General features: G+C 46.7%; 8 protein-coding genes across 17 annotated transcripts; 2 read left to right on the top strand and 6 right to left on the bottom strand.

Annotated features, from left to right (window-relative positions):
- Positions 1 to 269: 269 nt before the first annotated feature.
- Positions 270 to 2,581, bottom strand: RPS26 (ribosomal protein S26). Its single transcript, XM_081249309.1, has 4 exons — positions 2,338 to 2,581; positions 1,897 to 2,074; positions 717 to 847; positions 270 to 380 (listed from the first exon to the last, which is right to left on the bottom strand). Exons 1-4 carry the CDS (start codon positions 2,338 to 2,340, stop codon positions 345 to 347), a joined length of 348 nt encoding a protein of 115 aa, XP_081105435.1. The 5' UTR covers positions 2,341 to 2,581; the 3' UTR covers positions 270 to 344.
- A 2,390-nt stretch (positions 2,582 to 4,971) lies between these two features.
- Positions 4,972 to 32,443, bottom strand: IKZF4 (IKAROS family zinc finger 4). 2 transcript variants are annotated; one of them, XM_081248226.1, is made up of 8 exons: positions 32,276 to 32,443; positions 23,171 to 23,225; positions 15,742 to 15,846; positions 13,818 to 14,078; positions 12,860 to 13,027; positions 10,038 to 10,187; positions 9,438 to 9,569; positions 4,972 to 8,806 (listed from the first exon to the last, which is right to left on the bottom strand). In XM_081248226.1, the coding sequence occupies exons 2-8, from the start codon at positions 23,208 to 23,210 to the stop codon at positions 8,046 to 8,048; spliced, it is 1,617 nt and encodes a 538-aa protein (XP_081104352.1). In that variant the 5' UTR covers positions 23,211 to 23,225; positions 32,276 to 32,443; the 3' UTR covers positions 4,972 to 8,045. The 2 variants fall into 2 exon arrangements, with proteins under 2 accessions (XP_081104352.1, XP_081104351.1); XM_081248225.1 differs by lacking the exons at positions 23,171 to 23,225; positions 32,276 to 32,443 and having other exon boundaries at positions 10,026 to 10,187; positions 15,742 to 15,863.
- A 716-nt stretch (positions 32,444 to 33,159) lies between these two features.
- SUOX (sulfite oxidase) lies at positions 33,160 to 38,419 on the bottom strand. Of its 2 annotated transcripts, none has more exons than XM_081249572.1 (4): positions 37,584 to 38,419; positions 35,767 to 35,826; positions 35,338 to 35,515; positions 33,160 to 35,103 (listed from the first exon to the last, which is right to left on the bottom strand). In XM_081249572.1, exons 2-4 carry the CDS (start codon positions 35,814 to 35,816, stop codon positions 33,694 to 33,696), a joined length of 1,638 nt encoding a protein of 545 aa, XP_081105698.1. In that variant the 5' UTR covers positions 35,817 to 35,826; positions 37,584 to 38,419; the 3' UTR covers positions 33,160 to 33,693. The 2 variants fall into 2 exon arrangements, with proteins under 2 accessions (XP_081105698.1, XP_081105697.1); XM_081249571.1 differs by having other exon boundaries at positions 35,767 to 35,866.
- Positions 38,420 to 39,587: 1,168 nt separating this feature from the next.
- Positions 39,588 to 57,143, bottom strand: RAB5B (RAB5B, member RAS oncogene family). Of its 3 annotated transcripts, XM_081250296.1 has the most exons (7): positions 57,020 to 57,124; positions 55,708 to 55,768; positions 45,435 to 45,696; positions 43,559 to 43,710; positions 43,154 to 43,276; positions 42,496 to 42,589; positions 39,588 to 42,176 (listed from the first exon to the last, which is right to left on the bottom strand). In XM_081250296.1, the coding sequence occupies exons 3-7, from the start codon at positions 45,595 to 45,597 to the stop codon at positions 42,061 to 42,063; spliced, it is 648 nt and encodes a 215-aa protein (XP_081106422.1). In that variant the 5' UTR covers positions 45,598 to 45,696; positions 55,708 to 55,768; positions 57,020 to 57,124; the 3' UTR covers positions 39,588 to 42,060. The 3 variants fall into 3 exon arrangements, with proteins under 3 accessions (XP_081106422.1, XP_081106421.1, XP_081106423.1); XM_081250295.1 differs by lacking the exon at positions 55,708 to 55,768 and having other exon boundaries at positions 57,020 to 57,143; XM_081250297.1 differs by lacking the exons at positions 55,708 to 55,768; positions 57,020 to 57,124 and adding an exon at positions 56,825 to 56,844.
- A 1,197-nt stretch (positions 57,144 to 58,340) lies between these two features.
- Positions 58,341 to 63,887, bottom strand: CDK2 (cyclin dependent kinase 2). Of its 2 annotated transcripts, XM_081248004.1 has the most exons (8): positions 63,550 to 63,887; positions 62,736 to 62,813; positions 62,507 to 62,627; positions 61,750 to 61,920; positions 61,176 to 61,277; positions 60,357 to 60,500; positions 59,850 to 60,053; positions 58,341 to 59,574 (listed from the first exon to the last, which is right to left on the bottom strand). In XM_081248004.1, exons 1-8 carry the CDS (start codon positions 63,663 to 63,665, stop codon positions 59,470 to 59,472), a joined length of 1,041 nt encoding a protein of 346 aa, XP_081104130.1. In that variant the 5' UTR covers positions 63,666 to 63,887; the 3' UTR covers positions 58,341 to 59,469. The 2 variants fall into 2 exon arrangements, with proteins under 2 accessions (XP_081104130.1, XP_081104131.1); XM_081248005.1 differs by lacking the exon at positions 60,357 to 60,500.
- A 763-nt stretch (positions 63,888 to 64,650) lies between these two features.
- Positions 64,651 to 73,352, top strand: PMEL (premelanosome protein). The gene is made up of 11 exons (XM_081248783.1): positions 64,651 to 64,762; positions 67,601 to 67,711; positions 67,872 to 68,018; positions 68,822 to 68,956; positions 69,339 to 69,500; positions 69,753 to 70,784; positions 71,534 to 71,650; positions 71,888 to 71,972; positions 72,083 to 72,288; positions 72,391 to 72,478; positions 73,102 to 73,352. Exons 1-11 carry the CDS (start codon positions 64,687 to 64,689, stop codon positions 73,241 to 73,243), a joined length of 2,301 nt encoding a protein of 766 aa, XP_081104909.1. The 5' UTR covers positions 64,651 to 64,686; the 3' UTR covers positions 73,244 to 73,352.
- A 103-nt stretch (positions 73,353 to 73,455) lies between these two features.
- DGKA (diacylglycerol kinase alpha) lies at positions 73,456 to 92,393 on the bottom strand. 5 transcript variants are annotated; one of them, XM_081248588.1, is made up of 24 exons: positions 92,311 to 92,393; positions 87,562 to 87,709; positions 87,068 to 87,141; positions 86,613 to 86,745; positions 86,288 to 86,362; positions 85,783 to 85,832; positions 85,350 to 85,424; positions 85,031 to 85,150; positions 84,803 to 84,917; positions 84,100 to 84,188; positions 83,845 to 83,964; positions 83,551 to 83,649; positions 83,293 to 83,376; positions 83,016 to 83,089; positions 82,631 to 82,705; positions 82,134 to 82,219; positions 81,953 to 82,042; positions 75,678 to 75,838; positions 75,347 to 75,411; positions 75,023 to 75,113; positions 74,546 to 74,744; positions 74,310 to 74,430; positions 74,058 to 74,118; positions 73,456 to 73,783 (listed from the first exon to the last, which is right to left on the bottom strand). In XM_081248588.1, the coding sequence occupies exons 2-24, from the start codon at positions 87,623 to 87,625 to the stop codon at positions 73,700 to 73,702; spliced, it is 2,205 nt and encodes a 734-aa protein (XP_081104714.1). In that variant the 5' UTR covers positions 87,626 to 87,709; positions 92,311 to 92,393; the 3' UTR covers positions 73,456 to 73,699. The 5 variants fall into 5 exon arrangements, with proteins under 5 accessions (XP_081104714.1, XP_081104716.1, XP_081104712.1 ...); XM_081248590.1 differs by lacking the exon at positions 92,311 to 92,393 and adding an exon at positions 92,217 to 92,235; XM_081248586.1 differs by lacking the exon at positions 92,311 to 92,393 and adding an exon at positions 88,189 to 88,246.
- Positions 92,394 to 97,014: 4,621 nt separating this feature from the next.
- PYM1 (PYM homolog 1, exon junction complex associated factor) lies at positions 97,015 to 113,443 on the top strand. Its single transcript, XM_081249242.1, has 3 exons — positions 97,015 to 97,190; positions 112,018 to 112,111; positions 112,501 to 113,443. Exons 1-3 carry the CDS (start codon positions 97,157 to 97,159, stop codon positions 112,982 to 112,984), a joined length of 612 nt encoding a protein of 203 aa, XP_081105368.1. The 5' UTR covers positions 97,015 to 97,156; the 3' UTR covers positions 112,985 to 113,443.
- Positions 113,444 to 138,215: the final 24,772 nt, after the last annotated feature.

The raw sequence follows: 138,215 nt of genomic DNA on the forward strand, positions 1-138,215 counted from the left end.
TCCCTGTTTTAAAGACCCCAGCTTAAGCCACTTGCCAGGCTGAATTAATCTAACATTCACAGATGCCTTAACTCCTCTCCCCCACCCCACAGCTATGCAAATTGGGGAGGCCAAAGGCAGAAATACAAAAGGTTTAACTCACCTGGATAGGCTTTCTCACCCCATGAAAATACCATGTGGCACTCCACAACTGAATACTTGGTAAAAGTTATTACAGTTCTATGATATACACCTTCCCCCATTCCACCTGACAATACATACTCAACATGCCATATAAAGTATAATTTCCACTTTATTGTCTTTCCAGGGAACAGTATTTCTTTAGTCTTTAAGGACTTAGTTCCTTACATGGGCTTTGGTGGAGGTCGTGGGGCAGCACCCTGGAAGATAAAGAAATGAAAGAATTTTTAAAAACCACGCACGGAAGAGTCCCCCCCCCCCGCAAAGAACTTGACCACTACCCTCCCATCACTAACAATGTATCTGGGCCATAAAAGTATGAATAACTGTGGAACAAGATTACATTACTCAACCTGTAACAAATTCTTACAACTATTCTTTAAAAGTGTCTCTAAACAAATGTTTAGGTGTGGGTCTTTACAGACTTAGTTGATCCCACCCATAGGCAGAAATCTTAATTTGATATTCCTTGGGTCCTTCCTTATCTTTTGTCCATTACCCCTCTGGCTTCCACATCTCCTCTTCAAGATACTCACAGCAGGTCTAAATCGGGGTGGAGGTGTTCGGTCCTTCCGGGCTTCCCGAGAACGATTCCTGACTACCTTGCTGTGAATGGCACAACTCACGCAGTAATGCAGTTTCACATACAGCTTGGGAAGCACATAGGCTAAGAAACAGAAAATCAGAGGTGTGATATTAGGTATGGTACCACATTGCACTGTTCTTTCTTGTTCATTCTATCAGTCAAAAGTAAACTGGGCTTCCCTGGTGGCGCAGTGGTTGAGAGTCCGCCTGCCGATGCAGGGGACACGGGTTCGAGCCCTGGTCCAGAAGATCCTGCATGCCGCGGAGCAACTAGGCCCGTGCGCCACAACTGCTGAGCCTGCGCTCCGCAACAAGAGGAGCCACCGCTATGAGAGGCCGGCTCGCCGCAACTAGAGAAGGCGGCGCACAGCAACAAAGACCCAACGCAGCCAAAAAAATTTTTTTTTAAAGTAAACTCCTTAAATGTCTGTCAGGCATATCTACAAGATTTCACCCCCAAAGCCAAGTGTTCAGTTTCTGGTATCTAAATACATATATAACACAGTTCCACAAATGAATATTCCCTTACTGAGCGTCCCTGTCACCATAGGGACTAAATCCACACCACAGATGTCACCAAAAATCCAGTTCCTTCACCAACTGCATCAACCCTAATGCCTCCTCCTGTTGCCTAAAAAAGTTAATTCGTCTTAAGAAAAAGAAACGATCAAAACGACATCATATTGCTCCAAAGATCACCCTTATCGACCAAACTGGACTGCTTCGACTCTTAAAAGTCTTCAAAAGACTCCTTACTACAACTACTCAAATGTTTGCCAACAATTCAAGAGTTGTTACATTTACGTTTTCAGCTAGTGCTCCCGAAGTTTTGATACAGTATAAGCACTATAAGTACTTTTGGAATCTCATCCCCTACACAGGCAGTCACAAAATAAGGCTCAAAGACTGTGCAGTACCACAAAAAGTGCCCCTCTGTCCAGAGAAGGCTCAAAACGGCAAACAACATAGCAAAAATATCATTCTCTTCTACCGACAACAATCCTAAAGGTGCAAGAAAACTGTTGGAGACGCTCCAATGAACAAAGCCTGCGGATGGGGGGGGGGAGGCGGCAGGAAGTGATTTTAGGTATTAGGATACTTGCACAGTTTGCGCGCCAGGAGCTCACTCACCATCGAAAACACTCGCTTCGGAAATGTCCCTGACGGCTGCGGCCTCTACAATGTTCCGAATGACGAACTTCTTAATGGCCTTATCCTTGGGCACGCAACGGGCACAGTTGGTACAGCGAATAGGCTGCACGTGGCCGCGGCCCTTTTTGGCACGACCATTGTTCCTTCTTTTCTTGGTCTGCGTGAAAATGAAAACCCCATTAGGAAGAAGGAGCAACTTACCCAGCCTATCCCCCTTCCAGCCACATTCCGCGCCGGCAACCCCCAGAAAAGTGCCACTCAGATATCCAGTCCCTCCACAAATCCCTCCAAGCCTGGAACAAACATACGCTCTTTCCACTCCTCCACCGTGGCCCAGGTTTTCAAACCCCCACAATCCCAAAATCTACTCCCCTCAAGCCTCCACCCGGCCCCGCACATTCACCACGAAATAGAACTCACCATCTTGGAAGCGAGGAAGCGAAAAAGGATCCGGCTCTCGGGCCGACTCTCCTATATAGCGCGAGATCCCTACGCTCACGCCGGGAGATTCCTCCTAGACGTCTGCTGGAAGCACGCCAAGAACGGAAATCCACTTTACTCAAATTTTCTTTATTATTCAGTGTTTCCGCTGAAATTTAGGGCAGGAAGGTGTTTCTCGAGTTTCTTTTTCCGTGGCACATGGTGACGGTGGGACTATTTAACCAGCTGGCGGAAGAAAATTAGAGTTATCTGTTTCCCAGCGACCCTTGCGCCGCCCTACCCCGGAAGTAATTCTGGGCGGCTATAGTTAGCCTTTTTTGCGATGCTGGGCGAGGAAGTTCCCCAGCGCAGGGCCGCAAGTCGCCTTCCCAGTTAGAGGCCGGAGGGCAAGAGATGCATGGTGGGAGTTGTAGTGCGAGGTTGGCAGGCCCCGGGCCCCAAGCACTGAGGCCGGAGGCGACACTATGCCACCGGAGGACGCTCTCGGCTCGTTTCTCTGACAGTCCTGTTACTTGGTGCTAGATTGAGAAATGGAAGAAGGCGGGGGTGGGATGGGGGTAGAATAAAGCATTCTGTTAATTCCTCCTTTCAGTATGGAGAAAACCTCACAATGAGGAGACATGGACAAGTGCGTTGGTGCTAGGGTTGTTCCTCGTTCGCTTTTTTATTCCTGGATCCCGCTAGCTGAATGCTAGGCGCTGTAGTAAGCATTGTATAAATATTAACTCATTTAACCCTCAACAAGCCTATAAGGTAGGTTCTATTATTGTCCTTACTTTACAGATTGAAAAACTGAGGTGTAGAGAGGTTAAAATTGAGGTTGTCTGAAGTCACGTCGTGCTAGTATGAGGTGTTCTGGCTCCACTATACTATGCTGTCTCTTACCTAACAAATGGATGGAGGTATATATAGCCTGGAATAGTGACTTAAGAGATTTGACTCAGACTCCTAGTAGAAATATATTTTACGGGCTTCCCTGGTGGCGCAGTGGTTGAGAGTCTGCCTGCCAATGCAGGGGACACGGGTTCGTGCCCCGGTCTGGGAACATCCCACATGCTGCGGAGTGGCTAGGCCCGTGAGCCATGGCCTCTGAGCCTGCGCGTCCGGAGCCTGTGCTCCACAACGGGAGAGGCCACAACACTAAGAGGCCCGCGTACCGCAAAAAAAAAAAAAAAAAAAAAAAAGTATATTTTACGTTGGTACTCAGTACATACACAAATGTACTCAGTACATACACACAAAACTGAAACATAAACTTCATGAAACAATGCCCTTATGACATAAGGTGCACTGTTACGTTCTATTTTCTTTTAATAAGTATTGATCAATCCCCACCAAGGTGATTTCACCACTCATTGATGAATCTGGCCCCCTACTGAAACATACTTTGTTCTGTCCGAGTTCCATTTACATCTGGAGAGCCTTCAGAGAGCCTTTAGCCTTGAGCAGGAGTGGCTATTCATGGGTAGCCAACCACCCACTTGTCTCCAAAATTGAAGAAATTTGGGTGTCAAGGTGACCTCCCAGCATTCAGACCCAAGATGGCACAGATGGAGACCGACCCTTCATTCATGAGTCATTCTAGAGTCTGAATACACCAGATTCACTCTCCCTCCCACAACCCATTATGGTTTCCGTTAATTTGTAACCCACTTTATTGGGGTTAAAATTTATTTTCTAACTTTAGTTTTGGCTTCAAAACAACTATGTTCATGGTCTTTTTTGAGTTTCAATTTGCTAGTTTCAATGGGTCATGGAAAATGATAGACTCAAGATGGAAGCATCTCCAGTTTTCACTTCAATATAGTCTCATGGAAAACACAAAGCAGACAATATTGTATAGAATGGCAATGAGGTAGATAGAACAGAAAAAGTTCAGTGAGGGGGACAGAAAATAGTTAATATTTAAGACAGAACCAAGTCAATGTTCCTATGTTGGCTTTTCTTTGGATTTTCATAGCCTGGGGGTTTCACTGGCTGGATTTCTGGGCTTTAAGGGATAAACACAGACTTTGGGTGAACACACCATATCCTTGGGTTCAAATCCAGGTTCTGTCACTTACTGGCTTATAAGTCTTAGACAAGTTATTTATTCTCTCTTGGGCTTTTATTCTTCACTAGTAATGGTGACCATTCTTTCATAGGTTGTCTCTAAAATTAAATGAATACTTGGCACAGTGTTTGGCATTTATGAAATGCTCAAGAAGTGGTAGACCCTATTATCATCATTATTCATGCTATTGTATCTTGTATCTCCCTGGGAATACAGTGTGTTTTACACATAGTAGGTACTCAACAAATGTTTGATGAATCTCTGCTTTGGACAGATAGACAGGTTGGGTTTTCTCTCCTTTCCTGAAGGCACTCCTGGTGGGCAACTCTCCTCCACTTCCCATACTAGGTTGAAAATTCTTCTGTTCTTCTGTAGCAACAACTTGAGCACTCTTGTTTGGTTTCCTTTCAGTCTTATACTTGTTCACCTTCAAAATGTTTAGTAGTTGGTACAGTATGCTGCAAGGAGGTCCCCCTCCCTCCCAGCAGAAAAGCAAGGCAAAGGAAGTCTGCAAAAACAACCAGGGGTGTTAAATTACTCATGTTTATTTATAACAGACCTTCAGCCAGTACAGTACAAAACTTACAGTAGTATATCTCCGTTACACAAATATTTACTTACAATATATTACATATACAAAATGCTTTGCAATAAGTCTCAAAAGCTAGTTTAACTCCCCTTGAGAAAGGAGAAAAACTCTTAAAAAAAAAAAGGGTGGGGGAAGGGGGAACCAGAGGAAGAGGAGGAGGTGAAGGGGTAAGGTCCAAGGAGACACCAAGCATAGGCTACAAATGAAACCCTGGGAGAGAGAGAAGAGAGGTGGTATTGCACTTGCTTCTGTGTTTTATTTTTTTTTCTTTTTGTTCTTCATAACTTCTGATTAAAAATATATATTATATATATATTATGTACACAAGGAAAGAAGCTGCCGGAAGTATTACAAAATCCCATCTGCAGCTTGGACACTGACACGAAAAAACAAAGGTCTGGAAAAGTGTCTATTTAGAAATTTTTTTGTGTGGTGTTGATTTTAAATATCAATATAAAAGGAAAACACCTCTTTTCTCCATGTGGGTTTCAATGTATTTTTTTTCTTTTTCTTTAATTTTTTTTTTTTTTTTTATGCAAAAGGCTGCTGGGAGAGAACATGAGGATGTTTGAGGTTCCAGAGCTGGAAGGCTCTGGAAAGTAGGATTTTGTACCTAAGACCCTGGTTAAAGTGCAGTGATGGTCTGGAGAGAGACAGAGTGCCCTTCTCTCCCCTCCTTAGCACCTGGTCTTGCCCTTCCAGTCTCTGCTCTCATGGGCTCAGAGTATGGCCTCAGAGCATAGTCTTTCATGTTCCAGGAGGTTACAGGTGCCAAAACTGACTGGGGGAGGGGATAGGGCACCCTAAGGCTCTGATACCCCAGAAGGGACTAGTCCTTATGAGGTGTCACCAAATACACAGCAGCAGAAGAGGTGGTGAGGGCAGGTCTAACAGGAAGGAAGGGGCTCAATAACCAGAACAGTTGAGGGGAACCCCAGATATTAATCTCAGCTCTGCTGCCATTCTGAAACACGGAGCCAGTTCCCTGGGGTGTTCTCAAGAAGACTCTCCCCTTCTCCAGAGACCACTCTCCTCCCATATGACTCCCCAATCCTCTGCCCTTGGCAGCATCTGTTTATTGCTACATTGTCAAGGAGGAACAGTCAACCCACAGTGCCCCTCCTTGACAATCTGGTTCTCTTGGGGAGACCACATAGTGGGGGAGAAAAGGAGGAAGAAGAGAAATTTTTTAGGGTCTCGCTTCCCATAATAGGGTAAGGTAGACTCTCTTAGAGCCCTTAAGAGCCCCAATCCCAGGGTCTGTTCCTTAGCCAACCTTTTACCATCCCCCTAAATTATCCCTGATAGGGAGTGAGAAAAGTAGGAGGCAAAAGAGCCAATAAGGAAAGGACATGTGGAAAGAAAGATGGAAGGGAAGAGAAAAGGGGAGAAGGGGAGAGAGGGAGAGAGAGAGAGAGAGAGAGAGAGAGGGAGAGAGAGAGAGGGAGAGAGAGAAGGACCAAGTGTTACAACTTGTGAGGTGTTGTGTTTGGTTTTTACTCTTTTTATCTTTAAATATAGAAAAACAGGCTTTGGTTTGAATCTCAAGGAAGCAGAGAATGGGATGGCTGTGGCCTTGGGCAGGGAACTCTTGTAGAAAGAGACCTCCAGTTGCAGTGGAGCTGTATCTCCTCCTGCCCCCTTCTCACTAACTAGGTTACCCAAATAGCCAGGGGTCTCTGCAGTAGCCAGGAGAGTGCCCCCTCCTGCCCTACATCTGGGAACTGAGTGTAGAGGGGGCAGTAAAGGATGACCCCCCAGTTCCATTGTGCCCATCCCATTCTTGCTGGGACAAGAGTGGAATGGGGAGAGGGGCACATGCCCTTGCTCATCCTGGGATAATTTTTGGTTATAGAGAAAATTAGGAGAGAGAAAAGAGACAGTCTTTTCTCCCTGCCACTGATCCTAAGAACAGGGCCCAGGAGCCCGGGAATGAGAGGGTGAATCCTGCTAGGGGGAGAAGAAGAAGGCAGCGTGACGCGGGGGGCTGAGGGTACCCCCTTGTTATCAGGCAGCAACTCACCAGTTTCTCATAGGACAGGGACCACAGGAGCCCCTGAGAGCCCAGGAAGGTCACTAGAGTGAAGAAGTTCGAGAGGTGGGAGAGAAAGAGAAGAATTTTGACCCATTCCCTTCCCTGGTTCCCATTTAGGCACCTGTGGCTCCAAACGTGTCAGAGACAGAGGACTGCTGACCTAGCCTTGGCCCCTGAGAATATAAAATTGGGGCACTCCAAGGAGAGAAAAACCACCACGGAGTAGACGGGCAGTTCGAGGAGAGAAGAGAGAGATATCACATCCTAGAGGCAGATCCTGAATGTGGGCTTTGGGGAACTCGTATTACTAGGGGGATGTCAAGAGGACCCTCAGTCCCATGGTGCCTGGGGAGAATTTCTTCGGCCTCTCCTACTTCCAAATGAGGGATTTCTTCATTTGATCAGGAGTAGTGCAAGCTGCCTAAAGTGAGAGGGCACAAGAGGTATGGAGTACCAGGTTGAAGGGTCCCAGAAAGGAGATATAATGTCACAGAGCTAAGGTAGGGCCAGAGGGAGCTATCAGCATCAAAACTGAAGAATCAGATAATGTAAAAGATGAGGACTTAAATCAAGAAACTCAAGGTCTCTTAGCAGTAAGAGGAGCTTCCTACCCCTGGGGCTGTTGGAGAAAGCCGGATCAAAGAGAAAAATTAGTCCTAAAGCAGAAGGGGACTGTGGGCAGGAAGGTGGGGTGTGGTAGGTGCCTGATATAAGTTAAAAAAAAAAAAGCAAAAGAAAACAAATTATATTAATAAATAACTCAGTGAGTATGGTGGGATGAGAGGAGAAGAGAAAAAGGAGAAACATAAGCAAAAGACCTGTTTCATCACAATGCTTAGATCAGTCAGGGAAGAGGAGGCGCACAGGTGAGGAGGGGTCAGGGTCAGGTGTGAAGTCAGGTAGCCAGTAGCGGGGCTACACAACCCAACTCCTTGGGACGTGATGGGGACAGGGCTAGACTCCTGTAGGTAGGGCAGTGGAGTGGTGGACCAAGGGCAGATGCTTGGTTGCTAGCCCACCTTGTGCTCCCCCCGGACAATGTGGGAAGAGAATTCGTACCGGTCCTGGCTGTGGTAACCACAGATGTTGCACTCGAAAGGGTCTCTGAAGCCATGGCAGCCCATGTGGATAGTGAACATGACATGGTCCAGGAAGAGGATGCGGCAGTGCTCACACTTGAAGGCCTTCACCGGCTCACCGCTCTCGCCCACCACCCGAAGCACTTCCTTGGAGGGGCCTGGGGTGCCCCGCAGTAACCCCTCCTGTGGCTTGGGGTCCTCTTTGGCGTAGGCAGGACTGGGCCGGCCCACCACAATGGTGGGAGGAGGCTGGGGTGGGGGACCCTGAGGGAGGGATACCACTGCCCCAACCCGATCTTCGTGGTTGCTCTCTGTATCTGTGGAGTCCTGGCAGCCATTGCTGGGGGACGCCCCGGGGTCAGTCAGGGGGCCTCGGGCCCGGTAGAGGAGGGGACCTCCATCAGCCAGATCCTCGGGTCCCTCACCTGCTTCTCGGGACCCTGGAAGCTCCAGTCGACCAGGGAGGGGCTGCATCTGAGTGTAGACAGAGCTGATGACGGGTGTAAGTTCTGAGATGCAGTTGGTAGGTGGAAGGCGGAGGGGACGCAGATGTTCTGCCCCCACAAAGGCCAGAGAACCTCCAAAGCCAGGCTCCAGGCCGTGGTGTGCCACCAACTCCACATCCTTCTCATAGCCACCCGAGTTCACATCATAGGGGAGGTCTGAGAGGCTGAAGCGCATCTGCTTTTCGCCTGTGGAGAGAAGGGTCTCAGCAGGGCTGGCTTTGGATAATTCCTAAGCTCCCCCAGGATTACTTCTTCATTTTCTTTCCCCTGGAGATGGCTGTAACATTATTCACCATCCCTCATTTACTTCCCTCAAGGTCAGGTCCTTTGTGGGCTACTCCCTGACTCTGGGCTATAATCTTAGGGAAGGACTCAGCCCCAGCCCACTGGTCTTCAATACTTCCTTCGTTGCTCTCTATAAAGCTCCAGGTCCTTAGAGAGCTAATGACCAGGGCCAGGTCGGGGGACTCCATACACACCTCCTCTCTCTGACTCTAAGGGTCCTTCACTCAGCCCCGTAGACTGAAGTCCTTACTATTTTCAAAAATTGGAAGAGCCTGAGCCCCTGACCCCCTCTTCTTACAACCAACCACCTGGAGAGCCCTCAACTCTGACCTCTCTTCCACACTCGCGAGGGATGCGCTCCCTCTTCACTCCCCTCCTGTTCTGGGGATAGATTCTGAGCACCAAAGACCACCAGACCGCTTTCTTTCCCCCAAGCAAATCTCCAGACCCAGTTGATCTAATGGCTACCAGTGCTCAGATTTAGATGAGCTGTGGCTTAAAGCTGATGTCTCCTCTCCAACTGGACTCTTACCTACAAACTTCTGGGGAGTGGAACGCTTGCGTTTGGTGAGGCTGTTGGCCAGACGATCAATGAAAGTTGGCCTCTCAGAGGATGAGTGCAGCATGGAGTCTGGCACCATCTCCAGGTCCCGTATCTCATCACCTAGTGGGAGGGAGGTGGGAACAGGTAGGAGCAGCTGAGTAGGGGTAGCAGGGGCCCAGCTGCCTTTGCCTGGAGAAAACCAGCAGGTCAGTAGCTAAGTAAGGTCATATCCCATGCCTGGGAAGTGGGGCTCTGCTTACTTCACCCCATCTAGACCTCACCACAGCACATTTCTGATAATTTGGGGACAATTAAATACATGTGGCCCTTGATTGTATACTTCCTTGTACTCTCTCTCTCTCCCATTAGACTGAGGACATAGATCAAATCCTCCCCTACCTCTGGATCTCCCTGCAGTACCCACCACAGGGCTCTGCACCAGCTGGGGTGCTCGGCACATTTACTGGGGTAACTGCCCCTGTTCCATAGACCCCATCCCTTTGTGGGGGTAGGTGCTGGGATTGCCCTTGCTCTGCATTCCCTCCGGCCTTGTCCTCAACTCCCTGATGGTCCTACCTGCAGGCTCACCTGACTGGCCAGCCAGAGCTTGGGCTTCAGTGCTGAGACTCTGTAGGTAGTTGTGGCACCGCTCCTTGTGCTCCTCCAGGGTGCTCTGCTGTTTGTAGCTCCGGCCACAGTAGTTACACTTGTAGGGCTTGCCCACCGTGGGAGAGGAGACTGTGTAGGAGAGAGAAGAGGAAGCACTGGAGTTACTTCTCCCTGTGCCCTGGCTCTGCAAAATCGCCCAGGAGCAAATGTGCACGGGCGTGAGGAGGAAGGGACGTTGCTCAGTCAAGTTCTTCTGCTTGTCTTCCTTTCCCCAACTTCAGCTGCAAACACGGACAGACGACCAAACCTTGGAGAAGAGGGACAACAGGCAGCTATGGAGGAGAGAGGGGACCCAGGGCACATAGCTTTGGACTGTTGGTGGGCCTCAAGATGGCCAGATTGTTGTTCAAGGGAAGGGAGGACCCAGGGACTTTGTAGGGGGTCATCCCTGGCAGGCAGGCTGGCCCCACCCCAAGATCTCAGAGTCTGGGGCCCAGACTGTGGTTTAACCTTTCCATGTGGCAGGCGGGTATAAGTGCTGTTTATCAGACAAGGGGATTTTTTGCTTACGAACTATCTGTTTCAGTTTGGGGGAAATTGGTGGGCTGGAGTGACAGAAACAAGAGCCCTTAGATCTGCCAATGTGGGGAGGGGCAGTTTTCACTGACCTTTACTTGTACTATTACCTCCATCCCTGGCCTGGTTTTACTACTCATTTTTCTTTCTCTCTACACTGAGACACCAAGAGAGCCCTAGAAAAACCATAACTGATAGAGGAATTCTGAGAAGAGAAAAAAAAAAAGAACAGAACAAGAGGAAAGTAAAAGCAAAGAATAAAAGGAAGAGAACACCAACTTTGGGGGTCTTTTTTTAAAAAATAAAGAACAGGTTATAAAGATTTTGTTTCCACTGAAGAAAAAAAGGTTGGAAAAACTGAGATCAACAGTTCCTTTAAAAACAACTTGAGAGATGATATTTGTGAAAGTATCTTGCTACTATTGAGCAGGGACTCAGGAGAAGGTTGTGCAGGGACTCAGGAGAAAGTATCTCCAGAAGGCTGGTAATTGCTACCCACCCCCCAACGCCTAAACTGGGCCTAGTCTCAATCAATCTACTGCCATTTTGCTTTGGCACTGTAAATCCGAGTGGTTGGGGGATGAGATGAATGCCGTGGTCCTCATCCACCCAAGACTCTTGGGGAAATGATCTAACATCTAGGGGAGAAACTCCTTTTTTCCTATGGTGTGGGCTGTGATAGAAAACATCTCACAGAGATGGGATCCAACAGTATATGTGTCTGCTTCTGTCCCTAATAATCTCCTACAGAGCAGCATCCAGTATCCACCCAGCTGGCCCTGCTGTTTTGGTAGGAATTCTAGGGGGCCAAGCCATCCTTGTCCCAAACCAGCAGGGGGAGCCACCCCTTTTCCTCAGAAAAGGAGCACAAGTCCCTGGCACCTGCTGTTAACGGGATTCCAACGAGGCTGCAGAAGAGCTCTGTGATAATAACATCTACCTTGGAATTGTTTTGAGGATCACATGAGTGAGGAGACACACGTGAAATGCTTTGTAGATTATAAAGCATGAATCAATAATGATCCTTCTCCCTGGTTCTCCACATACATAGAGATAAAGAGGTCCCAGCTCCAAAGTGAGAGAATCTAGAACAAGGTAGGTGGCTGGGAGAAGTAGAGGGTGGTAAGGTGATTGCTCTGTCCCTTTAAATCCTGGCCTAGGAGAGTTTAAGAAAAGAGAAAAACAGCAAGGAAGGTTTCCAAGGACAGACCCTACTAATTCTTTCCCCTCTGCCCTTCTTCCTTCCTTTCCCCAATCTTGAGCTCCCTCCTTCCTGCCAGCTCAGCTCCTGGCCTCTTCCCAAGTCCAAGCCAAAGCTTAAAAGTTAGCAAAATGCTTCAAAAGTGCTATCTGTCCAGCTGATTCAGAAAGACGTCGACTCAACCCGCCTTGGCTGGGGCTAGGAAACCTGGTTAGTCCAGTTCCCTGGCACTGTTCCAAACACTGACCTCCAGGCACCCTCTGGATTTGCTGTTGCCTCTGGGAAGGTGACAACCTCTTGGGATGGGAAACAGATATGGGATCCTCTTTTCCTAGGCTTCCTTTCTTCCAGTTTGGGAGGCCCATGGAAATTTTCAGGAACCAGCAGGAAGTCAAGGGGAGAACAGATAGAGGGGGGAGATGCAGATGGTGACAGGTGTGGGGCCTCGGGCACACGGGAGTAGAAGGAGGGGTTTCCCTGGTGCTCAGCAGTGGGGGGTGACGGGGCCCAGAGGGTTCTGGCATCAGCGTGAACTTTAAAAACCAAGTCGGGGGACTTCCCTGGTGGTCCAGTGGTTAAGACTCCGCGCTCCCAACGCAGGGGACCTGGGTTCAATCCCTGGTCAGGGAACTCGATCCCGCATGCCGCAACTAAGAGTCTGCATGCCGCAACTAAAGATCCTGCATGTGGCAATGAAGATCCCGAGTGCTGCAACTAAGACCTGGTGCAGCCAAATAAATAAATAAATATTTTAAAATAAATAAACAAATAAGTAAGTAAATAAAAACCAAGTCAGGGAGGGTGACTGTTGAGAGCCAACAACGTCACCCAGACTCCTTCTTGCTCCCTATTACAGAGGATGGCGGATGTACAATACCCCGTCAAAGAGCCCCAAATCCCCCATGGGGCCTGCTGCCCTGCTCTGTGAGCGCTCTGCCCTCCTCAGTGGCAGACAGTGTAACTCCCCCAATACAAGAGAAGTGGCTGAGCTCTACCTGCTGTGTGTCCCGGTCAGGCCACCTACCCGAGTGTGTGCGGAGGTGGCCAGTGAGCGCATCACGCCGGCGGCAGGCGTAGTTGCAGAAGGGACACTTGAAGGGCTTCTCCCCAGAGTGCAGCTTGATGTGGCGCAGCAGGTTGCCCTTCTGGGTGAAGGAGGCACCGCACTGGTTGCAGTGGAAGGGTCTTTCCCCTGCGAGTGGAAGACAGAGCCCAGACGACCGGGCGTGAGGAACTGTGAAGGTTAAACCTAGTCCCTCACCCTCTGCTTCACCCCACCTGGGGGAAGGAAGGTGCTCAGAACACATTTCTGAGAGGCAGGGCTGTGCCACACACACAAATCCTGCTTTATAAGGACCCCTTGGGAACAGTCTCACTCTGAGATGTGGACTACAGGTGTGTGGCAGGGGGAAGGGCACCAGCCCTGGAACTCTGGGCCAAAGACTGTTGGTAAGAACTGAGCCCCGCAGGTCCCACTCTGCCCCAGAAGTCCGAAGCCCAAAGCCCAGGAAAGCTGGGAAGAGGCTTCTGTGTTCCTTTTTAAAAAAAAAAAAAAAAAAAATCATGAGACAGGGACTTCCCCGGCAGTCCAGTTGTTAAGACTCAGCGCTTCCACTGCAGGGAGCAAAGGTTTGATCCCTGGTCGGGGAACTAAGATCCCACATGCCTTGCAGCATGGCCAAACAAAAAAAATCATGAGACAGAAGGGCCCAAACAATACCCTGTTGGACTACAGGACCCTTCTTGAGGCGACCACACCTTCCCCTCCGTCACCTCCTGAGACAAATACCAGCTTTTCTTTGTAACAACAGCTGAGGAAAGTACCAGGAAGTACAGGTGTTGAGGGAGTCCAAATTTCATCCCCAGACCTTGTTTCATCAGCTAGAAATGGTGCTGGGAGAGACCCTTCCCTTCCTGAGGCTACCCCACTGCGGCATGGCCTCGCAGCGCGGCCTCTGCCTCGGGGCACCTGCTGTACTCACCCGTGTGGCTACGCTTGTGCACCATGAGCACGTTGGGTCCGATGCAGACCATGCCACAGACGTCACACTTGAGCTTGCCATTGGGAAGCCGGATGCCACCAGGGGAGTGAGGCTCTGGCCCGCTTCCATCACAGTAGCCCAGGGGCTCCGACAACGAGTCTTCCACGATCACACTGTCATCCTTTTCCAGGAGCCGCTCATCCGGCCCGAGCAGTCTGCTCGACTCCTCATCGCTGTACATCTCCACCTTGATGGAGTTGGCTGGAGGGTGGAAGGGTGTTTAGGATAGAGACAGGCAAAGGGGGGAACCTGCTCGTGGGCCAGAAAGGCCCTCCTAAAGTCGGAAAGGCTGTCTCAAGCCCTGAGACATTGAGGCTTTAAAAGAAGCCAATCCAGGACTTCCCTGGTGATGCAGTGGTTAAGAATCTGCCTGCCAGTGCAGGGGACATGGATTCAAGCCCTGGTCCGGGAAGATGCCACATGCCGCGGAGCAACTAAGCCCGTGCGCCACAACTACTGAGCCTGTGCTCTAGAGCCCAGGAGCCACAACTACTGAGCCTGCGTGCCTAGAGCCAATGCTCTGCAACAAGAGAAGCCACCACTATGAGGAGCCCCCGCATCGCAATGAAGAGTAGCCCCCGCTCGCCACAACTAGAGAAAGCCCACGTGCAGCAATGAAGACCCAACACAGCCAAAAGTAAATAAAAAATAAAAAATCAAATAAGCCAATTCGGGACTTCCCTGGTGGTGCAGTGGCTAAGAATCCGCCTGCCAGTGCAGGGGACATGGAGTCGAGCCCTGGTCTGGGAAGATCCCACATGCCGCAGAGCAACTAAGCCTGTGCGCCACAACTACTGAGCCTGAGCTCTAGAGGCCGTGAGCCACAACCACTGAAGCCCTTGCGCCTACAGCCTGTGCTCTGCAACAAGAGAAGCCACCGCAGTGAGAAGCCTGCGTACCACAGTGAAGAGTGGCCCCTGCTCACCACAACTAGAGAAAGCCCGCGTGCAGCAACAAAGACCTAACGCAGCCATAAATAAATAAATAAATAAATATTCAAAAAAAGAAAGAAAGAAACCAATCCCCTAAGTATCCTGGGTGGTGATATGGGGTCCTGCTGGGACCTGAAAGAACCTTTTCCTCCTATTCCAACCACCAGGAAAATAGGTTTCAAGAGAAAGAAAGTTGGGGTACATGGGATGTCTTCAGTTACTGGGGAGAGGAGGAGGCTAAGGGGAGCTTTTTTCTCCACTCTCTTGTCATTAGGAAAGATGTCTGGCTTGGCCCTGGGCAGGAAGCCAGCAAGTAACAGTGGCGGGAAAATGGTCCTAGGAAGACCAAGACGGCGGGCTAAAGAAAGAGCAAAGCTGGAAGACAGAAATGGCTCACACTACCCTCCCACCCCATAGGACCAAACACCTTTACTCCCCTCTGTAAAAATCTGGAGAGGGGGATGGAGAAGGGAGGAGCCATTGAGGAGAGAGCTTTGGCTCTAGCTCTGACCTACATTCCTGGCTATTCCAACCATTTAGAGAATGTCACAGATCCAGGGCCAGCTGAGGAGGGGCAGTCCTGGGGACCCTGTCTGGCAGGAGACTGGGGGGTGGTGATGGGGGGATCCTTCTCATCTCTATTTCCTAACTCCAGCTCACGATCATTTCTATCTACTCATTTCTCCAGTTCCAGAATTCCTCTTTGGAGCCTTTACCTTAATCCCACCCGTGCCTCTTTTAATTCCACCCTAGTCACTAGGCAGTGACCATCCACTCTCCTCTCAGAAGTCAGGGAAACCCCGGACTGAGCTCCTGAGTCCTGTTAGAGACTCTGAGCCGGAAACAAGAGGAGGGCAGCGATGGGGAAATGGCTGCCATGGAAGGCGAACTGAGGGCACCTAATGCCATGGAGGGCAGGAGGCTGCACTTACCACTGAGTGAGCGGCTGGGAGAAGAGTGCTGGCTGTTGGGGCTGCTCACTGAGGGCCCCACTGGGGCCCCGAGGAATTCCTTCTCCAGAGATGAGTCCCCGCTACCTTGGAGGAGAGAACAAGAGGGGAGGTGAAGTTGCAGCGCGAGCCATTTACTGTCCATTGTCTAATTTCTTCAAAGTTCAGTTAAGTTTCACAAACATTTATCTCGTAGCCATGTATAAGGCAGTGTTGTATGCCTGGCACCATACCTTGTGCCCTCGCCAGCCTGGGTGCCCGGTGCTGACTTCCACGAGCTCAGTGGCTGCGCCTTGCCCACCCTACCTTCATCTAGGCCTGAGGGGAAGAGCATCATTGCCTGACGTCCACAGGAAGCAGGGCTGGGGCTGGGCGGGCCGGTATGGAGAGGAAAATGGGGGCCTCAGGAGGGAGGTGGTTCAGGACAGACGTTCTTCCCTACTGTTCCTCTCCGGAGCCCCTGACACCAGGTTCGGGATCTGCAGGAAGGGCAGCTGAAATTGTCCCTGAATCTAATGATAATGATAGTAATCATAATAATAGCAGCTAACATTTTAATTAAAATTTTTTTCTTTTATTTTATGGCCACACCGCACGGCACGTGGGATCTTGATTCCCTGAGCAGGGATTGAACCCACACCCCCTGCATTGGAAGCGCGGAGTCTTAACCACAGAACCGCCAGGGAATTCACAATAGCAGCTAACATTAACTGAGTACTTACTACATGCCAGAAATTGTTCTATGCACTTTAAATGAATCATCTCATTTAATCTTCACAACAACTCTGTCAAGTAGGTGCCAATATTATCTTAACTTTACAGATGAGGAAACTGAAGCACAAAAAAAGGCTATGTTACTTGTCTAAGGTCAAGTAGTGGTGGAACCCCAATCTGATCACAAGCAGTAAGCACCCATGCCTTAACCATCACCTGTAGAGCTAATTGGGAGTCACTGTTTCAGGAGGGAAGAGCTGGGCCCATTCGACTTTCTAAAATCAGCAAAAATGTGGCTACTCTAGAAAGCCTCCATCTGATATGATTCCAGTCACATATTTACTACTTGATGTTCCCTTGACAGTGAAATAATCAGTTTATTCTCAATATATTCATTTTAACTTGTTCACAAATTGCTTTGTAAAAATGCTTTTTAAGAGTGTCATATATGTTTTTAAAAATCAGATAACACACCTGAAGATACGAATCATATCTTTAAGAAACATCCCTCCTCCCCACAATCTTCTGCACAAATATACAGGTGAAATAAAACACATGTAGATAAACACACACAGACACGGACACATACCACATATGTAGATACACATAAAGAGAACATACCTATTGGGAGAAACATAGTCATAGCCTTCAACATTATCTGCTAACATGAACATGCATAGATGTGTGCACATAGGCCTAAATATGGAAGACAGACAGAGAGAAAGAGACAAACCCTAAAATTCATCCCTAAAGTCCACCTATTAGTATTTTACCCAATTTCCCAGCTATGCCCATACTTACTTTCACAAAATAAAGATTCCATTATAAAATGGTTGGAGTCTTGGGCCTGAGGCAAGAAATCCGGAACACACCCTCCTGAGGGATCCCTCTCCAGCTTTGGTCAGTGGGAAGAAAACAACCACTCAGGACTTTGGGACCATTCCCCATTCATATCCTCTACTAAAAGTCCCATTTCCCCCACTCTATCCCATCAAAGCCTGAGGAAATTTGTTCACTACCTATCGAAGAAGCCTTATGGCTTGAAACTGAGGTTCCCCAGCTGGGGCTCTTTAGATGAGCCATGGTTATCTAAAAAAAGTTGCCCCATATCAGGACCACACACATATCGTGAAGTGAGCATCTAAGAGTTGTGGGTTGAGACTTGTAGACTCAGACCCAGTTTTAAAATATGTCCTTTCAACTAAGAGCAGTGTTTGCTAAGGTTAGAAGGGCTGAAAGGTTATCTTCTCATTCCTTTTCAAATGTTAGTGCTGACTTGCCCTAAATCACTGGATGTTAGTAATGGGGGAAGAACAGGGCTCTGGGCCCTGGCGCTGAGTCCTTGACCCTAAAAGGATGAGTGAGCTTGCTGGAAATCCATTGCTGGTCCCAGCCTACCAGGCTGAGGCTGCCTCTTGGGGCCTGGGGCTTGATATATGGGGAAAATATCCTTAAAGGGATATCTAGGGACACTAAGGGAAAAACATCCTTTGTGGCTCTCCCTCTCAAGGCCTGGGAACAGGAGGAAGAGCAGTTACCTCCAGAGTCACACCAGTAGTTCAATGGGCTCTTTGATGCCGTTGCCTTCCCTAGGATAAAGGTAAGAGGCAAAACAGGCTCAAGTCTACTTTTATGGGGCTAATACATAAAATAAATCCATTTCAGGGGTCAGAAAGTCTTATGGGGCTCCAGGGATTTTGAGCTTTAGCTGGAAGGTGAAGAGAACTAGAGTCAGATTTAGGAAGTTCAGCAGTTCCTCTCTCAGCCCCAGAAACCCCAGTGAGGGAATTTCAAATGCCTGGGACTCCCAAGAAATCCCAGACTGTCAAAGCCAAGAATTAGGGCTGCTCTCAGGTCTCAGAGAAATTTTCTTGGTCAAAGTCATCACAGATTGGCTGAACCCCCAGAGGGCAAAGCCAAATCATGAGGTTCACATCAGAGGAACCAGGAGGTGGGCAAAGGGCATAAAAGCAGGAGGGAGAGAAAGGAACCAGAGCAACGTCCCACCAGCTAAATGTGTTTCCCACGTTGAGGGGGTCCAGCCCTCCGCTCCTGCTCCCCTTCCTCCATCCCTTCAAAGAGTGGCCTCCTAGGGAAGAGCCGTGAGGTCCAAGAGCCTCCACACTTCTCTGCAAGGGACCTCATCCTAACCGCCTTCCTCTTCTTGACCATGGGTTCCAGGGGGCAGGATGCTAGACTGCTAGCAGGGAAGAGTGGGGTCAGGAGCAAAGAAAGACGCCCATCCCCAGCTCTATTGTGGGAAGGAGGCTGAAGCCCCTCGGATCTCAGTTCCAGGCTGAGGCATCTGCTGCCAGGGCTTCTCTTTACCTCAATTCTTTCTATTGCCCATTCCCACCCCAGCCCGTCTCAGTCAGCATTGGCATTTCACCCCAGGCAGCTCTACATCTGTCCCCAAGGCCTAATCAAGATGTCACCACAAGCTCCCACTGTCCAAGTCGCAGCCTTTGCTTAGCAACACCAAACACCATTTCCCATCCTCCGCAAGTGTAAGGAGGAACGCCCCCTCCCCTGCTATACACACAGCCCCCATCCTCTCCCTCTCCTCAGGCTTGGGAGCTGTTACTGAATTGGCTCCCTAGCCCCAGAGCCCCCCTTCCACCCTCCACTAGCCACCTTCTGCCTGAACTTACATTATCCTTCCCTTGCCGGTGAGACCCTGGGGTGCGAATGCGGCCGCCGCCTTGGAAACGGCGAGGGAGTGCGGGTGGTGTGTGCATGTCTGCGTCTCGGTGGCAGGCAGGGGTGAGCCCAGCCACTCACCTTCCAGGAAGCGTGGATTCCTGGAAGTGAGGGGAACCGCCGTCATTTCGCAGGCAGCGACAGCGGCACGGTGAGCAGGGGCCCACGGCTGCAGCCAGCAAGAGCTCAGCCCAGGGTGTGTGTGTGAGAGTGTGTCTGTGTGTGTGTGTGTGTGTGTGTGTGAGAGAGAGAGAGAGAGAGAGAGAGAGAGAGAGAGAGAGAGGGAGAGAGAGAGAGGGAGAGAGGGAGGGAGAGAGGGAGAGAGGGAGAGAGGGAGAGAGGGAGAGAGGGGGAGAGAGAGAGAAAGAGAGAAAGAGAGAGAGAGAGAGAGAGAGAGAGAGAGAGAGAGAGAGAGAGAGAGAGAGAGAGAAAGAAGGAGCAGCACGGCTTGGATGTGCCTGGGGAGGGGCTGGAGAGAATGTGTATGTGGTGATGGGGGCTAGGCTACAGCATCTCTTTCTCAAGCCAGTGAAGGGCTGGGGTTGGGGAGTCCACAGGGAGAGAGGCAGATGCCGTTGCCCTCGTGCCCAGCAGACAAAGAGGAACTGCACAACAAATGCCTGAGAGAGACATGAGTGTGTGCAAGAGAGAGAGAGATGGATGGGCCCACAGGGTTGGGGGAGAAAGGGGGGCCCCCAGGGAAGGCCCAATCCTCTGCCAGCTGGGGAAGCCAAGGCCTCAGAGGTCATGGGGCCCAGGACAGCGGGCAGCTTCAAGGCTCTCAGATCGGCAGAGAGCCCCTCCCCCACAGAACTCAGGCTCTCGTATCCCTCCTTTCCTTCCTCCTCCAGGAGGGAGGTCGCTCTCCAGATCTGGGGACTGACAGCCTCCCCCTTTCCAGCAGCCAGAGGGCCCTGCACAGTCTGATCTCAGGCTCGTGTTGCTCTGTGGCCCTGAGCCCTTTCAGATTCCAGGCAAAGTACTGGTATAGTCTCCCCACCTCCCCTCCCCTCCGGTGCCCCTGGGGCCCCAGCAGCCGACAGCCCTGGCTGAGTCCGCCCTCTATCAAGACAAGGCCTCTGCTCCCTTCCCTTCCAGAGGAGCTGCTCACTGACGTGCTGACCTACTTTGGAAGACGAGATTTTCTGATTCCAAGAATTTGGGGGTGGGAGGGGCCGTGAAACTTTGGGCTGTCTACCCCTGGATCCCTTTCTGCCAAGGTTCCCTTAAACATTTCACAGTCCCAGAAAACTTGGGACAAGCACTGCTCAGTCAGTTAATTGCACGAGCTGCGTTTGAGCTCAGTTTCCCTTGAAAGATAGGGAATGGGGGTGGGGAGAGCACCTGTGTGGTAAATTAATGGATTCCTCCTTTCTCCCCTCTCTTCCCCAGGAGGGAATGATCTGCACCTTTAGAAAGAGATAGGGGAAGAAAAGGCAGATTTTCTGAAATAGGTTCTGTGCGGTGGGAAAATCTCTTCGAAGAACAGGAGAGATACCCCCTTCATCAACTGGCCAGGCAAGTGAAGGCCCCCAGGTGTGGAGGCGGAAGAGCTGTGATGACCATGAGGGGGCCGCCGCGTACTTTAGGAGGGGTGTGCACTGCAGCCTTTCCCACTGCTTCCACATCAGTCCGGGAGAGAAGGGTCAGCTACGGGCACTCAGGCACCCCTCCCGTGAACTGTCTCAGCCACGCCCAGTCCTGCAGGGGCTGCTTTTCAGTGCTAATGTTAACCCTGCCTTGATTTTCCCCTGTCCCTCTCTAAGGTACAATAGCTGCTGACATCTAGAATTCTCAAAACACAGATGAGGGGTTTCTGGCCTCCACTTTCATTCAAAAACCATCCTGTGCAGAGGACTCTTATCTAGGAAGGGCCACCCTGCTGAAAGCAGGGAAAAGCTTGGTTTCATAGCACAGTGAAGCCAACACCCTCAGAAGTTTTCCTCTAATATCCAACATTCTCCAGAGATAGGACTGAAAAGAGCTCCATGGGATTTCCCTGGCCGGCTTCCTGGCTTCTCATTTGCCTGCCTTAGGGCAGGGACTTCATCTGAGTGTTCCCCAGCACCAGTGCAGGGTCCTGAGAACAGGTGTTCCTCAATAGTGGTTTTCTGAATAGGCTTAACTGAGCAGGAGGTAGGAGGATTGGCTGGTTCCTCAGAAAGGCCATGACTTTAGTTCCAATAAAGTCTCTTTCAACTAAATCAGTCCACTTGATCCCTGTTACTCTGTCCAGCATGTAACAGGTATCAAATGCCTGCTGTACCCATTCCAACGCCTTCCCTCCTTAAATGAGAAAGGGGTCAGAGTCAACTTCTTACCTTGACATTATGCAGGTGTTGTCAATGACTCTCATATGTGTGTCTGACCCATCTTGCTATCTCCCTTAGCGCATGCCCATAATTCCTCCATTGGTCCCACTTTAAGGTAAAAAAATAAACTATAGGTCATTTCTACAATGGTGCCTGGATTGCTGACGGGGATACGCATCACCTTAAAACCCAATTCTGGCTTCCCTTACCTCTTACAATCATTTCCTGCCCTAACATTCTAATGGTCCAAAAAATGATTCCTTCCATCGTAGAGACAAACTCTGTCTTAGGCCCTTTCCTACACCCTCAGAGAGAGAGCCGGATGAAGTTTCTCCTTTCTTTTCATCTTGTGAAACTCTAAGAGGATCCTGATTACTTTCATATCCCTAAAAGCCACCCATACTACAAGCAGTGATCTCTTCTGCCTCAGTAAGAGTATTTGGCAGGTATAAAAAGCTACGACGGGGGCTTCCCTGGTGGCGCAGTGGTTGAGAGTCCGCCTGCCGATGCAGGGGACACGGGTTCGTGCCCCGGTCCGGGAGGATCCCACATGCCGCAGAGCGGCTGGGCCCGTGAGCCATGTCCGCTGAGCCTGCGCGTCCGGAGCCTGTGCTCCGCAACGGGAGAGGCCACAACAGTGAGAGGCCCGCATACCGCAAAAAAAAAAAAAAAAAAAAAAAAAAAAAGCTACGACGTTATGATCACGGAAAGGATTGGAGGAGAATTGGGCTCTCTACCTCTCCTTCAAAGGTGTAAGCTCTTGGCCCACTGGCTGAATTCAGACCATAGATAAATTTGGCTTCTTGCCCCATGGAACATTTTTTAAAATATGGAGTTATTATTATTATTTATTATTTTATTTTATTTTTGCGGTACGCTGGCCTCTCACTGTTGTGGCCTCTCCCGTTGCGGAGCACAGGCTCTGGACGCGCAGGCTCAGGGGCCATGGCTCACGGTCCCAGCCGCTCTGCGGCACGTGGGATCCTCCCGGACTGGGGCACGAACCCGTGTCCCCTGCATCGGCAGGCCGACTCTCAACCACTGTGCCACCAGGGAAGCCCTGGAGTTATTATTTTTAAATGGAGACATTTCATATAAAATCCTGATTTCTGATTTCTTTTGAAAAGCTAGAAGTTTTGGCCATACTGGATACACATTCCCACATGGCAATGCCTGTTGGACCCTGCAGAGCTGCTGCTCCTTGAGGTAGGACATGTGCTCTCCGGTCCATGACAGTCCCCATCATTCTCTTCTGCTCATTATCCAAAGCCAGTTCACTCTTTTACATACACACCTGGCCCCTGCAGGCCTTTGAGGTTTGAAACCTGGCTCCGCTCTCTACCTGGCTGGGACAGGATGTCGTGTTTAGCTGGTGACCTCAGAGCACAGAAGGAATCTTATCTTCCTTCTGTCTCTGTTTCAAATCAGTCCTCTCTCTAATAGTCTCCACTCATATTCCTCTCCTATTTCCTTCTCCTACTCCTATCCTCCAAGATGTCTCAGAAGAGAATCACTTTATAGGGAATGTAAAATGACCAAAATAAATGCACACTACCAAGAGTGAGTGACAGCTCTGTGACCAGGGCACTCAGAGGTCCTGTGCTAGGCTGAAGGTTCTCCACTCTCCTCCACAGGAGAGCATCTGCTCCCAGCCCCTTACAAACAGAATGCACAAGAGGGCATACCAGACACATAGGAGCGGCCATTGCTGTCTTCTATGTCCATCTTAGAGAGATTCTGCTGGAAGAGAAAACAGCTACTATTAGAAGCCAGATCTGGAAAGGGAGTAGGTTTTTCTCTAACATTCTGGAGTTAGCAAGAACCCTAAAGGATCACTTAAGTGCGCTCTGACCTTATCCTAAAGAAGCAAAACCTCATACTTTGTCCTGGAGAGAAAGACGATGTGCCCTGACTTACAAACCCCAGGGTCTCCTCCAACCCCCAACTTCTGCAGCCTTCCCTGGTCTCTCGGGTGGAAACACTGTCTTATTCTACGCTGGTCCCTGATTGTGTTGTTTGGAACGTAGACCCTCTCCCTGTAAGTGGAGCTGATGGTGTAGGAAAGGAGACAGTTTACAGCTCAGCTCTCATGAGGCAAAGAAACAACCCCATAGAGGCTCTAAACCTTGTTAAGGATGGGGTAGTAATAGGAGGAAGAAGCTAGATTCAGTCATTCAAGGGATACTTTTTTGGGTGGAAGGACGGAGGGGGACAGGAAAGTAGAAGATAGAGGAGAGCAGCCCACCTCAAGTTCAGAGAGGAATCCTCTACTGAAGGTGTAATAGTCAAATTAAACCTTTAAGTGTTTTCCCCCTTCTTGTCAATTACTTTGCTATGTTTATTTTTTTTAAAGGGGAGTTGGGGTGGGAACCTGAATTTAAAATGCAGGTTACTCTATTTGAGTGAAGGCAAACAGTAATTGGCAGTAGAGTATTAAACAATCAAGAACTGAGGATAATTAAAAGTGATAATGTGTTGCAATGAATTATCTCAGGAGCCTGTGGGAGGAGAAAAAAAAACCATTCTATTTGGTGGAAATTTACATACATCCAAAATTGCTTTCACCAGTCATCTCATGAAAAATAAATACCCCAGGGGCAGATTTTGGGGAGCTAGAGTGGGGCGAGGGAACAGCCTGAGCTGCCACCTGGATTCTTGGTCTCTTTGAAGGATCTCACTGAGGCAGATGGATGGAAATCTGGTTTGCTGGTAATACTATATTGATAGAGGTGGGGATGGGGGCTCTGGAGGGCACACAGGGGAAAAGTGTCTAGCACCCTGTCTCCCTCTCACCACACTCCAAGTCATTCTTGTCTAGTGCTGAGAGACATCATACTCTAAAAAGGCTCATGAGAGGGCCTCCCTGGTGGCGCAGTGGTTGAGAGTCCGCCTGCCGATGCAGGGGATACGGGTTCGTGCCCCGGTCTGGGAGGATCCCATATGCCGCGGAGCGGCTGGGCCCGTGAGCCATGGCCGCTGGGCCTGCGCGTCCGGAGCCTGTGCTCCGCAACGGGAGAGGCCACAACAGTGAGAGGCCCGCATACCGCAAAAAAAAAAAAAAAAAAAAAAAAAGGCTCATGAGAAAGCCTGACACACGGGCTCTCCTTCACTTCGCAAAGCAGCTCTCCCTAGATTTCATTAGAGGGATTTCTAGTCTCACCTAGGACACCTGGAAGAAATAATTCTCCAAGTTTATTTTCAACTCCTCTTTTCTTGACATCCTCCCCGGGATGGACTGAGCTTTGGGACCACACTGCTAGACCAAGCCACGGTAAGAAGCGGTTCCTTGAAGGTTCCCTTAGGGGCAATGATGAGAAGAGCCCAAGTCCACAGTGGTTAGTGAACTCATACCCTCTGGAACTAGCCGTAGAATTTGCGGTGGTCAGAGATGGAAATACGAGGGAACATGGTCTGGTACTCATGGGGCCCCTTTCATTTCTTAATCATCAGCTCCATAATTGCCCTTTGGGATTTTGCAGAGCTCAAGATGCCACACGTGACTTCTCTCACACCTCCGACCCCCCAGTGCAGGAGAAGCATGAGTGAGTAGGTTTGTCCCCATTTTCTGCTTGGAGAAACTGAAGTTCAGAGCGGCTAAGTGACTTGTCTCAGGGCTCATAGTGAGTCTGGAACAAGGAAAAGAACCCAAGTCTCCTGCCTCTCTGAGGTGTGCTTCCTTTCAAAAGCCAGGGTACTCAGGCCCTCATGGATCTTCTTGCTTTTCCCTGGTTCTAACATCTTTTCCTTTGGTGTGATCCCCGTGGGAGTGGGGTCTGTTACTTAAAAAGTAAGAGCAGGGACTTCCCTGGTGGCACAGTGGTTAAGAATCCACCTACCAATGCAGGGGACACGGGTTTGATCCCTGGTCTGGGAAGATCCCACATGCCGCAGAGTGACTAAGCCTGTGCACCACAACTACTGAGCCTGTGCTCTAGAACCCGCGAGCCACAACTACTGAGCCTGTGTGCCCCAACTACTGAAGCCCATGCGCCTAGAGCCCGTGCTCCACAACAAGAGAAGCTACCACGATGAGAAGCCCACACACCGCAATGAAGAGTAGCCCCCGGTCACTGCAACTAGAGAAAGCCTGCGCGCAGCAACGAAGACCCAGCTCAGCCAAAAATAAATAAACAAATAAATTTATTTATTAAAAAAAAAGTAAGAACAAATTGAGCAGGCTCTATGGGGAGAAATATCCTAATGCGACTGTGTGTGTGTGTGTGTGTGCGTGCGCATGGGTGTGTATGAACTGGGAGCTAGACAAGCACTAGGTGGGCAGAACAGTTGAAGCACAGCATTCAGCTATGCTGAGTACTGGCTCAGGAAGTGCATCTCACTCTTGGACACCTGCCCAAATGGCCCCAAAACAATTTCCAGAAGGGTCTGAAGGAGTTGTTTTCTGAGTTGGACTTTGTTCCTAGAAGTAAACTGAGCTCTTCTGCTGCTTAATTTTTCTTAACAGGTGCTCCATGACACATCTTGGGCAAAATCAGTCTTTAGCTATCTCCAACTGGTTTAAATGCCAAGTTGGTAGCCCTGGGAGTGAGACCGGACTGAGATTCTGCTGTTCCCGATCCTGGTATTCTGAGAGCCAGGAGCACATCAGGAGATGTACTTTACTGTTTGCTCAAGTCTTCAGGCAGCATATCCCTCTCCACCTTCCCACTCCCTGCCCCTCAAAGAACCTTCTCGCCTGCCTGGCCTGCCAGGCAGATCTTAGTGTCTCCTTAGAGGATCTGGGCCAAATTAGGCAGTGCCAACTGGAGACACACCACAGCGGGAGGAGGCATAAAGAGGGAGAAGTTAGTGACACAAGACAGGTTTGGTTCAAAGATCTCAAAAGGAAACTGGTTTTATAGCAACACAGACACTATTCAGTGATGGACGTAGGCACATATGTACTGTAAATTCAGTTCAGTGAGCTGAATACAAAGCAACTAGAAACAGCCAGCCTCCCAATTCAAAAGGAAGTATTTTTATGAGGAGGGAGGAAAGGTTGGTCATTGTAACCTGAGACAAAGACTTTCTTCCCTGTTCTTTTGAATGCATCTGGCACCATAATAAGAATCCTCCACGGCCCTGGCTTTCTTCCATCAACATGATATCGCATTTAAACAGGAATGGGCAGGAATGGGTATCCCTTCCAGACAGAAGATTTCCCACCACACTTCCTGAGAAGCAGCAGGTGAGACCAATCCAAGGTCTGACTTCCAAGGTCAGGCATCAGCTACCACCCTCATCTCCCCTTCTCCACAAAAACGTTCGCACAGCTCTAACTATTGGTGAAAAAAATATCAGAAAGTCAAGTTTTCTCTATATAGTGGCTCTGAAAGCCCGAAAGAATATGGACATCACAAGTAATTAAAGCTCTTCAAATCCTCCAAAGAATCCTGTTTGATCCAGTGAAACTCCAAAATTGGAATTTAAAACACACTCCATGTGGCTTAGTGGGTAGAAAGGTAGTGAGGAGGATGTTGTTGGGAAAGAGGGTGAAAGTGGGGAGAGGGGCAAGGATCCATGCCATTCTTTTGGTTGCAATAGGGAGGAGGGGAAATTTTTTTCTCTGGTCTCTTTTAGGATCTGGGATCTGAGGTGGAGCCCAGTGATTTTTAAAAAAAAATTTTACTGGGGTATAGTTGATTTACAATGTTGTGTTAGTTTCAGGTGTACAGCAAAGTGAATCTCTTATACATATATCCACTCTTTTTTAGATTTTTTTCCCATATAGGCCATTACAGAGTCTTGAGTAGAGTTCCCTGTGCTATACAGTAGGTCCTTATTAGTTATCTATTTTATATATAGTAGTGTGTATGTGTCAATCGCAATCTTCCAATTTATCCCTCCCCTCCCTTACCACCCTCCCCCGGTAATGATAAGTTTATTTTCTACATCTGTAACTCTATTTCTGTTTTGTAGATAAGTCCACTTGTAGCTTTTTTTAGATTCCATATATAAGCAATATCATATGATATTTGCCCAGTGATTATGAACAAGACAGATCTTCCGACCTGCCTGGGATTGAGCAGTGCAGGTACTAGAAGTGGACCAAACCCAAGCATCATCCTCTCCTGTCTGTGCCTTCCTGAACTGAATAAAATCTCAGCAAAAATCATGTTGGAATCACAAAGCTGGCTCTGCTCTCTTATCAGGACTTTGAATAACTGGGGAGGGGGAAAGGGTAAAGGGTTGAGAGAAGAGGTGGAATTAGGTATTGTCTGCAACCTGACTACACGCCCCTTTCCAGGAACCAGACCTAGACACTGAGCGATTTGCAGCTCTGAAGTGATCTTTAGGGTCAACCTAGTGCCCTCTGAAGGAAACCCACCAACCTTTTCTCAGCTTATGTGTCTGTATTTACAGCAGAAAGATCTGACTCATTTTCACCAGGTTGTAGATAGTGACCTGTTTACTTATAACACAGACGAGGACAGCTCAGCTTAGTTATCCAAGTGCTTGGGGAGCAGTGTGGGGGGATGAATTCCCAGGTCACCCTAGGAATGGCCAGTCTCTAAAATAAGAAGGGGTAAGAGCTGGAAACACAACACCTGGGCAGTGGGAAAATATCACCTCATTGTCTCCTTTTAGCTCTCAGTTGGATGCATCTTTTCTCTTGTTCTTTGTGCTTCCCTGGCCTCCCCACGTAGACTGCGGAAGAGAGAGAAGGCTAAGGTTTATGGGTGGGAGGAGAAACAATCTCACCCCTCCCATGTCTCATTTCAGGACTAAGGAAAGGGCCGAACTAAACAGTTTAAATCACCAGGTGTGATGCACATGAGATGATACTTTCTGGGGTTTTTGGGTATACCCTTGAGTATATAAGCCCTGTGTTTATAGAAAGGCTCCACAAGGTCACTGCTGTTCAGCTGTACCTTTTGGCAGGGGTGGGTAAAGTAGAGCAGGGAAGTTCAATTTGGGTTTTTTTTTTTTTTTTTTTTGCGGTACGCGGGCCTTTCACTGTCGTGGCCTCTCCCGTTGCGGAGCACAGGCTCCGGACGCGCAGGCTCAGCGGCCATGGCTCACGGGCCTAGCCGCTCCGTGGCATGTGGGATCTTCCCGGTCCGGGGCACGAACCCATATCCCCTGCATCGGCAGGCGGACTCTCACCCACTGCGCCACCAGGGAAGCCCTCAATTTGAGTTTTATAAGTTTTGAAGCCAAAGATGCCCAAAACAGGGTTTACTATCTCAAGTGAAGTTTGAAATGACATGGAAGTCTCAATTAACTATTCTGATCGGGGTAGGGTGGCAAAAAGGTGGAAGAGACAGAAACAATTGCCTTTGGTGGCAGTCCTGGCCAGAAGTCCCTAATGCATGGTGACCAAAAAAGCTCACTGTTGTTTGGGCCAGGAAGATGTTTTCAGGCTCCTCTGCTAACAAGGAATCTTGCTCTGACAATCCAATTTAGTAAAGCCTCTGTTCATTTGGAGGGTCTGGGACAGAGGTGCTCCAGGACCTGGAGAATCTTGGAGCGAGAATGGAGTTGAGAGATGATCTCCAATCTTTTGGTTTTAACAGAAGAGTTAAACTAAGCCCAGAGTCACCTATCTGGTTAGTGATAGTAGTAGGACAAACAGAACCCACGTTACCAGTCTGGGCTTCTTTATCCTACAGCACAAAATCAGATCTTGCCATAGCAAGGTCTGGGGCTCCTCTGCTTGCCTTCTTTCTTGGGTGATTAAATGAACAGTTTTTTTTTGTTTTTTTTGTTTTGTTTTTTGCGGTATGCGGGCCTTTCACTGTTGTGGCCTCTCCCGTTGCAGAGCACAGGCTCTGGACGCGCAAGCTCAGCGGCCATGGCTCACAGGCCCAGCCGCTCTGCGGCATGTGGGATCTTCCCGGACCGGGGCACGAACCCGTGTCCCCTGCATCGGCAGGCGGACTCTCAACCACTGCGCCACGAGGGAAGTCCAATGAACAGTTTTGGGGTCTCCATCTTAGTGACTTAAGTCCTTGAACTACAAACACAGGTCTATGGATGGGAAAAGAAATAATCCTCTCCCTCCCATGTCTGTTTTCAGAGATTATGGGCCTGAGGAAAAAGCCAACCTAGACTCTCACTAAATCTCTTTAATGTAGGAACAGGGCTCCTTGGATCAAGGATTAGACCAGCATACGTATTCCAGCAGAGTCTGCAAGGTCGATGACCCTTGGGGGGGACCAGGCCATTCATATCAGCACTACCCTTTCTTACATGCTTTCCTCTGAAAGACCTTGAACCTGTCTCTCTGTTTCCAATACAGAGTCCCCAACTTTTCTGAGAAAAGGAGGCAAATCAAAGAGCCTGGAATTCAGAGGTTTCTCCAGCAGGGTCAAGAGACCAACAAAGGGAGTCCCTTTGCCTGTGGCATTGTCTATACCCACAGGGTTCCACACTCCTATTTGTTCCTACGGAGTGAAATGAGGCTAGAAATACCTGCCCTACAATAACTTTTTGTTTTTCCTTGACTATTTTTTTTTTTTTTTGCGGTACGCGGGCCTCTCACTGTTGCGGCCTCTCCCGTTGTGGAGCACAGGCTCCGGACGTGCAGGCTCAGCGGCCATGGCTCACGGGCCCAGCCACTGTGCGGCATGTGGGATCTTCCCGGACCGGGGCATGAACCCGTGTCCCCTGCATCGGCAGGCGGACTCTCAACCACTGTGCCACCAGGGAAACCCATTTCCTTGACTATTTTGTGTGTGTGTGTGTGTGTGTGTGTTGAAGGAAGAAAGATGGACAGTCTGGGAGGAAATAATTTCTTTGTGGGTGTTGGGTGGGGAAGGTAGGATAAAAGGTGGGATAATGTTCCTCCCATGCTGGGAAGTACTAAGCATGTACTAAGAGGAAATAAGGAATAAACTTTCAGTTGCATTTTCCACTGGAAAAAAGTCCGGACTTATTTCTGAGCCAAGTCCTCCAAACCTACTGAGAGTAAGGGGATTGCCTTGGGTGTGAAGGGAGGACACGTGGGCGGGGGCCAGGCGGGAAGAGGGTCGCTGGGTGGGTTGCGGCCCAAGGGAGGAAGGGGAAGCTACAATTGAACTAACTAACTGCACTCAGTGGGCAACAAAAACATTGTTTTGTGCTTGAGACATCAGCATCTATTGAGTAGGACAAGATATAATTCTGAAGCTGCCAAATTGAGGGCAGCTCCCACCATCCTGGGGCCCATCCCAGAAGCTCCACTGAGACCTCTCCTGCTTCCCAATGGTAAGGCTATTTTCTTCTTTAAAGACTTTATTTTTATCTCAGGAGCCACTCTTTTGACAGTTCTCATGACCCAGGGAGCAGTCTGGATTCTCTGAATTAGGCTGTAAGTGGGGAAGGCTGAAGTCCCCTGCACACCACAGAGCAAGATTCACTGACCTACTGGCAGACCCATGAGGAGATGAGGAATTCCCAGCTGGGCATTTCACATACCCCTACCAAATAAGATGCTACACCCAAAGGGTGTCTGATGTGGCCTTTTATCTGGTCTTGTCCTCAGAATCTGAGTTATCTTAAGTGGAAATATTCTAGGTAGTCAGACACCTGCTTTTATTGCTTCCTAAGGACATGGACATGTACCTTCACCCAGACAAAGTGAACAAGTAGCATTAAGGGGAAACAGCCAGGCCTCAATAGTCTGTTGCTTGGCCATGATGTCGGAAGGCCTAGAGCTGACCTATGAGCAAGTCACAACCATACCAAGCTCACCACTGATGCTTTGAGGGCTCGGACTGGGGAGACTGGAGTATACCTGGAGCTATCAGACATGTAAGTGGGGGTGGATGAATCACAACAGTAGACAGTTTTGCTTATAGGAGAAGGGACAGAGGTGAAAGAAGGTGTGCAAACTTTGACCCAATGTGGTTGGTAATACATCAAATCTTCCTAGAAGCAGAGTCAGTAAATTCATGACCTTGGAGGGGGAAATGGGGTACCATATTTCCTAAACGTCTCATACCTAAAGGTCCATGTTCCCATTAAACATTGTCACCAGACAGGACCAGTCATAATTAAAAAAAAAAAAAAAAAACACGGATAGAAATCAAACAGTGAGAATCTACAACTACAAGGGGGAAGACAATAACTGGGGATGGGGCTGCGTGAGGAGGTACAGAGAAGGCTGTTTTAGTTTAGACCTGCTTCCCAAGTCTGTTGTACCCTCTGGTGGTCTGCCCCAGGGCTTCCTCTGTGTTTCTTCCTTAGGGCTCCTATGCAATGAACCTCTTCCTTCCCAACCCTGCTTCTCAGGTTCCCTGGACTTCTCACCCTACATAGTACCCCAGACAGCACTTTTCGCTCCACCCTAAGTTTCTTCTCTACCACATGTTTCTCCCACTCTGCTCACTGCCTCCCAGTCTTCCCACTTAGGCCTGTATCTTTCTCTCTAACCTTCTTGACCCACACCTTCCCCCCACCCAACCCCGCGCCGCCTCTCGCTTCCTTGCCCAGGTACCCAGTCTAATTCTCCTCTCTCCGTCCTGTCCTTCTGTTCTACCCCAGCTGTCCTGTCCTTCTGTTCTACCCCAGCTGTACCCCACGAAGGAGCCTCGCGCACATCAGCTCCCGCCTGTCCTCGGTCCTCTGCCGTGACCCATCTCCCGCTCTTTTAGGACGCCTAGGTCCCTGCTACGTCCCCCTCAAACCTGTGGCCTCGCGCCAACCCCCTCATGCCAGCTTCCTCCCTTGGGCCGCAACCCACCCAGCGATCCTCTTCCCGCCTGGCCCCCGCCCACGTGTCCTCCCTTCACACCCAAGCCCCTCAGGCCCCGCCCCGGCGGCCGAGGCCCCGCCCCTCGCGCTTCGCCCAAACCCCGCCCCTCACTCACCTGAGGCAGCTCCGCGCGCGCGCAGGCTGGGCGGGAGAGGGAGAGGGTAAGGTATTGGGGGAGAAGGGGGCGGGGCGGCGGGGGTCCCCCACTCTGGCCCGGGCGGCCCAGTGCGGGGGGAGTGGGGTCACTGAGCCGGCCGCAACCGGGCCGGAGGCGGGACCCGGGCGCTCAGAGGCGGCGGCGGCTCCATCTCCATCAGCGGCTTCACCTAAGGAGGGACGGGCCCCCCCCATAAACCCCCCCAGCACGGTTGTCCCCCCTCCCCCGAACAACTTCCGGCTCCGCCACCAGGCGACAGGCGGCGTGGCTGAACACCGAGCGCCCACAAGCTGGGGAGACAAGGGAGGAAGAGCTAGGGGAGAGTAGCCGAGCGCCGAAAGATTCAAGTCCTAAAGGCGCGGTCGCAGGCAAGGATAACTAAATGACTGCCCCTTCATCTGCATCTACTTTGCAAACAAGGCCACGGTTGGACGCCCTAGTTGCCGTGGCACATCTGCCCCTAGTGCCAAGTTTTGCCTTTGCCGCCCCTAAGACAGTATTGATTTTGACCTCTTAGCATTCTTTGCCTTTCCTGCCAAGTGCGTAGGAATTGTGTGGGGGAGGGGCTTAAGGATACCAAATCAAAAAAAATGTCCTCTCTTGGGGGATATCCTGAGGTCATTCACCTAAGTAGCCCCGCTGATACTGAGACTTCAGAGAAGGAAACCCCAATCTTGACTTCCCTGCCCCTGCTTCCTTTTTCCCTTCCCCCCTTTTGTTTGTTTTGGGTTGTCTCACTAGATATCCCAGTACCAATCAGTGCACCGCCCTCCTGCAACTTGCTCACTCCCCAGCCTCAAGAGAAGTCCCAAAGGTCATAATCTTGTTTTGCTTTTTCAGAGTGGTAGTCTTAAACAGATACTTTATTGATTTAGAAAAGTTGAACAATAAAGGGAGAGGGTTGCGCCCTTCACAACCCCTGGCAACCTAGAGATGCAGTAAAAAGTAGCATATACACTTTTCTAACACATATCCTCGCACATTCTCTGAAGAATCCAAGAAGAAAAGCAAAATAAGGCCTCAGTGGTGATAGTCACTAGAAATGGAGATAGGGTAGGTAGAGAAAATAGCACTTACTTCCAGAATTACTTTTCCTACTTCTAGCCCTTTGCTCCAGCAGCTCTTAACCTCCTTGAAGGCACTGAGTCAGTGGCCAGGAGGGGTATGTAACACCTCCTGTCAAAGGGGAGCGGGTGCCTGGGTGGAAGTGTGCAATGCATGTACCTGTGTGTGGCTTCGGAAGGCATAGTCAGGGTTGTGATCAAGACATGGAGAGGTGGAGGGAAGGATTTTTTTGTGGTAATGAGGCCAAGGGATGGGTGTGGAAAGGGGTTCAGGAGGTGGTTCTGGAGAGTAGATGGTTCCATTTCACTTGCTCATGGAGCAACATGGACATGGACACGGTGCCAGGCATTGCTGAGCACGCCTCGCAGGTTCCAGATTGGGGCCACTGTGTCTGGCTGAACATTGTAGCTGTCATCTACAGCCTTACAAACGATGTTCAATTCTTTTTTCCCAGCTGGCACAGGGGCTTGCAGCTGCCATAGCCGCCAGGCCCAGGCCTTTCGGGCACGCTGTTCCTCTCCATCCAGCTCAGCCACCTGCCAGGTTAGGCCCCCATCCAGAGACACATCCACCCTGACCACAGCTCTTCCTCCACCACTCCATGCATAGCCTTTGACAGTCACCTCCCCTGACTCTATTGTCTCCCCATCTTTGGGCTGTGTGATGGCTGACTGGACAGGGAGTTCCTGAATAGATGGAGCCGAGTCAAAATCTACAGTGTCCCAGTCCACGGATGGAGAGAAGCCTTTGTAATCCCGCCGCTGCCAGTGGCTGTAACTTTCCTCTGGTTCCACACTCACTTTGCCCAGCCATTTGACATGGCGGGCACCCACCACACCAGGGACCACCACCCGCACAGGGAAGCCATGGTCACGAGGCAGAGGCTGCCCATTCATCTCATATGCCAACAGGACCTCAGCTTCAGGGTCCATGGCCCGTGCCAGAGGGATGGATGCTCCATAGGCAGTCCCTGTGGGGTCTGAGTCCAGTCCCTCAAAGCAGACATGGGCCTCAGTTTCCGAGAGTTGGTGACCAGCCTGGGCTAACACATCACAGAGCCGTGCCCCAGCCCAACGTGCAGTGCTAATGGCCCCTGCACTCCACTCCAGACCTCTTACTTCTTTGAACCGAGTCATCTCAGAGCGCCGGTTGCCGGCACACTGCAGAGTGACGGTGATCTCGTGCTTGGGGAACTGGTACAAGTCATCCAGGGATAGGCACAGTGACTGACCCCCAGGTGGCCCTACTACATGTAGGCGATAGGTGTCTGGGTCAAGGTTAGGTACAGGCAAATGATTCCGGGTGAAGAAGATAGGGTTGGGTGTGATGTAGTTTTCTGTCAGCAGCTCAAGGGGGGGCTCTGCATTAAAGGGGCGCTGGCTGTTGACCTTCAGGGCTGGGTGACGTATAGGATCATCAGCGTAAGGATCAGAGGTCTTCAAGATGGAGGCTGCCTTGTCGTCGGGGCTCAGCTCCCCAATCTTGTACTGCGTCAGTATCTCTCGCACATGGGACTGGTTGTGAACAGCATAGAGGGCCCAGAAGGGTTCTAGAGGACCCCCGGCTGCTAGCATCAGCTTTGATGGACCCCCTGGGTGTAGGTCCACAAATTCTGTGACATCAAAGACCTCAGAGCCCAAAGTCACCCAGATCCCAGTCTCAGGGCTGCTGTGGGATCTCACTTCCTCCCTCGTGTATAGGCGTGGTGACTGCTGAACAGCCTGCAGGCAAGGCAGGGGTGAGGCAAAAGGGAACAAAATGTTAAGAAGAAATCACTCACTTCACCCTGACCCAACCCACAAAGTTGTGGCCACTGGGAAATGGAGGTAACAAATTCCATCTCTACTGTGCATGAAGCAGTGTCACTGTGGGCTCTGTGGTAAAGCCTGGGTTGCCTGGGGAGCTCACTAGGGCCCCTTTGTTCTGACAGTGAAGCCCCTTCCTTCCCTACTTACCCTGCACCGGTGGTCATGATAGGCCAACACTGCACCAAGGCCTAGCAGAGTCCCCATGACTCTCCATCCCCTGGTGCTGGAGTTATCACCAGAGAAGGCATGGCTAGAGTGCTGTGGCTGAAATGAATCATTTGTAGAGCAGGCCCGAATGCAGAGCCTTGAAGGGGCTGACTTGAGTCTGGAAGAGAGAGAAGTCTTCTTAGTAGCACACTTCTGGTTATAAGGGCTAGGGAAGGCCTGGGGTGTACCTCTCCCAGGTTAACAATTGGTTTCTTCAGTTGGGACTTAGTTTCTCAGGGATGGGTGGGACAAGTGGGACATGGCTTTCCCTTTCCTCCCTGGCCACTACGTCAACCATCTTAATCTCGCAGATAAGAGTCCTAAAGGTACAGGGAGTAGGAGATATGGGCTAGGAACTGGATGGCCTACCTGTAGGCCTGTCGGAGCCCTGGGACCACAGTTCTGTGTAGCAGCAGCATTATGGCAGACCTAGGATAGGAGGAAGATTCCAGGATCAAGACAGGGAGACCTGCAACAGGGATGAGATTAGGGTAGCTTGAGAGAATGGGTGGGAGAAGGACACAGAGGAGATCAGCTAGGAGCTCTCTGGACAAATGGGTAAACTTTTCCTGTGGTAATGAGGCCAAAGAATGGAAGTGGGGGTCCAAATGGGCCCTTAGAGAAAACTTGGAGAACTTCGGAGCCAGAATATGCTGACAGGATGGAAAGGAATGGGGGATGGGAGTCTCCTAGAACCACCTGTCTCCCATCCTCCACTCTCTACTTTGTCCACTACAGAGAACAATGGGGGCCAGGGCCTAAAGGGCAGAAGCCAAAAGTCTATTGTCCAGTTTGCCAGTTTATTATTATTATTAATTTATTTATTGTTTATTTTTGGCTGTGTTGGGTCTTCGTTTCTGTGCGTAGGCTTTCTCTAGTTGCGGCAAGCGGGGGCCACTCTTCATCGCGGTGCGCGGGCCTCTCACTGTCACGGCCTCTCTTGTTGCGGAGCACAAGCTCCAGACACGCGCAAGCTCAGTAGTTGTGGCTCATGGGCCTAGTTGCTCTGCAGCATGTGGGATCTTCCCAGACCAGGGCTCGAACCCGTGTCCCCTGCATTGGCAGGCAGATTCTCAACCACTGTGCCACCAGGGAAGCCCTTGCCAGTTGATTATTTCTGAAGTCAGCAGAGGACAACCGCAGGGTGTACTCACTTAAAGAGAGACAAAAAGGTGAAAAAAGTGGGAGGTGAAGGAGCTCGGATGCTGGAGTCAAACTGCTTTGCTTTTATAAAACCAGTCCTGCCATTAACCAGCCCTGCTCCTGGGCAAGATACCAAGCCTCTCTGAACTTGTGTCCTCATCTATGAAATGAGATCTACCTAGCAGAGCTGCTGTGATGAGCAAACAAGTAATAACATTATCATTGAAGGCTTTTCCCTCCACCCACCCTAAAAAAATAAAAATTGAACCCGGCTGGGAACTGGACCCCAATCTGGACCAACCCCAACCCCTACCTTGTCTATGCCATTCCAGTGAGCTCAGCAAATTGAGGAGTTAATGGCCAGGATGTCAGGGGATGGGCTAGAGAAGGAAGAGGGTAATTTTTCTGCTCTGGCCTGCAGCAGTTTCTTCCTTACAGCACTGAGCAGATCACTGACCCCAGGAGGGCCAAAGCAGGGAGGGGTGAGAAGCGTCAGAACTGCTGATGAGATGCTAAAGAGGGGTGCCGGCACAGAAACTGCGAGGAAGCTAGGAACAGGAGCAGAGTCTGCATTTTACTCCTGGGCCTTGGGACCCTCACTCTCCCTCCCACTTTCCCTCAGTCCCAGCAGCCCACTATAACCAGACTGGAGCGGTGCAGGTAGAGCTGACTTGTAGGTGAACTCGGTCAGCCCAGTGTCCCAGGTTTGGGAGAGGCGGTCTTCTGCTGCAAAACGGATGCCACCCCCTTGTGCGGGTGGTGGCCAGTCACTCCGCAGGATCACTTTGGGTAGAACATGGATATGTCCAGCACCGGGGCCCAAGCACCCGGTTCCATGTCACTGCCCAACAGCTGGCCCAGGAGTGTCTTGTAGCAACGCCCCGCCGCGGCCCAGGAGCACAAAGCTAGCGGGAGTGGAGGCAGGTACTGGCAGTTTTGCTGTCCTTAGAATTCGGAGCACCCCTTGGGTGCCAAGACCGCCGCCGCCCAGGTTACTAACCCTGTCTCCTCCTCTTCCCTCTCCCTGTCCCCAGCCTCCTTACCCAGCTCGGCGTCCGCACGGTGGCTCTTTTACCCGTTCGGCGCCCAGCGGCTGCCAGCGAAGGGGCGGGGCCTGCGCCGTGACGTTGTGCCGGAGTAAAGGACCACTCTCTCCCCTCGGCTCGTCCCCCAGCCATTGGCGGGCGGCGGGCCGCCTCCCAGCTGCTGTGCCCGCCTCCTGGAGGCCGAGGCAGGCGGCGCGCCACCTGGGCTCGGAGATAAGACGGGCTGTTTTTGCTTCCACCCCCGCCAGACGAGGAGTGGGACCTCATGATGTCCGGAGCCAGGGCAGTGGAAGGTGATGAGGACTCCAAAGGTTGGGCTGAGAGATGTCCCCGCCCCGCCCCGCCCCGCCCCACCAGCCGAGACACAAGGTGCTTTCACTAGAGGCCTCGGGATCCAGCCGGCTTTCTCCCGGTGGTGAGCTCAGCCTCTAACCTATTTGTTGACAAACGCCTGTGTTGCAACTACAACAGCCCTGTTTGCCTTTTAGAGAAAACAAGATCAAGCGCTCAATTCTTTTATGTCCAGGAATGAGAGCAGAAATGGGGCCTAAAATGGTGGTTCAAAGCCTTCGAGATCCCTTGGACCAGCTGCATGTCTCCTCAAATTATAGAACCAACAACACTAAATAGACATCTTTTTAATTTTGCTTAGTTGTCAATTTCTTTTAAAAAGTCGTCACTTGATGACATTTTAACGCCCAAAAGTAGGAAGATTATAACTGCTCATGTCACAATAAAGGATACTAACAGAAATTGTTTGCTATTACCCTTTTATCATTTGGTGTGGGAGTGAAAACTTGTCATTGGCTAGCTGTGGACCCGGGGCAAACGTATCCACACTGCCCTCTAGAGACTAGAAGGTTGAGTTACAACCTTACTTTAAGTGAAGATCATTTCCCCTGCCTTTCTGCTTTCCTAAACTGAACTAGAAGAGGAGATTTTACTAGGAATGAAGAAGCCGTGGGGGGAGTCCTAAGAGATATACAGTAAGGGGAATTGACAGTGAAAAGGTGATTTTGGCTCTAAGGTTTTTGGAAAAAGAAAGATTCCCAACTCAACTGTGTACAGTTAAATCATCAGAGAGGCCTGACGCCCAACCTATCCTACCCAGGATACAGAGAAGTCAGTTAAGGACTGCCTGAAGCCATGGGATTAAGACTTCTGCCTAATAACAGTGTCACCCTACATAAAGCCACACACATGCTTTATATAATTGACCTTTAAATCTCAAATTTTCTTCATTTTACAGAAGAAACTGAGGCAGAAAGCAGCTAAGTAACTTGATCAAGGCCACAGCTGGTAAATTGTCAGAGATGGGACTGAATTCCAGGCTCTGTCTTTCCTGTCCTTCAGATTCTTTGGAATTCAAAACTCCTCCTGCAACCATACCTAATCTTTTCTCTGTATCATTCCCCGCCCCCACTTCCACTTAGACTTTGAGGGACTGAGGGCTTCAAGTACAGCGAGAAACGAGCAGAATTTCCTGTTGAAATTTTCCTGATGGGGTAGAAGCCACATGATCAATCAATAATGTTAACTCAGTGATTTTTAAAAAACTTTCTTAGGTCATGGACCCCTTTGAGATACTAATTAAGGCAGTGGGCCCTCTCCCTAGAAAGCTGCACATAGATAGTTGCATAATACTTCAAAGTATTCACAAATACCACCTCTCCCTCCAATCTCATCAATTGTCTGCCCAGAGGTCCACAGACCACCACCCCCTTCCATGCATACAATGTTAGGATGGCCTAAAAAAATAAGCTAGGGACAGATTTGGTGAGCTCTCTAGTGGCCCGGGAACAGGAGTGATTAAACAGCAATAAAGGGGCTATTTTCCAAATTGGGCTATCTCACTATTCAAGAAAATATTAATGAGAATAAAGAGGTACCAGGATGCAAGGGAGGGTGTGTTTCTGATCCAATAAAACATTACTGGGTTGCCTTCCAAATTTCTAGTAACAGACAGAGAAATAGCAAAAAAAAGAAGAAGCAACACTCCAATACTTTTTTTTTCTCCTTTTTTACTTACATTAAATACATTGGTAAATCAGCAGTCGCATTCTGTTACCACGATTGTTATGTTGGGAGAGGAAGAAAGGGGAAAAAAGGCAAATGCTTTCTTAGAAGCAAAAAAAAAAAAAAAAAAATCAGAAGAAAAAAATAAAGACCTGGGAAATAAAAACTAAGATTCCCTAAGCCCAACAGAGCTCAAAGGAAAGCAGAAGAACTAATAGGAAGTAGAAGGAAGGCAGTAGATAGGCCCAGAAGCTAAGGCCAATCCTGTTCCTAAGAGGGGCAGGGGAGGGGAGAAGCCTGGAGAAATGGTTTCCCAGACCCAAGGCAACGAAACATCTTCACTACTGCTCCACGGGGAAAACTACACAGAGAAAGAACTTCATTTCTAAGAAACTTAAGAGAGCCATCGTAGTTCTTCCACTTGTAAGGATGCACTGGCTGCTCTGGGGGGCTAGTGGGTGCTGGGAAAAGGAGGGGAAAATGTGTATGTGTTTCAGGGCCACGGGAACTAAGGCTGCCCCTGGTAAAGGAGGGGAATTTAGGTGTAAGTGGAAGAACCTAAGCTGGGTCCTTCAGAATCTCAGCTTCACGGATTTCTCAGCTTCTCTGGGACAGAAGGCAGTCTGCAAGCCAAAAGGGCAGAAAGGTTCCAATCCTAGGTCACTATGGCCTCTCCTATCTTATTTCCCCCAATCTCCTCAAAACCCTGGGCTAGAACAAGAAGGGATTTAGAGTTCTCTCTTGCCTTGATGGCTTCCCAAAGACATCTTAAAATACCTGATGAGGGATGTGAAAAGAGACTAGAGATTTAGAAAGGACCAACGTCCTCTGGTGATGTGAGACAGCTGTTGGGGACCTTCAGTGCCAGTCGTTCCCTGTCCACAGCAACAGGTGTTATATTAGGGGGCCACAAGCAGGCCTCTGTGGTACTAACTCCCCCAGTGGTACATGGATTAAACCACTGGTTGCATGGGGGATGGGTTTGGGGGGTAAGCATGGAGGGACCAAACTGAAGATACTAACAAAGGAGAAAAGAAATAGGGCCTGATGGGAGGTGGGGGACAGATCAGACTGTACAGTGGGAATAAAGATCATACCTATTTACAGGGAAGTAGAAAAGACATGGTAATGGGTGGATCAAATTGAATGGGAACCCTGGGAAAGAACAGAAAACTCCTCCCTCTTGCTGACTCCTCTTCACTCCCCTACAATAGCCTATGCTATCCTGAGACTGCTCTCCAGTTGCTCAGTTAATTCCTCAGGAAAGGTAAACCTATACCCAAGAGTTAGGCTGGCAAGAATACAGGTGAAGTAAGAATCAGAGTTGGAGGAAGCTAGCAGTGGAGATTGGGCTTGAGTAGCTGCCACCGGTACTGTTCTCTACAGCCCCTCCCCTAACCTCATATACACCTCGGATTCCACTTAATTAAAAAGTTAAAAGGGCAGGTAAATCAATCAAAACCCCCATAAAACAAGTATCACAACTGAACTACCATCAATTAAAGTGCAAACTGCAGGGGGATATCGTGGCTGGGGCTGAGGCCACCTGAAGGCCAGAGAGAAAAAAATGCATATGTGAAGTCAGAGGATGGGTGTCAGAAACTGGTCCCTCCTCCATTTAGATCACAGCAGAGCCAAAGATGCAGGCAACCAGTGAAGATTCTTTGGAGGACTCTGGGGTCCAGAATCTCCCCCACTATGGGGGAGAAGCTACCTAAGAGGCTGGGTGAGGGGAAAGTAAGCCTTAGAAGAGTTCCTGAGCCACAGATGACACTGCATCTCCACCTCTTCCACCTCTGCCCAGTTAGCTAACAAGACTCCAACCTGGTGCCTGAGAGCTTGCCTTCCCATTCTCACCTCTACCTAGAAACACCCTCCACAAGGCCAACTCAGTGTTTTCAAATATGAGAAACTCCAACCAAATAAAAACAAAAAGGAAATGTTTCCTTACTCCCCCTTGCTCTGAGCCTTACTTTCCCCCAGGGTCCTTAATGTGACTGAACTGGAAACCTCCTTCCTCACTTCCTGGGTTCACTACCTTCTCCATCCTGGGGAGAGGAAGAAAAGGGGATCAAGAAGAGAGACTGACCAAAAGCAGAAGGGGAAGGGGCAGGAGACAAAAAAAGAGTTTTCTGAAAAAATCGGGAGGAGGAGGAAAGATAAGTAGGTCACTGTCTTGCACCTATAATACAAAGTGAAGAAAGTTTGTTTTGGAAGGTAAGTCCTGGGGGACCTGACCCCCAAGCCCCAGAGCAGGGGTAGGAGGCCAGTGGCAACAGCTGCCTGGTGTTGTTGCTGAAGCGTTAAAAAGTGCCATGACGGAGCTGTCAAGAGGCAGCCCTTGGGAGCCAGGGCCCAGTGTGCTGTTACCGTAGGGGCTGTGTGCTGAGCGGTGGGGATGGAGGTTATTTCTGAGCTCTCGTGCTAGCTCCATACTTGTTTGCCGCTAGCCACACCCTCAGTTGCTACAACACTGGCTCTTGTTCTGCTGGGACTGCTCATGGAGATCCACACCCCGGCTTCGGCCTGCTGCACCCCCCAGATTCTGGGGTTCACTCTTTGGCAACTTCTTAGCTAGAGATAAAAACAGAAGGGGACAAAGTATGGTAGATTTTACTCATCCCCCCAGAAAAAGACTACTGGGGGAAAGTGGAAATGCGAGAGACTAAAAGAATGTTCTGAAGAGGTGAGGGTTCATTGTAAACTACATTGAAGACAAGGGGGCTCAAACTGCAGCCGAAGGATGGAGGTCACAATGGAAAGTTGAGGTATTTCCACACCTAAAGTTTTCATAAGAGGAGACGCTCCCATTTATCCTTACGACTTGGGTTAGTCATCTTGCCTAGAGGCAAGGGAAAACACACAGGAAGACCTCAGGCTGCTCTGACCTTACCTATTGCCAGGAAGAGATCGTTCACGTTCATAGCTGTCTTGGCTGAAGTCTCCATAAACAATAAGCTGTTGTCATCTGCATACGCCTGGGCCTCCTGCAAGGGGTGGGGTGTACTGGTACTCAGACTGTAGGGCAGGAACAAGTACTGCCTTTCCACTCCCATGTAGCACCAGAGCTAGACAATATCCTAGGTTCCCTCCCCTTAACTGCCCCTCTGAGCCAGCTGGCCCTGGACCCATATTTTGGAGATGACTCCCTCAAGGGATAACCCATGGTCTAAACCACTTAATCCAACAAACAGATGTCAGGAATCTTAATTACTGGGGAGGAGGTAAGTTGGTTGGGGGCTTTTGGGTTCTGACACTTGAGTATCCCTTACCTCAAATTCAACTGCTCCCTCCTTCCTCTTTTCATACTGGTACCCCCACAGCTGGTACTGGTACTTCCCTACCCCTCTGCTCTGGAATTTTCTTCTGACTCCTCTAAAATCTCCTGGCTGGCATTAGGGTCACAGTGTTGCTGTATTTAACTTGGTGCAGAACTGGGGAATGAGATGATGAATGTCCTCAGATGAGATTTTCAGAAAGGGCAGGTTTGGTAAAAAGAGGTCCCAAGCACAGAGGGAGTGTGTCAGAGAGGGACTCTGTGGCCATCTTACTTCGTACTCCACCATGCGCTTGTTGGCCAGGTCAGCTTTGTTCCCCGCCAGGGCAATAACGATGCTAGGACTGGCCTGTCGCTGTAGTTCCTTTACCCATGTCTTTGCTCGGGCGAAGGTTTCCTAGGAAAACACAAGGATGAGAATGAGTAGGCTGGCTCATTCAGCCTACTGACTGCCAATCCAGGCCCCTCAACTTCAAAGCCCAGTCTCAAAACTCACCTCTTCTAAGCAGCCTTCACTCATTGAAACCACCTGTCTCTGGTAATTCATTACCTCTATCTTCTCAGCACTTGGAAGCATACTCTGTATTCTTATTTTGCTGCTTCAAGAACAAGTTTTCTCTCCCCCACCTATTTTAATTCCTATAAATAAAAGCAAGGACAATCTTCTCGGCCCACTTACCTGATTAGTAATGTCATAAACCACAATTGCAGCTTGGGCACCTCTGTAGTACATGGGGGCCAAGCTATGGTATCGCTCCTGCCCAGCTGTGTCCCAGATCTCAAACTTGACTGTTGTGTCATCTAGACAAACCGACTGGGTGAGGAAGGCCGCTACGAATGAGAGAACAGAGAAGCTGTTGTAAGTGGGAGGATGCATGGGAAGATCCCACCCTCCTTCAAAATATCTCTACTCTGGGTCTAAGACAAGTCACCACCCAGGCCATTCAGCTACAGGAAAGGTTTAGCATTCTCCTCCTTACACACAGGTAAGCTTTAGCATTTTCCTTCAGATCTTGGAACCAGAATTAAGCCTTCTCTTGGCTAAGTCCTCCCTGCCAGAAGTTCCTCTAGCTAAGGAATGGGGGAACATCGTAAACTTTGAGGGACAGAAAGAACTGGCACTTATACCAGAGTCATCCCTCTTCTAACCAAAATTGAGGAGTAAGAGATAATGACAGAGATAATAAGCTTCAGATAAAAGTCACATCAAGAACTGATTAGAGGGCTTCCCTGGTGGCGCAGTGGTTGAGAGTCCGCCTGCCGATGCAGGGGACATGGGTTTGTGCCCCGGTCTGGGAAGATCCCACATGCCACGGAGCGGCTGGGCCCGTAAGCCATGGCCGTTGAGCCTGCGCGTCCGGAGCCGGTGCTCCACAAAGGGAGAGGCCACAACAGTGAGAGGCCCGTGTACCGAGGGAAAAAAAAAAAAAAAAAAAGAACTTATTAGACAGAGACTTCCCTGGTGGCACAGTGGTTAAGAATCCTCCTGCCAATGCAGGGGACACAGGTTCAAGCCCTGGTCCGAGAAGATCCCACATGCCACGGAGCAACTAAGCCCGTGAGCCACAACAACTGAGCCCGCCTGCCACAACTACTGAAGCTCACGCGCCTAAAGCCCATGCTCTGCAACAAGCGAAGCCACTGCAATGAGAAGCCCACGCACCGCAACAGAGTAGCCCCTGCTCGCCGCAACTAGAGAAAGCCTACACACAGGAACGAAGACCCAACACAGCCAAAAATAAATAAATAAAATAAATAAAATTAAAAAAAAAAAAAAGAACTGATTAGACGATTTTAAAGCCTGTTGTGAGGTCCCACCATTATCAGTATTATTTGGCTGTTACTTTTTCATATTACCTCTGCTGGTCCAAGAACACATTTCCAAGGTGACTTGGAAATAAGTCACCCCCCCCAATAAAAGTGGGGAAGGAGTTAACATGGGAGTTCTCATAAAAGACCCTTTATTGAATTACCACCCTATTTTGGGGTAGTGGCAAAGAGAAGGTAGCAAAGGTGGGAAAAGCAGATTCCTTTACGTTTTGTATTTAGTTCTAACCTCTGTTTTACTAGATATGTGCATCAGGATCAGCTAAGGAGCTTTTCCAAACATACATGTCTATACTGCCACCAACCTCACCCTACCTCCAATACTAATCAGTAGATCTAGGGTAGGGCCCAAGCATGCATAGGATGAAAATGCTCCCCAGGTGATTCTGATGTACATCTTTGATTATGAGCCACTGCCCCAAACCAACCCTGCTCAAGACGACACTCAACTGAACTTCACTGGCATTAAGATGAGAGTGGGAGGAGGAAAACAGACAGATAAAAAAATTAGTGGTTTTCTTGGTGCTCAAAGGCCAACCTTTCTAACTTTCTTCTAGGAAGTAAGAGGATGAACACAGACCTACTTTTGGGCATTATGGCAATTTTTTTTGTTTCTCAAAGGATTTCCATTCCAGGGAGCTAAGAGGGCCAGCTCCACAAACAGATCCCTAGATCTCCCTTCAAAAGCCTTCTCAGCATTGAAACTCTTCTCTCCCTGAAGCACTCACCTCCAATGGTGCTCTCCTGGTACTCGTGGAACTGCCCTTTGACAAAACGTAATACCAGGCTAGACTTCCCCACTGCAGATTCACCCAGCAGGACCAACTTGAACTGGCATATTTTGCTGGCCTGGGGCTGCCCATTGGGCCTGGCTGTGCTTCTGCTAGTCATGGCTAGATTATCAGAGTGGGAAAGGGTAGAGGGAGGGGGATGCCACAAAGCGGCAGAGGGGGGAGGGGGAGGGGAGGGGACTTCCAGGCTTCAACAGTCCTGCAAGAAAAAAAGGAGGTAAAATTAAACACAGGGCCATTACAGCTGCAATCACTTTTTAGAGAAAGGACAGAATCTCTTCATTTCTTTGCTCCTATGAGGACTTAACTTTTACAATCACCTACCATTAAAAGGTTACACAACTGAGAGGGTCCCAGGCACCTGACACTCACTGGTAAGAGTGGGGAACAATAAAATAAGAATTGCATCTAAAGTAGAGTGTGCTGAAATGGAAAGACTGAAAACCATGTGAGAGTAGTTTTTAATCTCCCAATCATTCCCCACCAGGTCTTCAAAGAACAGCATATTGATCAACTTTTAGTTGGCCTGAAGAGCACCCAGATCCACCCAAAAGTACCCTAGATCCCTACTATCTCCTTGGTGTCCTGGTGCTGTCCTTTTTTTTATCCCCTCTTTTTTCTAGATTTCAAAATGAGAAATTCACTCTAGGGGTATGGGATAAGAGTCACCCATCCTAAGAGTAGAGGGATAGCTTCTGGTCCTATATCCTTCTTACACGACCATTTCTGAAAATGGACATTTCTGAAAATGTAACCAGGGTCCAATGATCAGAAAATCTATCCTTTCTCATTTCTGGTCAAAGGTAATACAGAGGGCTTCCCTGGTGGCGCAGTGGTTGAGAGCCCGCCTGCTGATGCAGGGGACGCTGGTTCGTGCCCCGGTCCGGGAGGATCCCACATGCCGCAGAGTGGCTGGGCCCGTGAGCCATGGCTGCTGAGCTTGCGCGTCTGGAGCCTGTGCTCCGCAACGGGAGAGGCCACAACAGTGAGAGGCCCGCGTACCGCAAAAAAAAAAAAAAAAAGGTAATAGAGAAACAGACTACACTGAGTACTAACTCTTTCACTTTTCTTCTGCCACCTCTCCAAGTCTGAAAATCTATCTATCAAGTCTGAGTCAGTAGGCTTGACTTACTCTCAACTTGCAGCTGTCTTCCTGGTGCCTAGGGATTAGACTACCCTCCACACTGAAAGGGCCTAACAGCTGTAGCCCTCCAAGTTAGAGGCAGAGAAAGAAGGTGTACCTTCTAAACACATGCGGGAATCTCCAGTAGATGGTATAGGGGATGTCTTCAAGCAATAAATACTTGATGAAAGAATAAAACTGAACCACCTTCTCTACCTTCCAAGTGGCTAGGAAAGCTGGTGGTGGAGGAGGAGACAGAGAGAGAGAGAAAGTTGGGACTTTGAGTGTCCAATCATCCAAACCTGAATATATTTCATCATCCTGACTCTGACGGGAAAGGAACTGTGAGATTCAAAGAAGTGTTAGCATGATCACAGCATGTAAACCTATCCCCAAAACCTAAGCGTTGCTTGGATTATACTTTGCTTGTTCAAATTAATCTTTCCCTTCTCCAAGGCTGATTCTAGTGACTCCATAAACATCACACTCTGTAACATATACGGGGAAACATTATTTTTTCACTATAGCAAATTGCTTTGGGATCAAATCAGGGTTAAAAATATCTGCAATCCTAGTAAAGACAGAAAAACCATACAGGAGGAGGTGTAGAGGAACAAAGGCTGTGGAGTCCAATTCACTGGATTTATTTTATAGTTCTGCTTACTAGCTTTAAATCTTTGGACAATTTACTAAATCTACCTGTGCATTTGTTTCCTCATCTGTAAAATGGGATAATAGCCTATGAGCACCTAATTCATAAGGTTGTTGTGAGGATTAAATGAGATAATACATACAAAGAACTTAAATATTTGACAAGAAGTGCTATATCTATGAATATTAAGCTACTAATCATTATTAATATGACATCAAGAAAATTCCTCTGCCTGAGCCTTACCTTCCACCTTTTTAAAAAAATTTATTTATGTATTATTTTTGGCTGTGTTGGACCCTCGGTGCTATAAAGGGAAGCCCTCACCTTTATAAAGTGGAAAAAGTATATACCTCATAGAGTAGCCCTGAGGATTAAGTGAAAAATTTGTTTAACATTGTGTTAATGAATAGTAAGACAGGTATTGTTGGGCTTCCCTGGTGGTGCAGTGGTTGAGAATCTGCCTGCCAATGCAGGGGACACGGGTTCGAGCCCTGGTCTGGGAAGATCCCACATGCTGCGGAGCATCTAGGCCCATGAGTCACAACTACTGAGCCTGCGCGTCTGGAGCCTGTGCTCCCAACAAGAGAGGCTGCGATAATGAGTGGCCCCCGCTTGCCGCAACTAGAGAAAGCCGTTGCACAGAAACAAAGACCCAACACAGCCAAGAAGAAATAAATAAATTAATTAATTAAAAAATAAAATCAAAAATGAAAAAAGAAACTGCCAAAGTGTTTAAAAAAAAGACAGGCATTGTTATTTAGTGACCCTGATTCACAGAAAAGATCAATTTAATATATTAAAGGATATCTCAATATTAGTTGTTATCAATATATGCCTAAAGAGCAGCCATGATATGAAAGAGGTAGAGAAAAAAAAAACAGGAAAAAAAAGTGTAAAGAGGAAGTTAACGGAGAAATGAGATTGAAATGAGAACCCAGACAAGCCCCAAAGTAGACCAGATTAAGACAGAGGACTGTAAGAAATTACTCAGATCCTATTGGGTATTTTCTAGTCCCCTAGGCCACGGAGTCCCAAGAATCCAGATATACATGTGTCACTTTGTGATGAAGTTTTCACTGGTCTGTGATGAAATGATGAAATAAAAATGATATAGCAAGTTCTTCATAAAGCTAAATTTATTCATTTTAGAAGTATCCTTTATAACAAGATTTCTAACTTACATTTTTTGTATCAGTTTTCCCTCAAAGGTAAATATGTATTTTTTGCACGGATAAACCTCTAAGACCTATTGTTAAGTTAAAAAAAAAAGTTGGAGAACAAAACATGTGGTTGATCCTATTTCTATAAAACAAAGCAACATTCTGCAGAGGAAAAGGTATGGAAAGATACACACTCATCTGTTAACAGTGGTTACCTCCCTCTAAGGAGAGTGGGATTGAGGAAAACGGTATGTGAAGGACTCAGGTGTTTTCATTCCACATAATTCTTTTTTTAACAGGACATATATATATTTTTTTTTTTTTTAATTAATTATTTATTTATTTATTTATGGCTGTGTTGGGTCTTCGTTTCTGTGCGAGAGCTTTCTCTAGTTGCGGCGAGCGGGGGCCACTCTTCATCGCGGTGCGCGGGCCTCTCACTGTCGCGGCCTCTCCTGTTGCGGAGCACAGGCTCCAGATGCGCAGGCTCAGTAGTTGTGACGCACGGGCTTAGTTGCTCCGCGGCATGTGGGATCTTCCCAGACCAGGGCTCGAACCCGTGTGCCCTGCATTGGCAGGCAGATTCTTAACCACTGAGCCACCAGGGAAGCCCCGACATATATATTTTTTAAAGTTTCCTACATAACTTTTTAAAAAATTGCTTTTAAAAAAAATTACAAATAATGGTGTTGATAGGCAGTAGTAAGCTTTCTAAATATACTTATGTGGAAAAATAGAAACCCCCAAATTTAAATTAATTGGTCTGTTAAATCCAAAATTCTGGGAACCAGTACTGCAAGAATCAGTATTAATTAGCTTCTTAACCACTAGTCACAGTTCTTTAGCTCTTTTCATCCTCAAACCTTTAGAGCAGTGTTTCTCAAACTGTGGGCTGTAAGCCAATAGTGACCTTGAAATCACTTGCTGGATCATCAGTATATTTAAAAAAAGAAAAAAAAGAAAAAAGAAATAGAAAAAAAATCAAGTGGATTGCAAATAATAAGCATGAGAATAATTTTATGAAAATGTTTCACTGTGGGTGTATGTACATACACTGAATTATGATGTAAAAAAAATTTTTTTTTTTTTAATGAGCCACAATCTAAAAAAGTTTAAAAAACACTGCTTTGGAGAGGCCTGAATCTGAAAGATGGGTTAGTAGGAAGTCTAGTCTCTGGCCAGCCTAAAAAAGCACTTCCAGGTGAAATTAAGATGAGGGTTTAATATAACTCTCCAGGGGTCAGAGGTTCTCCAACCCTGCTACTAAAGTTATGGAGAAATTATGAAAATGGAAAGCTAAAGTCGAAAGAGGCAGTCCTGCACAGTGGTAAGGGCTTTGGAATCAGGCAAGCCTGAGTTTTATTCTCTGCTTTGCCAATTAACCCACTGTGATCTTAGGCCACTCACTCCCTTTGCCTTTCTGGAGTTGGGGTAGGGAGGATAATAGGTGAAAGTAGTAAAAGGCAGAATTTGAATTCAATTCCAAAGTTCTGGGTACATTTAAGAAATGTGTTGGGGCTTCCCTGGTGGCGAAGTGGTTGAGAGTCCGCCTGCCGATGCATGGGACACGGGTTCGTGCCCCGGTCCAGGAAGATCCCACATGCCGCGGAGCGGCTGGGGCCGTGAGCCATGGCCTCTGAGCCTGCGCGTCCCGAGCCTGTGCTCCGCAACGGGAGAGGCCACAACAGTGAGAGGCCCGCGTACCGCAAAAAAAAAAAAAAAAAAAAAGAAAAAGAAATGTGTTTCTCTTAGGGCTTCTCAGCATATGCAAGAATTATTTTTAAAAACACATTTACGTAGTACTCCATATACATTGTTTCATAGGAAAAGAGGATAGGCCATCATAACTCTACACTTTACAACAGAAAACAGATGACACGATAGGAAAAAAAAAAACCCCTACAGATCATAAGCTGATCAAGTTTCCTTTAGGTTGACACACATACACTATACTCTTAAAAAACAACAGAAAAAGTTACTAGATTCTTCAACTTACTCCCTCACATTTCAAAGCATGGGATCCAAGGAGCAGAACACTAAGTTAGAGTGGACTGAATTCTCATCGGCAGACACGTCTCTCTAGGCCTGGGAAAACAGTAGGGAGTTGGAGAAGTGTGAAGATAGGAAACAGGTGGGAATTCCCTGGCAGTCCAGTGGTTAGGACTCTGCGCTTTCACTGCCGCAGCCTGGGTTCAACCTGCAAGCTGCATGGCATGGCCAAAAAAAAAAAAAAAAGGAAACAGTCACAGACACACGGGTTGGTCACTAACCCCCACAGATAAGTCAACCCAGAGCCAATCGGCAAACTTTACTGAACTGTCAGAGATTAGTAACTACGGGGTTAGAAAAGACTATCTCTCCCACTCCAATGTTTCAGCTCAAGAATATGTCCTACCCTCTCTGTTCACAGTAACTGATGGGCTGCCCATCTCTGTGCCTTGATCTTTAACCCCAACATGTTAATAATGGTATCATGTTTCTTATGCAATAGCTACTCTCAAAAGATCAGGGGTACAGAAATGGAATAACACATATAAGATTCAATTGATTTTTCCCCTATTCTAGCAGTGATTTTTTTGTTAACAGTTGACAGTGGGCAAATGATCCATCCAAAGGCAAAAAATAAATCACAGCCAACTAGTCAAGTGGTGTGATGATTATTACCTTCAAACCTGTGGCAAAAAAAGGGAGGTTTTTCTTCCCTTCAACACTTTCAGTTCAGATGAGAAGAAATGACAACTTCCCTCAGAAGTGCAGCCCCACAAGAATGGCTTATCAAATGACCATTAACTGGGCTTCCCTGGTGGTGCAGTGGTTAAGAATCCGCCTGCCAATGCAGGGGACACGGGTTCAAGCCCTGGCCCGGGAAGATCCCACATGCCGCAGAGCAACTAAGCCCGTGAGCCACAACTCTAGAGCCTGCGCTCTAGAGACCGCATGCCACAGCTACTGAGCACACGTACTGCAACTACCAAAGCCCATGCGCCTAGAGCCCGTGCTCCACAACAAGAGAAGCCACTGCAATGAGAAGCCCACAAGCCACAACGAAGAGGAGCCCCCGCTCGCCACAACTACAGAAAGCCGGCGTGCAGCAACGAAGACTCAATGAAGCCAAAAATAAATAAATAAATAAATAAAATTTATATTAAAAAATGACCATTAACTAAGGAGGATTAAGGCATGACCACGTCATCAGTCTGTTGGGGAAGGGAGAGGTGGAGGATGAGGGGCAAGTTCTTTAGTGTGAGCAGCTCTCCCAGCAGCACAGGGAAATATGAATAGGAAAGGTTTCTTAGGGACTTCCCTGGCTGTCCAGTGCAGGGGGCATGGGTTCAATCACTGGCTGGGGAACTAAGATCCCGCAAGCTGTGTGGCCAAAAAAAAGGGAAAAGGTTTCTTAGCCTGCTGAAACCTGAGGAATGGAGTCTGCCTAGGGCAAGACTCCATTCCTCAGATTCCTTCCCACTTGGTAGCTTTGGGTTCCTATGCCAACTACATATGAAGCCTCCAGAAGTCTGTCATCTACCAATAGAGACTGAGTTCAAGGCACAGAGCCACTGGAGTCTAGCCCCCTCCCAAATATTAGCCCTGTACGTTCAGTTTGCCAGATAAGAGGCAGTTTAGAGGTCATCTAGTCCAGTCTATATTTTACAGAGAGGAAACTGAGGCAAATAAAATGAACTAGCTTGCCAGATGTTATCACACAGCCAGCTTTCACACACCTGCTTAGTAGCAAGTCTCCTTCTAGCAAGTACTCTCAGCCAGGTACTCCGGCTCCTGTTATACCACTATACCTCTTCAGGAAGCAGGAGATGCTGAACTCTGAACTGAAATCCAAAGGCGGCACCAGGACAGGAACACGAGCTTAGACTGGATAGTTTCTGTTTCTATTCAGTTTAGGTAAGTACTTCCTTTGGGACTGAAAACAAGTTAGGAAGGCCCAGGCTTTCGCTGGGAACTGTAATCTACTCCCATATCCTTCTGACAGAAGGACTCACTCATTACTGTGCTTCTCTAAAAGGTCTTGACCAACCCCTGCCAGGACAGTTGAAACAGAAGCAATTCAATGGAAGGCGCTAGGAAAGCAATGGTAATTTCTGCAGAATTCAATGGGCTGTGGGATTAATGTGAGATTTACTGAGCAGGGAAGATAGAGCAGAAGCCAGTAAACACCTTCAACTCTCCAACTTTGTTTAGACCCCAAATTACCAAAATCTTAAACTGAATTCCACTACCTGGCTCATTGTGTTGATCCAATGTTAACCAATGAGTCACAGGCTTAAATGAGAGTCCTTCCACCTCACCCTCTCCCTTATATTTCCCCAAGAGGCAAAAAAAGCATTCTTATCTCTTATCAGCATGGTACTGCAAACTCCCTATTATTGACCTATGAAAGACTGGAATGCCTTTCTTCACTTTGTCTGCCTAGCAAACACCTAACAGTGTCTTTCAAAGCCAAGCTCAAGGGGCCTCCCTGGTGGCGCAGTGGTTGAGAGTCCGCCTGCCGATGCAGGGGATACGGGTTCGTGCCCCGGTCTGGGAGGATCCCATATGCCGCGGAGCGGCTGGGCCCGTGAGCCATGGCCGCTGGGCCTGCGCATCCGGAGCCTGTGCTCCGCAACGGGAGAGGCCACAACAGTGAGAGGCCCGCGTACCACAAAAAAAAAAAAAAAAAAAAAAAAAAAAAAAAAAAAAAAAAGCCAAGCTCAAATGTCACCTTCTCTGTGAAACTGCATAATTACTCTCTCACCCCAGCAGAATTCATCACTGCTTCCTCTAGGATCCCATAGTATTAAAACTGTATTCTTGGGAATTCCCTGGCTGTCCAGTGGTTAGGACTCAGTGCTTTCACTGCCAGGGCCTGGGTTCAATCCCTGGTTGGGGAACTAAGATCCTACAGGCCGTGTGGCACAGGCAAAAAACAAAAACGAACAAAAAAACCCCTGTATTCTTATCACAGCATTTATTACATTATTTGACTTAATTGTTTGTGTCTGTCTGCTCTGCTAAACTATGAACTTCTCAAAAAGTGTGACTATTTTTTATGTCATCTTGAATCTCCAGAGCAGAGCACAATGCCTGGTCCCTAGTAGCTGTTCATTAATTAAGGCCAAAGCAATCCTGCTTCCTTCCTCCATCTACTCCTCCCCTTCTGTGCCATCTAAATAGATTCTTACTCAGTTCCACTTGGGAATGTTTTTAACAGGGTTCTCCCTCTTGCCTCTTTGTGATCTCCCCTGGATGGAGGGGCCCCTTGGGACCCAGCCCACAAGGTACTGTTGCAACTCACATGGGCTAACTGCTTTTCCTGTCACCCGTTACTATGCCTCAGATGGCCTAATCACACCAAATATGCAGCCCTCCCACCGTAACACTGAGGCAACTGTGGCTAAAAACAAAGTTCTCTGAATCTTCAGTTGATGTTAAATGTTCAAAAAACTTCGGGTCATTATCTCTATTAATTCCTGAACTTCAGAAACACAAGTTTAAAAAAAAAAAATCATACTACCACTCTGACAAGGTACCCACTGCCCCTCAACAGAAACTACAACCTGGTTCAGAAATCTGCACACACTTTGCTCACCTGGGTGGCTCCTTATTCAGCTCAGTTACTTGAGTCAGTGACTAAATCTTTCCTAAAACATTCTTGGGAAGTGGGAGTGTATTGTGTAGGGTTTCAAGGTATCCCTCCTCCAAGAAGGCTGTTGCGTTTCCTTATTTTAAATTCAATGTCTCACACTTTGGTTGCTTTCCAATCTGAAATGCCTTAGGATTAGGGAGCAGCCTATACACTTGCTTCTCCTACCCCATGTCTCCTCATAAGTCAAATTCGTATCAATGCACACAAATAAGTAAACTATAAAAGAGCAATCCTTGCTCCCAGGCAAAGTAAGAGTTAGAAGGGATGAGGTATGACATCAAGGGCACTGGGAAAGTCCTCTTCTCCAAATATATTTTTGTAACTCCAGATCTATGTTTGAAATTCTATCTTGATGATTTCCACTCCTTAGCTCCCTCTTTAAGAAGCAAAAACTCTGGGAAGGATTAATACTTTAAGTGACTATTTGTTATTTACACCTTAATATGGAGCAATTCCAGATCATTTTTTGCAAGTAGGCTTTGATTATGGGGAAGGTGGAAAAGACAAGAAGGGATGTATAGAAGAAAGGGACAGGATATCATCAGGATGTAGTAAATGGCAAAGCTTAGTGAGGATTTAAAAAACAAACACACACACACACACCTACACAACTTTCTCTAGGACTGGCTTTGCAGGAGAGAAAATAAAAGCTCCTGGGGGTACAATAATCAAGGTTTCTGAGGGCACTGTATAAAGGCTGGGCACATCACAGGGCTTCTAAAGCCAGTTAAGGACAAATTCAATTAATAAGGTGGTGTATAAAATGTCCCAGCTGTGCTGAGGTTTAGAGGAAAACCAATTTCAAAGCCAGAGAAATTTGGAAGCTTCTCATATCATTATAGAAAGACAGATACAGGGGCCCCTTAGGAGAACCATCATCTTCTTCTGGGATAATGAAGGGACAGTCACATCATCTGAACATGCAGAGACCATGAACCAGAAGATAGAAGTCTCAAATTCCTCACATTAGCAGAGATGCCAATAATTCTCCCAAACAAAATCATTCACTTTAATGTTTCTTTCCTGCCCATAAAAGAGAAAGATGTTTTGGCCATCTCTTTGGGCATTTCCTAGGATACCCAGTGCACAAGTGGGGTGTGTGCGTGTGTGTGCGCAAGGATGTGAGGGATAACCCAGACTACAGCTCTCTGCTTGTCTGAATTTGATAAAAGCAAGACAAAATGAACTGTGAAAGGAGCATAACAAATAACAGAGTATGGTCCCAGAAGGGAAAACTGGAAAGAATGAGAAACCAGAGTTTGGTGGGAACATGAAAACAGAATTGCCTTTGGTGGCACATCCCCCAAAGTGAAGTAAGATTAGTCTAATCTACTGTCTCTTATCTCTGACCTTTCTGGATGAAATGAGTGAGGTATATGTGGGAGGATCTACACTTTTTACACTTCTATAAAACGTGAATATTTTAAAATATGCACTTATTACTTTTCTAATTAAGAAGAAATGTATTTATAAAATACAGTGGTATAAAAGGGAAAAAGGAGGAAGTATAATAAGGGAAAATCCAATAAGCTCCAATCTATGGGGGGGACTAAGGAGGTCAGTAGACCGTTAAAAATATCTGGGAGGAGGGGATCCCTATGTCTTAGAAATCCATCTTCCTCTTCTCTACTCACCTCCTTCCCCAAGTGCCTCTCTGTTTGACCCAACTTTTTAATAGCTCAGAAACCCGGGCTCCTGAAGAAGTAGACAAAGAACAGTGGTGATGCCAACCTTCTGGAATGGAATTTCTCACTCTTCCCCAAGTCCCTTCCTCAGTGATATCACCTCATATTTCCAGGCTTGGTTCCACATAACCATTACCTGCCTGTGAAATATCCAAGCCTAAGTGCCACAAAAGTTTCACCAACTATGGTCAGGAGATCTCTGGATGGCTGGGGATCCCTAAGCCCAGTTCCAATGCAGAAAATGAGTCACTGATTCCCCACCTCTAGGTGAGAGATATGGTCTCCAGTATAGACCACATTATTAAGTAGGAAAGAAACGAACAAACATCCCCCAAAATCTAACTTCTTAGCTTTTTCACAGGACATGAGAAACAGGAGGTTAGAAGAAACTCAGAGGCTGCAGCCTAAACCAGCTCGAGGCGAGGCCAAGGGAAAGTGCAGGGGCTGAGTCTGGAATAGCCAAGAGTCACAGAAAAAAAAGTTACTTTTGTCTTCATTGGCTACCCGGGGAGTACCAAAAAACTTCAAGTTGCCACATCTCCACACTAATGGGAACAAAAGCGTGATGACTTGCAAGCCCCAGAGCCTCCAGCCCACCCTTCAGCATTCCCAGAAGCTCCCATTACTGATGGGAGGCCCTGCTTCCACTGCCCCAGCTCCCTGAGTCTTCTAGATCAGAAAAGCTTTCTTCGCTTGTCTCAGTTCTCCCGCACTGAACCCAAATCCCTCTCAGCTCAACTCTGGGGCACCCTAGTTATTTTTATAAGGCACTTTCCCTGAAAAGAATGCCTCTTACCCAGCTAAGAGCCCTTCCCTGGCCCTTCCAATGAGACCTCTCGAGAGAGCCCCAGCCCCGGTTCCCCTCCGGGCCCGGGCGCCGAGTTTGACCCCTCCTCACCTCCGGGAGAATGGACTTACCTCACCCGCCACCCAGTCCCTTTCCCCCAGTTCCTCCCTCTTCGGCGCCGCTCAATGAGGCCTGCCCCAGCCCGCACACGAGTCCCGGGCCTCCCGCGCCGGCCCCCAGCCCGGCCGCCAACACCACCCGGCCGCCTCCCCGACTCACCAACTTCGGGCTCCCAGCCCGCCCGGCCCCCTCCTCAGCGCCCCCATTAGGCCTGCCGGGGCCCGGCCCCCTTCTCCTTTCTCTGGTGGGCCACTCTAACCCCTCGCGGAGGCCCAGACCCGCCTCTGCCCTCAGGCCGCACTCCTCTCCGGGGCGCCTCCGCCCCTGCCCTTGCGGGCTCCATCAGCCCGGTACCTGGGGCTCCGTCTCCCCCGTCGGGCCCAAGCCTGTGTCGAACAGACAAACAGCTGCAGCTCAACCAAACCCTCCTGCCCCTCCTCCTCCTCCTCGCCCTGTGGCGGGGGCCCCAGCCAATTGCACGATTACCCGCCTACCATCAAGGGTGGGCTCTGCGCGTGCTAATCCGCCAATCCTCTGGAGAAAGGCGGTGCTGTCACCGAGGCGTAAGAGCAGAGGACTGGACAGGCGGTGCCCCAGACCAATACAGAGAGGGAAACTTTGAAGATGGACAAGGTGAGGAGCCACTAAAGAGCGAGCTCCCCGAGGTAGGGGGCGGTACTCTGTTGACAGGCGTATACTCTAACCAGTAGACTCTCGACACCCTCATGACCCCCGCCTTTTAACTCATAAACATCTAATCAGGTGAGCGATGGGGGCGAGTCAAAGTGAAACTTTAACCAATACTGCGAGAATTCGGGACTTGAATGGCAGGCAAGGCGGGGTTGAAAGAGGCCTTAGGAAGGCCGCTACTGACCTTCGCCCCTCCCCTGGGATTTGGCGGGGCCTGCCTCTGGCGCCCCGCCTTCTATCACAAATTCGCGGGCGTGAAGGGAAATACCTCTCCTAGGGACCCGGAGCCTAGGAATTTAAGCAGCCCTCACGTCGGTACTTCCTCCTTTTAGTGGGGCCCCAGAGCACAGGAATTTTGGGGATGGCCTCCGGCAGTCTGAGATGTTTTTTGGTGAGCTGAGACAATGGCAACTCCAAGAAGTGGTAGCTTGGGGAGGCTTTAGCCCCTTTATAATAATTTTTCATACAGACGATTGATATATTCTGAATCGCATGTAAATGTGAATAAGTATCTTTAGAAAACTTTGCTGTTTGTGATATGGAACAAAAAGAAAACAAGACGAGCTTACTGGGAAATGCAGCGTCAATGCGAATTACCTTGGAGCCCACTTCCAACCATACTGCTGCTCCTGAGCTCTAACACTGAAAATCTGGAACTGGAGCCTTGTGTGTATGTGTATGTGATATGTGCGTCTGGGGGCGGGGGGGTGGGGTGGGGGAGATGATGGTTTAGGGGAAAGTGAAGTAGGAAATACATAAGCTTCACTTTCCTCAGCTGTAAAATGGGGGCAATAATTCCCACTTCACCCACCCGCGGCACTATCCCAATTGCATCACAGAGGTCGAAATGGAGTGGGGTGGGTAGCCCTGCATAGAGTGATTAGGAAAAGGGGTCTGAAACCTATTATCACATGCACACATTCATATTCTCTCTCACATCATTCTTTCAGTAAATATGCAAAAGTAAAGGAGGAGGGAGATGAACTATAAAACCAGGAACTTTTTTTTTAATCAATTACAAACTAAATTACAAATAATGTTAATAGCAAGAACACTCAAGGACAAAAGGTGGGAGAAGAGAGACAAAATCATAAAAAAGAAAAAAAGCTTTTTTTTTAAAAAACATTTGCGTTACAAACCCCAAGGTGCACATGGCAACAAATCCCCACCGATTCCCACTTAAAAAACTGCTATGAAATATAAATATAATTGTTCATCCTTCTTTTAAAGAAATATTTTTTTCCCAATGTCCCCACTCAGGCACAGCCCTAAAAAAGTGTCAGCATTCTCAAAATGAGGTCTTAACTTTCACTCCTATGGGCTGGCCTTCAGAGGAAGATGGAACCTAGCACCTGAAGAACTAAGAATCTTAAAAAGAAGAGAAAAATTCAAACATCTTTCACTTGCCTCATAAGGCCTCGGTGAAGCACAGTCCCTGACCCAGAGCCTCCCAGACACCCCTTGCCTGTAGGAGGGACAGGCAAGAAGACTAGGAGCAATCATTTCTACTGCAGTCCCACCAGGACTGCAGAGACTGGGAGTCTGAGACAGGGAGTCTTGAGTCTCCCAGACTGTTAGGTGAGATGAAACACTAAAACTAGGGTATAAACTGGTTGGATCTATTTTTTTAACGTAATTCTTTAAAACAGGCCCCTTGCCATGTTTTTGTTTTGCTTGGTTTTCAAAAGTTCCAACTTAGTGCCCCTGCTAACAGTTGGCCTTACACAGGGCTGTGGGAGGTTTGGGGTCTCTGTCACCTGAAACACAGAAAATAATAATTGCGGGGCTTTCAGAGACTGGGATGGCAAACCCTATGTGGAGGAAGGAGGAACAGTCTTTTTTCTTTTTTTTTTAAATACCAGCCCTCCTAAGCAATGACTAAGAGGAAGGGGAGAGCATGGTGCAGAGATTAAGTGCATGTAATATTGACGCTTCGTTTCAATTTCACCTATTTCTCCCCTCCACCCCCTCTCCCCAGAGTCAGCTGGCTAAGAGGGGCAGGTGAGTGCTAAGGCAGCCAGACAAGATCAGTGAGCTAAGAGCCCTGGGCCAAGCCAGATCATGCCCCCACTGGAGGAGAGGGTGAGACTGGGAGTAGGGGCTTGAGAAAGCCATCAGAGTCGAAGGTGAGGTACTGGTTTGGTCACATCCTGGAAGAAAGGGTGAGCCAAAGCTGCCTTTGCTGAAATCCGCTTGTTGGGGTCGTAGTGCAGCATTTGCTGGAGGGAGAGATGTATGCTGACGTCAGTAATGTGATAATGGAGTAAATGGGCAGCAGGTGTTTTGAGAAATCGGGAAACAATTCCTTTCACCCAAGGCAGAGTTCCCATTTCCTTCCTTCCTGTATCTAATGGGTGCACAACAGCGAGAGGGAAGCAGGGGCTAGGGAAATGCTGAGACCAGGAGTCCAGGGCCTCATTCTTCCTTCATCCTGGAAAAACCCTGCCCTGGGGGAGTGAATGAGAGGAAATGGGTGCCCACTCCCCACTCTCACCGATAACAAGCTCCGTCCATCTTCATCCAGGGGGGGCACAACTTTGCTAAAATCTTGCCTGGCCCACTTGGGGAAACTTGGCTTATAATCAGGCATAGAAGTAACTCCTGGCCAAACCACCTCATCTGGGGTCCCCAGAGTCCGAAAGATCCGGAAGAGTTGGTCGATCTCAGAATCTCCGGGGAACAGGGCCCGCCGGGTCACCTGAAAATGGGGAAAGAGGAAAAGCCAAAACCCACATTGACGTCAGTCAAAACTGCCCACTGGATAATGGAGGTTCCCACAGGCAGTGGAAGGTCAGCAGGGCCCCATGACTCCCTCCCCAGGGCCTTTCATGGGGTCAGTCAAACAGAGCCTGAGACAATGAAGTCCCTTCATCTGTCTCCTCGCCCCCTCCTTCCTTCCCCCAACCATGGCTTTGCAGATCCCCAAGGCTGGGTGGGGCTGGGAGGGGGTGAATGTCTGGGGTGCCACTGACATGTAGCAAAGGGATCCCAAGCCACTCACGGGGTGTGGGGTAGACACTGCGGTCATCCCCCCTCCTTGTGATGCAGCCACTTCTAGATAGGAGCACAGCGGGCAGAGACTGTGTCTTCCATTTCTTCTGTGTTCCCCACAGCACTTAGCATGGTGCTGGGTACACACTAGGTGCTTAACAAATATTTTTTGATGAATTGAGAGACGAATATGGGCAATTGTAAAGTAATGCACTGGGGGATAAATGCACATATATATATGGGGTAATGGTCTCCATGCCCCCAGTTACAACCCAGATAAGGGACCATAAAACATACTGCTGATTTGATTCGAAAACTTAGCTCACTCCACTGTAGTATTAAAGGGGATGAGAGCTCCCTTATAAGGCTGGGCCTCAGGGATCCTTCAATCTGAAAAGCCAGAGGTTGAGGGGGGATGTGATCTAAGTCTACCGTTTAAATAAAAGGTGTGGGTAAGGTGAACACAGTTGGCCTCACCACATTCCTGGTGCCCTACAATAAGGTCTACAGGCCAAATGAAGGGGACACTAAATGGAACTCATTTTCCCAAATATATGCAGGCTAAAGCTAAAACAGTTGCAGAAATGATTTAGCTCAGTTCAGAGATAAGATATGTATACTGCATGCTAAAGCTGTTTGAGGATATCCCCACATTGTGGTTGACACCAGGGATGACAGTCCTATCCTTTCCCCACCACCCACTTTGTGCTACTCTAGAGGAAGGACCCTGTGATAAGAGAAGGGCCATGGGTCTAGGCCAAGAAACAGTTCTGTTGTTCTTGAATGTGGGGAGGAGGGGGCTGGGTAGAACTCAGGCATGCCTCCGTACCATCTCAGCAAAGATGCAGCCCAGGCTCCAGATGTCCACAGCTGTGGAGTAGTATTTGCAGCCCAGAAGGATTTCAGGTGCTCGGTACCACAGAGTCACCACCTGAGGACAAGCGTAGGAAGGGGAGGGGTGGTGTATGGGGCATGGAGATTCCCACATCTCACTTCCTCAGGACTACTCTGCTAACTCAGCTTCTTAACAAGCAACTTCTTTCCCTCCATCCTTCCCTTCCCTCTGACTTCCCCTAAGTAAAATAACTGGGTACAACTTCTTAGCCCAGAGTTAGCCTAGTCCATGGTCCTGGGGACCATATTTTCTGTACCTCCAATTTGCAACCTTCTTGGAAAACTTGAGGCAATCGGTCATAATTTTAATGGTGTGCCATCCAGCTCTCCTGGCTCGTTATCTATCAAAATATGAACTCTGTGTATACTCTAAGACCTCTTAGGGTGTCAGGGATACTTTCCATCTAGGGAGAGAGAAACTGCTGGCCAGATAGTTACTAAAAACTTTGTGAATGTCCCTGTTAATATCTCCCAGGAATTTCAGAGAAGACATGCAGAGAGGGACTCACCTCGTGGGTGTAAGTACGAACAGGGACTCCAAAGGCTCTGGCTAGTCCAAAGTCTGCTAGCTTGATGGCCCCCTCTGCGTTGATAAGCAGATTCTGAGGTTTGAGGTCTCGGTGCAGGACCCGATGAGAATGGCAGAAAGCTAGGCCCTGGAGCAGCTGGAACAGATAGCTCTGACAAGGGGAGAGAAAAGAATGTGTTTTTCCATCACCGTGAGAAGATTAGGGTCTCCTCTGTGTCTCCAAAGTTCTACTAAAGCCTTCACTAGTTAGATAATAATTCCATGTTTACAAGCCATTTCCCCAGTTGGACTGTCAGCCCAGTGAGGATAAGGATCAGGTCTTATTCAGTTTTGCATTTCTTTTCCATATCCTGTGTTCAGCACATTGAAGGTGTTCAATAAATTTGTGTTGGATCAACGTTTGTTGATAGATTGAAAGTAGCTCTGGGAGTAAAGAACCCAGAAAAACAGACAATAGAGACTCACTGGCTATTTCTCCCACCAAGCAGGTGGAAAGGCTTTTTGGAGGGGTCTACCAAGTGCCCTCCAGTCCCATTTATCTGAGTTTCATCTCACCTTCCACCTGATCTGCTAAGCTGACTCACTAGAGTTTCGCCTTCTTTGATTCTCCTGCCCAGCCTTAGGGGATGAGGGCTGGGAAGGAAGCTAAGATCACAAATCAACACTCAGTCTGGATTGCCTGCCTTCAGTCCCCCCAAGACATGCCCATGTTGGGAGGAGTTGATGAGAAGGATTACCTTTATGAGGGGAAGAGGAATGCCAGTGAGAGCAGAGGCATCCATGAATTTCTTGAGATCCTGGTGCAGAAACTCAAAAACCAGGTAGAGTTTGTTTTCTGTATGAATGACATCCAGCAGCCTAGGGAAGGGAGGTCCAGGGATAGAGGTGAGGGAGAGAAATGCCCAGACAACACAAACAGAAGGCATCCTCCCTGACTGTCAGAGCACCTCCCAGATACACACTTACTTGACAATATTAGGGTGGTTAAGCTCCTTAAGCAGAGAGATCTCTCGTATGGCAGTACTGGGTACACCCTCCGTCTCACTTGGAGAAGTTGGGAGAGCAGAGATGGGAATGTGGTTACAAATATTCCTTTTCCCCCAGCCCGGTGATTCTACCCCACTCCCTGCCTCCCCACAGAGACACCACCCCAGCATCCCCTAGGAAAGTGAGAGAAGAGAAGGGGTGCTTCAGAGGTTAATTCATGGATGGACAGGACTGGCTTTTGGACACATTAAGGTCATTATTTCTTCTTTGCCCAGGGTTAGGTTAGCAAAGCCTCCTGGTGAAGGTGAAGAAGGTAACAGCTAAAAAAAAGGCGGGGGGGGAGTAGCAGCACCCAGTCTCTCTAGAGGGGCCAGTGAGGTTCAACTGCCATTCTTTTGAAAGGGGGAGAGAATTCTAAGATGAGGGTGGGGTTGGGGCAGTGAGGAGGGCTCGTCATTCAAAAAGGTGCTCTTTACAGCTTACTGCAAAACCCAGCTCCACAGGGAGTCCTGGAACCCCCATCTCAGAGGCCTCCTTCCTCTTCCTGAGTCTTTCTGACTGTACATTTGGGGGCATCACCCGCCTTTAGGGAGGAAATTTCCCATGGATTCTACACTGCCCTATAGTCTCCCACGGGAAACCCTCTACTCGTCCTTCAACCCACCTCCCCACTTCAAAAGAAGTCCCTCCCTGCTACCTTCCGGTCCCTGGATGGCCACCGCCGGTTGGGGTGGGGGTAGGGGGCACACAAGGAGCTCCCGAGTTAGGAGTCCCGGGTACAGAGGCCACTCACGTGTCCAGGCGGATTTTTTTAAGCGCCACCACTTCTCCCGTCACCTTGTTTTTGGCTTTGTACACAACTCCGTACGTGCCCTCTCCGATCTTTTCCACTTTTTGGAAGTTCTCCATGAAGCGTTAGCGAGTCGGGTCAGCCCGGCCCTGGAGCGGGGGCCTGGGAACCCTGCAGAAAGCGGCACCCAGCTCTCGGGGGCCGAGGAGGGGAAACAGGGCCCAGTACCGTGGCCCCAGGTCGGGATGGAAAGCAGTGTATCTCGCTCTTGTCAATTTGTCCAACTTGAAACAATGTTACCGCCTCCCCCCAGTTCCCTGCCGCCACCAGAAGCCCCGCCCCTCCTTCCCGCGTTTCCCTGGCTCCGCCCCCAGATCTTCCTATTGGTCAACGTCAGAGCGGGAGAGGCCAGCCCTGCGTCCCTCTCTGCAAACGACCCCGACCCGCGCAAGTTTGGTTCCGAGGGGCATTAAGACAAGTTTCAACGTAGGTGGGGAGGCTGAACACCTTTTTCCAAGTATCTGATTTAGGATCGAGTTTCCTACTTGTGTCCTGAGTCTATAGGGATTTCCTGATCTCTAATTCGCCGTTTTCACCACCCCTAGGAAAATGTGTATTGACCTAAGATTGAATGCCACCTGGTCCAGGGAGCCTCCTCTGAAAGCAGGAATTTGGGAATCTCATTGTAAGGGTCTCCCGGGCCTCGGAGGAGTCGTTACCTCCGTCTCTCAGCCTACCCCGATACTGTCACTCTTTGAGTTTGGATACAGGGTCACTGCTTCTACAGTCTTTTTGAGAGGTTCCTGGTTTGACTCACAATAAATTGATCCACTCTCCCATGATGAATTGTGTGTGTCCGGTACGTGTTTTGTTTTGTAGCTGCCCTTCAGTCAGTTCTTTCCACGGGGGAATGGAGTGCTTTAAGATGAGCGTGACCCTGTGAAACCAGAAACTGTCACTGAGTAACGGGATGTCCAGGGACAAGGATCCCTCCTCAGTTCTGCCTTTCTCAGGTCCTCCTGCTCCTCCCAGGCCTCCCCTGAAGGGAGAGGGGGAAGGGCTATGCAAATGAGCATCCGTTTCTTATATAGGGGCTTGTCCTACGCCCCAGCGCCTTTGGTTGCTGGAAAGAAGAACAGGATGGATCTGGTGCTGAGAAAATGCCTTCTCCATGTGGCTGTGGTGGGTGCTCTTCTGGTTGTGGGGGCCACAGAAGGTGAGTGTGGGGTGTGTGGACATGAGCAAGTGTGAATTTGGGGTTGCACACCTGCTCTGGTTTTCCCCTCCCTAATGGGAGATAACCGGCAATGCTTCGGGCATCTCCCACCCATTTGATTTAGTGAGGACATGGGCAACTGAGCTCCCTCCCCACATGAAGATTTGGGACTCAGCCTAAAAATAAGTCCATCTGCTTGGAAAGGCAAGAGAATAGTGGGTCTTTGTGGCCCTAATTCTGAGACCCCCTGGGCAGTGAGCTGGAGCGGGGGCTCCAAGGGAGTAAAATGAGTGGGAGACTCTTAGGCAATGTCTCAGGCGCTTGGGATAGGGTATTTAAAGTGAGGAGCAAGAGAATGTAATGGATAGAGGGTAAAGAGGCACCACATCCCCTCTTTGGGATGGGCATAGGCGAACACAGCCCAGGCTTTTGTTCTGGGGCTGGGAGAGACAGGCAGAGGGGTCTCAGCTGAGCATCACATGAAAGAGCTCTGGGGGATTGGGGCCTCGTGACAGGAGCAAGGCGGGGGGGAGGTGGTGGTGAGAGGGTCTGGAATGTCCCGTGCTGCTCTGAGGAGGGAGGGTTGGGAGTGGAGAAAGAATGGGGCATCTTATAATTCTCTTGCTCTCATGGTGGGATGCTCAGTGGGATGATTCCAGATCCTCCCCCAGCAGAATCAACCAGGTTTCTGGTACATATTAGAAATGGAGTGAGGATAGTCTCTGCTGTGCTGAAATATCTGCATCATATTCCAGTGCCCCCCTTTCTCTAGATCCCTGGTCTCACAAACTTCTAGGAATTTCTCCTTGATCTGACTTCCCTCATTCATGGGGCAGTTTCAAGTCTTTTTCTTTCTTTTTTTTTTTCTTTTGCGGTACGCGGGCCTCTCACTGCTGTGGCCTCTCCCGTTGCAGAGCACAGGCTCCGGACGCACAGGCTCAGCGGCCATGGCTCACGGCCCCAGCCGCTCCGCGGCACGTGGGATCTTCCCGGACCCGGGCACGAGCCCGTGTTCCCTGCATCGGCAGGCGGACTCTCAACCACTGCGCCACCAGGGAAGCCCTCAAGTCTTTTTCTTTTACTACGTTCCTTATTGTACTCTGGAAACATTCTGTTCATACGTGTCCACCTGAGGCTCTTAAAATATTGTGCTTACTTTTTGGATCCTGATTTTTAAAATCATAAGAAGACATTTTTAGATATTCATGAAATTTTGTATAGACTGGTTTCAATAATTTTGTCTAGTGTGAACTAGCATTGTGTTTATTCAAGAAAATATTTTTTACAGATACATACTGAATTTGTATGGTTTTAAATAACATTATGTCTGGGATTTGCTTGTGGATGCTTTAGCCAGGGACTTCCCTGGTGGTCCAGTGGTAAAGAATCCACCTTCCAATGCAGGGGTCACGGGTTAGATCCCTGGTCGGGGAATTAAGATCCCACATGCCGCGGGGCAACTAAACCTTCATACCACAACTACTGAGCTCGTGCGCCTCAAGGAGAGAGTCCGCGTGCCGCAAACTACAGAGCCCATGCGCTCCGGAGCCCCCGCATCCTGGAGCCCACGCACCACAACTAAAGAGGAAAACCCACACGCGACAACTAGAGAGAAGCCCGCACGCTGCAACAAAAGATCCCACATGCTGCAACTAAGACCTGATACAGCCAAAAAAAATAAAGGAAGGGGGCTTCCCTGGTGGCGCAGTGGTTGAGAGTCCGCCTGCCGATTTAGGAGACACGGGTTCGTGCCCCGGTCCGGGAAGATCCCACATGCCGCGGAGCAGCTGGGCCCGTGAGCCATGGCCGCTGAGCCTGTGCGTCCGGAGCCCGTGCTCCACAACAGGAGAGGCCACAACAGTGAGAGGCCCGCGTACCGCAAAAAAAAAAAAAATAAATAATAATAATAATAAAATAAATAAAGGAAAGAAAGAATGAAAGAAAAGTACAGCATTAGAAATGAATACTCTAAAAAAGAAAATTAAATGCTTTAACCAAAAAACAAACCAATAACAAAGGATCGATAATGCAAATGTGGCAAAATGTTGATAGTTGTTGGATCTGGGTGAGGCATGTGGAGAGCCATCATATCGCTTTCTTTCAGACCTCTCTCTTGGTCAGTTATAATAATTTTGTTTGTCCCCACTCCCAATTTCTACCTGCCTCTGGTCCATCCTCCTCACTGCTTGCTGAAGTGATCCTTCTAAAACACAGATCTGATCATATTCAAAAAGTTTTGAAGGGTAAATTTTATGGTATGTGAATTATATCTCAATACAACAAACAAAGTCTTCTGAGGTGGACTTGCCTACAGGGTAAAGGCCAAACTCCTTCGCCTGGCACTCAAAGCCCCCACCCCATCTTCTTGGCCTCATCTCTCATGGTGTACATCAACCGCATTGCTAGTGGTCCCCTATCATGCCATGTGCTTCCATGCTTCCATGCATCTGCTCATGCTGGGCCTTCTGCCTAGAGTGCTTTATGCCACAGGTCAACTCCTCATTGGGTCCTTCCCAGTCTACCAGAGTGGAATTAATCTGTTTATTCTGTCATTTTGTTGTACATTGTGCATGTTATTATGGCTCATATTAAGCAGTGCCTTGAATTATAGTAATTTATGTATATGTTTATTTCATATACTTTAACCTGAATCTCTTTAGGACCATTTCTTTTTCATTTCTTAAGTTCTTTGCACCTAGCACAGTGCCTGGTACATGGTGGGTATTGGGTAAATTAAAATGCACTTTGAATGTGAGAATGAGTGACGTGACATGGGACACTGTGGCCCCCTGAGAAGGGAGTAATGACCTGAGGGTCCTCATTATACCTTCCTTTTAGGACCCAGAGACCGGGACTGGCTTGGTGTCTCAAGGCAGCTCAGAACTAAAGCATGGAACAGGCAGCTATATCCAGAGTGGACAGAAAGCCAGGGGCCTGACTGCTGGAGAGGTAGGAACCTGGCAATTTCTGGGGCGGGTATGGCGGGAATGGGGTGGGGAGAGGAGAGGAGCAAGAACTGGGTTGAATGTAGGTTGAGAAGACAGGAAGGGAAAAGGCATATGGGGAGGGGAAGCCAAGGAGTCCCAGCTAACGCAGCTGCCCTTTCTAGGTGGCCAGGTATCTCTGAAGGTCAGCAATGATGGGCCTACGCTGCTTGGGGCAAACACCTCCTTCTCTATTGCCCTGCACTTCCCTGAAAGCCAGAAGGTGCTGTCAGATGGGCAGGTCATCTGGGCCAACAACACCATCATTAACGGTGGGTACCACTCCACTCCAGGCCTCATTCCCAGGGCTCAGCTCATGCCCCTTCTCCTTCTTGTTCTTTTTTTAAACAAATTATATATGTAATTAGATTAGAAAACACAGATAAAGCACAAAGAAAAAAAAATTGTAGTACCCAAAGTGGGGGACAGAAGACCCAGTGGATATAGAAGTTGGACTTGGATTTAAACCTGTTACCAGTATGTGACCCTGGGCAAGTCACTTAATTGTTTTGTGCTTCCATTCCCTTAATCTGTAGAATAGGGATGATACTACTTTAAAAGGTTGTTGTAAGGATTAAAATGTGATAATATATAAAGAATTTAGCATAATGCCTGCCCTAGCCTACAGTAAAGGCTCAATAAATGTTAGCTGGTGCTGTTATTTTTACTTTTATCCCACTAGCCAGAGCAAATCTTTCTAAACATTTTGATGCATTTCCAATCTCTTTCTCTCCAATCTCTATGTATATACTTACATAGGTATCTTTTTGTTTGTTTGTTTTTTGGCCGCTCAACATGGAGGATCTTAGTTCCCTGACCAGGGATTGAACCCATGCCCCCTGCATTGGAAGAGTGGAGTCTTTTAACCACTGGACCACCAGGGAAGTCTCTACATAGGAATCTTTAATTATAGTTTCCATTCGCCCCGCTACCACCCACAGTGGGTTATATCAAGGAGAATATATTTTGTAGCTAGGGAGTATTCCCAGAGCCCTGCTCTGGGAGCCATGTTAAAGGTTTTGGTGTATAATAAGGAATGCCAGGGTTTGAGGGTGACTTTGTATCTTCCTTTCAGGGAGCCAGGTGTGGGGAGGACAGCCAGTGTATCCCCAAGAACCTGATGATACCTGCATCTTCCCCGATGGGAGGGCCTGCCCATCTGGCCCTTCACCTCAGAGAAGAAGCTTTGTTTATGTCTGGAAGACCTGGGGTGAGAGACTCCCTTCTCTGGCCTGTCACCCACACTTGGATTCATCTCTTCCTACCTGATCCCTTTTCTTTTGGTCCCACCCCTAAACTCTGTGAGTTTCCCTAATCTTCACCTCCCCATGACTCCTTCTTCTTCCACAGCACGTAGCTAATTCTATTATACTTCTTTCTGGGAACCCTTCTCCAATTACAGTCCCATCCCATGGAACCCCTCGTTAGGACTCCTTTCCTGCCCCCGTATACAAGCTTCCAAACACCCTCTGAAATAAGCATCCTCTCAATACATCTCCTGACCTTCCTTCTCTGGTGCCCTGTCTCTAACCCTTCCCCAGTCCCCTTTGACCAGTAACCCCCTTCTCTACTCTTCTTTCCAAAAACCTCAGGCCAATACTGGCAAGTTCTGGGGGGCCCAGTGTCTGGACTGAGCATTGGGACAGGCAAGGCAGTGCTGGGCACACACATCATGGAAGTGACTGTCTACCACCGCCGGGGGTCCCAGAGCTACGTATCCCTTGCTCACTCCCGCTCAGCCTTCACCATTACTGGTAAGGACTTAGGAAGGGACAAGGCCAGTCTCAGGGCAGGAGGAGGTGGGGAAGCTTGGCTGGGCAGGAAAGGGGAAAGAGGAAATGGTGTGTAGGGGCACCTCATACGGGCAAAGCCAGAAAGACATGGGCAGAGGAATGTGGGGCTTGGAGCCAGTGAAGGGCCAGGCAGCTTGGGGTTAGAGGATGTGGCTGTGAAAGAAGAAGCTGTGGCCCAGACCTGGTTCTCACCCTTTCTGGCTCCAATCTCAGACCAGGTGCCCTTCTCTGTGAGCGTGTCTCGGCTGCAGGCCTTGGATGGAGCGAACAAGCACTTCCTGAGAAAGCAACCTCTGACCTTTGCCCTCCGGCTCCATGACCCCAGTGGCTATTTGGCTGGGGCTGACCTCTCCTACACCTGGGACTTTGGAGACAGTACTGGGACCCTGATCTCTCGGGCACTTGTGGTCACTCACACTTACCTAGAGTGTGGCCCAGTCACTGCACAGGTGGTGCTACAGGCTGCCATTCCTCTCACCTCCTGTGGCTCCTCCCCAGTTCCAGGCACCACAGCTGGGCATATGCCAACTGCCGAGGCCCCTGGCACCACAGCTGGCCAAGTGCCTACTGCAGAAGTCGTGGGCACTACACCTGCTCAGGTGCCAACTGCAGAGCCCTCTGGAACCACAGCTGTGCAAGTGCCAACTGCAGAGGGCACAGGTACCACAGCTGGCCAAGTGCCTACTGCAGAAGTCATGGGCACTATACCTGCTCGGGTGCCAACTGCAGAGCCCTCTGGAACCACAGCTGTGCAAGTACCAACTGCAGAGGGCACAGGTACCACAGCTGGCCAAGTGCCTACTGCAGAAGTCGTGGGCACTACACCTGCTCAGGTGCCAACTGCAGAGTCCTCTGGAACCACAGCTGTGCAAGTACCAACTGCAGAGGGCACAGGTACCACAGCTGGCCAAGTGCCTACTGCCGAAGTCGTGGGCACTACACCTGCTCGGGTGCCAACTGCAGAGCCCTCTGGAACCACAGTTGTGCAAGTGCCAACTGCAGAGGGCACAGGTACCACACCTGAGCAGGTACTAACTTCAGAAGTCATAAGTACCACACCTGCAGAGATGCCAACTGCAGAGGCCATAGGTACGACACCTGAAGTGTCAACTGCAGAACCCTCTGGAACCACAGTTGCACAGGTAACAACTACAGAGCTGGTGGAGACCACAGCTGGAGAGGTACCCACCCCTGAGCCTGACAGTCCAGATGCCAGCCCATTCTTGTCTACAGAAGGTATTACAGGTAAGAGGGCCAGTATGAATGAGGTTCATTGAGGTGGGGGCATTTGTCACAGCTCTAAAGACCTGAAAGACTTACTCTGGATCCAGATGTTACCCAATCCTTAGCTTACCAGTGGAGTCCCTTCAGAGTCTTCACTGGTTTTAAAGCCCCCCAAGTCCCTCTTAAAGGCATGGAAGAGATCCAGAGTTCAGGAAACCAGGGTCTTCTCCTAGGCCATGGGGAGAGAGCTTGTTGCTCCTCTGTCTCTGAAAAGAGCTGTTCCCTAAAGTGAAGGTCAGGGAGCAGTCTGTGATCATTTACATAATACTTATATCTCATTTTCTGATTAAGTGTAAATGCATAGAAATCTTTCCCAGTTTCTGACACCATTTCCCACCTCTGGATTCCCATCCCAAAGTAGGTTTACCTGGAATTGTGATAGAAACACTGAAAAGGGAGGAATAAGATAGTGACACTGTAATGAGTTAACATACGCCAAGTCTAACCCAGGACCTGGCACAGTGTGGGGTGTGATAAACATTTAGAATTTTTAAAACTCCAGCTCTACCCCTAACTGTGACTCTGGGGCAGTCATTTCTCCTTCTGGGCCTCAGTTTCCTTATCTATAAAATGAGATTTCCCAGCTCTTGCCTGATTCCAAGCCTGGATCTAGTAGCTCTGGCTCTACCTGGGAAAAATGCCTGCTTGGCCTCTGTTTCCAGGTGACTCATTTGTCTCATGACTTTGCCTCTTCAATCCTTTCCTGCCAGGCTCCCAGAGCCCCCTGCTGGATGACAGAGCCACCTTAATCCTGGTGAAGCGACAAGTCCCCCTGGATTGTGTTCTGTATCGATATGGCTCCTTTTCCCTCACCCTGGACATCATCCGTGAGTCTTGCCTACTTTGGGAGCTGGCGGAGGGAAGGCGTGTGCTGCTTAGGGCTGCCCAGTGGAAGCACACCCTGGAAGGAGTTACTCACCTGAACAAGAATACCCAAATCCCAGGGTTTTCATTTGAAGGCATGAGGATGGGATTGGGGAGGTAGCCCGAGGACCTTCCTGTCCGTGGGCCTTTGGGGAGGACTGGTAGAGGAGTCCCACACTTAAAACCTTGCAACTTTGCAGAGGGCATTGAGAGTGCTGAGATCCTGCAGGCTGTGCCATCCAGTGAAGGAGATGCATTTGAGCTGACTGTGTCTTGCCAAGGCGGGTGAGTGTCCCACTGGTTGCCCCGAGAACTCTTGGGTTGACTGCTACCCTGCTCTCTGGTGTCTAGTGTTCCTTCCCAGACTCCCTGACATAAGCTGACATCTCTCCCAGGCTACCCAAGGAGGCCTGCATGGACATCTCATCGCCAGGGTGCCAGCCCCCTGCCCAGCGGCTGTGTCAGCCTGTGCCACCCAGCCCAGACTGCCAGCTGGTTTTGCACCAGGTACTGAAGGGCGGCTCGGGGACCTACTGCCTCAATGTGTCTTTGGCTGATGCCAATAGCCTGGCAATGGTCAGCACCCAGCTTGTCATGCCTGGTAGGTACTTGGACAAGAGGTAGGATGAAGAAGGGGAGTGGCAGAGGATATCTGACAGGAAGCAGATGCTGACTATAGCTATGTCTGGGATTCTGCCTGTAGGTCAAGAAGCAGGCTTCGGGCAGGCTCCCGTGTTCTTGGGCATCTTGCTGGTATTGATGGCTTTGCTGCTCGCATCTCTGATATACAGGTGAGAGCCCCACCATGCTGCTCACACCCCCTTATCCCTTAGCACCACCGCTCATTCTTCCTCAAGGCAAGAAGGAACCACCACCCCCTTCGAGAAAGCATAGTGTCCAGGAAAGAGCCCAGATTTGGAAGTTAAACAGGTCTAGGCTGCAGTCTTGCTGGTGGGATCTTGGGGAAGTAGCTTAACCTTTCTGAGCCTCTGAAAGGTAGGAAAACTGATACCTGCCCTGTGAGGCTGTTGTCAGGATTCTAGACAATGTGGGTAAAGCACCTGGTTCTGAAGCAAGAGTGCAATAAATGATGATCTTGATGATTTTTGTTATGAATAATATCAAGAGTGGAGAAGGCTGGGTGAAGTGAGTTCTCCACCTGCATGAAGGGCAAATCCCTAGGTCTGGGGTGCCAAGGGCCTCAAAGCAGGGAAGCTTGTAGGGTGAGAGGGGAATGGACAGAGGTTACCACAGAAATAAGAGAGGATGAACTCTGTTGGTGAGAAGGAGGGGAAGGAGCCAGGATTAAGGCCAAGGAAACCTGGGATATGATTTATCCTCTTCGTTGGAGAAACACAAACAGGCTGCCATTGACTACCGCTAACCAGTATCCCTGCTTTTCTCCCAATATCAGGAGAAGACGTACGAAGCAGGGCTCAGCTCTCCCCCTTCCCCAGCTGCCACCCGGCAGAACCCAGTGGCTACGTCTGCCCTGGGTCTTCCGCTCTTGCCCCATTGGTGAGAGCAGCCCCCTCCTCAGTGGGCAGCAGGTCTGAGTACTCTCACGTGATGTCATGATTTACCCAGCGTGGACAGCAATGCCTATCTTTTCTCCAGTCTTCCCTTGGAAACTACCATTGCCTGAAATAAAGACTCAGAACCTGGTGCTGTTATTTCCTTACTTCTGGGAGAATCTATGTCAATAAAGGAGTGGAGGTATAAAGGAAGGAGGTGTACCACTTACTTAACAGATATCCCAGTGGGAAAAAAAGTCATTTTATTCAGATGAGGCACTTTCAATGTATTGTTTGTGACGTGTGTGTGTATGTGTGTGTGTGCACATGTGCATGGGGAATAGTGGAGGTGGTGCAGGATAATAAATACTGTGAGGGTGAAGGAACACTCCCCTGAGCTGGCAGGAGGGTTTGGCAGCAATATACAGAGCCTAGGGACTAGAGCCCAGGGACAAGGAGGTGGGTTCAAGGCTGGCTTGGAGGCTGAGATGTCCCCCCTCAGCATAAGAAGCCAAAGAAATTGGAGGAGCGGGGGGGTGGGCCCACGAGCATGGGCATCTGGTTCCTGTGGGTAATCTTGATCTGGAAAGGAAGGAGGCGCATTCAGAGATAAGACCTAGTGCCTTGGGGCTGGAGAAGCAGAGATTTTGGGGAAAATCTGTAGGGTTCAGGGTGGTTTGCCAGGGTCCTAGAGAGGCCATGGTAGGAAGGCCAGGGGCTGAGAAATCAGGATTTGGGAGGAAGGGTGCACAGGGGAACTTGAGGCCTCAGCAGGAAGTAAAGAAGCTGTGGAATGGAAATTTAGGATCCACGGAGCCTGGGGGTTCAGTTTTTGGCAGGCATAGGCAATACTCACTGTACAGGGTGTCTGCATCCAGGGTTCTCCATCAATTTGCATGGGGAGGGTTTTTGTGGTGCTGTGTGAGGTCAAGGCAGATTGGTGGCAATTTCTTTATCAACCGAGTACCAAAACTCTGTTCTTAGGTTGGCCTTGAGACCCTTTGTTACTGAGGAAGGTCTGGTGCAGTCCCTCCCCACCATTCCCATACCCTTCTGCTTTCCTGGCCCCACTCCTCCCCTCAGAGCCCCCAGCTTGAGTTTTCCTTACTGGAAGGTGATCTCAGAGCACTTGGCTAGCCGATGTCCAGCATTCTTGAGCTTGGTATAGATCTGGCCCATCTCAATTGCACCCTCCAGCCCTACTACTTCCAGCCGCTTGTCGCTTAGGTCTGGTGGGGTGGGAAGTAGAGAGACAGGTTTTGTAGAAGCAGGGCTCCTCCAAAGAGAGTCACACCTTCTCCTTAGGCCCTCCCCCCATTCAGCTCCCAAGGCTGCTCCTCTTACCTGGTACACAGGTTTTCAGGATATCAGGGTCGGTGATCACTTTGGCTGTAGCACCTAAGGCCTGGTTGATCCCATGGATATCGCTGTGCGGTCTCTTGGTGTCACCCCAGAGATTGGAGCCGCCATGCGTGCTCGGGATGTTCAGAACTGCGATGCCTTCTAGAGACAGGTTGCTCAGATCCAGTGGTTTCCCACAGATCTGAGGGGAGGAGAGCACAGATCCTTGCCTCACGGCATCATGATGGACGTGACCGCTCCCTAAATAACACACTGGGAAGACTAGGATTTGGAGGTTTGCAAGAGGTGGAGGGAAGTAGGGACTGGTGTATCTTAAGAACTTGGGAAATCGGGATTAGAGAGCGGGGAGGTCAAAGTATAGGTTCAAGAATATGAGAAGTTCCTGAGGGCTCCTGTGGAGGGAGAAATTAAGATATAAGGGGCTAAAAAGGATGTGGGGTTGGCTCTCATCACACCCACCTCAACTGTCAAAGATTCCTCCAGCTTTTTGCACGTTGAGAAGATGGATTCAGAAGTGGCAAATTCGAAGTACCATAGCTTGTTCTTCATTCTGTGTCAGCCCCAACACCAGGTCCAGGAGGGAGGGGACAAATTACACAGTGCTGGCAGAGGTGGGCTAAGTGACAGGGAAGGGCATCAACCTCCCAACTGCAGTCCAGTGGGGAACAGGGAAGCTTGGTTGAGGGGCTTCCTAGAGGTGTCACTGCCCAAGCACTGAGTCAAACTTGGCCACCACGTGGTCCCTGCCACTGTGTATGCCCACACCCACCCCCTTTCCCTCACCTGCTGTTGAACTTCTCAGGATATTTCTCCCGCATGATGTGAAATCGGTGAGCAATAGAGGCATCCTGGGGAGTCCAGGGCATATGAGATCAGAGGCCGCCTTGTTCCTCAGCACAGAACCCTCTCTCTCTTTAACTCTCCAGTTTGGGAGTGAAACGTCCCACATTCTTTTTTTTTTTTCGTCCCACATTCTCTTCTTGCAACTCACACCACTCCTGATTTCCCTGTGTCACAGCTCCTTTACCCTCTACCTTCCTTTTCTGCCCTCCTCCAGCCTCTGCCTGCTTAACCCCCACTTCCTCCCGTCCCCCCCATGCCCCACTCCACTGACCACACCGATGGAGAAGTAGTTATTGATGATTTGAAAGGGGACTGGGTCACTCTTTTCTTCAGTTTGTTGGGGTATCACCTCCACAGACCATCGATCCATGTGTACCACCTTACTCGTCTCTAAATCCTTGAGGATCTTCCCCAGATTCTGTCCCTCATACCCTAAGGATGGTATGAAGACAGGTTAGCACTGAACCCCAGGTCCCAGACGGACCTCCTCTCAGCTCCCAGATCCACAGATTCCCAGGGATCCTCTGCCCTGGTTCTGCAGATCCTCCAAGCCCTAAGCAGTGAAAGGGGAGGGTGTTCAGTCATGGCTCCCATGGACCAATCTTAAGGTCGGACTCTTACTGACCCTTTTCTCCACACTGTCACTGTCATGGAGGGTGAAAGTTCCCAATGTGTGTGTGCATCTAACAACGCCAAAGTTCATTTGGAAGAGTAAAGAAAATAGCCAGGAAAATGAAAAGTGCTGAAAAAGATAAGTGATGAATGGGAATAATCTCTCTCTTTCTCTGACGCTTCCTCTCCCCATTCTACCAGAGAGAACACAGTATAAAGCAAGGGTATCAAAACAGGGTAATAACTGGTACAGTGACTGGAATAAAAAGTTCAATAGTAAAGAACAGAGTGCCCAGAAATAGACTCAAGTATATATGGGAATTTAGTATATCATGACATTTTAAATAAATGGAGAAAGAAAGATTATTCAGTAAATGGTACTGGATGTAGAAGTCACCCCTTACACTAAAATAAATTCAAGATGGGTCAAAGAATTTAAATGTAAGCAGAATTTGTACTAGCAGAAAACATGAGTGAATGTTTTATAATCTTTGAGCGGAAAAGGCCTTTCTAAAGCATAATACAAAACTCAGAGCCAAACAAGAAAAAGACTGATAAATACAATTATATGAAAATTAAAAACTTCTGAAATCAAACAGAAGTAAAGCAAATATATTTGGAATTTTCAAAATTGCCACAAAATAAACAGAAATAGTTCTGACAAAAAATAAAAAAATAAAAAGACCTAACCAAGCAAACAAACAACTTCTGTACAGTTAAATAAACACACACCTAAATAAAAGACAAACTGGGAAAAAATATCTGCAGCACACATAACAGACTAACGTCTCCAACATTCAAAAAGTGCTTACAAATCACTATATTTAAAAAGTCAGGGGGACTTCCCTGGTGGCGCAGTGGTTAAGAATTTGCCTGCCAATGCAGGGGACACAGGTTCGAGCCCTGGTTCGGGAAGATCCCACATGCCGCGGAGCAACTAAGCCCGTGCACCACAACTATTGAGCCTGCGCTCTTAGCCCATGAGCCACAACTGCTGAGCCTACTGAAGCCCATGCGCCTAGAGCCTGTGCTCTGCAACAAGAGAAGCCACCACAATGAGAAGCCCGTGCACTGCAATGAGTGGCCCCTGCTTGCCACAACTAGAGAAAGCCCGCGTGCAGCAACAAAGACCCAACGCAGCCAAAAATAAATAAATTTAATTAAAAAATAACATTAAAAAAAAAGTCGGGACTTCCTTGGTGATCCAGTGGTAAAGAATCCGCCTTCCAATGCAGGGGACACGGGTTCAATCTCTGGTCTGGGAACTAAGATCCCACATGCCACGGGGCAACTAAGCCTGAGCACAGCTACTGAGCTCGTGCGCCTCAACTACAGAGCCCACGTGGTCTGGAACCCATGCACCACAGCAAGAGAGAGAAAACCCGCAGGCCACAACTAGAGAGAAGCCCGCGCGCTGCAACGAGCGCTGAGAGGAAAGATCCCACATGCTGCAACGAAGACCGGAGGCAGCCAAATAAATAAATATTTTTTTTAAAGTCAGTAGAAAAATGGGCAAATAACTCAAGCCAATCACAGAAGAAATACAAATGGCCAATATTCATATTAAAGATGCTCAATATTACTAATAGTTAAAAGAAGTGTAAATTAAAATTGTAAATTAGTTAACTTTTTGTGCCTATCAGATTGACAAACCATGAAGAGACTGAGAAAACCAAACGCTAATGGGATTATGAATAAACTGGCACTCTCATTTGCTGTTAGTTGGAGCATAAATTGGTATTTCATTTTTGGAAGACAATTTGGCAACTTTTACCAAAATGTTATCAAATTTTATCAAAACATATTCTCTGACACAGCAATTCCACTTTTAGGAATTTCTCCTACAGAAACAAAAGTCCACAGAAATGGATGTATAAGGATTTTTGCTGAGGTACTCTGTAAAACAGCAAAAAACTAAATGTCCACCAGGAGGGGAAGGTTATATAAATTATGCCAAATCCATGCTATGAAATAATGTGCAGCTATTGAAATCAGAATGAAATCTCTATGTAGTATCATGGAAAGTTCTCCAAGACATATTCAATGAAAAAAGAAGTCCCAGGACAATGTGTGTAGCATGATCCTATTTATGTTTGTTTAAAAGTTATGTGTGTGTGTGAAAACAGAAAAAGGAGTGCAAATAGGAAACAGTAGGTTATCTCTGGGGAGGAAAATGGAACTTGGTGAGGGGGTAGGGAAGAGGAAACCTGTATGTGAAGACTCACACATTTTACTTTTTAAAACCTTTCACAGTGAAAATGTACTGATGCATTACTTGTGTAATTTTTTAACAATAAAATAACTAGTAAAATGTTTATACTCTTTGAGCCAGCAATTCCACTCCTAGAAATCTCTTCTAGAGAAATTCTCACATCTGTGTGCAGAGATAGACTGCAGTATGGTGTGTAATAAAAAACTGAATGCTACCCAAATGTCTATCAATATGGGACTAGTTAGGGAATTCCCTGGAGGTCCAGTGGTTAAGACTCCACGCTTCCACTGCAGGGGGCACGGATTCAATTCCTGGCTGGGGAACTAAAAGCCCACATTCTGCGTGGTGCAGCAAAAAAAAAGAAAAGAAAAGAAAAATGTCTTCACTTCCTCACATTCCATCAATGGTTCAACCCGCTACAATTTGCCTTTCTCCATACCACCCTGCTGAAACTCTTTTGGCAAAGATTGCCAGTGATTCCTGCCAAAACCAATAGTATATCTTTAGCTCTCATTTTAACACATGAAACTCCTCACTCAGCCTCTAAAATACCACTAAAGTTACAGAGGACCTGTTCTGTTTTTTCTTAGTCTCTGTGGTAAGCAAAACAATGGCCTTTCAGAGATGTGCACAACCTAATCTCCAGAATCTGTGCATATGTTGCCTTAAATGGCGAAAGAGACTATGCAGATGTGATTAAATTAAGGATTTTAAGATGAGGAGATTATCCTGGATTATCTGGCTGGGCCCTATGTAATCACAGGGCTCCTAATAAGTGAAAGAAGGCTACAAGAAAGAAGAGTCATGGAAGGAGATTTGACAACGGAAGCAGAGCTTGGAAGGATAACATTGTTGGTTGGAAGGGGGGCGGATATGAGCCAAGGAATGCAGGCAGCCTCTAGTAACTGGCAAAGACAAGGCAAGGGATTCTCCCCTAGAGCCTCTAGAAAAAATACAGCCCTGCCAGCATCTTGATTTTAGCGCAGTGGAAATGATTTTGGATTTGTGCCCTCAAGAACTGTTAAGATAATACATTCGTGTTGTTTTAAGGCACCATGGTGATTTGTTACAGCAGCAAGAGGACACTAATACAGACTCCTTTAATAATTCATCTTCTTCTGTTCAACCCTTAAATAGGGTGTTTACCAGGAGCTGGCTGTCCTTATCCACTTTCTCTTCTTACCTCTTTCCCTGGGTAACTCATCTACTCTGAGGATGTCAATTACCTCCTAGGAGTTGACTTTCAAACACATATCTTCAGCCTTGACTTCTCTCCTAAATTCCTAACATCAATTTCTGACTACCCACCACACATCTCCACCTAGGTGCTCCACTGATACCTTAACTCAATACATCCAAAACCAAATCTATCTTTCTTCCTTAAACTGGTCCTCCTCCTATATTCCCTATTTTTATTTATTTATTTATTTTTGGCTGAGTTGGGTCTTCGTTGCTGCGCGCGGGCTTTCTCTAGTTGTGGCGAGCGAGGGCTACTCTTTGTTGCAGTGCGTCGGCTTCTCATTGTGGTGGCTTCTCTTGTTGCGGAGCATGGGCTCTAGGCCCGCAGGCTTCAGTAGTTGTGGCACGTGGGCTCCGTAGTTGTGCCTCACGGGCTCTAGAGCGCAGGCTCTGTAGTTGTGGTGAACGGGCTTAGTTGCTCCGCAGCATGTGGGATCTTCCCGGACCAGGGATCGAACCCGTGTCCCCTGCATTGGTAGGCAGATTCTCAACCACTGAGCCACCAGGGAAGCCCTATGTTCCCTATTTTAATAAATGGTATCCCCATCTGCTCAGTCCACAAACTTTGTCTTTACCCCTTCCTCCACATCCATTAGTTACCAAGTATTGTGGCTTCTACCCCATAACTCCACTGGTGCTGCCTTTGCTTTTTGTGCTCATCGTCTCTTGACTAGACTATTGCAATCGAGGTCCTGCCTTCTTCCTCCAATCCATCCTCCACAGAGCTCCCATAGCAGTATTCCTTCCATCAATCCCCCTTCGAATCTTAGGATTTTTTTCAATATCAACACAAGTTTTCATTAGTGCTGTATTTATATCATTATTTTCATGATTCAGATGGAATTAGCAGAAACTGCTATGAGAGTCTCATTTGCAAAACACAAAGTGAAGACTCAAAGTTAATGATTTCAAAGTGTCTAATACTGTTAATGAAAACAAAGTCAGATGTTGAGGATTTAAGCATGCCTCCCCCCCAAATGGTCATATGTTTACATACAAGATTTAAATTATATTATACAGAGATACTTCTCCTTTCTGGAATAATATTTTATATAAAAGTAATTTTTATTATATACAAACTAGAATTTATATATATAAAGTATTATATATGCATACACACACACACACACACACACACACACACACACACACCTATTTTTTCTTTTAGTTACATCTTTCATGAGTTCCAGAGCCCCCCATGGTTTAGGGATTGCACATTCAAATGCCTCAGAGGCTAGAAACGTAAAGTGAATGACTGGCAGGGAGGTAAGAGGATTGTGGTGAATTGAAGGATACATGACCCACTTCTTAGAAATAACCAAGGTCAAAAAAAATTCAAAACACTGCAAGACAAACAATACAAAACACTACATATCATTTCTGTGGGCTGTCAGTTTTCAAACTCTGGCAGGATGAAGTTAAAAACTCCTCACCACAGCATTCATGACCCTCCATTTTCTGGACCCTGCTCAGTTCAGTCCTCCCTCTTCTCATTGCCCACTGTGCACCCTATGTCCCAGTCACAATGAATGACTCGCTTTCCAAAATGCACCATCATGTTGTTTGGTGACTCCTCTGGCCTTACACAACTTCTTCCACCTAGAATACTTTTTGCTCTCCTTAGCAGCCTCCTATTCCATAATCTCCTGTAAGATCTCAGAGCTGGACTCTGAATCCAAGAGCCTTAATTCCAAGACAACTTCCTCAATTCCAGGACAATTTCCATCTGCCCCACACTGACCTCTTTATATACCAATTACATCTTTCAAACTTTCTCTTTGAAGGGAAAAAGAGACTAGAAATGGGAGAGCAGCTAGGAGACTGTTGCAATAGACATGGGAAAAATTATGAATGAATGAATGACCCCTGATTACAGCTGACCCTTGAATAACGTGGGGGTTAATGTAAGTGTATAACTTATAGTTGGCCCTCCGTATCCACTGTTTCTCCACATCTGCGGATTCAACCAACCATGGACTGTGTAGTTCTGTAGTATTTACTACTGAAAAATATCCTCAATAAGTGGACCGGCGCAGTTCAAGACCATGCTGTTCAAGGGTCAACTGTAATTGGTTGAATAAATGAATGAATCATGGCCAAGCTCCCTGCTAGCTCCATCACTCAGCATCTGGCTTAGCTCTTATACAACCTTCCTTATTCCCACATTGTTCTCTCTACCTCCATATTCTTTGATTCTGAGCCCTAAGACTTGGGAGAAACAGAAGGATATTTTTAGGTTTATAGGGAAGAGGACTGTCACCCTTGACCCTTCTAGGTTCAGACTGTGATCCTTGACCCTTCAAGTCTTTGCTTCATCCAGAGCTCTCTTCCTTTGGGACAATCCACTTTGGGACCCACCCATCTGTGCCTCTCTTTTCCGTCAAGGCTTTTTCTTCACCAGATGCCTAAATGCCTTCTCTGTGTGCCTTTCCCTACCTACCCAACTCCCCCATTCCCCAGCAAAACAATTTCTAACCACTTACCTCCTCCCCATCTTAGGCAACGAGCCAGATCATTTCCAGTGCCCAGGGGCAACACAGCAACAGGAGGCACAACAGGCAAGTTGGCTTTGTCTGTGGAGGCAGATAAGGAGATGGATGAAGGGAGTTAGCTCTGGAAGGCCACTGCCCCTGGGCCCAGCCCGGAACCGCTCCCTGCACTGACCAATGGTCTCTAGAATCCAGCCTACTGTGCCATCTCCTCCACACACCAAAACCCGGTAATCAGGAACATCTCTGAAGAATCTGAGCCTGAGACAAAAGGTGAGAGAGAAGATGAGGAAGGATAACTGGACTGAGGCTACCCAACTCTTGGACAGGCAGAGTAAGTACTTCTTGTCTCTCATTCCTTATAACACCCTTCCCCTTTGTCAAACGACTTGTTTCTATTAAGGGTAGAGAAAAAGTACAATGGGGAAATCTTATAGCCACTCCTTAGTGGTGAGGGAGAAACTGATATCTCCATTCTTTGAGGGCAGAACAGAGATGAGCTGGAGAATTCAGAGGTAGGGATACCCAGCAAAAGCAGCATTCTGAAATCTGGTTTCTTGGGCTTCCCCTGGCCCTCCCCACCCAACAGGCACTCTTTCCTGCTCTCTTCCAACATACACAGATAGGCAGACACACACAAACCCTGCGATACAACCCCTAACCTATACTCACCCTGGCTCGGGACCATCCTTTAGGAGGTTGAACACCTGTCGAGGGTTTAGTAGATACTGGAATTTCCAAAGCACCCTGTGTGGGGAAAAAGGAAAGCTCATGGCAGGGCATGGCATGGATATTCTGTACTCCACTCTCTCTCTCTCTCTCTCTTTTTTTTTTTTGGCTGTGCCGCGCAGCATGCAGGATCTTAGTTTCCCCACCAGGGATGGAACCCCCGCCCCCTGCAGTGGAAGCATGGAGTCCTAACCATCGGACCGCCAGGGAAGTCCCTGTACTCCACTCTCTTGATGTCCTCAAGGTATGTCCCCTGCATACACACAGATTCCCAACCTCTGTCCATCTTCCCTCTCTATTTTACAAGACCTAGTAGAGCTCTTCTCACCTCTCCCCTTGCTTCCCACCACTCTTGGGGTTGACAAAGACCAGAAGTGGGTGGGTGTTAGAAACAGGGTCAATCTGCATTGAGGGAAGAAAACAAGGATAAGGAAAGCAGGATTTTGTCAGAGTTAAGGTGGGTCCCGGAGACAGGAGCAGAGGGCTGGCATTCCCCCCAGGTGGCTTTCCCCTCCCCCAGGGAGCAGGGACCAGTCCCCAGGTTTCCCACCTCGTTCCCTCCCATGAGGTCCCCACCATGAATCCCAAGCCTCTCAGCCCTGTACCCGCAGTGCCTCAGAGGTGCTCAAATTTAAATCATCCACAGTCTTCTGGTTTGTTTTGCTAATTTTACGCTCCTGTCCAGAGGCCTAGGAAGGGAAGGAGGCAGAAGGAAGGAAAACTGGATTGTGTGAATCCATAAACAGATGAGAGTCTGACTTGAATCCTAAAAATATAGGCTCTCTGCTCTAAATGGCATTGTGTGCGTGTGTGAATTGGGGAAGCACTCCTGTCCCCTCCCAGCCGCTGTCCAGGGGTCTCACAAGGACGCTGGGATAGATGGAAGATGGACGCAGGATGTGATCGCGGAGCAGCCCACAGTCACACTCATGGCCCATGGCTGGCAGGCAGTCGTCATGGATCTGAAAGACAAGGCAGGCACGGAGAGATTGTGGAGGGAACCCCGTCACCTCTCAGCTTGGGGTCTGCTACTGAAAGAGAGCCCTTGGGAGTAGGGCAACCAAGGGTATAAGGGAGATGTGCCGGAGGGGGCCGGCAGAGAGGGCAGCTTAGGGAGGGGCCCAAAGCAAGGCTGGAGGGATAGCTCCCGGACTGACCTCTAGGTGGCACCACACACAATGCAGCCCAACCAGACTGTGGTAGATTCGGATCTTTTTCTGACAGCGGTCGCAGCGTCCGGATTCACAGCCTCCTCGCACCCACACATGTGATTGGACCTTGGGGAGAAAGGCAAACTCTTGTCTGAAAGGGTCTGAGCAGGGACTCGGGAAGGCCTGAGGGCAGCAGTGGGCCAAGAGCCAGGACCAGGGCCAGGATGTGGGTGGTGATCCGGTGGGCGTGGGGTCACTCACACCAATGTCCTTCCGAGACTTGGCATAGGTGCTGACTTCACAGGGCAGGGCCTTCATGGCACACTGGTCGTGAACGACGTATTTACAGACTGGGCAAGAGTGAAGAAGGTCAAAAAAAAAAAAAAAAAAAGGGTGAAGAAGGTCAGAGGCTTAGCTGCAGCCCCTCTACCCTATTTCTTCCTTACCTGGAGGTGAGATAGCATCCCTCACTGAAACATGGCATATAACCCCTTGCTGTGAGGGTGAGGTACAGAACTCAAGTTTGGGCTGGGGGCTCACCTCCAAGACCTGTGCCTTTTGCTCACTCTTCCCCCTAAAAGAGCAATTGCTACTGCATGCCCAACCCCACTCCATTCATGTGTCAGGAACTGAGCCGGATGATGTAAAGGAGGCCCAGATATAACAGCAACAATAACAACAACAACAATAATAATACCTAATTTTTATTGCAGACTTAATAGTATGTACATGCACTACATGAAGCACTTTTCTTGCATCAAACTTATTTAATGCTCACAATTACCTCATTCGCAGTTGAAGAAACTAAGACTTAAAGAAGTTATGTGGCTTTCCCAAGGTCACATAACCAGTCACTGGCAGAGCCCAGGATTCAAAGCCAGGTCTCTCTAAGTTCAGAGCGCTGTGTTCCCACAGATAGCTGGGCTGCCCCTCTGTTCCCACACTCCCAGGCCCCATCACTCACGGTTACAGGTCAGCCCCTGTTTGCCAAGACCAATGCTCGACTCGCACAGGTTGCAGTAGACTGGTCGGGGGAACCTCTTGGGTCTCCACATGTGCTGCCCATTGTCCTTCAGGGTCTGGGAGGGCACAACAGATGCTGGGGAATGTCTAAGCCCTTAGGGTGCCAACCTCTAGCAAGTACAACCCAAGGCAACTGTTTTGCCCATCCTCACAAGTCTCTCCTACTCACCATCTCCAGACCCAGTAGCACTAGCAGTGGCACGGTGGTGGCCCCAGCCCGGAGCCACTCAGCTAGGGAGACAGAGCCACTTCCATCATAGTCAACCTCTTTCATCATCTCCTGAAGAATCTGAGCAGAGAATGTGGGAAGGCTGACTTCTGGTGTGAGTAACCCCTCAGATCTGACACTTCTCCACTGCCCCCTAGGACAGTCAGCCTAGGCATCCTAGCCAAGGGCACCAGGCTGCCTGTCAGAGATGGGGTGAGGTAGATAAAGGTCTCACTAGGGAGCAGGTATAACAAGGGACATGCAGGAAGAATGGCCTTACCGGCCTCAGCTCAGACACCTCCCAATCCAGGTATTCAGCCACTCGCATCATCTGTATGATGATTTTGTCCACTTCCTGAGGGCCGAGAGGGTAAGAGTCACCGCCACATCCTGCCTCACTACCACCATCCAAACCCTCCTCTAGAAATCAGGGTTCCTGAGTTCCACCCACAGACCCCCTCTCATTCTCAGGTGTCTCTGCCAAGTAAATGAATGTCTACGTGTCTGTGTTTGCAAGGGAGCCCCCAAGTCGTGTCTCCAGCATCCTCTATTAGGGGTCAAGAGCTTGGGACCTACTCTCAGATTTAGTCCTAAAAGACTCAGCTTCTCCCTCTAGCTTCCTCTGCTTCTTAAGATCCTGGAAGAGTTGGGAGGGGAGGCACAGACAAATGGACACATATTCCCTTGCCCAGCATACAGGTCCCCCAACTCACTGAGCTGTCCAGGATCCCATTTCTGTCCGTGTCGTACAGCTTGAAGGTGACTGTGGGGTGTTTTAAGGGGCCAGGGTCAGTTTGTGAGGGATACCCAAAGAATTCATAACAGAATACAGGGGAAACAAAGAGATAAGGAGAGACTTTTTGGATGAAAAGCCCAGGACTTGGGGCTGGGATTGAGATGGGAGACAAAAAGAGAGGGGAAACAGGTCTGGATTCCACCCTTGGTGAACCTGATAGGCGAGACAGTACACACCCCCCACATCCCATCCCGGGTCCCCCATATGAAAATATACAAGACGTGGGAACTAGGGTGACTCTGGTGGATGGCGTTAGGTATAAGGAGTCTGGGGAAACAGAGGAAATGGGTCCATTCTCTGGCCCCACCTTTGTCTGGCCTGTCAGCCTTTAGGAATCCTGAAAAATGAGGGAAGGAAGGCTGGGGAATACCCTCTCTCCCTTCACCTTTCCTTCCCTCTCCCAGTCCAGAATGGTAACTCACACTCTAGCTTGTCTTCTGGCCGGCCACCCTCCAGAAGGGAAAAGTAGCAGGAGACATCACTGAGACACACCACATCTGGTTACAGAAAGTACAGCAGACCTGAGGTTGGGGCTCCCTCCAGTCTGGCTCTTCTCTTTTCCTTTGTTCCAACTCTTCCCTTTAACTTCCCTCCCTCTGGCTCCTAGGCAAGCCTGGCTACCCTCTACCTCTCCCTCCCACCACCCTGCCCCCAACATGTGACTCAATTCAACTCTCACCCCAAGACCCACACTTAATTTGACTTTTCTTCAGGAGGCCCAGCCCAGTCCCACCTATGTGACCATACCTTCTTTTACAGTCTCTTCTAAGCAGTAACTAGTCTGGAAGGATTGAAACAGTGCCAGGCTTAGGGGACTGGGAACATTATCCACTTCCAGATAGATTTTCAGGAATTGCTGGAATCCTTCGTACCCAATGGCCTATGATGAGAGCAAGCATTACCCTGGAGAGATCTGCAGGATGGGAGTTGGGGACTGAATTGGGAGTGGTGGGGACAGTGACAATAAGTGCAGAGTTGAGAAGCATCCAAGGCAGGAGTATGGTTTATTGGGCTAAGTCCTGAGTTACTAGAATCTCTTGTTTTGTCCTAAAGCAATAGTTGCAGTAACAATGGATGCTGGGGAGAGAGGATAGCAAGGGTTGGGCCCAGAATAATCCCTGGAAGTTGGGCATCCCAATGGAGTAGCAAAAACAAAGGTGGGAGGAGTTGGTGAAGGAGAGGATTTCCCAGCTGCCACTCACATCTCCTTGGAGATATTCAGCCATTTCACCATCCTCAAAGAGCCTTAGGACATCACTGACCTTTCTGGTGGAGTCTAGGATGTGAAGAGAGTGAAGAGAGCATGAGTCTGGTTCAGCTCTCCCTGCCCTCTGCCACAGTCCCACCCAGACATCCAACAGGAAAGAAGATTCCAGTGAGATGAAAAAGAAATTCCAAGAAGAAACACAGAAGTACAGAGAGAAAAACATTTCATATCCTCCAAAGTGGTTGCCCTCTTTATCTCTCTTCTCTGAGATTTGGTGCAGGCAGTCAAGATTCAGAGAAGGTGGGTAGAGAGCTAAGACCACGGGCATCTTCCTTTTTCCCTCCCCTCCTGCTCCCAGCCAGGCATATCTCAGGAGCATCCTGTCTCAAGGCCACTGGGAAAAAGAGGGGGAACTGGGGGGAATGAGGAGGAGGAGGTATTGTCTAAGGGTAAGGTTTCCAGGACTGAATGACTGAGAGGAAGACTCACATTCCATGTATTTTTGCAGCTGGGCAAAATCACTGGGGCTTATTAGGCCCCTCTCCTTGGCCATCTTTCTTGTTTTCTTAAGGATGGACACGAAGGCAGCTTGGTAGTAGTACTTCTGGCTCCTGGAACTCTGCTTACAAGGGTAGCTCTGGAGGAAGATGACAAGAACATGTGGCAGGACTGGCCAGCTGTCTGGGTCTCTTTGCTTCTGTACACGCTGTTCATTTTCCACTCCTACTACTATTTCTGTTCTTTTTTTGTCTCTGTGTCCCTCCCTAAGTCTCTTCCTTTCCCTGTGTTCCTCTCCTCTGTGTCTCTGTCTCTCCCTGACAGTGTCTGTCCTCTGTCTCTGTTTCTCTGACTCATCCCTGACTTTCTCTCCAACATTTCTGTATCCTTCTCCAGCTCTTTGATTTCTTCCCCAATCTGTCTTGACTCATCTCTGACCATCCCTCACCTCCCTGCCCCCCAACCCTCTTTCCCAGGCTATACGCGTCTCTGTGAGTGTGTCCCTCGCCTGCTCCTACTTTTTCTCCCTCCCCCCCAATCTCTGCAGCCTCTGCCGGGCCTAAGCTCTGTCCCATCTCCCTTCGCATCCCGCAGCCCTGGCCCTCCGGTGGTTCTCACTGAGATGGCGGCACGCCTCCCGAGCCACGACCCCATCTTGCTCCGCCTCCAGCCCCGGTCCCCAGCCCCGGTCCCCAGCCCCGCTTAGCTACCACTCCCAGAACCACCCACGCCCCGCAACGACCTCTAGCGCTTCTGACGCGCGCGACACAGAACCAGCTCTAGCCAGGTCCTCAGCCCCGGCCCCGCCTCGTCTGCGTCCCGCAGCGCTCCACTGGGGAAGGGCGGGACCCAGGCACGAGAGATTGGGGAGAAGGTAGGGGAAGAAGGCTCTGAGCATCTGCCTGGCTTCTCAGCTCCAGGAGGGTTGTGCTGAGTGCGGGAGCCTTCCTTCCACCCTGCTAGGTTAGCAGTGTTTAGGGAGCCCCAACTTTCAGCTATGGGACCCAGGGACCAAGGAGGAGCCATCACGTGGATCATGCTGACCCCTGACCCAGGGGCCAAGCTGCAGAGGGCAACTTGCCTTGAGGATTCAATAACAGCAATAACAATATCTTACCTTAGCATAGTACAACACCACTTTGGAGTCAAACAAAACTGGGGTTAGTCATATCTGGGTTCCATTCTTAGCTGTGTTACCACCGTGTGACTTGGGCAAAGTACAGCTATAAAATGGCAGAATGATACCTATCTTTCATAGTTGTGAGGATTAAGTAAATAATGTATGAAAAGTACCTAGTATAACACCTGGCATATAGAGGGCCTACAAGGAATGGTAGTTATTGTATTAACAAGTAAAATCAAATTCTATGACACAGGGAATTATTGGTATAGCCATTCTACAGATGAAGAAACGGGAGCTCAGAGAGGTTGAGACTTCCCAAGGCAGGTGACAAGTGGAGGAGCCAAGGCTCCAACTCAAGAACTTCGTGGTGCAACCCCCTCCCCCACCGCCTCTCTGTCCTCCTCTTGTTCCACTGTCCCCTTCACACACTGCCTTCTAGTCTCACTGCCCTCCTTTCTGTTCCTCAAGCATGCCAAGTTCTTCCCTGCTCATGGCCATGAGACTTACTGCTCTGTCTGCCTGGACCACCCTTCCCCACTCTTGGCAGAGCTGACTTCTTGCCTAAGCTGAAATGTCAGCTCCTCCAAGCTCCTCCAGCTCCTCCCTGATCATTCTGTCCTAAGGTAGCCCCCCCCCTCCTTTGCGTAGCACCCTCCTTTGTTTCCTTCATAGAACTTATCACAACTGGAGAATATCTTGCCCATTTATTTGCTTCTTTGTTTACTGTTTGTCTTTTCCTACCAAAATGTAAGTCCCACAGGGCAGGAACTTATCAGTCTTATTCACCACTGTATCCCCAATACCTAATGCCCATCATGTTATAAGTGCTCCATATTGGTTGTACAAATAGTTGTATAAAGCTAGGGAGTCATATATGGGGACTCTTAATCCAAACGCGGTTAAATGGGATGCCAGAGTATCCATCTGGACAGTGAGGGGAACATGAGACAATGTGGGGGCACATATAGTAGGTGCTAAATAAATATTTGTTAAATGAATGAATGATGCTAAAAAGCACTTATTGTGGTACTCCATCCAAGGCCCTGACCTTCTGTCTCCCCTCCGCCCACTTATTTAGGGTGGTTGGGGCAGGCTTAAGGAGGCAGTTAGGGTCTACTAGAATTTCTTTTCTGATGGTGCAAGAAACTTCTCTGTAACCTCTGCCCTTGGGACATCTCTGCCACTCACCTCCATGTATAGCATTCCTGTTCCGGAGGCTCTCTGGGAACACTTAGAAGGGGGTTCTGAGACACTAATATTGTGGAGAAAGGACTCCACCCATCTGGCCCTTTCAATGACTATAATCTAAATTCTCCTGCCAACAGATCTAATGAATACATAATAGTCTTATGGCTAATGGGGTCTGTAAGGCTTAATTAGCCTCTCTGATTACCCCTGGGGATTCTTAGATGGCTCCAAGGTTCTAGGAAATGGAATCTGAGAGAGAAAGTGACAGGGAGAGAGCAAACAAGAGACAAACAGGAGAGAAGAGAGAATACTTCTCTCTTGCCTGTCTTTTCACAAGCCCCCCAGTCTTACATGTAATATATAGTAGAAGTTAAAAGAATGGACTTTTGAATTAGATAGGCTTGGATTAGAATTCTAGCTCTTGGGACTTGCCTGGCGTTCCAGTGGTTGAGACTCCGCGCTTCCAATGCAAGGGGCGTGGGTTCGATCACTGGTCAGGGAACTAAGATTCCACATGCCACGCAGCGTGGCCAAAAAAAAAAAAAGAATTCTAGCTCTTGGGTGAGTTATTTCATCTCCCTGAACCTGTTTTCTTATCAGTAAAATGGTTACCTGGAGAAATCAGTCACCATGGGGGGGTTAAATAAGGTAATACATGCAATATACTTAGCAAACTGCATGGCACAGAGAAAGAACTCAGTAAACATTAGCTATTATTATTATTGTTATTATTATTATACAAGGGTGGTACCTAGAGAAACATATCTGGAGATTAGGAAAAATGCTGCCTTGGACCCAGGATGGCATAAATTCTAGGGACTCCCAGCAGCAGTGAAGCCCAAGTTGTATACCTTCCCACTTGTGTCATGTCTCAGGCACAGGCATGTAATATCAGGATTCTGCATTTTGCCTCTGGGAGGGTGAGGAGGTGGCTATAGAAACTAGACTATCAGGGTCCAAGGACACCCCTGGGCTGGGACCTTGGACATAAAGGCTCCTGGGATATTTTCAGTTGTCCAGGGCCTTAAAAATCTGGAACAAGTCCAATTTTGTCCTGCTCCATCCCAGCCTCGAGGCTGTAACCTGGGCTAGTCCAGGCGAAGGCTAGGGCTGGGAGGGTGGGGTCTGCTGCCCAACCCGACAGCTATTTGTGACTCACCCTTCCCCTCCCTCCTCAGGTTTCCCTGCCCGCCCCTACCAACTTGGGGTGAGAAAGTAAGAAGTTGACTTGGAGGCAGAGAATCCTAGAACGTCCTCAGGGCTGGGAGGCACCAACTCTCTTATTTTACAGAGGAAGAAACTGAGGCCCAGATAGAGAGCCACTCTCTCAGGGTCACACCCAGACTCTAGACATAGTGTCCTTAGTCCATTCCATTAAATCTTAGTGTCTCTGGTCTTCTAGATCTTATTTTAAACATTAAGAACTAAAATTGCTGGTAACTGAGAGATAACTATGATTTCCAAAGCCAGTGCTAACATTTAAAATTTCCTTTTTCACATCAACACTCATTGCTCACATTCCAAGTCATGTAGGTTTACCATTACCCAAGAATCAGCTATGCCCCCAGAACACTCAGGCTGACCCAGCAAGGAACCCCAAGGGGCAGGCACTCCCTTTTGAGGGCCCAGACCTGATTACCTGGACTTCTGAATCCCTTAACCACACCAGGGCTTGCATCCTCCTCCTGTTTCTGAAGACTGAGGGAGGGTCTCTTCCTTCCTGCCCATCCCTGCTACTAGTCAGTGGCCCCTGAGAGGGAATCATTTGGCGTGAAGCCTTAGTATTTGTTAAGCCTCCACAAACATCGCAGATGGTAGTGTTGCCTGATTAAGGGGGTGGTGTTTTTGTGTGTGGGTGTCATTGTGCAGTACAGGAGGAAGTTACGATGTTGGCACGCTTGGGGGATGTGGGCTCATACGGTTAAAAGGTTGAGGAGATGCCCAGCAATATTTGCATTTCTTCCTCAGTAAAGCTCATTTCCCCACTGAAAGGTGAAAAGTGGGATTCAGACCCAGGTAGTTTCAGAAACTTCCCGGTGACAGGTGTGGAAAGGAGAGGGGTGGGAAGTTGGGGACCAGGAGGCCAAACAAGAACCCTTCTCCACCCGTGCAGTGCTGTGCAGGTTCCGAAATGGACTTTCCTCCGACTCGGGTCCCCAGGAGCCAGCTTCAGCATCTGTCCGAGTCATCGGGACAGATGGAGGGCAAGGTCTGGGGGAAACACTGCTTACGGGGTTCTGGGCCAGCCCTCCCGCTGCCCCCGCTCCTGGCGCAAACCCTTCTAGCTACCCGCTCCAGCTGTCACGCTTCCTCCTTCTCGGCACAGCAGCCCTACCCTAGCCCGTGGGGCGTCCCCTCCCGCGGCCCCCGCCCCGGCCTGCTCCGGTGCGGGAGGGCGGGAGGCGGCAGGGGGCTCGCGGGGTCTCTACCTTGCCTGCGGAGGGCGCGCGGTCGGACCTGGAGCGTCGGCGCGGGAGCTGGAGCCCGAGCTGGGCTGGAGGGGACGGGCCAGGCAGGCGCGGCCGCCGCGGGGCCGCCCCACTCCTGACGACACAGCTGCCCGCCCCCCACCCCAGAAGGCCCGCCCGCCGGCGCCCGCGCCCGGCGCCGGGCGCCCCTAACTCTGGAAACTTCTAGTTCACCAGACCCGATTCCTCCCTCCCCCGATTATCTCCAGGGCTCTGGTCTGTGCCACTTTCTCCACATTCCTGCGCAGCTCATCTTCCCGCCCCGGTAACGGCTCAGTTTCTGTCTTTCCACTCCCTTCTTTCCAATCACTCACAGCCTCTCCCCGCATCCCAACCCTGGCAGGCCAAGGTAGGGGGCGGGGCCGCTGATGAGACAGCTTGGCTGTTGCCCACCCACCCAACTTCTCACCCTCTCCTAACTGCTGCCACCAGGGGACTTCCCTTCCCAACTCCTTTCCATCCATCCACCATGGATTGAATTCACACTCAGGAGGCTCCGCAGGAGCAAGGCCAGAGTTCCAGACTGCGCATCCTAAGACCAAACACCTCCCTGCCAACACGGGTTCCACACTGCTTGACACTACTTGAGAGAATCTGCCCACCTTTGCCTCCAGGTTCCTCGCCTCCGTTAAACCCAAACCCCAGGTGCCTCAGATTTGTTTTCCCCAGGCTAAGGACACCTCCTTCTCTCAAGACTCGGATTCTTCCCTTAAGTCTGGGGTTGTGATTCAGGTGCAAAGAGCATTCTGGTCTGGGGGCTTCCCTGGTGGCGCAGTGGTTGAGGGTCCGCCTGCCGATGCAGGGGAAGTGGGTTCGTGCCCCGGTCCGGGAGGATCCCACATGCCGCGGAGCGGCTGGGCCCGTGAGCCATGGCCGCTGAGCCTGCGCGTCTGGAGCCTGTGCTCCGCAACGGGAGAGGCCACAGCAGTGAGAGGCCCGGGTACCGCAAAAAAAAAAAAAAAAAAAAGAAGAGCATTCTGGTCTGAATCCACCCTTTCTCCATGCCTTAACCCTCCCACTTTACCTGCTGGCCTTGGCAGGTGCTGTGGAAGGCCCTGGCCAACAGTCAGGGTGAAAGGAGATCCTTTCAGCTCCTCCTGTCTGGAATCTGTAGTTAAGGCTCTTGGGGCAGCAGGGATGGTGGTGAGGCTGGTAGAGCAAGGGAGAGAGACTGAGGCCTAGGGACTTACTGGTAGGAACTGAAGACCTAGGCATCCTGCTCCCTGGCCCCGCCCCAACTCTGTCTAACCCCCTCCTACCCTTCATTGAAGTAGGGCACAGTAACAAAGGCTTGAGTTCCTGGAATCTTCCCTCATACACCTGGTGGTGGAGAGGGGGAGGGAGACCTCTGATTGGAAGGGTGTATGTGGGTGTTGTGTGTATGTTGTACGTGTACACACATACAAACACAAATGTAATATATACATACTTTTGGTGGAGGTTGGAGAGAAGGAATGAATACACGAGGCCCTCTAGTGGAAACAGAGGGGTCTAAGCAGTTCTTGACTGTTTTGAGACTTGTTGGAAGAGAATCCTCCATTTTTATCAGAAATATAGCTGCTGAGTAATAGGGTTTGGAGTATCGTTGTTGCATCTGAACTGGAGATATGAGGCAGCGGTTGGAGAGGACCTGTCTCTCTGCTCCTGTCTCCCCTCTAATCTTAAAAAGACAAGGACACTCCCCATCCTTCATCTCTCCTTCCTACATGACCTCCTCAGTCGTGAAATCATAAGCACTTTTTTTAATTTAAAAAAAAATTTATTTATTTTTGGCTGCATTGGGTCTTAGTTGCTGCGTGTGGGTTTTCTCTAGTTGTGGCGAGCGGGGGCTTCTCTTGTTGCGGAGCGGGGTCTAGGCATGTGGGCTTCAGTAGTTGTGGCATGCAGGCTCAGTAGTTGTGGCACGTGGGCTCAGTTGTAGCACGTGGGCTCAGTAGTTGCGGCTCTCGGGCTTAGTTGTTCTGCGGCATGTGGGATCTTCCCGGACCAGGGCTTGAACCCGTGTCCCCTGCATCGGCAGGCGGATTCTTTATTTATTTATTTATATTTTTTGCGGTATGTGGGCCTCTCACTGTTGTGGCCTCTCCCGTTGCGGAGCACAGGCTCTGGACGCGCAGGCTCAACGGCCATGGCTCGCGGGCCCAGCCGCTCCGCGGCATGTGGGATCTTCCTGGACCGGGGCACGAACCCATGTCCCCTGCATCAGCAGGCGGACTCTCAACCACTGCGCCACCAGGGAAGCCCTGGCAGGCGGATTCTTAACCACTGCGCCACCAGGGAAGCCCCAGGCACTTTTGAAGGTTTATTACGCACCAAGTCCTGTACTTTGTTCTGCAGGACAGCCAAAGACATAGCCCAGCTTAAGGACTGCACCAAACAGTGGCTTGGTTGTGTGGGTATGTGTATAAGCCATCCTAAGCAAACATACAATATAAGTAAGAACAGGTCCCCTAGTTCCTCTTCCAATCAGTTTTCTGCCCCTGAGCCCCTCATCTAGAAATCCTGGAATGATACTAATCCTTAAGGCACTCAGCTTTCCTTGCAAATAACACTTGCAGTGCTACCACCCTATGTACGATCTGTGTTTTTTCACTCTGTCATCCTCAGCTGTGTTCCTACATGAAGTTAAAGATGCTCCTTTTAAGACATTTTTTGAGACTTCAAAGTGGGGCATGAGGTGATCTCTCTAATAAGCAATAAGGTGGAATCCGTCATACTCTAGGCTTGCGTTTTCTTTCGGATCTGTGCTCCATCATACCCCAGTCAGTTATTGGTGAGGGTGGGAGGAAGAAAGGCCAAGAAACATCTAAGGAGGAGGCGTCTAATGCCTACAGTTCCAGGTGCTCATTTCTTTAATCAACCACATCATAAAAATCAGAAAGAAAGAAACCGCAATGAACAAAGGGAAAGGAAAAAACAACAGCTTTGTTCTCCCCAGCCTCTTCGTTCCCCTCTTCCTCTTCAGGGTGGTGGGGGACACATCCGGGGTTCAGGGCTGGGTCCCAGGCAGGTCTGCTAGGCAGACAATTGAGTTTCACTTCCCGTCAACCCCAGAGCTGAGGCAGGATGTCTGAAGGCCTAGTGGGGGGCCTAGGGTAGGGTGGTCAACAGGGGCCACTTTAGGATTGCTTCTTGCAGAAAGGTCCTTTGATTAGCCCACTAGTACTCCTTAGGTAGTACAGTCAATATCAACACATCCCTCTAGTTTTTAGATGCTTCAGCTCACTCTTACCTTTAGTAACAAGGCTATGGACAGGATACTAGACCAGCAGGGCTGAAGCACAATTGGTGAAAGAAGAGCAGGGGTGAAGGATGGCATTGTTAGAACATTTGCAATGACAGTGTATTGAATGCAAATCAGTTTTTAAATGAGTCTTTTTGAGATCTTCTGAGTTGGGCCTCTGGTGGAACTCAGGAAGGTGGAGTATGGAAGAGAAGCCAAGCTGTGATCCCATATAACTTCTGAAGCTTCATTTCAAAGCTTTAGTAAGTTCCTAGTCAGCCATTCCTCTGTGTTTTTTGTTTGTTTTTTAAGTGGGACATGCAGCCTAGTGTTGGAGGTGGTCACTAACTGGTTCTGTTGGACATTAACCTAAGCCAAAGTGGGGGATTTGGAGGAAGGTAAATGGGTTGATGAGGAAAAAGCTACATGCGTGTGGGGGGGTGCGCAGGAAGAGGGCAGGGCAGACACCTGAGGAGAGGAACTTGCAGCCGGCCCCTCCCAAGCTGTGAGGGAAACGAGTTTAGCAGGACTTAGCCCAGAAGGAACAAGAGCTGCTGAAAAGAGCGGGGGAGGGAGAACGTTTGGGTTCCTCTAAAGAATAGGGAGGCACGGGGCAGGGCAGGGCTGCAAAGGGACTGACTGTACGGCTCAGATTATTGGCGCGTTGCCCCGATTTCGATCCCCAGCGCCCAGAGACTTGGACGAGGTTAATTAGAATACTGACTGGGTCCGCCCAGAAGCCTTCGCCTTGCCCTCTGACCCTGGGGCCAAGCCCGAGGAGGCTCCCGGGTCGAAGGCCAGAGCAAAGTTGGGCCGTCATCACTTCGCCGCCCGAGTCCCTGGGGCCGCCCCAGGGGCAGGGCCAGGCCCGGGCTGCCCGCCCAGCCCGGCCCGCCGCGCCTCCTCAGCCGTAGAAGCCGCCGGCAACCCTGAGGCTGCGGGGACAGGTGACCGACCGGCAGCGCCTTCGGCCTTGCACTCCCCTCTCTCGGGTCTCCGTCCAGAGGGTTGAGCTGAGCGGCCAAGGGCAATCGGCACGCGATTTCGACCTCCCCACCTTCTAAGAGAGGGTTAGTTGGGGTCTTGCGTTCGCCCCCAACATTGGTGCGCCCCACTGCGTTCCCGGAGTTTGCCTGTCCCGTCCCATGTCCCCAAGCTGCTCTGGGACCTGGATGAAGGCCAGGGCCTGAATATCTTTTCCTCATTTATTAGCTGCCCCCCCGCCCCCCGCCCTTTCTGGGTGCAGGTGGGCCTTGCCCCCTTTTCTCCCGCAGGTCCTAGACAGTCGAAGAGTGCCTTGAGGAGAGGGGCTGTGCCTCGGAACTTCCCTCGGCGCCCAGAGAACTGCTGTATACGCAGCAGGCGCTCAATAATGCTATCAGTGGCAGTAAAAGAGCCCACGGCTCTTGTTTTTTAGAGTCTTCAGCTTCTACTCCCTTCCTCCTCCTTCACTGCTGTCCACGAAATGGTGCACTCTTCCTTTAAGACTAAAATGGTGGCTTGCTACGATCAGAACTCCACTTCCGGTGGGTAGGGGGGCGGGACCCCAGCCCGCTCACGCCGGAAGTGGTTTGCGTTTTCAAGATGGCGACTCCCTATGTAACTGATGAGACCGGCGGTGAGTGCGGGAGATGTGGAGCCGCTTCTCCCCGGGCTCTCGGGGTAGGGGTTCGGACTTGGAAAGGGGTCTGTGCCCCGCCCATCCCGGGGCCCCTCCTTTGCCCCGCCCTCCGGACCGCCTTCCCCATTCATTCTCTCCTACGGGGTGTCACCTGCGCCCCCTTCTGGTCTCGTGTTTGGGGGTCTCCGCTTCCGGTCACCCAAACCGTGGGGTCCTTCAATGCTGGACCTTGCTCCTGGACCCTCACGGGCCCTTAGCTTTTGTCCAGAAGTTGGAACTGCCATATCTCTTTTGGGTTCTTTAGGCTTGGGGGCTCCTCCACGCTCAGTTCCCTCCAATTCCTGCTCTCCCCCTCTTCCCCTCCCCCATCGCTCAGTGTACCTGCTTTCTGTCCTACCCCAGCCCCGTTTAAATTCTTTTTCTCGAAGCTGTATCTGTTGGAGACCTCCTCATTGCTACATAGTTCTTTTTTCCACTCCCTTATTTTCATTGTTGGGTCACTGAGGTACAGAGGTGTGAAGGGAAGAGGACCCTAATACAACTTTCAGCTAGAGTTTTCTCCTTGATGGCACCACCCTTCTGTACCTTCTCTGGCGATGGTGATGGGAGTTGATTGAGGGATCTAAGGTGGTAGAAGGTGAACAAGAAGGTGTCTAGTGGCCTCTCAAGCCGTGTGACAAGTTTACAGAACCCACTGTGCCTTCTGATCAGAGAAGATTTTCCAACCTGGCTGATGGAGATGCTGAAATATCTGTTGTGTATGTGAGGTTTATGTGTTGAAAACTGAAAATCAAGATTTTCATTTTGGCTATAGCCCATCCTAATTTCCCCACCTTCAGAAAAATGTGCATATCTACCCAGTGACAGTCAAATAAGATAGTATATGTGAAAGCAATTTATAAAATGCTGTGCAAGGCAAGGTATTACTGTTTTTTGTAGCCCTCATTGTGTATGTGTATTCTGTAGAAGTGACAGTGTGTGTGTGCTTTGGTACATGCGGTCTGTTTTAAAATGTACCTTTTATGCCTCTTGCTTTGCTTGTTTTCCATGTTACTTACATCTCAACCCACCTCTCCTGTGGTATCTAATGACAACCCAAGTCTCTGCTACTTCTCTGCAACCTCACCTTTCAAAGTGGTACAACCTCTTCTCTTGCTCTCTACATAGTAGGTACTTCTTCAGTTTGCTTCTTTTAATGTGTGCTTTGAAAATATTACTCGTTGTCCAGTACACTTCTCTTTATTCTTAACTGTTTTCTTTAAACTGATTTAACGGACATCCAGATATCACATCTCACCCTACCCTCCCACCAAGAGGTATCTTCTGTTCTCTGTGACTGTGTGGAAGAGAAGGAATCACACTGCTTTTTTGCTTTCTCTTACTACTTCCAGATCATTGATCTACCACTGTCACTGTAATTCTCATGGAAGGTATTGCCATGCAATTATATCATTTTCTCTAAAACCTCAGGGCCATCATTCACTGCCCACAAGGACCCTGATGTAGCATATCTTTTTTTTTTCTTTTCTTTTATTCTATTTCTCAGTGTCTCCACTCATTCTCAGTGTCTTCAGCATCTTTGGAATACTCCTATTGTATAGTTCCTCAGCATGAGACCATTAACTTTCCTTTGAATTTTCAAACCAGCCACATATCAGAATCACTACAATCTGGACCTACTACATACCCTACTACATAGGACATCACCTATGACACTGCTTCCCCCTTCAGGTGTTCCCCATCACTTATTTTAGCTTCCTTACCCAGTCACCTTTTTTACTTCCACATGCCCATAGAATCAGCTTTTTGCCCTCCTTAGGTTCTCTGGTCCTTGACCTTTCCCTTTCCCATTTCATTGAGTCTACGTATCTTCATGACTACTTTTGATGCTACCCTGCTAGACCTCTGTGACCAGTCACTATCCTCATTGCTTTCCTCATTCATTTTGATCTTCAATACTAAGCAAGCACTTCTGTTATCTTGAATCATACCCATCAACTGTTTTCTTGGCTTCAGCTTCTAGGCCACAGCACATGGCTAAAGAAAAGGCACAGACAGTAGCACATTCAGTATGATATAACTTAATGTTAACTTCTGCCAAGATCACAGCTTTTCTCCAATTCTTCTTTGTTGGTTTGCTTACATTCTACCATGGCTATTTCCCCAACCTTTCTCAGCTCTCGGTGACTTTCCCTTTTAATTCCCCTTCTTATGACAGATGGCCTCATTTTCTGTTTCATTGAGAAATCAAGGTCTGTTATTTCTGTTTCTTTCCTCTTCATAGCCTGATTTCTTGAATATCAGGTCCACACATACTATTTCCATTTCCTCACTGCTTACTTGTTCCTTAACTTCTTTTTTTTGGCCTTGCGGCTTTCAGGATCTTAGTTCCCTGACCAGGGACTGAACTTGGGCCACAGCAGTGAAAGCACCGAATCCTAAGCACTGGACTGCCGGGAATTCCCTGTTCCTTAACTCTTCAAAATGGTTTCTTTCTAGCACTAGCCTCTCTCCTGAGTTGTCAGTCCTAATTGTTTGGTGAGTAGCTTTCATTCTTGGATATACTGTCACACCTTAAATCCAGTCTGACCATAATCAATATCAGTTTTTCCTTCCTTCTTTCTTTTTTCTTTTTTTTTTGGTACGCGGGCCTCTCACTGTTGTGGTGTTTCCCGTTGCGGAGCACAGGCTCCGGACGCGCAGGCCACCAGGCCAACCCAAGATCAACTTATTGCATCATTTCTCTCTTTCTTTATTTTAAATAGACTTTACTTTTTAGAACAGTTTTAGATTTATAGAAAAATTGAGAAAATGATACAGACAGTTCCCATATACCTTAAACTCAGTTTCCTGTTATTAACATCTTACATTAGTATGGTATCGTTATTGCAATTAATGAACCGATATTCATACATTGTTATTAACTAAGGTCCATACATTATTCAGATTTCCTTAGTTTTTACCTAATTTTTTTTCTGTTCCAGGATCCCATATTACGTTTAGTTCTCATGTCTCCTTAAACACCTATTGGCTCTGACAGTTTCTCAGACTTTCCTTGTTTTTGATGACTTTAACAGTTTTGAGGAGTATTGGTCAGTTATTTTTGTAGCATGCCCCTCTATTGGAATTTGATGTTTGTCTCATGATTAGACTGGGGTTATGTGTTTTTTAGGGGAGGACTATAGAAGTAAAGTGATGTTTTCATCATATTGTATTGAGGATACATAGTATCACAAAGATTTTTTTACTCTTGATATTTACCATGATCTCCTGACTGAGATAGTGTTTGTAAAGTTTCTCCACTGTGAAGTTACTTTTTCCCCCTTCTCCTTTCCATTTTGTACTCTTAAGAAAGTCACTCTTCACAGCCCACACTTAAAGAGTGGGGAGTTATGCTACCTTCCTTAAGGATGGAGTATTTATACACATCATTTGAAATCCTTTTGCACAGATTTGTCTCTTCTCTGCCATTTATTTATTCAATCATTTATGTGTATCCATATGAACTTCGGGTTATTTTATTTATTTTATTGCTCAAATGTTTCAGCTTTGAACATTGGGAGCTCTTTTAGTTGGCCCTGTGTCCCTTTGACATATCCCCATCAGTGTAGGGTTTTTTTTTGTTTGTCTTGTTTTGTTTAGCTCTTTCTTACTTTCTGGCACTAGAAGCTGCTCCAGGCTCATCTTGCATATTTCCTGGCCCAGTCCTAGAATCAGCTATTTCTCTAAGGAGCCCTTGTTCCTTTTACTTAAGAATGGTGTGGGAAACCAAGATCAGAGCACTAGGTGTTTTTGTTCTTATTAACAAAATGAACTGGGGTGTTGTTTTTGCATTGTCTTTTACTCCCTCTTCTACCCCCCACCCTCCTGTTGTCAAAGTATCTTTTTCTGTTTCTGCTGTTGTTACCCTTATCCCATCTTCAGTGCTTGTTAGCTACATGGCCTGGGAATTTTAAGCCTAGGGAATCCGAGCTTTAGTTTTCTCATCAATGAAATAGGAATAATAACTCCTACGACATAGGATTATTGTGAGAATTAAAATTTAAATGAAATAATGTACGTGTCTAGCGCATAGAAAGTACCCAAGAAATGGTTCTGTAATTATTACTGTTATAAAGATTATGGATTAGAATAGATTACATGTGTAAAGTATCAAGCAGAGTACTTGGGTCAATCTAAGTGCCTGATAAAATTCTAGTTTCCTTTATCCTGCAAATATTGCTGTGACCTCCTAAACAGTTGTCCTACCTCTGTCTCTCTCTCTGTTTCAGTTCATTTGACACACTGTCACCAGATTACTGCTCCTTAAGTACAAATTTAATTATTTAATTTTTGTTCAATATAATTTGTCCACTGTTAAATTTGGCATATACCCTTCTGATCTCTATTTTTCTGTGCATTTTTAAAACAGTTTTTAACCAGACGGTATTTACATTTTTATGTGTTGCCTTTTCATTTATTTATTTATTATTAAAAAAATTTTTTTTGTTTATTTATTTTTGGCTGCGTTGGGTCTTGGTTGCTGCGCGCGGGCTTTTCTCTAGTTGCGGCGAGCGGGGGCTACTCTTCCTTGCGGTGCATGGGCCTCTCATTGCGGTGGTTTCTCTTGTGGAGCACGGGCTCTACAGCGCAGGCTCAGCAGTTGTGGCACACGGGCTTAGTTGCTCCACAGCATGTGGGATCTTCCCAGACCAGGGCTCGAACCCATGTCCCCTGCATTGGCAGGTGGATTCTTAACCACAGCACTACCAGGGAAGCCCGTTGCCTTTTCATTTAACCTAACGACATAAATATTTTTCCTTGCTATTAAAAACTCTTTGAAAACATCTTTTAAAATACTGGCAGAGTGTTTTATTATTTGGGCATACACCCTCTTTTACCTTTCTTCTGTTATTGGACTTCTAGATTGTTTCCAGAATTTTTGTTATAAGAACTCTATGAATATATATATTTTTTTCTCTATGAATATTTTTGTGCATAAATTTTTGTCTGCATTTAGGGTTCTTTTTTTTTTTTTTTTTTTTGGCTGCATTGGGTCTTCGTTGCTGTGTGCGGGCTTTCCCTAGTTGCAGCGAGTGGGGGCTACTCTTTGTTGCGGTGCGCGAGCCTCTCACTGCAGTGGCTTCTGTTGTTGCAGAGCACAGGCTTCAGGCATGCAGGCTTCAGTAGTTGCGGCACGTGGGCTCGGTAGTTGTGGCTCGTGGGCTCTAGAGCGCAGGCTCAGTAGTTGTGGCTCATGGGCTTAGTTGCTCCGCGGCATATGGGATCTTCCCAGACCAGGGCTCGAACCCGTGTCCCCTGCATTGTCAGGCGTACTCTCAACTGCTGCACCACCAGGGAAGCCCTAGGGTTATTTTGTTAGGACAGGTTTCTCAGAAGTCGAATTACTGGATTCGAGGGTACAAACTTTTATTTATTTTTAAGTAATTATAAAATTAATTTATATTGATTGTAGAAAACTTGGAAAATATTTTCATAACTAGTATAAAATATAAGTCCCATGCATATTTGGTAATTCCAGGGCCCAAAGATAACTACAGTTACATTTCCTTTTAGTTTTTCTTTCTCTGCACATATATAGCATATCTATTTAACATAATTTGGATCATACCGAATGGCTGTACTTCCCCAAGTATGATTCTCAGAACACTTAGTAGTCCTGTGAGATGTGCTGTAAAATAAAAAACTAAAATAAAAATAAGCTTCCTGTGGTCAAATAAATTTGGGAAACACTGTAAACCACATTTCCATTGGAATATTCCCATGAACGAGAACATAACTCATTTCAGTCTTGCTGATAAGAACAAAAAAATTTTTTTCCTGTTTAACCCAGAATTTCTCAAACTATTTAACAATTTTTTTGGGGTAACCTTACAGAAGTATTGTTACAATGTCTTACAGAAATAGTGTTTTATTACATAACAATATTTAGGAAATGCTGCTGTATGATAGAACTATGTTATACTCTCTCTCTTAGTTAGCCAGATTTTTTTTTTTTTTGCCTCTCACTGTTGTGGCCTCTCCCGTTGCGGAGCACAGGCTCCAGACGCGCAGGCTCAGCGGCCATGGCTCACGGGCCCAGCTGCTCTGCGGCATGTGGGATCTTCCCGGACCGGGGCACGAACCCATGTCCCCTGCATCGGCAGGCAGACTCTCAACCACTGCGCCACCAGGGAAGCCCCCAGATTGCTTTCTGAAGGGTTTTTCCATTGGCAATATATGAATATACTGGTTTCATCACTTCTTGGACTACACTGGTATTCTGATCTTTAAAAATTCTACTGCTTTGATAGGTCAAAATGATATTTTATTGTTTTAATTTGTATTTCCTTTGATTACTAGTGAGGTTGAACTTTCTGGTATTCTTCACTTATAACACAATACACAATAGTGGTGTAAAAAGCACAGCCTTTGGAACCCACAGCCTAGATTCGAATTCTACTGCAGTTTACTGACATTGTAACTTTGGGCAAATTATTAAATTTCTCATCATCTGTGAAATGAATAATCCTTCATGGAGTTGTGAAAATGAGATAATATATATAAACAGGGACTTCCCTGGCAGTCCAGTGGTTAAGACTTCGTCTTCCAATGCAGGGGATGCGGGTTCAATCCCTGGTCAGGGAGCTAAGATCCTACATGCCTCGCAGCCAAAAAACCAAAACATAAAACAGAAGCAATATTGTAACAAATTCAACAAAGACTTTAAAAATGATCCATGTCAAAATATCTTAAAAAAGAAAAATTATATATATATATACAAAAACACTGAGTATTGTCCTTGGTATGAAGCAAGCACTCAAGGGTAGCTGCTGTAATCTTTTTGGAACTGACTATCAAATTTACATATGGACCATTCACTTTTACATTCAAGATACTCTAATATGAGCACAAACCACTTTTCAATACAGTATCATCACATACTGTATCTCTGCCTAAACCCTCTAGTGAAACTGGGCAGTATAGTATAAAACGGGTGGAATGTGTTCTGGTATGTAAGCTTTGGCGTCAGGACTGAGTTCAGACTGCAGCTACATGCTGCCTTTGTGATCTTGGACATATCTTCAACCTCTTGAAGACTGTTTGCTCAGCTGTAGATCATAATAATCTACCTATTGTCTAGATTCAGTCAGGTAGTATATGTAAAGTTCCTGGTGTAAAGTACCCACTCATTAATAAACATTCTTTCCTAATTGTTCTTAACATACTGTGAGTTTTACACTGCCATCATTTTGCTTGTTGTTATTCCTCTTAGAATGCCCTTTCCCTTCCTTTCTCTGCCTGCAAAAATATCAGCCACTGATTTACTGTTGTTATTATTTCTACTGCTTCCTACTCTTGGAGGTCAAGTCCCTGAGATTTTCCTAATTTCCTGTCACCTTCCCCCATCAAATGGGGTGTGGTTATTTATTCTCTTGAAATCTCCTATTAGTTATGTGTCAGTGTCTCTTAAGGATACTTAAGACATTTATACTTTTGTCTTATTCTTTGTTTGCCTAACTTGCCCACCTTCTTCCTTACTTAAACTGTAAATTTCTTGAAAGTAGGGGCCATTTACTGATCTTGATAATCCCTGTGGCACTTCATATAGTATTTTTCTCATAGGAGGCTTTCAATAAACGTCCATTGCACTTAATTATAGTCTGGCTTCTGACCACTCTACTTGTCTGAGGCTGTATTCTTGAACATAATTAGGGATTTCCAAATTTCCAAAATGAATAACCTTTTCCTACTCAGTTCTGCTTTTCCTTAATCTCTCTGTAATATTTAATACTGTTAATCACCTGCCGTTACTTCAAACTCTTTTGGTCTCCATGAAATAGTACTGTCCTGGTCCTTCTTTTCTAAGGATTATTTCCTAGTGTTGCTGACACCTTTTCTTCTTTGAGGAAAATAATCATGACCGTTTTTCCAGGGTCATTCCTCCAGATTGGATCTTCTCTTTAATATTTTCTCTATGTTAGAAACCATGTCTGGATGACTAATGAAAAAAAAAGAAAAAAAAGAAACCACGTCTAAGTCTTATAATTGTTGGCCCTGAGGTCATCCTCAGGCTCAGATCTGTGACCCAGATCTCCTTTCTTAACTTTGAAACAGGCCCCAGGGATTCAGCACACCTTTAACAGTCACTTCCACCTAACCCCTTGGAGTTCTTTCAAGCCTTGCTGTGTTGTCTCTTCACTGTCTTCCTGCCACCCCTGAAAACAAAGCCCTTTTCAGTTTAAGGAAATAGATTGAGGATTACAAAATAGCAGATGTGGGGAAATAACAAAGCTTACAAAGTTCTTACAGTAGCAGTCTCTAACCTCTAGTTTCTGGTTCTCTCAAAGATGCTACTGAAAATCACGGTATTCTGCCCATGTTTTTTATTTCTAGAGTTAAGAATCAGCAAACCTCTCCCTTCTTTTTAACTTTACTTTTGGATACCATCAAGGCCAGAGACGGAAACCAAGATAACATAAAATAGGTATTCCTTTGTGATAATGGGCTATTTGTATCTCTGAGGGCTTCCAGTTAGGATGGCCATTCAAGAAGCTTCTGCCCTATCTTTTCTCACACTCCATCTTTACTAGTCTTTTTCTTTTTTTTTTTTGCTGTGTTTTATTTATTTAATTTTTTATTGGAGTGTAGTTGCTTTACACTGCTGTGTCAGTTTCTGCTGTACAGCAAAGTTAATCAGCCATATGTATACATACATCCCCTCTTTTTTGGATTTCCTTCCCATTTAGGTCACCACAGAGCACCTAGTAGAGTTCCCTGTGCTATACAGTAGGTTCTCATTAGTCATCTATTTTATACATAGTATTGTATATATGTCAATCCCAATCTCCCAGTTCATCCCACCCACCCCACCCTTTCTCCCTTGTTTTCCATACGTTTGTTCTCTACGTCTCTGTCTCTATTTCTGCTTTACAGATAAGATCATCTATACCATTTTTTTAGATTCCACATGTATGCGTTAATATACGATACTTGCTTTTCTCTTTCTGACTTACTTCACTCTGTATGAGAGGATCTAGGTCCATCCACGCCTTTGCCATCTTTACTAGTCTTAAGCCTTCAACTATAATCTCTGCAGTGTACTTAAATGTATGTTTCTAGCATTGTCCCTTTCTCCTTAATTCCATGTAAAAACACTGCCTGTCTAGAAATGAATTAGTTACTTTCACAAAGTTGTTTTCTCCTATGGACTCTTTTTTTTTTAAATAAATTTATTTATTTTTGGCTGCATTGGGTCTTCCTTGTTGCTCATGGGCTTTCTCTAGTTGTGGCGAGCAGGGGCTACTCTTCGTTGTGGTGCGCAGGCTTCTCATTGCAGTGGCTTCTCTTGTTACAGAGCACAGGCTCTAGGCACACAGGCTTCAGTAGTTGTGGCACATGGAACTCAGTAGTTGTGGCTCGCAGGCTCCATAGTTGTGGCTCACAGGCTCTAGAGCGCAGGCTCAGTAGTTGTGGCACACGGGCTTAGTTGCTCCGTGGCATGTGGGATCTTCCCGGACCAGGGCTCGAACCCGTGTCCCCTGCATTGGCAGGCAGATTCTTAACCACCACGCCACCAAGGAAGCCCTACCTTTCTTTTTTTTTTTTTTTTTTTTGCGGTACGTGGGCCTCTCACTGTTGTGGCCTCTCCCGTTGCGGAGCACAGGCTCCGGACGCGCAGGCTCAGCAGCCACGGCTCACGGGCCCAGCTGCTCCGCGGCATGTGGGATCTTGCCGGACTGGGGCACGAACCCGCGTCCCCTGCATCGGCAGGCGGACTCTCAACCACTGCGCCACCAGGGAAGCCCCCTACCTTTCTTTTTAATTAGAATGCATGCTCCAAGAAGGCAAGACCCTTGCTTGCTTTATTCATTCATTGTTGTATCCCTAGCTTCTGTTACATTGCCTGCCACAGCAGCAAGTACTCAATAAACATTTAAAATCCATGTGTGAATAATGTTATTACTATACGCCCTGCATGCCCACAGGGATGTTGTGAAAAATAAGAGAAAACATGTGAAAAGCACCAGATTAAATCCACTGTAGCACAATGATTTCCTCTCTCTCATTCAAATCTTGGCAGTCTTCAGATCCTGACTACTTATTCTTCATAATGAATTTCTCTTTCATTTTCTTTTCAACACTTATAGAGACCATTTAAATCAAGTCTTCTCACATTGCAGCTATTGCTTTCATTTTTTTCTACCTTTAGTTTATGTTACACATTTTTCAGGTTAATCTTCTTAAAGCAATGCTTTGAGCAGATCATCTGCACTCTCTTAATGGCCTTCAGTGTTCTCCCACCTTCTGAAGCTTGAGTCCAAACTCAAGAGGAGATTGGATACCTTTCATATTCTGACTAATTTACCTCTAGTCTCTTTTTCCATTACATATGCTTTTTGCCAAAATATACTGGATTCTTGCTATTCCCTAATATGATGCTTAACTTTATTTATTCATTAATTTGAATTAATTACAGTCTTTCATGGACCAGGCCCTTTGCTTCAAAGATCAAAGGCAAAGTTTCTGCTCTTAAGCAAGCAAACAATTATTTTAAACATTAGATCATGATAAAAGGCCACAACAGGTGCTGTGGGTGCACAAAGGGCAACTTCTAAACTGATTTGGGGTGGGGAGGTCAGGAAAGACTTCACTGAGGAGTTTATACTTGAACTCGACCTTTAAAGACCAGTAGGCGTTAACTAAGATAAGAATCAAGAAAAGTCTATTCCAAGCCAAAGGAAGTAAAAGCAAAAAGGCGTAGAGAATAAAGACATGGTCAGGTGAGATTTGTGACTATTTCAGTGGCTGGAGCAGAGAGTGTGAATGACTGGGTGTGAAGAGGCTGGAGACTAGCAAGAGCTGGGTCAAGAAGGCCTTTGTGTGTGGTTCCATCTTCCATGTAAATACCCTGAGGGCAACAGGAATCCAGGAAGAGTTTTAAGTAGGGAAATGACTAGTCTGATTTGTCCCTTTGTTTATGTTGCCCTATAAGCCTGAAATACTTCCCTTTCTCCTCTTTCCTCATAACCACACCCCTACATCCACCTGTTTAAATCCTGCTCATCTTCCAAAGATCACAAAGATGCTTTGTCCTCCATAAAATTTTTACTTTACCTGGTCAAAAGTAATTTCACTCTCCTTTGTTGTACTCGTTCTCCAAAGCCGCTTGGATTTGAAACCCAAAATGAGATTTTTTAAAACCTACAATATAGCAACAACATTAATTGGAATTTTTAAAAGGAAAAGTTATTTATAAGCCAATCATCAACATAACTTTTCGTATTGCACATTCTTTTCTAAACTTATGAATATGCATAACATTTAATAATCATAGCATATATAACTTTATGTTTTATATTCCATTATATCACATTAATGATTAAAATTTTTTTGTCATTATTTTTAATGGCTATATTATAAACCACTCCTGTATAACTGGATGTGAAGTTTGTTTTTAATTTTTAGCTATTTATAAATAATGCCATAGTTTTCACATGATTACTGTCCCTTTCTTCTTTTTTCTGTTTTCATTTTTTCCTGTTGGAATTATTTCCTTATGCTAAATTTTCAAGATTGGCATTGCTAAAACGAAGTGTGTTGAAGTGTCTTTGGCTTTAACCTCTTTACGCTTCCCCCAGTCAGTGAATTACCAAGTGAGTTTGATCCTTTGGTAACGTGGCTAGCATCATTCTCTTCCTTTCCATTCTCAGTCAGTCTGTCTCTCATGCCAGGATTATTGCAGTCGTTTTTTTGAAAGATGATTTTTTTTTAAATTTACTTATTTTATTTATTTCTTTTTGGCCGCATTGGGTCTTGGTTGCTGTGCACAGGCTTTCTCTAGTTGCAGTGAGCTGGGGCTACTCTTCATTGCGGCACACGGGCTTCGCATTGGGGTGGCTTCTCTTGTTGCAGAGCACGGGCCCTAGGTGGACGGGCTTCAGTAGTTGTGGTGTACGGGCTTAGTTGCTCCGTGGCATGTGGGATCTTCCTGGACCAGGGCTCGAACCCGTGTCCCCTGCACTGGCAGGTGGATTTTTAACCACTGAGCCACCAGGGAAGTCCCTGTATTTTCATTCTTGAATTTTTACTCTTGTCTCTAAACTGTTGCAGCTCGGCAAACAATATTCTCAGTGGCCCTCTTTTTTTTTTTTTTTTTTTTTTTTGTGATACGCGGGCCTCTCACTGTTGTGGCCTCTCCCGCTGCGGAGCACAGGCTCCGGACACGCAGGCTCAGCAGCCATGGCTCACGGGGCCAGCCGCTCCGCGGCATGTGGGATCTTCGCGGACCCGGGCACGAACCCGTGCCCCCTGCATCAGCAGGCGGACTCTCAACCACTGCGCCACCAGGGAAGCCCCCAGTGGCCCTCTTTTATTCACCAGATAAATTCCAAATTCCTTGACCTTGTTTTTAAGGCTTTCTAAGTTCTGGCCCCATTTTTAATTTTCAACCTAGCTTCATGTTATTCCCCATCATGAACTGTCTGGTTCTCCTGGACTCCTCTGTTTTCTGTTCTTTACATACTCAGGCCATCCCCACATCCAAGCCTTTCTTGGCACATGTTTGTTCTTTCTCCCATCCCCTCTACCTGTCAAATCTTACCCATTTTCTTTAACATTTTTTGTTTTAGTTTTAATTTATTAATGATATTTGCCTTTTGAACAAAAACCCAATTCATGTAACCATGTATAATCCCCGTGGGAGGCTCTGGACTGGACTTTTTATTTTTATTTTGTTAATCTTTTTTATTTTCGTCTTTTTCCTTTTTTTAAAAACAAGTTATACTAAAAAAAGTTATACTAAAAAAAAGAAAAACAAGAGTAACACAAGATATAAATATATATATGTGTTTTTTTTAAGAATATGTTATTAAAGGTTAATGGTTTCTACCACCTCTTCTTCCAGGTTATCCCTCTTAAAGTAACCAGCATTAAAGTCTTGGTATCTTGGTATGTGTCCTTCCACACCTTTCTCTTTGCCCCTATACACAAACTGTCTGGACCTCTAACTGCTGCTCCTTGCCCCAAAAAGAATGGGAGAACCCTCTACACCAGCGGTTCTCAAAATGTTGTCCAGGACCCTTGGGGATTCCCTAAGACCCTATCAGGAGGTCTGCAAGCATAACTATTTTGATAATATACTGAGATGTTATCTGCCCTTTTACTGAGTAGACATTTGCACTGAGGGTACAAAAGCAATGGTGGGTAAAACTGCTGGCCTCTTAGCACTAATCAAGGTGGTGGCACCAAACCGTACTGGTCATTGTGTTCTTCACTGCCACATGCTTGCAGTAAATAATGCCAGTTTCACTTAAGAGTATCCTTGATGATGCAATAAAAGTTATTAATTTTATTAAACCCTGGCTCTTTAATACACATCTTTTTATCTATTTATTTTTCCAGGTTTATTGAGATATGACTGACATTTAACATTGTGTACAATGTTATAGGTGTACAAGGTGATGATTTGATACACATATATATTGCGAAAGGTTTACCACGATAAGGTTAGTTAACACATCCTTTACCTCACATAATTACCATTTCATTGATTTATGGTGAGAACACTGAAACTCTACTCTCATAGCAACTTTCAAGTATACAGTTCAGTTTTGCTGACGATAGTCACCATGCTGTACCTTATACCCCCAGAACTCATTCATCTTATAACTGAAAATTACACATCTTTTTAGAGTTCTCTGAATTAAATGGGAAGCAAGCATGAAACACTGCTGCGCACTGAAGTGGTGTCTCAAGGAAAAGCACTGGTGCAGTTGTTGGAGTTGTAAGCTAAACAAGCTTCCTTTTCATGGAACTCTTATTTTTCCTTGAAAGAACCACTGACAAACTATAGTAATTCAGACCTGAGTACCTGATAGGCATTTTCCTGAAAAATGAAAGAAGTGAGCCTGTCATTTCAAGGAAAACAACTCTCAGTGTTTGTTGCCAGGGATAAGATTCAAGCCTTCAAGTGGAAATTAGAATTTTGGAAAACTTGTAACTGCCACTGGGAGCATGAAAGCTTTTCAGTAAAGGGTTTTCTGATGAGATTAATGGATGTGATTTTAAAAAAAAAGATTGCACAGTGAAATGCATAATATTACAAAATAAGAGCGTACGGGGGATTCTGAAATAAAAAAGTTTGAGGATCTTAACGCATTATTCTGCAACTTGCTTTTTCACTTAGTATATCATGAATACCATTCAAGGTCAGTACATCTGTATCTAACATTCTTTTTCATAACGGCACGGTGTTCCAGCATGTGGATGACCCACATCTATTTAGTCATTCATCTGTTGATGGTCATTCAAGTTGCTTTCAGCTTTTTGCTAATTTAAATAATGCAGCAACATTATTATAATGCAAACATCTTTACATATAGCCTTGTGTACTGGTGCTTTTATATCTACAGTATGGATTCCTGAAAGTTGACCTATTTTTCACCATCCACCTTAATAAAACTTCCCCTTTTCTACATCCCTGGTCATTTCTCCTTCCTATGATTCTTGTTTTTGCCCTTTTTAGCCTCTTATTCATGTACTGTCCTTTGATGTCCTCATGCTGTTTTGTTTTTTTTTTAACTTCCTCTATGCCTGCCCTGTCTTCCCAACTAGATTATAAAAGTAGAAACTCCCTGAGGCAGGGATGGTGTTTTATACAGTGTATAGGCACTCAGTAAATAATGAGAGCGGGATTAAAGGTTGATATGAGAAAAGAATGCCTTAATGGATGCATTTAGTGGAAAGTGCTGGGGGATGCTGTGTGCATTCATGCATTCTTTGACCTTGGGGGCTATTTGAAAATTAGAAAGAGTAACTCTCCAATTTAATTCTCCCATTTCAGGCAAGTACATCGCCTCAACACAGCGACCTGACGGGACCTGGCGAAAGCAGCGGAGGGTGAAAGAAGGCTATGTGCCCCAGGAGGAGGTCCCAGTGTGCGTGGTTAGGCGTGAGGAGGGAGTATTTAATGGGGTCCCTACAGCAAGAAAGAACATGTGTGCCTATGAGATCACGGAAGAATTTCCTGATCCCAGGATCCTAGGAAAGGGAAGGAGGGGGCTGGGATTCAGGGATGAGTGAGGGATGAGTAACCAAGTGACTGACAAGTCCTGTTGCTGTGGCCTCTGTTCAGCAGAACCTGTAAATAGCATTCAGAGATCCAGAGCTTTAGGACCTAGGGATCCTACAACCTGCAGAGCAGAGGAAAGTTGGGAAGGGACCAGAGGCAGAGGAAGGAAGCAGGAAAGTGAAAAGGGTGAAGTAAATTACAAGGTTAGGAAAAGGGCTCGAAAAGTCAGTGATTCTTTGACACTGTTCTCCGCAGGTATGAGAACAAGTATGTGAAGTTTTTCAAGAGTAAACCAGAACTGCCCCCTGGCCTGAGCCCGGAGGCCACTGCTCCGGTCACCCCATCCAGGCCGGAAGGTGGTGAACCAGCCCTCTCCAAGACAGCCAAACGCAACCTGAAGCGGAAGGAGAAGAGGCGGCAGCAGCAAGAGAAAGGGGAGGCGGAGGCCTTGAGCCGGACTCTCGAGAAGGTGTCCCTGGGAGAGACAGCCCAGGTCCCCAGTGCCCCACAGGCCTCCCGGGCAGCGCCTGCAGCTGCCTCCGACCAGCCTGACTCAGCTGCCACCGCTGAGAAGGCCAAGAAGATAAAGAACCTAAAGAAGAAGCTTCGGCAGGTGGAAGAGCTGCAGCAGCGGATCCAGGCTGGGGAAATCAGCCAGCCCAGCAAGGAGCAGCTGGAGAAGCTAGCGAGGAGGAGGGCGTTGGAGGAGGAGCTAGAGGACTTGGAGCTGGGCCTGTGAGGCCTTTGGGGAATAGAGGATGGACTGCAGAACAAACCATGGGGCTCTCTGGGGTCCTGGGGAATGTGGGCAGCAGCAGTCAGGAGGGGTACCCCCGTACTGGCTCACTTCTGCCTCTCATGGCCCAATTCCGTCCTCCAGAGCCTAGCCTCTCCCTCATTCCTTCCCTTTTTTTCCCAACTCCTATTTTTTTTGGACTTTTCTCCCTCCCATTCCCAGTGTTCAAAATCTCAGTGACTATCCCAGGTACCTTTGCTGCTGATTTGGGTGTCTTGTTTAAAAGAAAATTGGGTGGGTGGGAGTCTCTTGGAGAACTGAGGTTGAGGGTAGGGGGAGTATGCCCAAGTCTTGGAGTCTTGGTTCCTGTTCACAGTGTTTATGGGTTATTTCCCCCTCCATCCCTAACCTCTTTTTTTTTTTTTTTTTTTTAAAGAACAGAATAAACTCAAGTAGACAACATGTTTTGCCTCTCTTTTCAGCTTCTAGTAGGTGTTTTATCCCCTTCAGTTTGGCACAGGAAGATAAATGTTGGGAGTAATATTCCTTTTGATTTTTAAAAATAATGTGTATCACCAAATTAGCAGCACTGACTTCTGTACACGTTTGCTCAGACTTCAGTGAATGGAAATTAGTGTTAAAATAAAACGAAACTTAGAACAAATTTAATTTGATATTAATTTACATGTATCATCATTATTGTGCTGCATAGCAATGGGGCCCTAGTATCTCCCTTACTGTTTACTTCTGAAGGTCATTGACCTAATTTTTTTTTTTTTTTTTTTTTTTTTTTTTGGCCACATCGCAGGGCTTGCAGGATCTTAGTTCTCCCACCAGGGATTGAACCGGGCCACTGCAGTGAAAGGGCAGAGTCCTAACCACTGGACCACCAGGGAAATCCTGGGACAGCTCTTTTGAAATTTTACCTTCTCAGATGCCATCCCAAGGTGGCATTGTGGGGCAAACTAATGATACAGGAAGAGGAATTTATAGCCAAAAAGAGCTGTCACTTAATTTTCACGTACCCTCTGATTTCCACACCTTCACTTGTCATAATCTTTCTTTCTAGCCAGCTGCCAGAATAGAAACCCACGGAGGAGAAGTCAACCTTAGTTCTTAGCCTGACTCTTAAGGTCCCACCCAAACTGGCCTCATTTCTTGCCATTCTTTTTTTTTTTTTTTTTTTTTGCGGTATGCGGGCCTCTCACTGTTGTGGCCTCTCCCGTTGCGGAGCACAGGCTCCGGACGCACAGGCTCAGCAGCCATGGCTCACGGGCCCAGCCGCTCCGCGGCATGTGGGATCCTCCCAGACCGGGGCACGAACCCGTGTCCCCTGCATCGGTAGGCGGACTCTCAACCACTGCACCACCATGGAAGTCCTCTTGCCATTCTTTTAACTCTGGCCAAACTGCTTCAACTCTACTGAACTTCCATTTCATCGAATGAGCCATATTCTCTGAGCCTTAGTCCTTTGCCCCTGCTGGTCCCTCTGCCTAGAATACTCTTCCTGTCCCCTTCTCCCTAATCAACTCTTTCTTAGCCTTTGGATCTCTGCTTAAATGTTATCTTCTCTGGGAAGACTTTTTTTACCCTCAAATATTAATTTAGGCGTCTTTCTTAACCTGCTTCCTCAACACTCCACACATCTGTGGTGGCATTTATTATATTATATTGTCACACTTGTTTTCTTGTTAGCCCTTCTCCTCCATATTAGATCATGTGCTCCTCGAGCACTGGGATTGTGTTTATTATCATTGCATCCCAGTGCCCAGTATAGTACATTCTCAGATGTTTGGCTGAATGAATGAAGACACAAGCTATGTGGGGAACAGAAGATGGGGAAAATGTATTCCTTGCACACCTGAGCAGTTACTGAGAACTTGATTGGGTACCTCAGTGTGAGACCAAAAGTTCAAGTTCCCTTGTGTAAGAAAGACCCCTATACAATTATAAAGATTTTAAATAAGATTTTTTTAATACAAATTTATTTATTTATTTTTGGCTGGGTTGGGTCTTCGTTGCTGCGCGTGGGCTTTCTCTAGTTGCGGCGAGCAGGGGCTACTCTTCGTTGCAGTGTGTGGGCTTCTCATTGCGGTGGCTTCTCTTGTTGCAGAACATGGGCTCTAGGCGCGTGGGCTTCAGTAGTTGTGGCTCTCGGGCTTAGTTGCTCCGCGGCATGTGGGATCTTCCCGGACCAGGGCTCCAACATGTGTCCCCTGCATTGGCAGGCAGATTCTTAACCATTGCACCACCAGGGAAGTCCCTTAAATAAGATTTAATTGGCTTATAAGTAGGTATTTGATGCTTTGTAAGTTCAGATGTTATAGAGGAATCTATACTTTAAAAGTCATTATCAGGGAGAGATTATTTGCTTTACAAAAGCACAGTATTTACCACAGTAAACCTTTAAATTTCCTGGATCTTTAGTGGCTTGGTTAAAGTTTATTTTGATATTTTTTGGGTCCCATCAATCATTGCACTAGTCTGGAGGGATGAAATTAGGAACACATTTTACACAATTCTACACATTGTAGAACCTTCATTTAAGGAAGCTCTTAAGTCATGTAAATCACTAAGCACTGGTCAGATAAGTTCTGTGGTAGAGATATCAGCAATGAGTTGAGGGAGAGCTAAGAAAGAAACTGTTTATTCTAAGTGCGGGGATGGGGAGCCTTAATGGTGAAGTTCGATCTTAAAGAAGACCATGACTAGCATCTCAAGAAAGACAAGCAGTGGGGAGCAAGTATGTACAAAGGCTTGGCAGCATGAAAGGTATGTGGTAAATTTGCTTTCAATTTTGACTTTTTTTTTTTTTTTTTTGGCCGTGTGGATGCAGGATCTTAGTTCCCAGAGCAGGGATCGAACCCATACTCCCTGCAGTGGAAGCAAGGAGTCTTAACCACTGGACTGCCAGGGAAGTCCCAATTTGCTTTCAGTTTTGTAGGGGCACATTTTCTTACATAAAATCAATGTTAATTACTTGATTAATATTACACTAACTTATGTGCAAATGAAAATTTGCACATAAGTAATGTTTTTCTATATGTGGGTAATGAAATCAATTTAGAAACTTGTGACCAGTACTGTTTCTTAAATAGAATATAATAGAGCAGAGACTGATGCTTAATAAAAGAGTAAATATGTCTCACGATAATTTTGTTTCAGATATATACTATATGAGTATTGGGTTAGAATGTAAGATGTTTTCCTTACCTTTGTTTGCAGGAAAATAAATTTCAAAGCCACTGATCAAATCAATACTGAGGGGCTGAAGCATCACACACACTTTCCTTCTGGTCTTTATATTTGGGATGGGTGGGATAGAAGGATATTAGTTTAATTATTTCCTCAAGGACCCTTATTGCTTATGGTGAAGTACATTAACCCCTGGCTTTCTTTTTAATCCTGAGACTATATTACTATTTACTTACCATTTCTTTTCTCCTTGAAGATGAATCCTCTCTCCTATTGTGTAAATAACAAAGCTTCTAGGGATCCAGAAGTGAATTATTTTAGGATCGGCCTTTTACCCTCACAGGCTCAGAATCCATGTGTTAGTTTCTTATTGTCCACTAGGTGGTACTGTGAGGGGTCCATGTTTGTGACTTATCTTGTCCCTAGACTCCAGCCTGTCTTGAAATTAGCAGATAGGTTTAGTCAGCTAGAAAATCTTTTCTCTTCAGGCTCCCAGGCACTCCAGGATGGGATATATAGATCTGCCTTCCCTACCCAACTATAACCTAGAGCTACAAATTGAGGAGGATAGAGAATCTGGGATTGAGAGGGTACCTTTTTTTGTCAGTAATGCCATCTCGCAAAAGAAACAGTAATGCTTTCCATTCTCTCCTGGAGATCAAAGAAGATGCTGAACTGCAGTGGGAGGGAAGGAGATTATAACCCCAAATAGATAACTGGCTGAGTGGGGGTAATAGAATTGGCTGAGAGGTGGGGAGAGAAATGTTAAAGGATATCTTTTTTTGGGAAAGCAACAAGACATAGATTTTGATTAAATTCAGCAAACATTTTTCGAGTCTTCTATAGTCCAGGAGAACCCAAAGTTGGATAAATTTTGGTACCTCCCTTCTAGAACCTCAAGAAAAACAAAGAAGCAAACACTCAACAATAATAAAGTGTAAAAGATACTCTATTAGGGGCAAGGAGAGAAGGGACTCCTAAGTCCCCCATCTGCGAGGGTGGGGACAGGCAGGTGGTGATCACGGAAGGCTCCCCAGAGGACATGACTAGGCTGAGTCTGAGTCCAACATTTTAGAAATCTACAAGGTTCTGCTGTACTCAGGTCTCCCCTGGTGGCTTCATTTACACTTGTGATTTCAATAATTACCTCTGTGCTAATAACTCCCAAACTTTCTCTAACCTGACCACCTCTAAAACCTGCCTATCCAATATCTCCTATTTGGATGTTGGTGCTTCAGATTCAATTTGTCTAAAACCCAGAACTGAAAGAAGCTTGAGACTATTGGTTTTTACAGTAGTCATATAATTCTTATCCTTATTCATTATCTAGGTGGATATCCTAGTCACTACTTGTCAGAACTACTGCAAAAGCACACTAACTGGTCTCCAACTTAGATCTCTCTCCACCACCCACTTCCCCCAGTCAGTCCCACACACTTTGATCTTCAGCAAGATTTACTTCCTTTAAGCCCAATGTTGATGGTGTCATTTCATCAAACAACAACCTTTAATGCGTTCCCTTTGGTCTACCCAATGGAGGTCAAGCTTACTCATCAGATAATCAAGGCAGTTACTATGGTCTGAATGTTCATGTCCCCCCAAATTCATATGTTGAAATCCTAGCCCCCAAAGGGTATTAGGAGGTGGGACTTTTGGGAGGTGATTAGGTCATGAGGGTGGAGCCCTTGTGAATGAGATTAATGCTCTTATAAAAAAGACCCCACAGGGCTTCCCTGGTGGCGCAGTGGTTGGGAGTCCGCCTGCCGATGCAGGGGACACGGGTTCGTGCCCCGGTCCGAGAAGATCCCACATGCCGCGGAACGGCTGGGTTCGTAAGCCATGGCCGCTGAGCCCGCGCGTCCGGAGCCTGTGCTCCACAACGGGAGAGGCCACAACAGTGAGAGGCCCGCGTACCACAAAAAAAGAAAAAAAAAAAAAAAAAAAGAGACCCTACAAAACTCCCTACCCCCTTCCACTAAGTGAGGATACAAGAAGTCTAAGACCTGGAAAAGGGCCCTCACCTGACCATGCTGGCACCCTGATCTCAGACTTTCAGCGTCTAGAATTGTGAGCAATAACTTTTTTTTCTTTTTATCAAGGTATATTTGATTTACAATATTATGTAAGTTTCAGGTGTACAACATAGTGATTCACAATTTTAAAACATTATGCTCCATTTATAGTTATTATAAAATATTGGCTATATTCCCTGTGCTGTACAATATATTCTTGTATTTTATTTATTTCACACATAGTAGTTTCTACCTCTTAATTCCCTACTTCTGCCTTGGCCTTTCCCACTGTGAGCAAAAAATTTCTGTTGTTTATAAGCTACCTAGTCTGTGGTATTTTGTTATAGCAGCCTGAATAGACTAAGATAGCACTCAATGTTTTGGTCCTGAATTACTCTAACTTATGTTCTATGATTCCCTTAAGTGCCTTTTATAGCTAAACTCACCTACGCAATATTTATTTTCTGAATACAGCTCTTTATTTCTCAGTGTTTAAGTTTTTTTAAATTTATTTTTTATTGAAGTATAGTTGATTTACAATGTTGTGTTAATTTCTGCTGTACTGTAAAGTGACTCAGTTATATACATATATACATTCTTTTTTATATTCTGTTCCATTATTGTTTATCCTAGGATATTGAATATAGTCCCCTGTGCTATACAGTAGGACCTTGTTGTTTATCCATTCTATATGTAGTAGTTTCATCTACTAACCCCAAACTCCCAGTCTATTCCTCCCTCCCCCTCCCTCCCCCCTTGGCAACCACAAGTCTGTTCTCTCTGTTTGTGAGTCTGTTTCTGTTTCATAGATAAGTTCATTTGCACCATATTATAGATTCCACATATAAGTGATATCATATGGTATTTGTCTTTCTGACTTCACTTAGTATGATAATCTCTAGTTGCATCCATGTTGCTGCAAATGGCATTATTTCCTTCTTTTTTATGGCTGAGTAGTATTTCATTGTATATAAGTGCCACATTTTCTTTATCCATTCCTCTGTTGATGGACGTTTATGTTGTTTCCACGTCTTGGCTATTGTGAACAGTGCATGTATCTTTTTGAATTATATGCCCAGGAGTGGGATTGCTGGATCATATGGTAATTCTATTTTCAGTTTTCTGAGTCAGTGTTTAAGTTTATACTAATCTCATCTCCTTGTCAAAGTGCTATCTATTTTGGTCAGGGAAAGGTTTCCTGAGCATAACATTAAAGGCAGAAAACATATATAACAAAGGATTTATATTTTATTATATAAAGAGCTCTTGCAAATCAACACGAAAAGACAACCTCTCCTATAGAAAGATAAGCAAAGTCCTCAAACAGACAATTCCAACTGATATGGTCAGGTTTAAGTCCCAACCACCATGCTATTTGTTTTCTACTTCTCCTATCCATTTTTACTCCTTTCTTCCTGCTCACCTTGCACTATTTTTAGTATTTCATTTTATCTCCTATTATTAATTATATTTATTTTTTTCAGTAGTTGCTCTAGGGTTTACCATATGTATCTTTAACTTATCACAGTCTACATTCAAATAATATTATATGGCTTCATATATAATGTAAAAACTGTACAAAAGCATACTTCCATTTTCCCTTCTCCTATCCTTTCTACTTTTGTTATCATACATTTTACTTCTACATATATTATATCCCACTATATATTAGTACTATTTTTGTCTTGAACAGTTGATCTTTAAACAATGTTTTTTTTTTGGCCGTGCTGCGCAGCTTGCAGGATCTTAGTTCCCTGGCCAGGAATTGAACGTGGGCCACAGAAGTAAAAGCACTGAGTCCTAACCACCGGACCGCCAAGGGACTCCCTAAACAATTTTTTAAATGTCTTTTATATTTACCCACATGCTTACTATTTTCATGCCCTTAATTCTTTTGTGTAGATCTATTTCCACTTGGTATCATCTTTCTTCAATCTGAAGAACCTCATTTAATGGTTCTGGTAATGCAAGTGATATATATATATTTAAAATTTATTTTATTATTCATTTATTTATTTTGGCTGCGTTGGGTCTTTTGTTGCTGCACATGGGCTTTCTCTAGTTGCAGTAAGTGGGGGTTACTCTTCCTTGGGGTGCGCACGCTTCTCATTGCGGTGGTTTCTCTTGTGTGGAGCATGGGCCCTAGGCACGTGGGCTTCAGTAGTTGTGGCATACGGGCTCAGTAGCTGTGGCTCACGGGCTTAGTTGCTTCGTGGCATGTGGGATCTTCCCGGACCAGGGCACGAACCTGTGTCCCCTGCATTGGCAGGTGGATTCTTAACCACTGCGCCACCAGGGAAGCTCGCAAGTGATATACTTTCTTTCAGCTTTCATTTGTTTTAAGATTTCTTTTTTGCTTTCATTTTTAATGGGTATTTCCACTGGGTATAGAATTCTAGATTGATACCTTTTTCATTTAGTACTTTTTAAAGGTATCATTCCATTGTTTTCTGTCTTGAATTGTTTCTGAAGAGAGTTAATGGTTATTCTTTTTTTTTTTTTTTTTTTTTTTTTTTTTGCGGTATGTGGGCCTCTCACTGTTGTGGCTTCTCCTGTTGCAGAGCACAGGCTCCAGACGTGCAGGCTCAGCGGCCATGGCTCACGGGCCCAGACGCTCTGCGGCATGTGGGATCTTCCCAGACTGGGACACGAACCCGTGTCCCCTGCATCGGCAGGCAGACTCTCAACCACTGCGCCACCAGGGAAGCCCAATGGTTATTCTTATATTTGCTTCCATATACATAATGATCTTTTTCTCTGGCTTCTTTTCAGATGTCCTTTTTCTCATTGTTTTTCAGCAATTTTATTAATGCTGTGTCTTGATATAGTTTTCTTTGTGTTTATACTGCTTGTGGTTCATCAAATATTTTGATCTGGGTGTGTTGATATTTTCTTCATTAAATATGGTGAATTTTTTGCCATTATTTCTTCAAATATCCTTTTCTGTTCCTATTGTTTTCCAGTACTCCAAGTCACATGTATGGTAGTGTACTTGATATTGCCCAACAGGTCACTGAGGCTCTGTTCACTTTTCCCCCAGCTTTCTTTTCTTTCTATGTTTCACTTTAGATAGTTCTTATTTCTATGTCTTCAAGTTCACTGATCTTTCAACTGCATTGTCTAATTTGTTGTTAAGGCCATACAGTGATATTTGTCATTTCTTTTATGTAGTCTCTATTTCTTGCCTCATTTTATTTATTGTTTTCTTTTCTCTTGAATTTATAATAGGTGTTGAAAAATTCTTATCCACTAATTCCATAACTTCTGTCATTTCTGGTTCTATTTTTTTTATTTCAGCATTATTGTGTTTTTTTTAATTTATTTTTTTGTATACAGCAGGTTCTTATTAGTTATCCATTTTATACATATTAGTGTATATATGTCAATCCCAATCTCCCAATTCATCACACCACCACCACCACCCCCGCCCCCGCCACTTTCCCCACTTGGTGTCCATACATTTGTTCTCTACATCTGTGTCTCTGTTTCTGCCCTGCAAACTGGTTCATCTGTACCATTTTTCTACGTTCCACATATATGTGTTAATATACAATATTTGTTATTCTCTGACTTACTTCACTCTGTATGACAGTCTTGATCCATCCACCTCTCTACAAATGACCCAATTTCATTCCTTTTTATGGCTGAGTAATATTCCATTGTATATATGTACCACATCTTCTTTATCCATTCATCTGTTGATGTATTCCTTTTATTTCTTTTTCTTCTCTGATTGCCGTGGCTAGGACTTCCAAAACTATGTTGAATAATAGTGGTGAGAGTAGACATCTTTATCTTGTTCCTGATCTTAGAGGAAATGCTTTCAGTTTTTCACTATTGAGAATGATGTTTGCTGTGGGTTTGTTGTATATGGCCTTTATTATGTTGAGGTAGGTTCCCTCTATGCCCACTTTCTGGAGAGTTTATCATAAATTGGTGTTGCATTTTGTCAAAAGCTTTTTCTGCATCAATTGAGATGATCATATGGTTTTTATCCTTCAATTTGTTAATATGGTGTGTGACATTGATTGATTTGCATATATTGAAGAATCCTTGCATCCCTGGGATAAATCCCACTTGATCATGGTATATGATCCTTTTAATGTGTTGTTGGATCCTGTTTGCTAATATTCTGTTGAGGATTTTTGCATCTATATTCATCAGTGGTATTGGTCTGTGATTTTCTTTTTTTGTAGGATCTTTGTCTGGTTTTGGTATCAGGGTGATGGTGGCCTCATAGAATGACTTTGGGAGTGTTCTTTCTTCTGCAATTTTTTGGAAGAGTTTGAGAAGGATGGGTGGTAGCTCTTCTCTAAATGTTTGATAGAATTCACCGTGAAGCCATCTGGCCCTGAACTTTTTTTTTCGATACATGGGCCTCACACTGTTGTGGCCTCTCCCGTTGCGGAGCACAGGCTCCAGACGCACAGGCTTAGCAGCCATGGCTCACGGGCCCAGCCGCTCTGCGGCATGTGGGATCTTCCCAGACTGGGGCACGAACCTGTGTCCCCTGCATCGGCAGGCGGACTCTCAACCACTGCGCCACCAGGGAAGCCCTGGCCCTGAACTTTTGTTTGTTGGAAGATTTTTAATATGGTTTCAATTTCATTACTTGTGATTTGTCTGTTCATATTTTCTATTTCTTCCTGTTTTACTCTTGGAAGTTTATACCTTTCTAAGAATTTGTCCATTTCTTCCAGGTTGTCCATTTTATTGGCATAGAGTTGCTTGTAGTAGTCTCTTAGGATGCTTTGTATTTCTGCAGTGTCTGTTGTAACTTCTCCTTTTTCATTTCTAATTTTATTGATTTGAGTCCTCTCCCTCTTTTTCTTGATGAGTCTGGCTAATGGTTTATCAACTTTGTTTATCTTCTCAAAGAACCAGCTTTTAGTTTTATTGATCTTTGTTATTGTTTTCTTTGTTCTATTTCATTTATTTCTGCTCTGATCTTTATGATTTCTTTCCTTCTACTAACTTCGGGTTTTTTTTTGGTTCTTCTTCCTCTAATTGCTTTAGATGTAAGGTTAGGTCTTTATTTGAGATTTTTCTTGTTTCTTGAGGTAGGCTTGTATCGCCATAAACTTCCCTCTTAGAACTGTTCTTGCTGCATCCCATAGGGTTTGGATCGTCGTGTTTTCATTGTAATTTGTCTCTAAGTGTTTTTTTATTTTATTTCCTCTTTGCTTTCTTCAGTGATCTCTTGGTTATTTAGTAATGTATTGTTTTACCTCCATGTGTTTGTGTTTTATATGATTTTTAACCTGTAATTGATTTCTAATCTCTTAGTGTTGTGGTCAGAAAAGATGCTTGATATGATTTCAATTTTCTTAAATTTACTGAGGCTTGATTTGTGACCCAGGATGTGATCTATCCTGGAGAATGTTCCGTGTGCACTTGAGAAGAAAGTGTAATCTTCTGTTTTTGTATGGAATGTTCTACAAATATGAATTAAATCTATCTAGTCTATTGTGTCATTTAAAGCTTGTGTTTCCTTATTAATTTTCTGTTTGGATGATCTTTCCATTGGTGTAAGTGAGGTGTTAAAGTCCCTCATATAACACAGTAACACAGTATTACTGTGTTACTGTTGATTTCCTCTTTTATAGCTGTTAGCAGTTTCCTTATGTATTGAGGTCTCCTATGTTGGGTGCATATATGTTTATAATTGTTATATATTCTTCTTGGATTGATCCCTTGATCATTATGTAGTGTCCTTCCTTGTCTCTTATAACATTCTTTATTTTAAAATCTATTTTATCTGATATGAGTATTGCTACTCCAGCTTTCTTTTGATTTCCATTTGCATGGAATATCTTTTTCCATCCCCTCACTTTCAGTCTGTATGTGTCCCTAGGTCTGAAGTGGGTCTCTTGTAGACAGCATATATATGGGTCTTGTTTTTGTGTCCATTCAGCAAGTCTTTGTCTTTTGGTTGGAGCATTTAATTCATTCACATTTAAGGTAATTATTGATGTTTATGTTCCTATGACCATTTTCTTAATTGTTTTGGGTTTGTTTTTGTAGGTCCTTTTCTTCCCTTGTGTTTCCCACTTAGAGAAGTTCCTTTAGCATTTGTTGTAGAGCTGGTTTGGTGGTGCTGAATTCTCTTAGCTTTTGCTTGTCTGTAAAGCATTTGATTTCTCCATCGAATCTGAATGAGATCCTTGCCGGGTAGAGTAATCTTGGTTGTAGGTTCTTCCCTTTCATCACTTTAAATATATCATGCCAGTCCCTTCTGGCTCATAGAGTTTCTGCTGGGAAATCAGCTGTTAACCTTATGGGAGTTCCTTTGTATGTTATTTTTCATTTTTCCCTTGTGGTTTCAATAATTTTTCTTTGTCTTTAATTTTTTCCTATTTGATTACTATGTGTCTCGGCGTGTTTCTCCTTGGGTTTATCCTGCCTGGGACTCTGCACTTCCTGGACTTGGGTGGCTATTTCCTTTCCCATGTTAGGGAAGTTTTCGACTATAATCTCTTCAAATATTTTCTCGGGTCCTTTCTCTCTCTTTTCTCCTTCTGGGACCCCTATAATGTGAATGTTGTTGTGTTTAATGTCTCAGAGGTCTCTTAGGCTGTCTTCATTTCTTTTCATTCTTTTTTCTTTAGTCTGTTCCACAGCAGTGAATTCCACCATTCTGTCTTCCAGGGCACTTATCCATTATTCTGCTATTGATTCCTTCTAGTGTATTTTTCATTTCAGTTATTGAATTGTTCATCGCTGTTTGTTTGTTCTTTAATTCTTCTAGGTCTTTGTTAAACATTTTTTGCATCTTCTTGATCTTTGCCTCCATTCTTTTTCCGAGGTCCTGGATCATCTTCTCTATCATTATTCTGAATTCTTTTTCTGGAAGGTTGCCTATCTCCACTTCATTTAGTTGTTTTTCTGGGGTTTTATCTTGTTCCTTCATCTGGTACATAGCCCTCTGCCTTTTCATCTTGTCTATCTTTCTGTGAATGTCTCTGGGTCTATTTTTATTGTCTGAATTTTCTGCTGGCTATAGATCCCATTTTCTCTTTTTATGTTATTTATTTACTGATTTATTTATTTGATGGTTGCAAGGAGTATGTCTGGTAATTTTTTTTTTTTTTTTTTTTTTTTGCGGTACACGGGCCTCTCACTGTTGTGGCCTCTCCCATTGCGGAGCACAGGCTCCGGACGCACAGGCTCAGAGGCCATGGCTCACGGGCCCAGCCGCTCCGCAGCATGTGGGATCTTCCCAGGTTGGGGCACGAACCCGCGTCCCCTGCATCGGCAGGCAGACTCCCAACCACTGCGCCACCAGGGAAGCCCTGTCTAGTAATTTTTTATTAGATGCTGGACATTGTGAATGTTACATTGTTGAGTTTCTGGATTTTATTTCCTTCCTTTAAAGAGTGTTGGGCTTTGTTCTGGCAGGCAGCTAATTTACTTTAATATCAGCTTGATACTTTTGAGGCATGTTTTTAAACTTTGTTAGTGTAGGTCTAGGGTAGCTTTACTCTCAGGCCTGTAGGTGCCCTACTCCTAAGGCATAGCTTTTTTGAAGTCTCGACTGAATACTCTGAGTATTCAACAAGGTCTCTTCAGTCTGACTGGTTGGAACTCTAATTTTCCCATCCTTGTGTAAGTGCCAGTAATTATATACTTTGTAATTCTTCAGCAGTTGTTTTTTTTACCTGATAGTTGATTTTTGGCCAGTTTCATGGAGTCTCCCCTCTCACTCCCATCCATGAGCAGTCTATTGTTCAGTCAAAGACTCACAGGGCCACTATGAAAATTTGTGGAGCTCTTTCTTCACATAGCTCTCTTCTCTCTAGTACTCTCTTCCACAGAATCACACCTCTTCAGCCTTCCCAAAATCTAATCTCTGTCCCTTTATCTCAGCAAAACCACTGTACTCTGTTTGGATTTCCCATCCCTGTGATACTGTCTGGAATGTATCTCTGGTCAGATAGTTGGGATAATTGAAAGGCTCACATAATTTGTTTTCTTTCCTTTTCTCTCAGGGATTGTAATCTTGTGTTGCCTTTGCCCAATACCTGAAAACAGTTCATCTATTTTGTACAGTTTTCTAGTTTTTTTTTTTGCGGTACGCGGGCCTCTCACTGCTGTGGCCTCTCCCATTGCGGAGCACAGGCTCCGGATGCGCAAGCTCAGTGGCCATGGCTCACAGGCCCAGCCGCTCCGTGGCATGTGGGATCCTCCTGGACTGGGGCACGAACCCGTGTCCCCTGCACTGGCAGGTGGACTCGCAACCACTGTGCCACCGGGGAAGCCCTAGGTTTTTTTTTAATTAAATGGTGGGAGGGCTAATTTGTCGGATTACTTTGCCATGTAGAAATAAACAGACAATTCAATTTTTACTAGATATAGAGTTATAGGTTGGCATTTTTTCTTTCAGTACTTCAAAAATGTCATTCCATTGTCTTCTGACTTGCACTGCTATCTTTGTTTTTCCAAATGTAGTGTGTCTTTATCAGGAATGAAAAGTAAAACAACAGTAGGATATACTTTACTATTATGTTGTTAAAAAAAAAAAGAGTATAGTTTTCATAAGTACCAGAGAAATGGGCACACTCATACTTCTGCTGGTGCAAATTGTTAAAGTCTTCTTGTAGGGACAATTTGTCAAAAATATTAAAGGTCTATAGCCAAAAATCAGGAAAAGCCCAAGTTTCCATCAGCAGATAAATGAATAATGAAAATGTGATATATACATATAATAGAATGTTATTCAGCCATAAAAGGAATAAAATTCTGACATATGCCAAAAATGGATGAATCTCAGTAGCATCATGCAAGTGAAAGAAGCCAGACACAAAAAAGGACAAATATTATATGATTCCATTTAAATGACGTACCTATAATAGGAAAATTCATAGAGATAATAGGTAGAGTAGAGATTAACAGGGGCTGGGAGAAGTGGAATGAGGAGTTACTGTTTTATGGGTAGAGAGTTTTTGCTTGAGATGATGAAAAAATTCTGGAAATAGATAGTGGTGATAGTTATACAATGTTGTAAATGTACTTAATGCCACTGCATTTTTACTTATAAAATGATTAAAATATGTATATTTTATAACAATTTTTAAAAATGTTAATAAGAGGCCTAAAAAAGATTTTTTTTTTGGACAAAGAAGTTATTCTTGCAAGAAATTGTCCTAAGGAAAATACAAGGAGGTATGTAGAGATTTAGTCACAAGGATGTTTTGTTAAGAGTATTTTTACAAAAAAAAATGAGAAAAAATAACACAGAAATAAAGAATACAATTTTTTTTGGCCGTACCACATGGCTTGTGGGATCTTAATTCTCCAACCAGGGCTTGAACCTGGGCCCTCAGCAGTGAAAGTGTGGAGTCCTAACCACTGGACCACCAGGGAATTCCCAAGAGTACAATTTTAATGTCCCCAAACAAGCCATTGATGAAATATTCTATGATGTATAACAGACTGCCATAGAGAAATTAAAAAAACAACTATGTTCTTTTTAAGAAGAACACTTAATTACATGGAAAGACTAAGAGGAAATACTGCAAAATGTTAGTGGTGGTTATTTCTGGGTAGTGGGATTATAGATGATTTTTCTTTTCTTTTATGTAATTTTTATGTCCTAAGTTTATTACAGTAAATATGCATTTTTAATAAACTAAAAATTGAAGTTTGTTTTATTTTTATTTATTTATTTGTTTATTTATTTGTTTATTTATGGCTGTGTCGGGTCTTAGTTGCGGCACACTGGATCTTCGTGAGGCATGTGGGATCTTTCGTTGTGGAGCAGGCTCTTCACTGTGGTGCACAGGCTTCTTTCTAGTTATGGCTCGTGGGCTTCTCTCTAGTTGTGGTGTACGGGTTTTCTCGCTCTAGCTGTGGCTGGGGGCGCTCCAGGGCACGTGGGTTCTGTAGTTGTGGCACGTGGGGTCCAGAGCGTGAGGGCTCTGTAGTTCACAGCAAGCGGGCTCTCTCTTTGAGGCGCACGAGCCCAGTAGTTGTGGCGCACCGGCTTAGTTGCCCCTTGGTATGTAGGATCTCAGTTCCCCCACAAGGGATCAAACCCGTGTCCCCTGCATTGGATGGCTGATTCTTTACCCTTGGACCACCAGGGAAGTCCGTGAAGTTTATTTTAAAATGTTTTATCCATCCTTCAGAGATCAGCTGAGAAGTTGCTCATCTGTTAACTGTCCTCAGAATCTTCCAACTGAAAATGGTTGTTTACATCTCCAAATTCTATAGCCTCTTATATGTCTCTCATGGTACTTATCACATAGGCCCATGTATTAAAGTAATTTAAGAGTCTGGTTTACCTCTCCTGCTCAGCACACATGAGACTACCTTACCAGGCACTACCTAAATCAGGAATATTGCCTATTTCAGCACCACTTGATTAACAATCTGTATGACTCAGGTTAGCACAGTGGTCCCCAGCCTTTTTGGCACCAGGGACCAGTTTCGTGGAAGACAGTTTTTCCACGGATGGGGGGGGGGGTTGGAGGATGGTTCAGGCGGTAATGCGAACGATGGGAGCGGCAGACGAAGCTTCGCTCGCTAGCCCACCGCTCACCTCCAGCTGTGCGGCCTGGTTCCTAACAAAACGACAATGAGGTATCACCTCACACCGATTAGAATGGGCATCATCAGAAAATCTACAAACAACAAATGCTGGAGAAGGTGTGGAGAAAAGGGAACCCTCCTACACTGTTGGTGGGAATGTAAATTGATACAGCCACTATGGAGAACTGATCTAGAGAAAGGGTTGGGTCTTTCTGAGTTCAGGAATTTCTAAGTTTAATGATATTTGAATGGATTATTTAACCTAATTTAGAAACATGAAATTATTGGGAAGAACAACACTGTATAAACTACTTATATATTCAGCAAGCAGTTAACATAGACAGACATAGAGTTAGTTCCAAGTGTGTTTTTGTTTAATGTAAGACCCTCTGCTTAGAGTTCCTCTTCTTGGGTGGCAAGCTTGTTTTAATTGGATTGTACAAACAATATTTTACCTAGCAATAATGTCCCAGATAATAATGTGCAGGCTGTAACAATGCTAAAACATTCAAATACAAACACAGATTCAGTGAATTATAGTTTCTAATGTGCAACGTAAGGTACAGTGTTTTCTGCTCCACTTGTTTCTGCCCTTGGTATAAACACTTTTGCATTTTTTACATACTTATTCCTACTATATTGGAAGCTCCTCATGGCAGTAGAAACAAGACTAGTTTTATTCATATCTGAATTCCTGGTTCTTGGTACCTAGTGCATAATGAAACACAATATAGATGTTTGTTTTTTGAATGACTCTATTAGTCACTAGGGTTCAGACTCAGAAGACCTGGGTTCAAATCTCAGTTCCACTTGCCATGGGCAAAACTTCGTTGATCTGAATGTTACTTTGCTCCGCTATAAAAATAAGAATCATGATAAAACCTAGTCTGCAACATTGTTATGAGAATTAAATGAGATAAGGAATATGAAGGCTTTTTAAACTGTCAGTCCCATGATAAAGTTATTATTAATGAAGTTTTGAAGTAGAGAACTGATGGTAAGATCATGGAATAACCAGGAGAGACCAGATATATACCTCTCAAAAGACCTCAACAAGATGGTATTAATTTTCTTGGTGTGTTTACCATGGCCAGGATCTTGCAAATATCCCCACAGGGTCAGACATCTGGTTTTGTCAGCACAGAGAGGAGATCTTGGGGTCAGACTCATATTAGTCAAGCTCACAAGACTTGCATAAACCAGAATATATAAAGTATAGTGTCAATTTACCAATTTACACATACTACATCTGCCATGAGAAACAGAATATTTGGGTCAGCACAACCAGCCCTCTACCTTCCCACAAACATTGCTCCTAATTTGGTTCACCAAATTATATTCAGAAGGTCTCTTGGTGAACATGCATGTTTCCCATGACTGCTGTAACAAATTACCACAAACATGGTGACTTAAAACAGCGAAAACTTATTATCTCACAGTTCTGGATCCCAGAAGTTCAAAATCAGTGTCACTGGATCAAAATCAAGGTGCAGCAAAGCAGCACTTCCATCAGAGGCTGTAAGGGAGACTCTATTCCTGGCTTTTTCCAGCTTCTGGTGGTCGCCGGCATTCCTTAGCTTGTGACAGCATCCCTCCTGTCTCTGCCTCTGTCTTCGCACTGTCTTCTCTTATTTGTATGTGAAATCTCCCTTTCTCTCTGTTTTGTAAGGATACATTTGATTGCATTTAGTGCCCACTCAGATAATCTAAAATAATCTCCTCTTCTCAAAATCCTTAATTTAATCACATATGCAAAGTCCTCCCCCACTTTTTTTTTTTTTTGCCATATAAGGTAATAAGTTCCAGGGATTCAGAGATGGATGTCTTTTTCGGGAGGCACATTTTTCAACCTACTGCAGGATGGAAATTGGGATTTGAAAAGTAAATTATACTACTAGAAAGACTGAAGGCATCAGACTACACTATGTGGTGCATTTACTTTCACAATAGGAATGGCCTTGTCAAATGGCCTGAATACTCAAGTCTATTGCCAAGATTCATTTTCTCAATACAGTCCTTGGATGGCCATTGCCAGTGTCTGCTTCTGTGACTGCTACTTTTTTTAATAATTTTTTAAAAATTAAAAAAATATTGGCTGCGTTGGGCCTTCGTTGTGGCATGCAGGCTTTCTCTAGCTGTGGCAAGCGGGGGCTACTCTGTTGCAGTGCGTGGGCTTCTTCTTGTGGTAGCTTCTCTTGTTGCAGAGCACGGGCTCTAGGCTCGCGGGCTTCAGTAGTTGTGGCACATGGGCTCAGTAGTTGTGGCTCATGGGCTGTAGAGCACAGGCTCAATAGTTGTGGGCCACGGGCTTAGTTGCTCTGCAGCATGTGGGATCTACCCAGGCCAGGGCTTGAACCCATGTTCCCTGCATTGGCAGGTGGATTATTAACCACTGCACCACCAGGGAAGCCCCTGTGACTGCTTTTTAATGCCTCCATGACTAACAAAACTCCTTTCGATGGGCCTAGTTTTTCTTTCCTCTTTTTCCTTTGTTTCTTTCTTCCTTTCTTTTTTCCTTCTTCTTTTTCTTTCTTTTTTCTTTTTTTTTTTTTTTGTCTTGCCTGGGAACTATTCTGTTTCTTTAATTGGTGGTCTTGCCTACCTCTGTTATGATCCAGTATCTGTCAATGTTTATAGTTTAATTCTTTTTTTTGCTTCACTGCGCAGCTTGCAGGATCTTAGTTCCCCGACCAGGGATTGAACCTGGGCCACGGCAGTGAAAGCCTAGAATTCTAACCACTACGCCACCAGGGAACTCTCCTAATTCATTTCTCTTTAAATTGAAGTATAACTGAACTACAGCACTATGTTAGTTCCAGGTGCACAAAATAGTTTCCATAGTTCTGTATGTTAGAAAATGATCACCACTATAGTGTAATTTTTAAAAATTAATTAATTAATTAATTAATCTATTTGGCTGCTCCAGGTCTTAGTTGCGGTATGTGGAATCTTTGCTGCTGAGTGCAGGATCTTCGTTGCAGCATGCGGGATCTTTCAGTTGCGGCCTGCGGGATCTAGTTCCCTGACCAGGGATCGAACCCAGGTTCCCTGCATTGGGAGCAAGAAGTCTTAACCGCTGGACCTCCAGGGAAGTCCCATTAGCATGTTAAACTTTTCTTGTTTAAATTGCTATGGGTTTCTCTTTCCTGCTTGGACCTGGACTGATACAATAACTCATCAGAACTATCAGGCAAGGACCTTAAAGGAGCTATTACAACAATTCTGAATGAAGTAAAGAAAAATATGCTCATAATAAGTGGAAAAATAGAAAATAGCAGAAGACTAGAAACTATAAAAAAGTACCAAATGAAAATTCTAGAACTGAAAAATACAGTATTTGAAATTTAAAAATCACTGAATGGACTTAATAGCAGTTTGGAGATAGGAAAAATTCAGTGTACTTGAAGATAGTTCAAGAGAAATGATCCAGTGTGAAGAATATAGAGAAAAAGAAAAGACTGAAAAATGTGAAAAGAACTTCAGAAACATATAATATCAGAAATCTAATATACATTTATTTAATTGGAGTAACAGGAGAGGAAAGAGAGAATGGGGTAGAAAACTCTGTGAAGAAATAATGGCTGAACACTTCCCAAATTTGGTGAAAGACATAAATTTTCAGATCAAAGAAGCTCAGCAACTGTTGGTGGAAATGTAAATTGGTCAGCCACAGTGGAAAACATTATGGAGATTCCTCAAAAAACTAAAAATAGAACTACCATGCTACCCAGCAATTCCACGCTTAGGTATATATATATGTACCCCAATGTTCATAGCAGCACTATTTACCATAGCCAAGATGTGGAAGCAACCTAAAGGTCCATCAACAGATGAATGGATAAAGAAGATGTGCATATATATGTATACACACACACACACACAATGGAATACTACTCAGCCATAAAAAGAAATTTTGCCATTTGCAACAACATAGATGGACTTGGAGGGTATTATTCTAAGTGAAATAAATCAGACCAAGAAAGACAAATGTATCACTTACATGTGGAATCTAAAAAAATAAAACTAGTGAATATAGCAAAAAAGAAACAGACTCACAGATATAGAGAACTAACTAGTGGTTACAAGTGGGGAGAGGAAAGAAGGGAGGGGCAAGATATGGATAGGGGATTAAGAAGTACATATTACTTTGTATAAAATAAATAAGTGGGATTTCCCTGGTGGTCCAGTAGGTAAGACTCCGTGCTACCAATGCAGGGGGCCCGGGTTTGATCCCTGGTTGGGGAACCAGATCCTGCATGCATGCCGCAACTAAGAGTTCTCATGCTACAACTAAAAGATCTCACATGCTGCAACTAAGAGCTGGTGCAGCCAAAATAAATAAATAAACAAATATTAAAAAAATAAATAGGATGTCCCTGGTGGCGCAGTGGTTGAGAACCCGCCTGCCAATGCAGGGGACACGGGTTCGAGCCCTTGTCCCGGAAGATCCCACATGCCGCGGAGCAACTAAGCCCGTGTGCCACAGCTACTGAGCCTGTGCTCTGGAGCCCGCAAGCCACAACTACTGAAGCAAGCCCACACACCTAGAGCCCATGCTCAGCAACAAGAGAAGCCACTGCAATGAGAAGCCTGCACACCACAATGAAGAGTAGCCCCCTCTCGTCGCAACTAGAGAAAGCCGGCAGCAACAAAGACCCAACAAAACCAAAAATAAATAAATTAATTAATTTAAATAAAAAAATAAAATAAAAAAAGAAGTTCAGGGACTTCCGTGGTGGCACAGTGGTTAAGAATCCGCCTGCCAATGCATGGGACACGGGCTCGAGCCCTGCTCCCGGAAGATCCCACGTGCCGAGGAGCAACTAAGCCCGTGTGCCACAACTACTGAGCCTGCACTCTAGAGCCAGCGAGCCACAATTACTGAGCCCATGTGCCATGACTACTGAAGCCCGCGTGCCCAGAGCCCGTGCTCTGCAAGAAAAGAAGCCACTATGATGAGAAGCCCGCGCACTGCAGCAGACCACATTTAATCACATCACAGTCAAACTGTTGAAAACCAAAAATTAGAGGCAATCTTGAAAGCAGTTTGAGAAAAATGACACGTTACTACATAGAAGACCAATGATTTTTTTTTTTCTTTTTTTTCTTTTTGGCTGCGTTGGGTCTTTGCTGCTGCGCGTGGGCTCTCTCCAGATGCGGTGAGTGGGGGCTACTCTTTGTTATGGTGCACGTGTTTCTCATTGCGGTAGCTCCTCGTGTTGCGGAGCATGGGGGTCTAGGTGCATGGGCTTCAGTAGTTGTGCCTTGCAGTCTCTTCAGCACAGGCTCAGTAGTTGTGGCACACAGGCTTAGTTGCTCCACGGCCGGTGGGATCTTCCCGGACCAGGGCTTGAACCCGTGTCCCCTGCATTGGCAGGCACATTCTTAACCACTGCACCACCAGGGAAGTCTAGGACCAATGATTTGAATTACTATGGGTTTCTCATCAGAAACTATGGAAACCAGCAGACAGTTTAAAGTACTCAAAGGAAAAAAAAGAAACCTATTGACATAGAATTCTATATTTAGTTTTACATGGCATAAACATGGCTGCTGGAAGTCACCCATTTGACCCTGTGGAAGGGGGACAGAGAAGGGGTAATCACTGTGAGATGGACAAATACCCTGAGGAAGTAACCACCACAGTTATGTACATACACCTCTACCCTCAACATATTTATTTTCATGATCTATCTGGGAATTTTGGCAGAAAAGTTTTTCTTCCCAGGGTTTATGATATACTTTATTTTTTTATTTTTTATTTATTTATTTTTTTGGCTGCATTGGGTCTTCATTGCTGCTCGCGGGCTTTCTCTAGTTGCGACGAGCTGGGGCTACTCTTCGCTGCAGTGCGCAGGCTTCTCATTGCCGTGGCTTTTCTTGTTGTGGAGCACGGGCTCTAGGCACACCGGCTTCAGTAGTTGTGGCACAAGGGCTCAGTAGTTGTTGCTCGGGGGCTCTAGAGCACAGGCTCAGTAGTTGTGGCGCACGGGCTTAGTTGCTCCTCGGCATGTGGGATCTTCCTGGACCAGGGCTTGAACCCGTGTCCCCTGCATTGGCAGGCGGATTCTTAGCCACTGCACCACCAGGGAAGCCCCTATTTTTTAAATTTTTATTGGGGTATAGTTGATTTACAATGTTGTGTTAGTTTCAGGTATACAACAAAGTGAATCTGTTATACATATATATATCCACTCTTTTTTAGATTATTTTCCCATATAGGCCATTACAGAGTATTGAGTAGAGCTCCCTGTGCTATACAGTAGATCCTTATTAGTCATATATTTTATATATAGTAGTGTGTGTCGTCAATTGGCAGAAAAGTTTAAAAAGCGCCGACAGAATCAATAAGTAAAGCAATGAATGACAGCTGAATACTCATTCCTTATATTTGTCTAGTCAGAAAAGCAACTTTCAATTTGCCTTCAATACATGACCTAAATCTAAGCTGGGTTTGGTTTCATGTGCTTCTTCAGCTCCCCAACCTGATTGCCCTTTTCTCTTGCTTCTCTTTTACACTCTTTTTGCCACTGGCCACCACCATTGGCCTCACAGCAGAGGGATTACATCTTGCCAACCAGTTCTTTCTGATCTTATTGATCACCATGGCTACTCTGGTCAGTGGCCAGCCTTACTTTGTGGCCAGCGATCAACTGGATAGTTTTCCACCTGTTCCAGCTTTTGGTTTTCGAAGATCTCTCTTATTTTTCCTCCCAGTGTGCTTCCATCCCATCAAAATCTGGCTTCCTTTTTGAAAGTAGGCAGATAGTTATGTATCATCCCAATTTTTTATAACATAGAAGCATCACTTCTGTGATAACACACACGTGCACACAAACACACACACGCACTAGGGGTCTTACAAAACTGGGCAACAGGCAAGCACACATTCGTAGGAATAGCTTCTGTATAAAAAAAATCTGAGAATACAGTCTTGCTTAGGATCAGTGGTCTTCTTTCTCAGCTATCTTTTCCTATTTCCCTTTGCAGAAACTTCCTTCACAGTTGAGAAGTGGTGCTCCGTATGCCAAAGCAGCTCCAACTCAGGCTGGAATATGGTGTCTCTGTCACTTTAAAGTCCTTGAGCTCTTTCGTCCTCACTCTGTGCAGGATATACTTGTACTGTGTCAATGCTTCCCCCATTGTCAAACTAATGAGCTCACTACAAAGCAAAAACAAAACTACACTGGTGAACACCCACTATTTTTCTGAAGTAAGTTAGGGGCAAAACAGGGGATGCAGAAGAGAACTGTCTCCCTACATAGCCCCTCCACCCAGGTCAAGGGCAGCTTTCTCACCCCAACATCCCTCTCCTCCGCACTTGCTGCCCTGACAGAAAACAGAGAAACTTGTGTCTTTCCCCAGGTCTCCGTCCCACATCTAGTTACTACCCTCTTCAAAAGGGGAAGTCAGTGTTGAACTCCTTCCCTGGCTAACCCCCTGTCAAACACTTTTGCCAACACCAAAGGGAGCCACATGTGGATTTTCCAGGCCCATGACAGTCCCCAAACATTAAGGCAGACCTGGGGTCACAGAGTGAGGACAGAAGGCCAAGTTGCTCCCCCACATCCCACTTGGCTTGGGAAAATCAATAAAGATCAGTTTGGTTTTTGTTAAGGAAAAGGCTGCCGTTCTCAGAAGGAGCAAAAATCCTTTGTGTTACCATCATTTCCTTATCATCCCAGATGCTGAAAGAACACTTACACTCATTCCTCTACTCCCTCCCTTATTCCAGATGCTAGAATTTATCCTCTCATGCAGCCCTTCGGCACTGTGCTGGGTAATGGGACCACCAGCAGAAGCCTCCAGCATCTCCAGGGGAGTCCTGTGGGATAACACCTTTGTATGTGGATTGGAGAAGGGGAGCAGACCTTGGTCTCCCCAACACTTGACAGGAACCGAAGAGCTCAGGGTTTTGGGTCTGATGTCCTCTCAAGCGAGCCAGTTTAGGCTAGTGCCTGTGCGGGTGGGAGGGAATGCCAGAAAGTGTTTGTAATGGGGGTTGAGGAAGTTTGGGGTATCCTGGGAACAGAATATGCTGGCCCAGGCCTAAGCCATCCCCAAGCCCCTCCCACTTCCCAGTTAGTAACCAGATCCAGCTGTGCACAATCCTGGCCATCGCTTCCCATCTGGCTTCTAGCAACTCATAACTAATTAAAGGAGCGTGTGTGTGTTTGTTGGGGGAGGGGTCCTCTTAAAAATAGAGGTTTCCAAGATAACAGCTTGGCGAGAACTCAATCCCATTCAGCCAGGCAAACTGCCCTCTCTCCTGACCCCCTCAGGGCTCTGAGGGGAAAACAGGCCAGAGGCTGACACTATATTCCTCCCACATTTCTCTAGATCAAGAGCAGTATCTAGGCCAGCCCTAACTTGGTTACACCCTAAGTTTTTCTCACCTCCGGTTTCCAGTTTCAGACCCCAGACTTGCCCTTTATATACCAGAATGTCCAGCCCTCCAGGTCACCCCGTTAGGGTGAGGATGCTGTCAGAGGGGGGTGGGTGATGATTTGGAGATTGGCTTCTCCTGGGCTTAGAGACCTCTGCCAACCTTTGCCCTTCACCCACAGCCCCATAGCTCCTGAACGTGAGAAAATACTCTCAGAATCTTACCTACTTCCGGCTGCTACAGTTTAAAATATTTTAATTAAAAATATTTCTATACAAACTCTTCTACCACAATCTGTGGGCAGAGAGGGAAAGCAGTTTGCAGGATGGAAGCAAGCCAGCCAAAGAACCCAGGAGTTCTTTCTCTCAGACTCAAGTTCTCTTTTTGGGGCAGGCAGACCGCATGTCCTAACCCTTTGCACACATTCACACATGTCCCCCAGTGAGAGATGACAAATTCAGAGGGAAAAAGAGCTGGGTCAGCTCGGCTCAGGGGGTGGGGACTGGCGGAAGTGGACGTCATTATGCCGTTATGGGAACAGTTAGTCACGCAGTCTTGCACACATGCCCAGCTTGCAGTTCCTGGCTCTAAGGGGTTTGTTTGGGGGCCTGTGGAAACTCTTGGGAGACTGCGAAGATCACAGCTTGGGCCTGAGGCTCTGATGCTTCTTCCTAGCTGTGTGACCCAAAGTAACCTGTTAGAGACTCAGTCTCCTTTTCCATAGAAGGTGATAATACCAGCCCACAGGGTTGTTGTCGAGATTTAAATGAGATAAACTATTTGGCAACTTTTACTGTTTCACTCTGTCCCTGGCTCCTTAGTGTCTAGAATGTGGCTCCGAGGCCAGCGTGAGTGCCCACCCTTTACCTTTTTTTTTTTTTTTTTTTGCGGTACGCGGGCCTCTCACTGTTGTGGCCTCTCCCGTTGCGGAGCACAGGCTCCGGACGCACAGGCTCAGCGGCCATGGCTCACGGGCCCAGCCGCTCCACGGCATGTGGGATCTTCCCGGACCAGGGCAAGAACCCTGTCCTCTGCATCGGCAGGCGGAATCTGAACCACTGCGCCACCAGGGAAACCCCACCCCTTACCTTTTCTACCTTTTATAATAACC

The sequence above is a fragment of the Mesoplodon bidens genome (assembly GCF_964165515.1).
Source record: "Mesoplodon bidens genome assembly, chromosome: 11".
NCBI classification, from domain to species: Eukaryota; Metazoa; Chordata; class Mammalia; order Artiodactyla; family Ziphiidae; genus Mesoplodon; species Mesoplodon bidens.

Excerpts from the sequence above, each read along its gene's own strand:
- IKZF4 (XM_081248226.1), bottom strand. The coding sequence starts at position 23,210 with ATGGACATAGAAGACAGCAATGGCCGCTCCTATGTGTCTG. Across the intron at positions 9,570-10,037 it reads AGCTCTGGCTGGCCAGTCAG|GTGATGAGATACGGGACCTG; the intron begins GTGAGCCTGCAG and ends CCCTCCCACTAG. Across the intron at positions 8,807-9,437 it reads CACTCCCCAGAAGTTTGTAG|GCGAAAAGCAGATGCGCTTC; the intron begins GTAAGAGTCCAG and ends TTCTCTCCACAG.
- PMEL (XM_081248783.1), top strand. The coding sequence starts at position 64,687 with ATGGATCTGGTGCTGAGAAAATGCCTTCTCCATGTGGCTGTGGTGGGT. Across the intron at positions 68,957-69,338 it reads TTATGTCTGGAAGACCTGGG|GCCAATACTGGCAAGTTCTG; the intron begins GTGAGAGACTCC and ends CAAAAACCTCAG. Across the intron at positions 71,973-72,082 it reads ACTGTGTCTTGCCAAGGCGG|GCTACCCAAGGAGGCCTGCA; the intron begins GTGAGTGTCCCA and ends CATCTCTCCCAG.
- DGKA (XM_081248586.1), bottom strand. The coding sequence starts at position 88,224 with ATGGGGTCGTGGCTCGGGAGGCGTGCCGCCATCTCA. Across the intron at positions 85,833-86,287 it reads GCCAGAAGACAAGCTAGAGT|TCACCTTCAAGCTGTACGAC; the intron begins GTGAGTTACCAT and ends AACACCCCACAG. Across the intron at positions 75,114-75,346 it reads CCTGAGAAGTTCAACAGCAG|AATGAAGAACAAGCTATGGT; the intron begins GTGAGGGAAAGG and ends GGGCTGACACAG.
- RPS26 (XM_081249309.1), bottom strand. Across the intron at positions 848-1,896 it reads CGAAGCGAGTGTTTTCGATG|CCTATGTGCTTCCCAAGCTG; the intron begins GTGAGTGAGCTC and ends TCTGTTTCTTAG. Across the intron at positions 381-716 it reads CACCCCGATTTAGACCTGCT|GGTGCTGCCCCACGACCTCC; the intron begins GTGAGTATCTTG and ends TTTATCTTCCAG.
- RAB5B (XM_081250295.1), bottom strand. The coding sequence starts at position 45,597 with ATGACTAGCAGAAGCACAGCCAGGCCCAATGGGCAGCCCCAGGCCAGC. Across the intron at positions 43,711-45,434 it reads CCAGGAGAGCACCATTGGAG|CGGCCTTCCTCACCCAGTCG; the intron begins GTGAGTGCTTCA and ends TCTCATTCGTAG. Across the intron at positions 42,177-42,495 it reads CGATCTCTTCCTGGCAATAG|CTAAGAAGTTGCCAAAGAGT; the intron begins GTAAGGTCAGAG and ends TTTTATCTCTAG.
- SUOX (XM_081249572.1), bottom strand. The coding sequence starts at position 35,816 with ATGCTGCTGCTACACAGAACTGTGGTCCCAGGGCTCCGACAGGCCTAC. Across the intron at positions 35,516-35,766 it reads GGGCTCCGACAGGCCTACAG|ACTCAAGTCAGCCCCTTCAA; the intron begins GTAGGCCATCCA and ends TCTCTCTTCCAG. Across the intron at positions 35,104-35,337 it reads ATCATGACCACCGGTGCAGG|GCTGTTCAGCAGTCACCACG; the intron begins GTAAGTAGGGAA and ends CCTTGCCTGCAG.
- PYM1 (XM_081249242.1), top strand. The coding sequence starts at position 97,157 with ATGGCGACTCCCTATGTAACTGATGAGACCGGCG. Across the intron at positions 97,191-112,017 it reads TGTAACTGATGAGACCGGCG|GCAAGTACATCGCCTCAACA; the intron begins GTGAGTGCGGGA and ends CTCCCATTTCAG. Across the intron at positions 112,112-112,500 it reads CCCCAGGAGGAGGTCCCAGT|GTATGAGAACAAGTATGTGA; the intron begins GTGCGTGGTTAG and ends TGTTCTCCGCAG.
- CDK2 (XM_081248004.1), bottom strand. The coding sequence starts at position 63,665 with ATGGAGAACTTCCAAAAAGTGGAAAAGATCGGAGAGGGCACGTACGGA. Across the intron at positions 61,921-62,506 it reads TTCCTCTTCCCCTCATAAAG|AGCTATCTGTTCCAGCTGCT; the intron begins GTAATCCTTCTC and ends TCCCCTTGTCAG. Across the intron at positions 59,575-59,849 it reads ATGGACGGAGCTTGTTATCG|CAAATGCTGCACTACGACCC; the intron begins GTGAGAGTGGGG and ends CTCTCCCTCCAG.